General features: G+C 39.5%; 5 protein-coding genes across 9 annotated transcripts; 3 read left to right on the forward strand and 2 right to left on the reverse strand.

Moving 5' to 3' along the window:
• Positions 1 to 6237: 6237 nt before the first annotated feature.
• On the reverse strand, positions 6238 to 40788 carry LOC149086316 (uncharacterized). 2 transcript variants are annotated; one of them, XM_089232332.1, is made up of 3 exons: positions 40715 to 40784; positions 31343 to 31400; positions 6238 to 7202 (listed from the first exon to the last, which is right to left on the reverse strand). In XM_089232332.1, exon 3 carries the CDS (start codon positions 7055 to 7057, stop codon positions 6374 to 6376), a length of 684 nt encoding a protein of 227 aa, XP_089088458.1. In that variant the 5' UTR covers positions 7058 to 7202; positions 31343 to 31400; positions 40715 to 40784; the 3' UTR covers positions 6238 to 6373. The 2 variants fall into 2 exon arrangements, 1 of the variants encoding a protein (XP_089088458.1); XR_016192687.1 differs by lacking the exons at positions 6238 to 7202; positions 31343 to 31400 and adding an exon at positions 32945 to 34317 and having other exon boundaries at positions 40715 to 40788.
• Positions 40789 to 61068: 20280 nt separating this feature from the next.
• HDAC6 (histone deacetylase 6) lies at positions 61069 to 64414 on the forward strand. The gene has a single exon (XM_089232333.1). It carries the CDS (start codon positions 61159 to 61161, stop codon positions 64120 to 64122), a length of 2964 nt encoding a protein of 987 aa, XP_089088459.1. The 5' UTR covers positions 61069 to 61158; the 3' UTR covers positions 64123 to 64414.
• A 4090-nt stretch (positions 64415 to 68504) lies between these two features.
• Positions 68505 to 89155, reverse strand: LOC149086318 (uncharacterized). 4 transcript variants are annotated; one of them, XM_089232336.1, is made up of 4 exons: positions 89080 to 89155; positions 85595 to 86342; positions 78948 to 79074; positions 68505 to 78833 (listed from the first exon to the last, which is right to left on the reverse strand). In XM_089232336.1, exons 2-3 carry the CDS (start codon positions 86225 to 86227, stop codon positions 78991 to 78993), a joined length of 717 nt encoding a protein of 238 aa, XP_089088462.1. In that variant the 5' UTR covers positions 86228 to 86342; positions 89080 to 89155; the 3' UTR covers positions 68505 to 78833; positions 78948 to 78990. The 4 variants fall into 4 exon arrangements, with proteins under 4 accessions (XP_089088462.1, XP_089088463.1, XP_089088461.1 ...); XM_089232337.1 differs by having other exon boundaries at positions 68505 to 79074; positions 85681 to 86342; XM_089232335.1 differs by having other exon boundaries at positions 68505 to 79074.
• A 205-nt stretch (positions 89156 to 89360) lies between these two features.
• Positions 89361 to 99125, forward strand: LOC149086319 (uncharacterized). The gene is made up of 2 exons (XM_089232339.1): positions 89361 to 89503; positions 96839 to 99125. Exon 2 carries the CDS (start codon positions 96958 to 96960, stop codon positions 98227 to 98229), a length of 1272 nt encoding a protein of 423 aa, XP_089088465.1. The 5' UTR covers positions 89361 to 89503; positions 96839 to 96957; the 3' UTR covers positions 98230 to 99125.
• Positions 99126 to 105530: 6405 nt separating this feature from the next.
• On the forward strand, positions 105531 to 114143 carry LOC149086320 (uncharacterized). Its single transcript, XM_089232338.1, has 2 exons — positions 105531 to 105644; positions 112649 to 114143. The coding sequence occupies exon 2, from the start codon at positions 112663 to 112665 to the stop codon at positions 114001 to 114003; it is 1341 nt and encodes a 446-aa protein (XP_089088464.1). The 5' UTR covers positions 105531 to 105644; positions 112649 to 112662; the 3' UTR covers positions 114004 to 114143.
• Positions 114144 to 139201: the final 25058 nt, after the last annotated feature.

A 139201-nucleotide genomic window follows, 5' to 3' on the forward strand; every position in this document is an offset into this window, starting at 1 on the left:
GCAAAAGCATGAGCAATGGTAAATGGACTTTGGTTGACTCTCTCTTAATAAGAAATACGACTGTGTCCTATGCGCAACCGGGCAAGCAGAACTTCCCCCTTACTGTTAGTCCTACAGCTCGAATGCGAGCCGATGTCCCCGTTAAAGAGTCTCGCCACAGGGAGCAACAGGGCTACAACGGTATAATTATTCATTCATTACACTTCACTCACTATGAGTTGAGAATAAAAACCTCGTAAATTGAAAAAATTGATTACAGATGGCGGCACTTCACAGAAACAAACTGCACGAAAGGTTCACTATACGTACACGCACATTCCAACATGTACAAATTCGTTAGAAGTTCCGCAGAGGAATATGGACGAAGTGCATGTCTGGTTTAGTAGTAGCTCGAATGCCAATGGCCAAGTGTGGGCTTGATGGCATGTAATTTGTTATTTACATGCAATCAAGTTATTGTTATATATCTGGTTGTTTCAATGATCCTGCAAGCGATGATGCATCACTTCTCGGAGGATTGAGAAGTGGTCACTGGCAGGTACCAAAAGGCTATTGTAAATGTTGGTGGTTCGAGTCGAGCTGTGGTGCCTGCTTTCTCACTGCCCAGTACCCCCGTGACCTCATTGCCCCTATGACCTGGTACCCAGTAAAATTTCACTATGGTACGATGATGAATGAGGTGATGCAAGTCATAAAAAATGGTACGAATAAATGGATGAGTATGATAAGTGAAGGAACACAGTGCCTGCAAAGAGCTTAGAGAGTGAATTTATAATGCATCGTCGGTGGCGTTTGAGTCGTACATGACGTAGAGCCTGAAGAATAGTGTACAGCTGCGCCGAATAAATAGAGAACGTGTCAGGTAGTTTGAAAGATGTCTCCTCACAGCAGATGTAGGCACAACCGACATGCCCAGGGCTCTTAGAGCCGTCGGTTTATATGGGGAAGTACCGGTTGTACCTACCCCTGTGCCTAAAGAATATCTGTCGATATATGATATCTGCTAAGGTGGCATCTAGGGTATGATGATAATGAAAGAGACACATCTGGCAGAAACTGCTCCCACGCGACTGATGTCTAATTGTAGTTCTTCCACAAGTGCCCTCATACTAAGACCAACCATAAGACGGAGCACATGAATGGCGAGCAGCGAAAATTAATGAAAAAAGGATTAAAAATGACACGATGAAGTGGATGATCTGGAAAAGACTTCATTTTGATATAATATTTCAAGAAAAGTTGCTGGCGTCTTCATGTCAGTGATGGCTCGTTGCATTCAACGTACAGGCTCTCCATGGGGAAAATGGCGATGAGTGATCGTCGGTAAGGAAGGTCGGTTTTTCTTTTTGGCTTGTGTGTCGTATTTATCGTGTATCTTTTTTTTTCTTCCTTGAGCACACAGTTGTGCCTGAACTCACTTTTTAGTTAATTGATGTTTTTCACAAATCTAATTAGTGAGTAACTATTAGAAAAAAAATATATGTTTTTTTGTTAGGGTGCCGCGTAAGCGGTCGTTTTGTGGAGGCTTGGAAGTCAGTCTTCACTTTTTCTCCTTGATGTCTTATAGATGTCATCAAATAGAAATACTTCAGTAATAGCTAATTCATCTAACATGGAAGTAGGTCCTGTTACACCCACGTGGTATCAAACAAAACAAATTTTGGCATTCTTAACCAGGCCTCGAATTCTGGTATTGGAAAATTTAGCATTTTGCTAATGAAAGGAAATTGAGATTCTTTTCCAAGGTTAAGTCAGAAAATCTTTAACAATTTTTTAAAAGAGAACGTTCGTTCGGTCAAGGACATCACTTCACATCGAAAAACCATCCGGTTGTGGAAACATCAAATATAAATACAACTTTGGATAATCTGAATTTAAAATCCTTAGACATTGATATCAAACCACAGTTACTTCTTCAAGAACTATCCAGCAGATTTTCACTCAGGGACATAGAAGCACAAGAAGATTTGAAAGATATATTAATAGAAATAGAAGAAAGAAATGATTTAAGTGTATTGGAGGTACGAAGATTCTCATTTAAAGGTAAAGCAACTAATGTGGCAAATCAGGTGTCAGCCGTTACAAAGGCACTTATCAATGTCAAAGCAATGTTTGAGAAGCACGTGTTGTTAGTTCCTTAGGTTGTCCTCGGGTCCGAAAACAAGACCTATTGAATTGAAGAAATTCATTTCTGGCCAAATTTCTAACGCCAAAAATATTCATGAAATTCGTTTCATCCGTGCTGGTGAGCTGCTTATTACCCCACGGGTAATCCACAAATTGCTAAGGAGATCTTAAAGATAGACAATATATTTGATATTCCCGTCAAAACTTTCCTTCTTACTGAATCTATCTGATCTAAGCTTATGCTTAATAATGTCCCTACCGATATTCCAGTTCGCGAAATCGCAGATGAGCTCCAAAGTGGAAAACCTCCGGGTTATCAGTGTCCGTCGTTTCATCAAAGACAACAATCCCTTGCAGACGGTACTGGTCACGATTCTTGGTAAAAGTATACCAAGTGAGGTTAAATTGTGGTTTCTAATTTTCCATCCCCGTCGTTTTATCTATCAACTAAATCAATGCCAAAAATGTTTTAGCTACTCGCACCGAAAAAAGTTTTGTAGGGCTACTAATCAGTTTTGTAAAAATAGTGGTGGCGATAACCATGACTATGACCAATGTCAAAATTGTGTTTCTTGTATAAACTGCAAAGCTTCTCACCTTGCCACTAACCGGAATTGCCCGACATTTATCTTTGAAGCGAAAGTCCTCAAATACAAAGCTGAAAACTATGTCCCCATAAACATTGCGCGAGCCAGGTGTAAATCTAATAATACGTCGTATGCTGGTCGAACCAATATTTCAACGTCGTCGGGCATTAACTCTTTGAAACTGGAGATCAGATCATTGGTTCATGCGGAGATAAACGCTCTTAGAGAAATCGTTCTCAGGGATCTGAGCTCTAGTCTCCAAGAATCCCTCGACAACTCAATTAGATCCTTGATACCGGTGATCGTGAACTCAGTTAAGTCATCGCTCCAAAATACGTGCATGCCATCTTCAGAAGGTGCACTTGTGGACATGGAGGCTTCTGGTATAAGCTTTAATGAGACACTACCATCTGAGAAAGATCCTGGCTCCGATGTCTCTAGTGAATTCGAGTGTAATGATTTCTTAATTTCACCACGTTTTTGTGGGCCCCCTCGTTCATTCGATGAACATATGGATATGGCGTTTACAGACATAGAATTATTGCGAGCTCTTCGGATTGGAAGATCGAGTACTCCGGGTCCAGATAGTATCCCACTACAAGTCTATAAAACTTCCAAAAAAGGTCGGGAATTTCTACATGCGTTCAACGAATTATATCCCTCCTTCATTTAAGGAAAACAGAATTGTCCTTATCCAAAATTTGGCCATTCACCATCGGAACCCTCTGCTTTTAGACCTCTTACTTTGATTAATACTGTGAACAAAATTTTCTAACGCCTCATTCTTTTCAGATTAAATCGGATATCATTCAAATTTAATTTGTTCTCTCCCTGTTTTTATGGGTTTCGTCCCAAAACTGGTTCAGAATCATGTTTACGAGACATTGGTTTTTACTATCTGGGATGCCTTCAAGAACTCTGTCTTGTATCTCATTGCCTTAGATTTGAAAGCAGCGTATGATTCGGTTCGTCATGATCTTTTAATTAACAAGCTAGCACGAATGGGGTTCGATAAGAAATTTCTATCGTGGCTTTATGAATACCGCATCAACCGTCTCCATTTTATTCACTGGAAAGGCAGGAAATCCAGTATGTTTTTACGTACTACTGGTCTCCTGCAAGGCTCTTTATTATCGTCTCTTCTGTTCGCTTTACGATTGATTTACCTTCATACTTGCCACCTAACATTCATCTCTTGTACGCGGACAATATTTTCCTGGCCGCAAGTTGTTCCGATGGATTCTCTTTCCCTCGCTGTATCCAAGACCATGCAATGGGCTGAAGACCACACCATCTCCTTACCCAAGTCAAAATTTTCAATTTTACCAAGAAACGTTCCTTTTACTTTCCTACATTCACTATTGGTGGAGTGTTCGTTCCTTTTGATCCCGTCATAAACACTCTGGGGGGTCTATTTTGATAGATTTCTGTGTTGGGAAAAACTCAGTACAATTAAAACTAAAGGCACTTTTATTTTAAATATTTGTCGGTCCATCGCATTCCGTTCTCGAAATGTTCCTTGCAGGTATACGAAACCCATTATCTTGAATATGGTGTCTGGTTTTCTATGTTATGGTGCACATGCTTGGTTTAATTCTCGTTCATCTCTTTCTAAGATTAATACTATTTATCGCTCAGCTTTGCGTTCTATTTTAGGTCTACCAATATCTACTGGAATTCTACCAATATCTACTGGAATTCTACCAATATCTACTGGAATTCTACCAATATCTACTGGAATTCTACCAATATCTACTGGAATTGATAAAATGAGAATAATTTTGGCATTGCCGACTCTTACTGAACTTCTTTCATCTTGATGTGGCTCTGTTCGTATTCGGTCAAAAGCGCCACACACCCAGGACTCTTCTAATCTGTGGGACTAGGGATTCAAACGTTTAGCTCCTCCTCTGAGGACAAAAATGGAAAACTTTTCTAATTCTATTGATTTCACTCTTCAACCTATTTTGGATTTTTACCCTTGGCATCTTCAAAACATTTCTTTCATCACTGATGACTTGGATTTTCAGAAAAGTTTCCCACGTGGTTCTTTAAATAGTGCTGGAACGAAAGTTGTAGATTCCTTGGACCCATCGTCCATCATCATTGCGACTGATGCCTCTAAGAAGGCGTGGGGAAATGGTTGAACGGCTGTTAGACGATATTGAGCTTGCAATCATGAATGATGGCAGTTTCACACATTTCCATGCCCCAAACAATAGTTTCACTGCAATAGGTCTATCGTTATGTTCACCCTCACTCTTGCCCAACTGGTCCTGGTCGGTTGATCCAGACCTCCAAGGGAGCAATTATTTCCCTCTAGTGGTTAAGTGCCTTGATCGACGCTATAGCATACCTGAGGCACCTCCTCGGTGGAAGCTTGTGGCCGCCCGGTTTGAATAACACCTATATCGTAGGTGTTATTCAAACCGGTTGCACAGTACAGGGGTCAGCACGAATCATGGCCTCAAAATTAGTGAAAATAGTGACCAAATAGTGACCAAAATATTTTTAGAGAGAGCGACCAAATGGACAATGAATTTTTATTACCAAATTGAATGAATTGAATTTAGTTTTAACTTTGCATTTCAATAGAACTCATTGAAATTGCTTTTTTTACATAATAGATAGAAATAATTAAATTAAACTCAAACGCATTCTGCTAACCAGAAAAGTTTTGAATAACTTATCAAATTTATCAACAACTATGTGTGAGAGAATAACTACATTACATCCTTTTTAAGTAACAGCAGTAATGCCTTCCCCCATGTTGCTTTCCACAACCCATCTTAAAATCAATTTAAGCAGGAAAAAATTTTCCCATTCAAAGAAGGGAAAAAAATGAAATAACACAAAATTTGATGAGAGAATTTGTCCCATCTACATTCCAGTGGATTTTTCATTCATGTTATGCTATGAATGACAGTATACAAAATGTACTCAAACTTTTTTTAACTAGTACAAATTTGATTTACATACCTAGGTTTCATCTAATGTAAACATATTCAAAAAATGAAGTCTCTCTTCATAACTCAAGCCCCGTGTGGTAATAAGGACACGCGTAGCTGTTCTCTGTACTCCTTCAACGAAGTCTGTTCCTTTGTAGGTATGGTCTCCAAAACCTTACAGTATACTCCAGTCCAGGACGAACTAAGCCTCGAAAAATCGGAAGAATGACTTTAGGAGAACGCGAAGAGACCAAGCATTCTATTCGATTTTTTGACCACCGCTGAACAATGTTCAGAAAACCTAAGCCGCTCCTCAATGAGAATTCCCAAATCGGTGACCGGGATAGTGACACCAAGATAACCATAATTATTCTTATGGGCACATTGTATAATATTTCATCATGTTTATATATTAATTGCATTTTTAATTGGGTTGCTGTATTTTGAAATATATGACCACCATATTTATTATGGGCATTTTGCCTGTTGTGGTATTGTATTTGTGATAACTAAGTATATATCACCCTTATTAATTTTATGTACTTTCTATAATTAAAAAAAAAACACATTCTTTTATCACTATCATTTTCTTTTACTTAAAGAAATACACAAATTAAAAAAAAATTACAAAAATTGACACGAAAGAAAGACGAATTTCAGTTGAATGAACCATGAAAATTTCCGTTCAAACTGATTGCTTTTCGACAGCCCTCAGGCCATTTTCGTCGTCGGAAGAGGACAAGGCTTCACAAAAGTTATCAGTGCACGATTATTACTTTCTCCCTTGAACTTACTTTTGTTCGAACTCATTAAAAGTTTAGTGTTGTTACTGATGCTTTGTTTTCTTCTCGGCAAGTGTTTATCACATTTCTGTTGGACGTCGTGGACTGCCATGTGCTTCTTGAGGTTGCTGAGCTGGTTGAAGCCCTTGCCGCAAGTCTCACAGTAGAACGGGCAAGTGTTGCTGTGTATCACCAGGTGCTTCCTCAGGTTGTTGATCTGGTTGAAGCGTTTCTTGCAGGTGCTGCATTCAAACGGGAACTCACCGGTGTGTATTATCTCATGACGTTTGAGGGCCGCCTTCGCCTTGAAGCCTTTGCCGCAGGTCACGCAAACGAACGGCCGCTCGCCACTGTGCACTGCCAGGTGCCTCTTGAGACCACTGCTGTGAGGGAATTGTCGGCCGCAGATGTCGCAGTTAAGGGACTTGTCACTGTACTCGCGACCGTTCATGTAACTTGGTTCGGATTGGTTCCTGTACTTGTTCAACTCGCAGCACTGGGTAGGATACAGCTGCCTGTCTGGAATCATCGACAGAGGCAACTGCAATCCACACGAGGTGCAGCAGTTCTTCAAAATTCCACCGGGTATCTCTTTTTTCACTTTAGTTTGCATTTCTGTGAATGTTCTGGCGTTTTTCCTTTTGTCATTAAACTGAAGCACCGGCAATGTATCCAATCTCTAGTTTTCGGTCATCCATGGATAAAAATGATGGAAAGACTATATTGATTAACTCACTTCAATTGTAGACGACCATCAACTAAAAGACAATAAAGCAAATCAGTACATTATTCGTTTTCCTTCCATAAAATACTGGTACTTGAAATTAAAAATTGTAAGCAGTTGGGAACAAATAAAAAGAAAAAATTTTGGAACTGAAAATAAGAACTAATACAAGAAATAATTTTTTAATCAAGATGAGAATACTCTTCTTGAATAGGGAATTTTTCTCTAATAGGGTCGTTAATAAATGGAATAGTTTATTCCCGGGAGTAGTAAATTCTAAGACAAATGACCCATTTAAAAAGAAATATGATAAACATGCTGGGGTAAATCGAGAAGCTATCCATACTTAGAATAAGACAAATACAACGCCACAACAGGCAAAATGCCCAACGAAATGACTGAGAAAAAGATGCCCATAAAAATATGAATGTCACATGTTTCAAAAATACAGCAATCCAATTAAAAATGCAATTAATAAAAATTAAAAACAATATATACACGTGATAAAATATTATACAATGCCCATAAAGAATATTTATGGGCATTGTATTATATTGATATCATTGTAAATGTATATCATTGAGGTGTATATAAAAATGTAGCGGAAGAAATTTCCTTTCAGGCTATATATTTACGTTTATATTAATATCATACTCTTAGTGGTGTTTATTTAACTCCAAAGTAGAAGGGCGAATATATTACACTTTTTAACAATTGTTTATATTACAGGTTATGTTCGGTGATCAGCTGATTCTATATATACACACTGTTTTTATTTGTGCTTTGGGTTATTTTATTCAAGTTAGCGTTTTCAAGTAAATATAAGACAACCATAAATATATTATGAGCATTGTATAATATTTTGTCACGTATATACATGTATTGTTTATAATTTTTTGATTTCATTTTTAATTGGAGGAGTTGCTGTATTTTAGTAATATATGACATCTATATCCTTGTTATGAGCATCTTTTTCTCAGCCACTTCGTTGGGCATTTTGCCTGTTGAGGCCTTGTATTTGAGAAATAATTTATAAAAATTGAAGCAAGAAATAATTTTAGAATCAATTGAAGAAAAATAGTTTTTATGTAGAAAAATTAGAATAAAAACAAAAACAAAAAAATCAAGTTTAAGCCTATTCATTTTCATACATACAGAAACATTTTAATATAAATTTATATGAGAAACATTGGATTGGATTGGATTTTCAATTTATTGGCGCAAGGACCAATTTGGTCAAACTGCGCCAAAGCAAGACATAAAAATAAGAAAGATGTCCTTTTGTCATGTCAAAAAACTAAAACACATAAAAAGGAACATGAAACGTAAAACAATGACATAAATTGTAAAAATCTATAATTTGTCATATAAACCAATGGCTTTGATGAATTTAAAAATGCGAGATGCATCGCAATGGTCAGATAAAATGTCACGAAGTGAAAGATGATTCAGACCAAAAGCGGTCGTAAAATGATGACGATTGTACGAACAAGTAAAAGCATGAGCAATGGACTTTGACAATGAGGGCACTGCGGTTGACTCTCTCGTAATAATAAATATGATTGTGTGAGGCGACTGTGTCCTATGCGTAACCGGGCAAGCAGAACTTCCTCCTTTCTGTTAGGTCTGCAGCTCGAACGCCAATGGCCAAGTGTGGGCTTGATGGCATGAAGTTTATTATTTATCTGATGGTTCCAATGATCCTGCCAGCGGTGATGCATCACTTCCCTGAGGATTGAGAAGTGGTCACTGGCAGGTACCAAAAGGTTATTGTCAATGTTAGTTGTTGTTCGAGCTGCAGTGCTCTGCTTTTTCGTTGCCCGGTATTCCAACATGACCTGGTACCCAGTAAAATTTTACTGTGGTACCATGATGAATGAGGTAATGCAGTTCATGAAAAATGGTATGAATGAATGGATGAGTGTGAAACGTACAGGAACACAGTGCTTGTAATGCGCTGAGAGAGTCGCTATAGATGATGCATCGTCGGTGGCGTTTGCGTCGTATATGACGTAGAGCCTGGAGGATTGCGTACAGTTCTGCCGAATATATAGTGAATGTGTCTGGAAGTTTGAAAGATGTCTCCTCACAGCAGATGTAGGCACAACCGACATGGCCAGGGCTCTTGGAGCCGTCGGTATATATGGGGAAGTACCTGTTGTACCTACCCCTGTGCCTGAAGAATATCTGTCGATATATGACATCTGCTGTGGTGGCTCTAGGGTATAATGATAATGAAAGAGAGACATCTGGCAGAGACTGCTCCCATGGTGCCAGTTGCCAAGCCACTGGGGCCACACGACTGATGTCTAATTCTAGTTCTTCCACAAGTGCCCTCATACGAAGACCGTAAGACGGAACACATGAAGTGCGAGCAGCAAAAAGTCTATGAAATGACGGATTGAAAATGACATTATGAAGTGTGGATGACCTGGTAAAGACTTCATTTTGAAATAATATTTCAAGGAAAGTTGCTGGCGTCTTGACGTCAGTGATGGCTCGTTGCATTCGACATAGAGGCTTTCCATGGGAGAAGTTCGGAAAGCTCCAGAGCAAATGCGGAGAGCGAGATGATGAATTGGGTCGAGCACACTCAGATAACTCCGAGGTGCTGACCCGTATACAATGGAGCCGTAGTCAAGCTTTGATCTTATTAGAGCTTTATACAAGTGAATGAGTGACTTACGGTCTGCTCCCCATGATGTAGACGAGATGACCTTCAAGAGGTTCATCGTCTTCATGCAACGAGCTCTTAATTGTGCAATATGAGGTTTGAAAGTAAGCTTTTTATCGAATGTGATGCCGAGGAATTTTGTATTTTCTACTATTGGTATTTGACTATTGTTTAGAAACAATTGTGGGTCATCATGTAGGTCTCGACGCCGACAAAAGTGCATAGCGACAGTTTTGTCAGCGGAGAATGAGAAGCCGTTATTATGTGCCAACTTGCTGATCTTGTTGAGTGCGGTTTGCAATTGTCTTTCGGCTGTCCTCATATTCACTGATTGATATGATATCAACAGATCATCCACGTAAAGTGCGCCAGTGACAGACAACGGGAGTTGGTTCAACACCCCGTTGAGTCTTAAAATAAAAAGTGTAACACTTAAAATGCTACCTTGAGGTACACCTTGTTCTTGAATTTGGGGAGCTGATAATGTGCTTCGATCCGTACCTGGAAGATGCGGCGAGCGAGAAAGTTCTTAATGAAAATAGGCAAGTTGCCCCGCAAGCCGCAATTATAGAGGTCGGAGAGAATTCCGTGCCTCCAAGTACGGTCGTAGGCCTTTTCTATGTCGAAAAATATGGCTAGCATATGCTCCCTCTTCACAAATGCTTGTCTTATTGATGTCTCAAGGCGTAACAGATTGCATGTTGTGGACCTGAACCGTCTAAAGCCGCTTTGATGTTTTTGATATTTCGAGGCGATAGTTGACCATGCGTTCCATTAGCTTACATAGACAACTGGTCAAAGCAATAGGTCGGTAACTGTTAGGTTGCTGAGGATTTTTTCCAGGCTTCGGGAATGCAAGAACAATTGCTGCTCGCCAGGTGTCAGGAAATGAGTGACTGACCCAGATCCGATTAAATAATATGAGTAAATGTGACAGTGATTCAGATGAGAGATGCCGAATCATGGAATAATGAATGGCATCGGGCCCTACAGCTGAGTCAGGACTTCGTTGCAAGGCCGTCGTCAGTTCATGAAGGGTGAACAATGAATTGTACCCCTCCGGTGTAAAAGGCCGGAAGGTGTACGATGTACGTTCGGCCGATGATTTGATGGGATGAAACGATGGGGGATAATTCGCATCTCCGGAGACAGTGGCGAAATGGGCGGCGATGGTATGCCATTGGTGTTTAAAATAGTGATGGGATGAGACTGATAATGACCATTGATTTTTCGGATCCGGTCCCAAATGACTTTAGATGAATTGATTCCCGTGGTAAACTTTTGCCAGGACTTGCGTTGAGCCTGGCGCCTGGTTCTTCTCGCTATCGCCTTTGCTTTTAAAAATGCCAACTTGTTGTCATGGGTAGGATACCGCCGGAACCTACTCCATGCTTTCTTTTGTGCTTTAATAGTAAGATTACATTCGTGGTTCCACCAAGGTTTAGGAAATTTAGGAAGTTTCGAGGAGACTTTGGGTATTGTTTCATTTGCTGCAGAGATGATACAACTGGTCACCAGGTCAACACAGTGGTCGACGTCGGGTCGCGAAACCATATCCTCCGTGAAGTCTGCCCATCGGGCGGCCACAAGCTTCCATCGAGGAGGACCCTCAGGTATGCTATGGCTTCGATCAAGGAACTTAACCACTAGAGGAAAATGATAGCTCCCGTGGAGGTCTGGATCAACCGACCAGTTGGGCAAGAGTGTGGGTGAACATAACGATAGATCTATTGCAGTGAAACTATTGTTTGGGGCATGGAAATGAGTGAAACTGCCATCATTCATGATGGCGAGGTCCATGTCGTCTAACAGCCGTTCAACCATTTCCCCACGAGGGGTGTTGCTGTTAGAACCCCATATCATGTTATGTGCATTGAAAATGGGGGTGGTAATTGATCACTGAGATCTTCTAGATCTCTCTGTAAGATGGTGTCATTTGGTGGCAAATGAATGGAACAGATTGTAATTCTTAGGCCTGTAGAGATTTCCACCGCGATGGCTTGCAGGTTCGTGCGCAGCATTAAAACGCGCGACGACACATGATGTGGAACCAGCAGAGCAACACCGCGGCAAGCTCTACTCCCGTCATCGTAATCAATACGGAACAGGGAATGTCGCCTGATGTTCCATGTCTCCGAGGGCTTCGTGAAAGTCTCCTGGAGTGCCACGCAAACAGGATGATAGCGATTGATCAAATCCTTGAGATCTTCGTAATTGGATCTAAGACCACGAATGTTCCATTGAATAATGTTGGCCATAAATTTCAAATAGATGTAGACGGTTCAAGGTCTTTGAACTTATTTCGGTCCAATTTCCGGCGAGTAGTACCAGATTCTGTAGGATTATCGAGATCCATGTCACCAATTGATTTGTCATCAAGAAGTGATATGTTTTGTAATGTAGGCTGCTTCTTTGCTGTCTGAATGGCTTTCCTTGAATATCCGGTCTTGAATAGTTTAATTTTAGATTTATTTCCACTATTGATTTTTGTATTCCAGCAGAGCAACAGCAGCCACAACTATTACATGGTTGGTTAGATGATGTTTGAGTTGATGTATCAGCTATAGGTTCAGTCTGAGTTATTACAAATGCTTTCGTGACATTGTTAGTCTTATTAGCTGTTGATGGATTTGTTAGCATATTAGAGTATGATCTACTAGCTATTGGAGTTTGGTTAGAGGTTATACGACGGCGTGCTTCCATATATGAGATGTTATTGAGAACCTTGATCTTCTGGATCTCTTTTTCTTCATTCCATTTCGGACATTTCCTGTCAAATACGGGGTGGTCGCCACCGCAATTGACGCACTTGAATGATGTTCAAGTGCAGTTGTCCGAAATGTGGTCCCTCTCACCGCACTTCGCGCAGGTGGGTTGACTACGGCACGCCATTCGTGAGTGACCGAATTTTTGGCAGTTGAAGCATCTTACAGGGTTAGGTATGTATGGCCGGATATGGCGGTTATAATAACCGATTTTGACATCTTTCGGCAATGTTGGGGATGAAAATGTCAGAACTGTATTTCGTGATGGAGCTAGATTGCCATCTTTGCGGCTCATGATGTGTTTGGCAGATGTTACGCCTTGAGACGCTAGCTCCTGGGTTAGTTCTTCTTCATCCATGTTAATTAAGTTAGGGTCTGAGATGACGCCACGTGAATAATTCAGCGTGGGGTGGATTTTGACTGTTATGGGAATGTCCCCGAGAGATGTGAGCTTTTGAATGAGTTCGGCTTGTTTGGGAGTGTTAGTTTCGACGAGAAGGTCTCCTGAACGGAGAGCCTTCACTGATTTCAGAGTTCCAACTGCGCCATAGAGAGCGCTCTATCAATCAAGAATGGTGATACTTTTGACAGCTGTTTATTGATATCAGAGCTATGCAAGAAGAAGAATGAGGCAGATTACAGATTTGAAGAAGCGGTTTCTGTGACAATTGTTTCACTTAGAGTAGTTCTTTGACGTTTTGGTGCATTTTTGTTTTTCCCATATTTGAATGGGTATTGTTCCACTCTCACCCACCATGCCCACCATGGAGCCCTACGAGGGGACGCGCACACATAACCGATGAAGGTTAGTAGCAACGCCAGGTTAGGTGAGAGCTATACACCACCGAAACAGGCGAGCAGATGAGTTCAAGGTCCAAGATTGTCGTGAAGCAGCACCAACAAACCTCAACGACGTCCGGCAGGCCCGGCCCCTTTACGTGCCCAGTAGTGTAACCCCTTCAGCTACCGAGGCGACCACAGCCGATTGACCTGGACGGGGCTAATCCAAGCCTCCCGTTTCGGCTGAATCCGAGGCCAAAGCTAGCGCATCAGGCTAACCAGGATCCCCATCTCCAGCCTTACGGGTCTCCACGCAGGTAGACAGCGTCCCAGACAGAGCATACGCTAGAAGCAACGCCCCGTCTGGGAGGACCCCTCCCCGCCTAAGCGGGGTCCACAATGAGGGGTTGGACACAAGACAAACATGTACAGGACAAAACAAGACGCAAGACAAGTACTGCAAGATGTGTAGAAAAAAACATGTAATCTGGGCTATTGAAAGTGTAGGATATGAGCACAAATAAGCGATGACAATGACGTGTGATAGATTTAGCATTACCCAGGGTGCACCACGAGGAGGCCTATCACATTACACCCCAAACGTACAATAATAACTACAAAAAGATTTATTTGATTAATTATTACAAGAGTGGTTGGAAGTGGCCTCTGACGTCATTGCACAGTCTACAATGACGTAAAAACGATTTCCGGGCACGTTCAAAGATACCAGGCATGCTTTTGATGTCTGCCGCAGTGATGACAATCCACGCTATAAGATCCTTCGGTGTGTCCACATGATATTGCTATTGGTACCTCCGCTGTGCTAAGCGCCCATTGCCATCTGCTCGACCGTAAATCAGATGCATATTCCCCGTTTAGCGTATTCCTCGTTCGTGTGGGCAGCCATCACGATACTCATTAAAACAGACAACTAACAGCTACACATGCTTACTACCGCAAAAGCGCTAATTTACGTTGTATGCAGCACTTGCTTCACCCCAGCACATTCGTTTCGCGACGCTGCTTACGTCAGATATGGTGAGCCAACCCACGAACGCATTCAGCGGTCAACTGACATCCACCTTTTGTCTCCTCTGGACTGAGAGCCTACATGCGTTTTTCGCGATTTTCATCCTCTCAATGTGGTTTGCAACACCATTTTCCATTGCAATTTTTGCTCTTCTTGATACCTACTAACAACCCTCTGAGTTTATCAGTTCATTAACAGAACACCCTGTATAAACATATATAGGGGTTATAGTAGCCCAGGTCCTGAAGTACCAAAGGATGTTTAGAGGTGTCAGGAGTTCGATACCCGATTCAACACACGGGTATAGAAAAAGATTGCTACCGCAGTGTGTCAATCATCAAGGGGTTAGCACATCAACCTCTTGATGAATATGAAAAAAAAGGATGCCATTCAGAATCAGCAATAAATTGTAGGCCACGGTCTAATTGGCCCTCGTGTGCAGAAAATAACCATGGTGCGACAAAAACGATCTATGAATAAAATAAAAATAATAAAATACTAACAGAAACACTAAAAAAACACACATAGGCCTACAACAAACTAAGACGAAATTATTGTCAAATAAAAAATAAACAAAGAAAAACTCACAACACAAAAAAGGCAAAATTCTTAATGTATGATTAAAATGCTAAATAAACAAAACATTAAATAAAACACGTACACACAAGGTGGTCATAAAATAACTTTACTACGAGTCCCCCACCAGCACCCACAAAAATCAACGAATTCGGATGTGGTGCATTAGCGTTCATTGTGTTTGGCAATTATGAGGTTTCAATAGAGTATGTGAGTAGAAAATAAAGGAAATGATTACTATGAATAAATGAGGATTGTAAGAAATACTTCCCACCCAAAAATTAGAAGCAATTTAAAAATCTGAGCATCAATTTTTTGAGCACCCAACGAATCATATTCACCTGGTTGAATGAAAAAAAATGGCTTTTCTGGATTATGCAGATATCAGCTTTACACACACAATGACACTATCTTGGGAGTATATACACAGGCAATCATTTCCTCTTATTTTATGCTCTTGTTATAATTGTATGTTTTAATTGTTGCAGTTGTATTGCTTATGTACCAATCCATAAGCAATTCCGTAGAGGAATATGTATGAGGTGCATGTACAGTTAAGCAGTAGTAGTTGTATTGCTATTCTTCCATCCAGTGTGAATCTGACTTAACAAACATTTCCAAAAGTACAAGCCCTCACTTTTGACATTTATGCTAAACCTGTTCCGCTCATCACACAGAGGGGCATGTGGTTTTTTGCATGATGGAGCCACCCCAGCACACTTTAGCACTGCTACCTGGCATATCATGAATGCCAGATATCCTGGATGGTGGAATGGATGTAGTGGACCAGTAGCATGGCCTCCATGTAAAGGGGACCTATATACACAGGACTCTTTTTTTTTTTTTTTTTGGTGGGAACACAGGAACGCATTGGTGTGCGAGACACCTGTAGACCACGGAAGATCTCGTCGCAAGAATCCTTGTTGCGACGGACAAGATCAATACGACACCAGGAGACTACAAGAAAATAGTACATCAGTCTTTCACTTGCCAATGTGAACTGTGCAATGGTGCTCTTGGTATCACTTAGAGCATTAACTTTGTTACTGGCCACTCCGTGAAGGATTTATTGGCAGATATGAGTGACACGATGGAATCACATACGCTCTCTATAAGGAGGTAAAAATTACCTAAACTGTGCGCTTAAGAGAAAATCAAAAACCATTGTGGAAAAAAATATTTTTTCAAACATGGATGAAAATTCGGACCCACCCTTATCAAATGTGTGGCGCAGTGCAAAAATAATAGTGGGGCCAAAGGTGTCTTGATAATTTTGGGTTCCTTAGCTCCAATTCTACATAGTTTTTTGTTACGGAGGGGAACTACAGATATACAGGAATGCTGAAGAATATTTTGAAAAAAAAGTACAGGGATACAACAAAAATTCAAATTAGCCTAATCCATTAAGTGGCAATTAGAAATCACTAAACCCTCCTTCAAAAATGCCATATCTTTTTTTTTAATTAAGTAGGTTTTCTCCCGATTTTCAGCAGGTGCAAACTGAGGAGCACAGGGAAAATTTTTCCACTAAGAAATTATTTTTACAAAATATCTGGGCTTGTCAATGCTAAAATAAGAGACCTTTATCGTGGCAAGATATCTCGTCATTGCCTCTTGAAGGGTTAACCCAAAATAAATGAAAATTGTAAATAAATGAAAAAATAATTCCAAAACTAATGGAAATCAGGACCTAATGAAAGAAATTGTCTGAGAACTAATAAAAATTTAGAATTACGTAATTTTTATGGAATGAATCAAAAATAACTAAAAGAAATTATTCCATAGCACCAGTGAAAACTGAGAATTGATGAAATAAAAAAATTCCAGAATTTTGATATAAACAGAATTAATGAAAGAAATGGAAAAATTTACAATTCCAGAATTGATGAAAATTTAGAATCACACAATTAATGAATACTTAGTTGATTAAATTGCTAAATTTTCATAATTCAGCAATTACAGCATAATTTTGCATTGATAAAAAAATCAATTTCCCATAATTCTAAATTATACAATTGGTAAAAATTCAGAATTAATGACAGAAAAAATTCCAGAATTGATGAAAATTTAAAAATTATAAAAAAATTTCCCAGACCAAAATTTCATTAAAGCTCAGACACCTTGTTTACTATGAAAAAATATATTTGATATATATATAACTAGCCATAATACTCCGCACTCCCAGATTTTCTTCAATTACTGGGAGGATTGAAAAAGTGACAAACCATTATAAAGGCATATGCATGTCTGAAATGCATTGCTAGGAACCACAGTAACCAAAGTAAACATTCCAAAGTTGAGGTCCAAAAACCATTGTTGCCTGACAGTGTTTTGCCCATTTCGGGCATTCACCCAGCTCTGGCATTGAAAGGGCTCCTCGAGTTAAACAGGGCTCTGCCACAGAAGAGAAAAGGTTGTCCCACAGTCAGAAAAGGTTGAGAACCGCTGGTATAAACAAATCTGAGGCATAGGTTGTCTGTGTGTGTAAAGAGGAAATCCCCTAGCCGTCGTCCCCACATGTCAGATGAAAATGCGGAGTGCATGCGGCAGAGTTTCGTAAAATTGTAGTCCACAAAAATCCACTCGCAGTGGATGCAAACATGCTCACAAAAGTTTGGGACAAATTTGATTACCGTATAGACATATGCATCCCAAGGTGGACATACGTATTGAGCACCTTTAATTTGGTTTGTAAAAAAATTTTGATTAGCTATGTAATATAAAATTATTCTTAAGTGTCTATGTTCAATATTTTTCGTAATATATGCATTTCAAATCTGGTGATTCTTTTCTAAACACCCTGTATATAGATTTTTTCATTTCTGTTACTGTAAATGTGGGGCCCCAAAAATGTGGAGCCCAATGCAACCACACTCAGGGTGGCTCTGCAAAAACTGCACACTCAGTTTTTGCAGAGCTGTCACTGTATGTTTGCTGTTCTATCTCACTGTACTCATGCTAAAACAAAAACCTCAAGATCAAGTTTGCAAGTTATTCTGCAATGCCTTCATAAGAGCAATTCAGAATAGAAGAAAATCAGCTCGAGAAAATTTATTTACACTAGCTCATTAGTGCAATTAACAACCAATGGATTTCTTTTCCTTGCAACCATTTCCTCGGAGAGGATTATTTTGAACACCCTTTTGGAACTAATGTGAATATATCAGATGTTATTGTATTTTCCGGCATGCCGGGAAACAGCGAAGGAGACTATATATATATATAGAATGCTGGGAATACCCTACTTTCTGAAATGCCTGGAAATTCGAGTAACAGATGATAGGAAATTCTTAATTGCATGATTTGAACCTCGTCTTTCCTCAGCATTTGAGAATATTTTCTGTTTGGTTTTATGAACTGTGTTGGAGATAGTTCGAATTTCAGAGATTTGTATTTACTACCATAAATCTCAAGTTATTGTAAATTTCCAATAAGCACATTCACTGCTGTAGATTAGATGAGCTGAATAGAAAAACTAGAGGACTGTAAAGCATTTCTTGTGCTATTCGGCTATGTGTTCAACGTTTGAATAAGCAGAGCAAAAAATTGAAAATTTGCATTACAAAAAGTGATACTGTAATACAAAGGGTTGAACCTTTACACAGGCGAATAAAAAATTGGTATTGGTGCCTGAAATTTTCTTTGTGTAGTTACTAAATTGCAGACTAAGACAACAGTCCTTATAGATAAGAAAGCCTCCACACTGGTGACGTCAGAGTGAGACCTGTGAAACTGAGATAACAATAAAAGTGGAGAAAAATGATAAGCAGTAGAGAGAGGAACATATTTTCACTGTTCATATTAATATTTTTATAGTGTTAGTTTCACCTTTTTAAGATTTATTTTCATGTTATCTTTCTGTTAAATTTTAATTACTGATGCCTTACAAATGTTCCGTCACGGGTTGTTGAGGAAATTACGAGAATGGACCGAAGGTATCCCTCTTCAGATTTCCCAAAAACGAAGACGATCTTAGAAAATGGCTGGCAGCTATACCAAGGAAAGACTTTACTGTTACAAAATGTTCAAGAGTAAGTGTATCAAGCCGATATATTTTATCGTTTATGGTAAAAACAGTTAACTAACTTTAATGTAATATAACTTTTATTGAATTTCAAAGAAATTTGTATTCATGATAAATAACTGGAATTGTAGGGTTTTATATCAGTTGCAGGACATTGTGATATTGTCACGTTTATTAAAAACGGATCAAATACGGTGAATTATTTTACTAGGCTAAGCACAATACAGGGACGTAAGGAATAGTGTGACCGAACACAATGAATACGCAGATCAAAACTGCCCAAAAAACAAAATAATCAAAAAGAATTAACTTAAGTCATCATAGCAACCAACAGTTCAAAGAAATGAGATGGAGAAGACAGTCCTTTGTAAAGGCTTGTAGCCCTTATACGTTGCATTGCTCTTAAGTCACCATAGCAACCAATAGTTCAAAGAAATGAGATGAAGACAGTCCTTTATAAAGGCTTGTAGCCCTCATACGTTGCATTGCTCCCTCTTCACAGAAATGGCATCCCGCTGTTTGTACGACGGCTCATGAGACTTGTTGTCAGCCTTGTTCTCCTTGTTCCTCCTTAGGATTGTCGTCGTTTGAACAGGAACTGTCCTGAGCATCCAGGTCATTGTACGGTTATGGAGCACATGAACAACATCTCTTGATTTCCGCCGTCGTGAAGCAGGATCAAAATCTTCTACCTCATAATTCACATCTGATAATTTTCACAAAATTTTACACAGGCCAAAGTATCTTTTCATCAATTTTTCAGACAGCGTGACTTTTCTTACAGGTCTGAAAATCCACACTAGATTCCCAGGCTTGTAGTCCACCATTACGTTGCAATATTATAAACTTTTAGTACTCTTTAATAATTAATCTATAATAACAGTAATAATAATAATTAAGCTATAATAATAATAATTAATAATTAGATTAAGCTGATTATTACTAAATCTGTTTTTTATCTACATAAGTTAATGACATTTCATGACTTATATGAAAAATATGTTTCAAAAAAATGTTCCATGCATGATAAAAATTTTTTAAAAACTGTAAAGATGTCTGAATAATTAACATGATGTTAATTATTTTATTATGTTATATTATATATTACATTACATTATATAGAAAACAACAATGAAAGATTGTTTTTCTAATATGCTAAATTAATTTTTTTTTATAGGTTTGTGAATTGCATTTCGATTCTACTGAGTTAATCTATACTACTGAAGCTTATGATGAAAAGACAGAACGGAAAATTAGCGCCAAGTTTCCTCATCCAAATTTGAAAGATGGAGCGATACCGCATATATTTCGATACCGCATTTGGGCTGCCAAAATACCTGTCGACAGAGACAAGCCAACATCAAAAAAGCAGAGGATCAAACATGAAATTCTATCTTCAGTCATTGCAAAAAGTTTGATATCTGAAAAAAAAGGAATATAAAAAAAATTCTGTTTTTCAACTTTAGATGAATTGAAGAAGTGTTCGATAAAAAATGGAAGCAACGTGGACACAAATCACCAAGGATAATTTGATAATATTCATTTATGTTGCTGAGGAGCCCTATCCCAGTATAAAATTTTCAGTAGTAGTCTATGAAAACCTTAATGTGAATTTTTTTTTCATAAAAATGTGAAACTCACAAAACTGAGTAAGTTTACATTTCCATTTTCAACACGTAATGTACATGATGGTGAAGATGTTTTGAAATGCACTGTAAATGTAAACGAATTTCATGGTGACAGACTTAATCACTGCGCCGGAGTGGCGCAGTGGTAAAGATGCTTGTCTTCCGCTATGAAGGTTACCATCAAGGTCCATGGGTTCGAATACAGGTGTAGAATATCAGAAGTAAGTTCTTTACCTATCGAACCTAGGGCGACCACCGATGGATGGAGCCTTCCATTTCCCAACCAACTCCACTGGCTGGAAATTGGCGTATGGCAATATGTGACCGGAGTTGGTGTGCGGTAAAGTAGACTTAATCACTTATTCATTGTATGCGAGGATATCTTGTGAACTGCAGGAGTATGTCAAAGACAAACAAATAATATCTTTTGTTAAAGAACAGATCAAGTGTACTAAAAATCACCGTAGGTATTCTACAGATTTTATAATTTTGTGTGTTCACTTTTGCACTCGATATCTCCCCATGAATACAGATTTCTATATAGTAGTTCATTTTCTGTAGTTCCTCATCCCCAAACAATTTAACGATTAAGTTCCAATTATATTGTCAGTCCCAGTGTAGAGCAATTAGATGACCAGTTGCTCCTGTTACTAATGGATGAAATTCATCTCAAACTGTATCTTGACTTTAAAGGGGGAAATGTTATGGGAATGTTGCATAATAATGAAGGAGTAGCTTCTACAGCTTACGTGTTTATGGTTCAAAGTGTCACTTCTGTTTATAAAGATGTTGTACATGTATTACCCCTCAAAAAAATATCTGCTGAGTTGCTTCACTCATTCATTCATAAATTAATAATAGGATTGGAAAAACTAGGTTTTTGTTTTTTGCATTCCTAGTGACAATGCCATGAATCGGAAAGCTGTTTCTTTTTTCGCTAATCCTGCAAAGCTTAGTATAGTGTATCAACATCCTGTTGATATCTCCAGACCATTATTTTTATTTGTAGATGCTGTGCATATTTTGAAATGTATTCGAAATAACTGGATCAATCAGCAAAATGATGAAATTGCATTATATTATCCATATTTTGAGGAGAGGGCGTTAGGGAGTCTAAAATGTGCTTCATTTGCAACTTTGATAAAATTGTTTGAAAAACAATCAAGCAACACTATCAAATATTGTCATGCACTAACTGCAAAATCTCTCTGGCCTTCAAATTTGGAACGTCAAAATGTTAAGTTAGTGTTACAAATTTTCAACCATGTCGCATTGAAGGAACTATGAAACAACATCAGAATTTATCAATATCATATGTAAGTGGTGGGATATAATCAATGTTCAGTCTGTGTTCAAAGGAAAGTTGAAACGTAATGTTTTTTAAGAACCCTTAACTGATTCATCTGAGGACGAGATGGTTTTATTTTTGTATAATTTTCTGAATTGGTTGGACACATGGGACAAATTTCACTCTGACACTGGCCATCTCACAAAAGAAACACACACTGCTCTGACACATTCAACTCATGCCATTCTTGAAATAGTTTCTTATTGCAGAAATTAGATAGATATGGAATATATTTTAACTGGAAAATTCGAAACACAGATTCTTTGGAAGATCGGTTTGGTTATTATAGACAACTTTCTGGTTCGCAATACAATATTTCAGTGACCCAAGTTTTTGAGACAGAAAGTAAACTCAGAGTTTGTAACTTACTCCCCTTACTAATAAAATCTAATAACCATGGAAGTATGCAAATTAAGCTGGATGAATTGCATGATGTTGACGTTTTAGATGAAATCCCTATTGGAAATGTATCTTAAATGAATCTTACAGTATTTACAACTGTATGAACATAATTTTCATACAGTTGCAAAAGATGAAGAGGTAGCTGATCTAAAAAAATTATTGTTGATTTCAGTGTATATTGGAGGATATTGTGCACATTCAGTTTTGACACATAATAAATGTGAATTTTGCAAGTTTCATATGTTATTGAATGATAACATGCCATGCATTGATGATGCTCACATTCTGATAAATAAAAGTATGGACCCAAGGAAATTTGAAGTATCCCCGTAAAGAAATTGTTACTATTATAAAGTATAATTACCTAATTGTTTGCAAATTGTTGTCAAATGAGTATGAGTGCTTTTCTTAAAGTGATGAATCCGAGATCGGTTGTTTCTGAAATCACTACCAATAATTTGATTCTTTCCAAAAATTACCTTGAATTTGATGTTTGTGGCAATGGGCACATACAAGATGACATAATGAAAATTATAATTTGTTCATCTACCAACATCTTTCTGAAAAATTACTGTAAAAATGTTAATGATGATTTGGTGATGCAAAAAGTAGATAAAAGTAGGAGAAGGAAACTCAACACTTTGAGAAAATGAGCCGTAATAATTTTTTCTGTAAGTATTTAAATTTTTTTTGGAATAAATGTATAAAATGTTTATTATTTGAAGTTGTGATTTTTTTTTTGTTTCCTTGTGTTATTTTGAAATTAGATTCAACTGTTAAAAGCTATAGAAAAAGTGTTTATATTTCATCTTTATTCAGATAAAAAAAATTAATTTCTGTCTCTACTTTTAAAAACAACTTTTTTTATATTCATGGAATATTTTTCTGAACCATCCAGAACAAGAGAGAGAAAGAAGGTTGTCTTTTCAGTGAAATTCAAAACTTTTGAACTCGATTTTTTTTTTCATGATTAAGGTAATAAGTTAGAATTAAAAGCAGATACTTTTTTCAAAATAAATTTATGAAAAGAATTTTATCGCTGAAACAACCGATTTCAATGTTTTCAAAATAACCTTGATCGTTTCTAAATAAACTTCAGAAATCTGTAAAAACAATTAGGTTTGATAGAATTGTAAGGCATAATACTGTGAAAGAAAAATGGTCGTCCTCACGATCAGCCTCCACTCCGTGACGTCACGAGACATCAGTGTGGAGGCTTTCTTATCTATAGGGGGTGTTGGTTGAGAGCAGTGCGTAAAATGTTTTGAAATTTATAGCAGCATATCTGTCAACATGAAAGAGGGTCATTAGGCCCTGAAAAAGTCAAAAAACATTATTTTGGACCTTTTCTTTGGGTAAAATTTTTTGATGCCTAAAAAACTGTTCGGCTGCATATGGATTTCTTTGCAATTGACCCAGCCCTGTACTGTATTAAGAATCAGAGTATTTATTCAATCTCCGAACATGCGAAAAAAAATTGCAAAATACAATATCTGTATTTTGTATCAGGCTGGCGATAATCAGATTTGAGCAGTGTTTCTCGACCTATGGTCTGTGACGATGTTGCCAAGGTGGTCAGTAGGCAGACTTGATTAAATTAAATTCTAATTGAATGAAAAATTACTCAGTTGTTGTAACTAATATAAGTAATATCCTCATGGGTTCAAATGAAAAATTAGACCTTCACACTTACAGGGTAACTATAACTCATTGAGAGAATGTATGGGATATCGTCAATGGAATGTGTGTGGTCAGAGGCCTATTTATGATTTTGCTGCACTGGCTAACGCTACTTTGGACCACACAAATTTTGCTGCCCTTCTCCCATTCTAATCTAATGTTCTTGACTACCCTTCCCTCGAATTCACCCCCCCCCCGTGCTACAATTCCCACTTGCCCCTCCCCCTCCTGCAAGTACACCTGTATGTCTTAGTTATTCTTTTGGTCATTCCCATGCTGTCAATTTTTGGTCCTTCCCATGCTGTCAATTTTTGGTCCTTCCCATGCTGTCAATCTTTTGGTCCTTCACATGCTAGCACACTGTTTTGGTCACTCACATGCTTGCATATGCTCTGGGATTGGATTGGATTGGATTTTGAATTTTTTTGGCGCAAGGACCAATTTGGCCAAACTGTGCCAAAACATGACATACAAATAAGAAAAATGTCCTTTTGTCGTGTCAAAAAACTAAAACATATAAAAAGGAAAATGAAACGTAAAACAATGACATAAATTGTAAAAACTATAATTTGTCATATAAACCAATGGCCTTGATGAATTTAAAAATGCGAGATGCATCGCTATTGTCAGATAAAATGTCATGAAGTGAAAGATGACTCTGACCAAAAGCGGTCGTGAAATGATGACGATGATGTGAACAAGTAAAAGCATGAGCAATGGTCAATGGACTTTGACAATGAGGGCACTCTGGTTGACTCTCTCGTAATAATAAATATGATTGTGTGAGGCGACTGTGTCCTATGCGTAACCGGGCAAGCAAAACTTCCTCCTTTCGGTTAGTTCTGCAGCTCGAACGCCAATGGCCAAGTGTGGGCTTGATGGCATGAAGTTTATTATTTACTTGATTGTTCCAATGATCCTGCCAGCGGCGATGCATCACTTCCCGGAGGATTGAGAAGTGGTCACTGGCAGGTACCAAAAGGCTATTATCGATGTTAGTTGTTGTTCGAGCTGCGTTGTCTGCTTTTTCATTGCCCGGTATTCCTACATGACTTGGTACCCAGTAAAATTTTACTGTGGTACCGTGATGAATGAGGTGATGCAGTTCATGAAAAATGGCATGAATAAATGGATGAGTGTGAAAAGTGAAGGAACACAGTGCTTGCAATGCGCTGAGAGAGTCGCTATAAATGATGCATCGTCGGTGGCGTTTGCGTCGTATGTGACGTAGAGCCTGAAGGATTGCGTACAGTTCTGCCGAATAAATAGAGAATGTGTCTGATAGTTTGAAAGATGTCTCCTCACAGCAGATGTAGGCACAACCGACATGCCCAGGGCTTTTTGAGCCGTCGGTATATATGGGGAAGTACCTGTTGTACCTACCCCTGTGCCTGAAGAATATCTGTCGATATATGACATCTGCTGTGGTGGCTCTAGGGTATGATGATAATGATAGAAAGACATCTGGCAGAGACTGCTCCCATGGTGCCAGTTGCCAAGCAACTGGGGCCACACGACTGATGTCTATTTGTATTTCTTCTACAAGTGCCCTCATACGAAGACCGTAAGATGGGACACATGAAGGTCGAGCAGCAAAAAGTCTATGAAATGACGGATTAAAAATGACACGATGAAGTGGATGACCTGGTAAAGACTTCATTTTGATATAATATTTCAAGGAAAGTTCTTGGCGTCTTGATGTCAGTGATGGCTCGTTGCATTCGACATACAGGCTCTCCATTGGAGATGTCCGGAAAGCTCCAGAGCAAATCCGCAGGGCGAGATGGTGGACTGGGTCGAGCACACTCAGATAGCTCCGAGGTGCCGACCCGTATACAATGGAGCCGTAGTCGAGCTTCGATCTTATTAGAGCTTTATATAAGTGGAGGAGTGACTTACGGTCTGCTCCCCATGATGTAGACGAGATGACCTTCAAGAGGTTCATCGTCTTCATGCAACGAGCTCTTAATTGCGCAATATGAGGTTTGAAAGTCAGTTTTTTATCGAATGTGACGCCGAGGAATTTTGTATTTTCTACTATTGGTATTAGACTATTGTTTAGAAACAATTGTGGGTCATCATGTAGGTCTCGACGCCGACAAAAGTGCATAGCGACGGTTTTGTCGGCGGAGAATGAGAAGCCGTTATTATGTGCCCACTTGCTGATCTTGTTGAGTGCGGTTTGTAATTGTCTCTCGGCTGTCCTCATATTTACTGACTGATATGACATCAACAGATCATCCACGTAGAGTGCGCCAGTGACAGACAACGGGAGTTGGTTCAACACCCCGTTGAGTCTTAAAATAAACAGTGTAACGCTTAAAATGCTACCTTGAGGTACACCTTGTTCTTGGATTTGGGGAGCTGATAATGTGCTTCCGATCCGTACCTGGAAGATGCGTCGAGCGAGAAAGTTCTTAATGAAAATGGGCAAGTTGCCCCGCAAGCCGCAATTATAGAGGTCGGAAAGAATTCCGTGCCTCCAAGTACGGTCGTAGGCCTTTTCTATATCGAAAAATATGGCTATCATATGCTCCCTCTTTACGAATGCTTGTCTTATTGATGTCTCAAGGCGTAACAGATTGCATGTTGTGGACCTGAACCGTCTAAAGCCGCTTTGATGTTTAGATAAAATATTGTTAACCTCAAGGTAGTGCATAAGGCGATAGTTGACCATGCGTTCCATGAGCTTACATAGACAACTGGTCAAAGCAATAGGTCTGTAACTGTTCGGTTGTTGAGGATTTTTGCCAGGCTTCGGGAATGCAAGAACTATGGCTGCTCGCCAGGTGTCAGGAAATGAATGACTGACCCAGATCCGATTAAATAATATGAGTAAATGTGAGAGTGATTCTGGTGAGAGATGCCGAATCATGGAGTAATGAATGGCATCGGGCCCTACAGCTGAGTCAGGACTTCGCTGCAAGGCCGTCGTCAGTTCATGAAGGGTGAACAATGAATTGTACCCCTCCGGTGTAAAAGGCCGGAAGGTGTACGATGTACGTTCGGCTGATGATTTAATGGGATGAAACGATGGGGGATAATTCGCATCGCTGGAAACAGCGGCGAAATGGGCGGCGATGGTGTCCGCAATATCCCTCACATCGCTGATGATAGTGCCATTGGTGTTCAAGATGTTGATGGGATGAGACTGATAATGACCATTGATTTTTCGGATCCGGTCCCAAATGATTTTGGATGAAGTTGATGAATTGATTCCCGTGGTAAAATTATACCAGGACTCGCGTTGAGCCTGGCGCCTGGTTCTTCTTGCTATCGCCTTTGCTTTTAAAAATGCCAACTTGTTGTCATGGGTAGGATACCGCCGGAACCTATTCCATGCTTTCTTTTGTGCTTTAATAGTAAGATTACATTCGTGGTTCCACCAAGGTTTAGGAAATTTAGGAAGTTTCGAGGAGACTTTGGGTATTGTTTCATTGGCTGCAGAGATGATACAACTGGTCACAAGGTCGACACAGTGGTCGACGTCGGGTTGCGAAACCATATCCTCCGTGATTTCTGCCTTGACCGTGAAGTCAGCCCATCCGGCGGCCACAAGCTTCCACCGAGGAGATCCCTCAGGTATGCTATGGCGTCGGTCGAGGCACTTAACCACTAGAGGAAAATGATTGCTCCCGTGGAGGTCTGGATCAACCGACCAGAACCAGTTGGGCAAGAGTGTGGGTGAACATAACGATAGATCTATTGCCGTGAAACTATTGTTTGGGGCATGGAAATGAGTGAAACTGCCATCATTCATGATGGCGAGGTCCATGTCGTGTAACAGCCGTTCAACCATTTCCCCACGAGGGGTGTTGCTGTTAGAACCCCAAATCATATTATGTGCATTGAAGTCTCCAAGAAGAAAATATGGTGGAGGTAATTGATGAATCAGATCTTCTAGATCTCTCTGTAAGATGGTGTCATTTGGTGGCAAATAAATGGAACAGATGGTAATTCTTAGGGCTGTAGAGATTTCCACCGCGATGGCTTGCAGGTTCGTGCGCAGCGTTAAAACGCGCGACGACACGTGATGTGGAACCAGCAGAGCAACACCGCGGCAGGCCCTACTCCCGTCATCGTAATCGATACGGAACAGGGAATGTCGCCTGATGTTCCATGTCTCCGAGGGCTTCGTGAAAGTTTCCTGGAGTGCCACGCAAACAGGATGATAGCGATTGATCAAATCCTTGAGATCTTCGTAATTGGATCTAAGACCACGAATGTTCCATTGAATAATGTTGGCCATAAATTTCAAATAGATGTAGACGGTTCAAGGTCTTTGAACTTATTTCGGTCCAATTTCCGGCGAGTAGTACCGGATTCTGTAGGATTATCGAGATCCATGTCACCAATTGATTTGTCATCAAGAAGTGACATGTTTTGTACTGTAGGGTTCTTCTTTGCTCTCTGAATGGCTTTTCTTGAATATCCGGTCTTGAATAGTTTAATTTTAGATTTATTTCCACTATTGAATTTTGGCTTAGTAGCTGTAGTTACTTTGAATGTGTTCGCTGTTGCTTTTCCTGCTTCTTCGGAGGTGGTGGACTCCTTCCGTATTACAGCAGAGCAACAGCAGCCACAACTATTACATGGTTTGTTAGATGATGTTTGAGTGGATGTATCAGCTATGGGTTCGGTCTGAGTTGTCACAGATGCTTTGGTGACATTGTTAGTCTTATTAGCTGTTGATGGATTTGTTACCATATTAGAGTATGATGTACTAGCTATTGGAGTTTGGTTAGGGATTACACGACGGCGTGCTTCAATATATGAGATGTTATTGAGAACCTTGATCTTCTGGATCTCTTTTTCTTCATTCCATTTCGGACATTTCCTGTCAAATGCGGGGTGGTCGCCACCGCAATTGACGCACTTGAATGGTGAATTAGTGCAGCTGTCCGAAATGTGGTCCCTCTCACCGCACTTTGCGCAGGTGGGTTGACCACGGCACGCCATTCGTGAGTGACCGAATTTTTGGCAGTTGAAACATCTTACAGGGTTAGGTATGTATGGCCGGATATGGAGGTTATAGTAACCGATTTTGACATCTTTCGGCAATGTTGGGGATGAAAATGTCAGGATTATATTACGTGATGGAGCTAGATTGCCATCTTTGCGGCTCATGATATGTTTGGCAGATGTTACGCCTTGAGACGCTAGCTCCTGAGTTAGTTCATCTTCATCCATGTTAATTAAGTTAGGGTCTGAGATGACACCACGTGAATAATTCAGCGTGGGGTGGATTTTGATTGTTATGGGAATGTCCCCGAGAGATGTGAGCTTTTGAATGAGTTCGGCTTGTTTGGGAGTGTTAGTTTCGACGAGAAGGTCTCCTGAACGGAGAGCCTTCACTGATTTCAGAGTTCCAACTGCGCCATAGAGAGCTTTATCAATCAAGAATGGTGATACTTTTGACAGCTGTTTATTGGTATCAGAGCTATGCAAGAAGAAGAATGAGACAGATGACAGATTTGAAGAAGTGGTTTCTGAGACAATTGTTTCACTAAGTGCAGTTCTTTGACGTTTTGGTGCATTTTTTGTTTTTCCCATATTTGAATGGGTATTGTTCCACTCCCACCCACCATGCCCACCATGGAGCCCTACAAGGGGACGCGCACACGTAACCGGTGAAGGTTAGTAGCAACGTCAGGTTAGGTGGGAGCTATACACCACCAAAGCAGGCGAGCAGACGCGTTCAAGATCCAAGATCGTCGTGAAGCAGCACCAACAAACCTCAACGACGTCCGGCAGGCCCGGCCCCTCTACCTGCCCAGTAGTGTAACCCCTTCAGCCACCGAGGCGACCACAGCCGATTGACCTGGACGGGGCTAATCCAAGCCTCCCGTTTCGGCTGAATCCGAGGCCAAAGCTAGCGCATCAGGCTAACCAGGATCCCCATCTCCAGCCTTACGGGTCTCCACGCACGGCAAACACGCAGGTAGACAGCGTCCCAGATAGGGCATACGCTATAAGCAATGCCCCATCCGGGAGGACCCCTCCCCGCCGGAGCGGGGTCCACAATGAGGGGTTGGACACAAGACATAAACATGTACAGGACAAAACAAGACGCAAGACAAGTACTGCAAGATGTGTAGAAAAAACATGTAATCTGGGCTATTGAAAGTGAAGGATATGAGCACAAATAAGCGATGACAATGACGTGTGATAGATTTAGCATTACCCAGGGTGCACCACGAGGAGGCCTATCACATTACACCCCTATGCTCTGGGTCACTCTTTTGGTTGCTTACTGACATGGTTCCATGCTTTATGGGTCACTCTTTCATTCATTTACACATGCTCTATGTCACTCTTTTAGTCACTCGCTTTCACACTCTCTTGGTCACTGTTTCTTATTCTTATGCTTGCACATGCTCCACAAGTCACTTTTATGGTCATTCACTGATCTAGTCCCTAACTGTCTGGGCAGCTGTGGATTTATTGAGGGTTTTACATAAGTTTTGCGGCCCTTCTGCTATATATCTTCTCTATTAATTTTCTTGGCCACTCATTCATCAAACTTGTCACCCTGAGCTATAGCCCGCTAAGCCCCTCTGTAAACATGCCACTGTGTGTGGGGTCGAAAAATGCAGTTTTCGACAAACTTGCTAAAATTGCTGAATTATGGAAAAAGGAAGAGCTGCTACAAATCACAGTAAACAAAAATGTGTTTTATAAAAAAAGTCACATCACGACAGAGTGACCATATTCTTCTAAGAAAAATACGGAAAATTGAGATATTAAAAGGCAAAATATGGGACATTACCAATCCTTCCCAAAAACATTGTCATCAAACAAGACATCAAAATTAGAAACCATTGCTAAAATCAATGAAAAACTGCCAATGAGAAAAAACAAAGGGCTTTTGGAAATCACTGTGAATCAAAATGTAGTTAACGGCAAAAAGTTGTGCATTGACAAATATATGAGATGAGAATTTATAAATTATAGGCCTAGTCATGATACAAGAATATCCCGTAAAATATGAAAGACTGGGTCACACTGCTCATACATGGTTTGTGTAACTATTTCAGACATTCTACCGGTCCTCGGGTGTAGAAAGGTTGAGAAATGTTGTGCCAGAATGATAAGGGAATGCTCAATTTTTATTATTTATACTGAAAAATATTATTTATAATTCTGATTCACATATTTATTCAGTATTTTAATATAAAGAGATATTGGTCACGAAAGTCCTAGCCCTAATAATCAGCAATTTAGACTGACTCTCTCTCTCACACACACACACACACACAACACTTACCTATTTGAATTGACCTCAAGAAGGTGCATCTGCAGGCTAGTGTGCCATCTTCTCGGCTCTAAACATGTAAAAAAAAAAGAAAAACATTTGTTACACACAAAATGTCTTTAATATTGTAAACAATTTCACAACAATAATAGGAATTGAATGGCCCATTTATCTTGACTTTTGTGAAGAATCTATTCCCGTAAGCACACACATAACTAGTAACTTACCGTATAGGCCTTCTTATATTCTACTCTTCCTTCACATAAAAATGTTTTTGAATGGTTGGTGCAGTAGGGAAACATGAGAACGATGATTGGCTTCAAAATGAAGTTATAAAATCTAACTGCATCTACAAAATATGGCCAAGAGTTTCACGTGGTAATGAATCATATTGTGTTTTAATGTTTCCTAAACACCATAAGTATCAACCAGAGCAGAATGTGCCGAAAACTATGCCGTACGTCACCAAACTAGCATTACTGCCGCAGAAACAATCTTGGAAGGAATTTCAAGAAAAGTGTCAAAAACACTAAATGGGAACTTTTACTGCAAAGCATTCCCAGCCAGCCAAGGGCTCATTGCAGAACAGTGCAAAACATTCTGCTTTCGGGCATAGTATGAATGTGGTGCTTTGCAATTTGACACTAATCCATCGCCCTTATATCAACTTACGGAACAAAGTTTTCTGTACAATTTACGGCAATTATATGGCAATTTCACAAATTCACAGTCCCAAAAAAAACTCCAGCATCAAATTACACCATAGGGTTTATTTCAGAATTGCACGACAATAGAGATATATGCTCACTTAGGGCAGGGCTGGGTAAATTCCAAGTCGCCATGGCAACTAAAAAATCTGCATTGGAGCCTAAAATTAGTTTTAGCATGATTGCTAAATTGGAGCAAATTTCTAAAGTGTAGTCTAAGGGTGACACAAAATTTTCTAATTTAATTTTGCCACATCTTTTAACATGGGCAGAAATAAAAGAATACATCATTTAGGACCGTTTTTCTTGAGCAAAACACCATGCTTGGCTCTTAAGAAATCAGGCTGGCGATTAAATATTTTTTCGATTTGTTAAGCCCTGACTTGGTGTGTACCTTTGTTAAATATTATGATCGTCATTTTCTCCTTCACAACATTCAAAGGTTAATATTGTGTATCACTTATTGAATAATAGATTATTCCACTGGTGTATCCAAGGAGAGAGGGGCCTTGAAAAAATATGATATGACACCTCCTTCCCACAAAGAAAATTCAATGCACAGTATTGGAGAATTTTACCTATTGCCCTGTGCAGATCCAGAGCGATGTATCAAGAGGGGGATGACATAAGTAGGTTTGTCTGATTGTCGTGTATTTCATGTGACCGACAAATTTTCCCATATATTCGGCTCTTGGGAGAGGTAATCATTCCCCCTCCCTTTCTGGTTCCATATGCCTGAGCAAAGGCAGAAATCTTCAACTGCGAATGGAGTGGAGGCAGACATCTTTAGCTGCAAATGAAGCCAAGGTATAGACTTCAGCTTTGAATGGACCGGTGTGTGACAAACGATTTGTCACAACCAGGATCAAAAATGAGCATCACAAGCAAACACAACAAGAATCAAGAATTAGAACTCATCACAATTTAATTTTATTTCTGAATTTAACATCATTTAAACTTATTGAAATCTTAGAAACTTTAACAAAGTTTGAATTTCGCCAGTCTTGCTCCTTCGATATTACAATCTGGATCTTCCAACCATGGAAAATCAGTCCTTCAAAGCATCTGTCTATCACTCTCGAACTACACCACCGACTTCATTTACGTCGTGGACCTTAGAAGATGATCAAACGGCCAGAGTTTAATTCAGGAACATTGATGACAGAAGACCAGACTCCCCAGGTGGAGTCAGAGTATGACCGATGAAACAAGTTACAGAGATGAAACTACATCATGGAATGAAGTTGTAGTGTGATGCGAGGTGATCTTTTAGTCGTTTTATGTAAAGTTGACTGCTGTCAGAGCAACCAATCAGCTGTGATCTTTTCCCATTTGCATATAATCTGCTATTCCAGAGCCATCAGTGGCAGAGATAGCATGTCGATTGCAAGGCAAACATATCTTGATGACGGTGCAGTGCCATGTTCGATGACTTCTGGTCGATCCAAAATGATGAGATTTGACTTTTCAGGTGAAATTATTTACTATTAGAAATTTATAAATATTAATTAATTAGCATTTATTTTACTGGGGTGGTCAATCGCCACCAGCTGCGGGTTCTTACTGTTACAGGATGCAGACATCTTCAGCTGCAAATGGACAGAAGACAGACATCTTCAGCTGCAAATGGACAGAAGGCAGACATCTTCAGCTTCAAATGTACAGAACGCAGACATCTTCAGCTTCAAATGTACAGAAGGCAGACATCTTCAAATGCGAATGAAGCTGAGGCAGGCATCTTTAGCTTTGAATGGAGAAAAGCCTCAGCTCCTTGCTGTTTTTTTGTTTTTACTTGATTTATCAGTCACTCATTTTCGCAACTGGTAGTCGACTCTTTTAATTTTCCATCACGTTACTCTTGGATTCATATTAGCAGATTTGAGTTGATAATCATGTCCTGCATTGGTGATAAGACTGTTTCGGCCGGTGATGTCAAGAACATCCATCTTTCTGACATGTCAATCTCGCTGGTGGTAAGCAGATTGGTTGCTATGGATGTGCCCAACACTTCCGTAGATATCGATATGAAGGAACAAATGGTTCTTGTGAGCGAACGTGTCACTCCTAAAGGTGGATACAGGTGGTTGGTATCCGCCATGACCTTTGTGGTCATGTTTCTGCTAACTAGCTTTTTTGAAATCAAGAAGGGCCGTCATCTTCAGTTGCAACTGGAGTGGAGGGCAGTCATCTTCAGCTGTGAATGGAGCAGAGACCAATATCTCCATCTTCGAATGGACCGAAGGCAGAATATCATCAGCTGTGGAAGGGAGGCATCTTCATCTGCAAAAAGAGCGGAGACAGGCATGAATCCAGGAAGATGTGTCGGAGAGGTGAGTTATTGTGTACGTTTACTGGATCATTCAGTATTTTATGGAACTTAACAAACTTTCCTATATTGTTCAGCTCTTGGGAGGGATGATCACCCCACACTTCGGGATCAGCACCTGTCTAGCACCATGGTGGCAGCGAGCATTGAGTTGGAAGCAACACAGACTATAATAATCTAACTGTAATCAGGGCCAGACTTAAGGGGGTGCAAAAGGTGCGGTCGCACCGGGCCGCAAAATTTCAGGGGCCGCAATTCTTCCAAAAAAAACCCTTTCCTTTTTCAGCAGATGTTTTGGAAATGTTTGATTGAAATTTAATTTTTTTCCCCATTAAACTATTATTGATTTTGAAAGGATTTTAGTTTAAAGCCCCTATAATATATCATTTTTTGTATTATTAGGCATGGCATTAGCTTATGTCAGAAAGGAAAAGAGTGTATATACAGGTGGTTGCATTCTTTATCACTGAAAAAAGTTGGGCCTTTCTTTCTGTCATTAAAGAATAACAGGGCTATATTTACCCAGAAAAAAAACATGCTTAGAGCATCAAAGGAAAAGGGACATCACAAAAGAAATCTAGTAATTTTTCCCCTTGAAAACCTCCCCTCTCATTTGCGTTATCATCTAGTCTGGAGGTACCAAAGTGTGAACAAGGTGAATGTTTGTAATTTTTATTCGTTCTGTGCTTTAGCTAATCATTTGATTATTATTGTCGTACCATGGTCATTTTCTGCCCGCGAAGGCTAATTAGACCGGGACCTACAATTTATTGCCAATTCCGAACGGCAGGCTTGTTCTGGGTGGGCCCACGTGTTAGGACGGCACTGCCAGAAGACGGATATACAATGTATAAATTCTAAATTTTGACAGTTTTTACTACTGAGCTTCCGGAAAAAAAGTAAGATGTTTTCCCTCTGATTTTTTCTCTTTTCAATTTAGTTATTCACCTAGTATTAACCAACATTAGAGGTATTTTGTTTCGTGAATAGATTTCATGCATAGAAGCATTTAAGAGCACAAAGATCCGAAAATTTAGGATGTAGGCTAAGTAGGCCCCGGCAATTCATTTCCCGATAAGACAATGTGTTTGCCTACTATTAAATAAATTACATCTGAGGTTTAGGCTGATTGCAGCTAGTGTTGTTAATATTCGACAACCTATACCAGGGCGTCTTTTTGAATTTGAGTATTCAAATGTTGAGATTGCAATCTTGGATTTTATTTGTGGAAAGAAACCCTTGGTTTTAAACAAGTAATAATGTTGAAGAGCTCATATACAGTCAGTCCCACTCATAGCTCCAAAAACCCACTCCAAAAACTTGTCATAAAAAACATTGTAGGAGGGAAAACGTTTTAAACGGGACATTTTGATAAGTGTTAGTAAAAGTTAGGATTGCGAAAAAATAAATCGTACTAAGTGGGAAAACTTTCGAAGTGGGAATGTTACGCGGAATATACTGTAGTAATTTTAGATTAATCTACATTTTCAAATACAGTTCTAATGTGTTTCAGAATGTTTTTTCTTTACTTTTGTGAATCCCACTACTTGATTCCTTTTCTTCTATTTACATTAGTTAAACAAAAACAGCAATAAAAGATTTGAAAAAATATCAAAATTATCGAATTGTAACATATATTTGATAAAGAGATGATACTCTCTAAAAGTATGTTAGAAATGTATGTCTGTTCAATATGATTCGAGCCACGATGAAATGTAAGCAGGTGGACCACGCTAATTATTATTAAGCATTTATAAATTTTGTCAAATTAATTAAAATGCGATTCCCTCTTAATATATCGTGTTCGATTGATTACGATGTCAACTATCAACGCGTTCCTGAAATAATGAAAAAATGAGTTCTCTTTTCTGAATAATTTTTCTCTTTCAAGACTTATGTTCGTAAGTTGAAAAATTTATAGGTTAGGGAGCGACTGCATGAAATTTTTTTTGGAGGGGGCCGCAAAAATTCTTTTGCACTGGGCCGTGAAATTCCTAAACCCGGCCCTGACTGTAGTACTCATATTTTCGTTGGGGATTGTTGTTTCTTTTCCTAGAATTTGAACAAAACACAATTGATGAGAGAGGAAGAAGAAAACAATGTCATTATGGTTTGGGGCTTCGGAGAAGGGCCACAACTAGAAACAAAAACTTACTCTGCTATCCAAGACTAGTATCTTTTTTTTTTTTTATAACGTAATATGATCCTCATATACACTCATGTCCATAAATTAAGGATAATGCCAGCTCCGGCAAATAAAGACTCAGAAACAAAACAAACGTTACTTATTCATAAAGCCCATTTATTAAACAAAAGATAAAGAACAAAAACGATGTATGATACCATTCATAAAAACTACGATTTTTGCTCCCTGGAGCAATTGTAAAAAATATCTCCTTTACAAAAACTTACTATTACATGGTTGGTATGATGGTTAATACATTGTATGTCTCCCATGCGATGAAATACAGTCCGTACAACGCCTAGGCATGCTGAGTATCAAATTATCGATCTGATCTTGGGGGAAGATCACTCCACTCAGCAAGCAATGCTCTCCGAAGTTCCGGTACACATGTAGGAGGTGGTTGACGGGCTGCAACTCATCGGCCAAGCATGTCTCACACATGCTCTATCGGATTCAAGTCAGGTGAGAATGCTGGCCATTCCATACTGGTTATATCCTCAGATTCAAGGTTTACGATGTTTGCTCGGTGAGGACGGGCGTTGTCATCCATAAACACAAATTCTGCACCCACGGCACCCCTAAACAAACGTACATGTTGTTCCAGAATGATGTCCCGATAAATTTGGGCTTTCATGGTTCCGGTTTGAACATGCAGATCTGTTCTGGAACCCAGTATAATTCCACCCCAAACGAGCAATGCTGCACCACCGTAGCGGTGCCGTTCAATGATGTTGTCTTGGTGGTAACGGGTACCTGGCGTTCTCCATATGAAAGTCTGACGTGAATCAGACTGCAAGACTCGTTGGAAAACATCACACAAGCCCACTGTGACGATGTCCACATTGCATGTTCTCTACTCTAGGCTAATCGCTGCCGACAGTGAGTTGCCGTGAGCGGAACACATCTGACAGGCCTGCGAGCATATAGACCAATATCTCCCAAATGTCTGTTCACTGTTTGCCTTGAAACTGTGGTACCCGTGGTGGCTGCAGATAGCTGACGAGACAGGTCGAATGCTGTGCTTCATCTGCTTTCTTTTGGCAGTTACTGCCAAATACCGGTCTTTATTCTGCGTTGTAACTCGGGGCGACCTGTACTGTAACGTCTACTGACATTTCCGTTATCTTGGAATCGTTGCCAAAGCATAGAGATGACACTTTGGGCAATTCCAAGTTCCTCGGATACTTCCATCTGAGTACGCCCACATTCCAGATGGCCGATAATTCTACCACGTAAAAAATCATCCACATGCGTCCTCTGTGTCATAACTATTCGCTTATGGCACTGAGCGCCTTACAGAACTCTTGTGAGCAATTTTACTTCTTTGCCACCATCCCTTATATACACACCCCCCCCCCCTCTTACACTCTCGTCATTGTGACGTACTATCGACATCATCTGGTAGCTTCCTAAAATTTGCATATCATCCTTGCAGATGTGTGTGATAATTCTACAGGTGAAACTTTTACTTTAGATTTCGATTTCCGTGTGATTCTGAATTATCCTTAATTTATGGGCATGAGTGTATTCCTAAGAGATCCGTAAGATCTCTCTAGGGAATTTGTTGGTGTTAGTAAACAACCATGCCCGAACTAGGATTCAAATCCAGACCTGAACAGTCAGAGGCTAGTTCTTTAACCACTGGATTGCCAGGCGGCAATTTTGGTACCCCCCCTCCCCCATAATTTTTAACAGAAAATTAGTAACCCAGCATTTGGATACATGCTCCTGATCCAGCACATAAGGAACAGCAGAAACCTCTCGCTCGCCTCTGTATTTTTGTCAGGTCCTAAGGGTTCAAACATAGTGCATGCTGGTTTCCAATTCTGCAAGTCAGCACTGCTGCTGATTGGTTAAAGTCTTGAATTTCAGGTTTTTCAACAAATCCATAACAACACTGACTGGCAGAATCTGAAACCAGCGTGTACCCCAGGGATCTAGATAGGCTTTCTACATGGGAATCACATGCAAGCTCAAACACAAATTGATAGATTGCAGGGGTGAGGGGGGGGGGGATAATTATGGTTAATAGTGTGAAATGAAAATAACACACAAATAAATAGTGATTAAAAATTATTAGACTAGATTTCAAGGGGTTTTTTTGGCGAAAGGACCAATTTGGTGAGATTGGGCCAAAACAAATGACCATATAAAAATAAGGATTCAAAATTATGGTTGTTTTACAGTCATGTTTAAAAGTGTGCTTTAAGTGTAATATATGAGCTGCATTTGAATGGTGATTGATGTTGCTGATCAATATCATTCAAATGACTGGTATTGCTTTGGCAACTTTAGCAAATATGTTCCAGCGTCCCTGATATCAATTGTTAAAAATCCTCTTTTCTGACACCAACTTTCAATTCTCTGATTCTTTGCTCATTTAAAACACCAATTTCGAAGCTACCTTGCTTGGAGGAAACTTATTACTATGGTGCTCTGCTCCAAGTCCATTTTTTTCGACTAGCGCTTACCCAAAGATGCACACAGGGGACCCTCACTGTTTTGCCAGTCTTTCACGTACCTTAATTTAAATTTATGCATCGCTTAGAATACATTATAAGGACCCAAACAGCTGCAGCATAATCCCCCTTTCATAATTTGGTGACATTTTTTTGCACTACTTTTTCTAGCCTGTTGACACTTTTTTTTTGCGGTCAGCCATTTTCTTCTGTGTGCATTTTTTTTCTCTCTATTATTTTAACAGGCTTCTAGGTTTTTCTTTCTTGTTTTTATACTGTTGGTTATTTTCTGACAGTGACATCACCCCCCCCCCCCCAGAGGTCACTAGTATTAATATGCTTTTGTAAACAGCACTGAATTTGAATTAATGGTTTCCATTAGCACATTTTAGAGGGGTTTTTTTTGTTTGTTATACGTTATATTATTACATCATACACATACCGTTATCTCTGTATGTCACATTCAGTTTTTATCATTGGAATATTTCATTTCGGATTCATTCTTAGGATTGCATTTGGATTGTCTCAGATTGCACATTTCATATTTCCATTTAATGTGGGTGGCATAAAGTTTAGATACGATTCAGAAAGTCCCAAATGTGGCATCTTGGCTATGTTTATTTTCTCTGTGCTTGCCTGCTTTGACTGGATTTTACTGTTGTCTACTAGGGCTTTACCCCTGATTATTGAAACAATATTAAGAACAGCTTCCTTATAATAATTATTAAAAATTATATAAAATACCACTGATGTAATAACAATTGTAATATTTTTTTTTAAATTTAATTCAAATATGGTTTAGGTGCATCAAAGTGACAATAATAATGGTTTGAGAAGCATAATTTTCACAATTTTGCCAAAATATTCTTGTTACCGTAGGCTGCTGCATTTCTTATTCGTATTTTAACGTTTACATTCAGAGGTGAGGGGTCACGACAAAATGAAAGTGAGAAATCACATCAATAGTTGTAGCAATTTAACTAGGCTCCCTCTTCTATGCCTCATTTGCATATTCGCATGCTGATATGTTAGCGACTGGGCGAAACGTTTTCTGCACCATTGCATGGTAGGACTTTTTGTCATTTTGCATTCATCGCGCAGTGATGCCGCCACCTGCTTGCAGTTTGCATTTTAGCACTTTTCCCCCATTATTTGTAAGATGTTAAACTGCTTCTCTCGAGCCGAGACCTAGCAGCTTCAACCTCTACGAAATTCATTTTGATAATAAATTTACATTTTTAAAATTTTTTACTACCATCTGTTCAATTCTCTGGATATAGCACGTGTGTATGACCATTGGATTATTCCGATATATAACGTAGATTATTGCTGACAGTTAGAAAACGGGGGATGAAAAAGCGAGACCTTGGAGAGCGCAGTAGGGATAACTAAAGTTCGTTTTCATCCGACATTTTTCTCGCCAAAGAAAAAAAATCGCCATCATCATATCACCAAAAACAGATTATTTCATAGCTGTTCCCGAGGACCGCCTCAACAACCTCTCACGACCCCCTGGTGACCCACAGACCACCTATTGAGAACCACTAATATAAACCACTGGAGCTAATTTTCAATATAGAGTATTACCTTTAATAATTTTAAAATAACCTCCACTAAAAGAACTGAGTCAATCAATTTCAAATATTTAAATGTTTTCCAAAAAAAAAACTATTAACTCTTATTATATATTAAATCTTTAAATAATACCTTCAATTGGATTTCTAACAAATGTTTGCAGTTGATGTTATTTTGTCCGTGATTTGGACGGCTGGAGCTTCAACTCTTCAATTTGAAACTAATACAAAAAAATATTTCAGTCCCGAAAAATCTGAATTCAATAATTTTGAAATCCTCCATCAGGTATTTGAGATTTCGATAATTACTGATTAATATTTTTCTATAACAATTTTCTTGTTTCAACCAGCTAAAGTTTCTTTCGACATCCAATAATCTGCTAACCTATAACAGCATCGAACCTGCAGGGAGCATCCAGCCGCAGCGACGGTAGAGACATCAAATGCAAGGAAGTCACGTGACTCGGTGAAAAGAAAGTTCGTTTGCCCATAGAAATGTACAGTTCGATCTTACAATATTTCGTTTTAAAGATTTAAAAAAAAAAGGATTGGGAACTCATCTAAAGATGAAAAAGGTTAAATTATTTATTTCATTAATACTGGAATCATATCCTTCATTAATGCTGGAATAATTTATTTCATTAATGCTGGAATAATTTGTTTCATTAATGCTGGAATAATTTATATCATTAATGCTGGAATAAATTTTTTTCGTTAATGCTGAAAAATTTATTTCACAATTCTTGAATTTTCCTTCATTAATTCTAGATTTTCTTTCATTAATTCTGGAATTATTTCCTTTATTATTTATTATTTCTTTCATTACTTCTGGAGTAATACTTTCATCAATCTGGATTTGTTTCTTTCATTAATGCTGAAATTATTTCTTTCATTAATGCTGAAATTATCTCTTTCATTAATGTTTGAGTTATCTCTTTCATTAATTTTTGAGTTATCTCTTTCATTAATTTTTGAGTTATCTCTTTCATTAATTTTTGAGTTATCTCTTTCATTAATTTTTGAGTTATCTCTTTCATTAATTTTTTAGTTATCTCTTTCATTAATTTTTTAGTTATCTCTTTCATTAATTCTGTAATTATCACTTTTTTATTAATGCTGAAATTATTTATATACAAATACAATATCCTTGCAATTCTGCTGCTCCTTTCCCAAGTAGTCGCCTGACGTGAATATGACGTGAAAATTTGGTCATTTTCTCTGAATGACGTCAGTCAAAAAAAAAATCACGCTATTTCAAAGTCATTTAATGACCACGAACAATAAAGGTCAGGAAATAGTGATTCTTGATGGCCCAAATGAAATATCAGGTCATTTCATGACCTTATTAGCCATGAAGGTCATGAAATGACGTGATTTTTTATGGCGTAAACGATTTTGCGTCATAAAAATCACGAATTTCTTTCCAACTGAAAAATTCTGTTCCGGATGAAAATATCCAAATTATCCAAAATGTTTGTTAATGAACCTTCAGAGGGTGTTTAAATTACCCTAGGCCTATTCGTTACTGGTTGTCACAAGATAAATGAAGTACTTTTAATTGCGATTTTGTTTTGAATGGAAATGCAAAATTTTTCAATGAGTAATTGTTCATATAAATTTATCAACGTACGTTATATAAATTATAATTGCATCCATATCATGTTTTTTACGGATGATCTGAAGATCTGTGAAATCTTTCAAAAAGATGCAACGAATTCATTGAGCTAAAAAAAATGAATTTTTTAAAAACTTTTTTTTTCGATAATTATAAATAACGCAAATAATTATATTTATATTACTATATTTTTCATGGATAAAAAAATAAAATAAAACGAAAAAATAACTGCCATCTGTTAAACTCAGCAAGAGATTAAACGGTAATAGTAATATAACTAATCAATACTTTTAAAGTCCTCATTAAATAACACCAGCTGGTTACTGCTACGATAGCGCGATCGGTAAAGGCGTGGCGTGAAATATATAGGGACAATCTGAGTACGAACCAGGTTCGACTCCGACCTGCCCTAGAAATTGACGCTTTTTTTTCCCCGTATCTCCGAATATCGCCATCCAACTTCTGAAAGTCTAACTATTTGCAAATGGTCATTTTTGGAGGTCATTTTTGACGTTTCCAAAATGGACATAATGACCATTTTATCACGTCCTGTTTGAGACATTTTATGACTTCCAAAAAACGTTTTTTATTGACGTCAGGGGACAACTTGGGTTTCCCCCCCCCCCATAAGCATGCGTCGTTTTTTTTGAACGAATTAGTCACGGCACTCGATATAACAGCATTATGGTTACTGTGTAATGTGTCCCATGAAAAAAAAAGCCAACAACTTCCCTTGAATCGATAATTCAATGTAGGAATTAAAAGCATGGCTATTGGCCAAAAACACGTGAACGGATAGCACGCGAGGTGCACCATCTCTTACATCGACTCTTGACGCATAAAATTACCCATGTATATAGGCAGTTTTTTCACGGCTACAATGATCTCTCACAAGTGGAAAAAAAATATCGGTACTAACATCTACAATCACACTGCTCCACACCTAGACTGCAAGTATAGTTCGAAGTTTACCCAAGAGATAGCACGACAAGCCGCGAACGCAGCCCGTGTGTAAAAAAAAATGGAGATTTCCATGCCCCGTCAACTTCCGCTAACCGCAGTAATACGGCCTTCTCCAGCCATAGCCTTTTTTTAAAGAATTTAATGGTTTTAATTCAAAATATATCATTGGTTTCTATTTCTGTGGAAAAAAATTGTGGTAGGCTGCATGTCGTGGACAAGGCCGCAAGTTTCGATATGAACACTTTCTTTGTGCCTTGAATCTCGTCGTCGGTACTTTCTTTCTTTCAAACAGAACACGCAGACCAGGCTCTATTGGATTTAGCCAATTTTAGCCATTGCCCCTGTGAAGGGGCGGGACCGTGTCGGAGAAAACTTTTATAAACAATACACACAGCGTTGTCGCTACTGATATAATGATATTGGTATCATCAGATTTTTCTTTGAAATTGCTAATAGACGATACCATTATCGTCTATTTACGTTGCAAACTTTTCGAGATAAAGCGCAAAATAACTTTGCTACGAAAGCGGGGCGCGAGCCTGGTGTCCAGACCGGGAAAGCTATTTAAACAAGAGTAGTACCTAGGGCAGCTAATAGACGCTTGGTCAGCCGGGGCAAGAACGCTCCCCGGATATTTTGACGTCCCTTTATAATGCTGAAGAAGAGGCTAGATGGTAAAATTTGTGCCCTCTCTGGCCTGACGCACCAGACCAGCCTGCTCTCCCTAGTTGTGGCCCAGGTAGTACCATTTTTTAGATTTGCCTTAAAAATGACTATCATTGGCTTATATTTGCATTGCGAAGCCGGGCCTTCCACTTACACAAAAGAGATTTACCAGGCCACTGGCTTCCAAATGTTTAGAACGGCTGACCTATACTGCGAACGCCGCAACTAAATAGGTACTTGATCAGCACGGGGCAAGCACGCATTTTGGCGCCTCCTCATAATGTTGAAGGAGAGGTTAAAGAGTGGAATTTGCGCCCCCTCTAGTCCGGTGCCCGGGGCACCAGATAACACCACTACACCCCCCTAGTTGCGGCCCGGCCTCCAAGGATCCCTAATTAAGAACAGTTGATTTTAAACCTTTGGTTCACGTATTTAGACGTATTGCTTGTTAGTTCGACTTTTTATCCATATCTCTGGCAGAGCCGTCTTAAGAGCATCGTGAGCGCCCGGGCCAAGTGATTTTTGTGAGGCCCTACCTGGCAAATTCCGAAAATATCAAACAGTTGTAATTTTTGTGAGGCCCGCTGTTCTGTTGAGGCTCCCGGGCCGTGCCCGATTGGGCCCATGCGTTAAGACAACACTGATGTGAGGTCAATCACCATTTTAAATCAGCGAAAAAGTTTAAAAGTTGGCGACTCACAAGCTGGGATTTTTGGTTGGTTTCTAGATTAAAAAATTTCCTTTCCCCCCCCCCCCGTTCAATAAATTTATGATGTAAAAAATAAAACACAATAATATAATTCGTACCCCCTCCACCCTTCTTAGCCCTCCAAATAGTGGGTCACGCATCGCGTAATTGTTATTGCCTCGAGCTGGAGCCCTGTCAACACCACCCTTGGGGGAAGGGGCCGGGCATGGCATCCATCCCAAGAAAGTGGTGAGATGAGCAGGCCTAGACATAATATGAGTTCCCAAAAATCCTCCTAAAACAGTGGTTCTGAACCTTTTTCAAACTGTGACCCGATGAATCTAATTTCTATGAGTCTAGGCCCGGTCTGCAATAATTTACTCGTTCATAAGGTAATAAATAATTAATAAATAACCAACTACTTTTTAATTCAGTGCAAATTAGTTAATTAATTAAAATCATTCACACAAACAAATTGATTAATTAATTTAAACACTTTTAAGAGATTAATTAATTTAAAACCCTTTTAATGAACTTATGAGTTGAATTCATTATTATCTTACGGTTTTAACGAACTGTTAGAACGTTTTTCCTTTTTGGTGCTGTATTAATAACGCATAGAAGTCAAAATAGGTATGAACGAAGCGCGTTTCATCAGCAACTGCAAACATCATCATTGGAAAATATAATTGATCACAAAATTAATCGAAAGGTCTCAATATTGAATTTCATAGAATAATTTTGCATAGTTTTCATTCACAGTTGGGAAATGAAAATCCTGCCATACATTTAAATTTATTTGTGCTGACTTACATTGACGTAACACGTATTTATTAGCACGTTTTGTTAATAATTTAGTGTAAATTATATTTTATGACCGAATTTTGTATTTTGTTAGCCAGAAAAAAAGTAACGATATAAAAAAATTCTACATTGTAACTCACCATAAAAGTCAGCTGAAGAGCAGGAGATTGTTCAATTTTGGGCGAAACACTCGTTTAGGTATATTCACGATAGATGCTCTTGTAAATTGTGTAACTTTATAAATTTTAAGCGATTTTTCTACTCTAAAATTTGAAAACCTTTCTCTAAATTCGTAACAAAAATTTATATTTGTGAACGTATCATTTGAATAAATGAACAATACTTCACTGGGAAAAAAGCACAACGGAAACTCGCAACGTAATTCACTGCATGCAAAGAAAACTGTACGGTACATCACCACTCATGTGCACCTTGATGACCGATTCAAAACAATATATTCAGCTGGTACTTCACTGATTAGTCGCTCACATTTGCCATGCACATGTCATTTTCTTCGTTCATTTCTGAGAACAGGTTAATACGTCCTCCATCGTTATAATTGGACTGCTAGAGATTTTTAGGTGTTTTGCGTCTGGTCGTCAAAATCTTCCCTACTGACACATACATACATTCCACACAAAACATACACGTCTTTTTCTTCATACGAGTTCCCCAATGGTTCCCATTTTGAGGGCAGCAGATGTCTGCAAACAGATAGGCCCTGCCATAAATTTTTCTCGATTTGGATTTGGCAGAAGGTCATAAATATAGGAAATTCCCAATCACTCACCAGTTTTTCTACTTTGAAGTTATGCGGCTTGGCTACTCTGGCGAGTAGCACAAATGTAAAAAACGTGTCTGGATCCCCTGTCCTATTGATGCACCCACTGTATCCCTGGGGCAAAGCAAGAAAGCCTCCACACAACTGAAAATTTAGAGAAAGAGAGGGGGGGGGAGAAATGCCTCTTTATCGGCGAGATATATCGACAAGCAATAGTTTCGTGGGGGGGGGGGGATTCAATATGCACAGACGGCAAACGCGGATTTTTCATTCTTCCCTTATTCAATCATGGCCCTCACAAGGGTTGGGCTGACAGGACTCCAGCCCTGGGGCCTGGGACGATTCGCATCATTTTTTTTTCACGCTATAAATTCACCATAATAGGCCCACAAAAGATCCCAGCCTAGGGACCATGTGTGCTCAATATTTGCGGAAACAATTACAAATTTATGCTTATAACAAATTTTTATTTCTGAATCTGGGGGTGCTCCGCTCCTTGCAGCAAACCGCTTTTCCGAGTCTGACACCATTTCATCATCAGACAGACCTCGTTATAATGTCACACCTGAGGACCGAATAAATATGACTTAATTAACGGTGTGATTTACTAACGAGTAAATGTTTTGCCCGTGGCCGGAAAATTCACCGACAACAATTCACCGCCGGAAAATTCACCGACCAACAAGTGGTTGAAGTTATACCGAGGTCTTACTGTATATGAATGATTCCCACAGGTCCCATGAAGGAAGGACCCACAGAGCTCCTGACTGAAGTCTCGGGAGCAATTTTTTTCCAGTTTTTACCATATAAATTCACAACAGATGGGGGGGGGGGGTCGGGAAATCCTGCCCTGATACCAGGGCCGTCTTAAGAGCATCATGGGCCCCCGGGGCAAGTCATTTTTGCGAGGCCCTACCAGGCAAACTCTTGAGAATTTCAACGAGATCTCATTTTTGTGAGGCCCCCTTCTTCGCTTGAGGCCCCCGGGCCGTGCCCGGGTGAGTCCATGCGTAAAGACGGCACTGCCTGATACCCACAAAACATCTCAATCCAGAACCCTTGTTCGATGACGTGGGGGCCCACTGCTGAGAGATACTTTGCAGATAAATTATATTGAATGTACAGTATATTGTACTGTAAAATTTTTATAGGGCTGTGATTCCCAATCTGTTTGTTGCAGCACTTTCTGGGTGCTGCGGACAGGGCCGTAACTAAGAGCGTAGATTATTGTTGTCGAGTTGGGGGGGGGGGGCTGAAACAAATGTAGTTTTACATCACCTCCACAGTGTAAAAATCGATGACTTTGAAAGATAGCTTTTGTTTTCCCTAACATTTGCTGTCCTCTCAAAATTGCAGCCCAGGACCAAAAGTTTTTGTGGAAACATCACAGGAAACAACACACACCGCACATTATTTTTCTGCAATGACTCATGAAATACTGATATTCAAATAAGACTTAATTTATTTGAAATTTATTTTTCCTGTTCCGTGGGCCGACGGAGCCATTTAAGGAGGCCCTCCCAATAAATTTTATGAGGGAACTAACCCCCCCCCCTCTCCCCAGTAATTTCTGAAAAACAATGCAATGCAACCTCCATGGCTCCCACATGGGTTGACATGGTCCCACATAGGGCTGGCAGGGCCCGGGATAATTATCATTTTTTTTTATTTTTCATGCTATAAATTCACTATAGAGGGCTTTACTTACTCTCTAACCGAAATGGCGACCCAGTCCATATTCCGAAGAATTTCTAAATATGGACTGGGTCGCCGTTTCGGTTAGTAAGTAAGGCCCTCTATAGAGGGCCGTGAAAAATCTGGTTCGGGGGACCCGACAAATATTCCAGCCTCGGGCCCTTCACCAAGATGTGGGGCCATGGCACCCTCTCTTTCCTGCGTACGCGCTTAAGTCCCGTATATTCGGGACGACCAGCAACTTTCAGCCCCCTTCAATCTTTTCTTCATGTGGATGATTCTTGTATTTATTTTACTTTTCACGCAGTAAATTTACTATATAGGGGCTCATGAGAATCAGTCTGGCTAGGGACCCGCCAAAGATTCCAGTCTTGGCGCTCTGCGACAGGATGTGAGGGCCATGCCACGGCGTATTGCGATTAAGCTCTTTATGGAGGCAATACATCCAAATGAATTGTATTAATCAATTAAATTATTTTTGCGGTGAATAGATACTCAAAAGCGTATTTTTTTTTGGTGGTACTAACAACGCGATTCAGAAAAGATGCCAACAGCAACAGAAATTTCAGGGCATGTGATGATAATGTTGCCTTTCGATATAACAATAATTCCTCTACAACGATATTTTTTCATTGTCCGCAGTCGTTATATCGAGGTTTCACTGCATTTCATTTAGCTATTGTTTATTTGCCTCGGTGTTATTAGTCATACAGTATTTTGTCAAAAATGTTTCGACCCGGGCTCTCGAACTCGATAAGTGAAATATGGCTCTCGGAGTGTAGGCTACTTTTTTCGGTTCCAATCATTATCGGTCTATTTTTTAACCTTTCTTTTCCTCGTGCTGCATCGTCTGGAAGCTTCTTTCCCCAAGGGTCACATTCAAACAAAAGAAGAAGAGATGCTTCTGAGTTTTCCGACAGCGGGAACAAGAAAGGACCAAAGCACCTACCCCATATCGTCTCCAGATGCCATCCAGAGATGCATGCCTTTGGGGCAGCTACGATTGGCACCGAGGGAGAATGATAATTGGAGATCGAGTGTCGTCGTTGATCGTGAGAAATACTACAAATTGTTACAAAAAAAAAAGAGAGCCAAGGGCAAGTCGATTGCGATTTTAAAAAAGTATTGAAATAAAATTTTGAGATTTTTTTTACTAAACTTTTTTTTGGGGGCAATTTTTTAAATCATAAAGTGTTTTTCCGAGCCAAATATGGGAAACGTATATACGCGAATTTTTTTTTTTTTTGGGGGGGGGGCTGAGCCGGTCCTTCAAAATTATTAGAGAGGCCTGGGCCCGTGGGCCAGATACAAGTTTACGCCTATGGCTTGGACTTACACCTTAGACCAGTGTTTCCCAAAGTGGGCGATGGAATGGTCCAAGGAGGTGATAGAACCTACTGATTTAACATAGGATCCTATGGGTTTACTTGAGTTGGGGGGGGGGGCGATGAGAGGAAAAAATTTCTGATGAAGGGGGCGATGGAACAAAAAGTTTGGGAGACTATGCCTTAGAGTAGACCTTTGAAGACCGGACACACCCCGCTTCACAACTCAGAGATATCGAAGCGTACCCGGAGGACGGGTGTGTGTGTGTGTGTGTGTGGTAGAATTTTTTTTTTCATATAATCAACACTCGACAACGGCGGATCATAATATACAATAAACAATCAACTATAAAATCAACATAATCTTCTGAAGTTCTTGAGGAGTCGAGGTTCTTGGTTCTGGTCGAGAGGCTCCTGAACCTTTGAAAAATTATCATTCATTTTTTATTTCCTTTTTTTTTAAATCAATATTATAATTCACTAGTTGTTTATTTGATTCTATGTTCTACTCCCACCCCCAGTCAAATTTTGTTGTAAAGAGGCTCGAATAATGGTTCGGCATCGGCCCTCAAGATCTATTATGAATGGACATTTAGAATGTACTGTTTTTTCCCAATATTTTCCAAGAAAACATTGGTGGGGGGAGCTAAAAGTTATTGGTTCTCCCGTATATATGGGACTCAAGCGTTTACGAAGGAGAGAGAGGATGCATTGCAATGGTTTTTTCAGTAAGTACTGGGGGGGGGGGGGCTCAGTTCCCGTACAAAATCTATTGCGGGGGGGGGGGGGCTCAAATGGCCTCAACCTCTAAGTCCTGGCACCTATTCTACATAGAGTGTATTTTTTTTTCGGTTTCAATATCATTGCTTTCCAATTTTCTATCCCCCCCCCTCCGCCCACCATGCATCTTTGGGCTTCTTTTCGTGACGGCGCCATGCCCTCCCCCCTCCACCCGGTTGCAGTGAACAAAAGAAGAGACACTCAGTTTTTACGAGTCAAACAAGAATGACCCCTCTCACGACCTCCTATATAACATGTTGGGGTAAATCGAGAAGCTATCCATTCTTAGAATAAGACAACCATAAGTATTCTTTATGGGCGTTGTATAATATTTTATCATGTGTATATATTGTTTATAATTTGTGTTAATTGCATTTTTAATTGGGTTGCTGTATTTTTTTTAAATATATGACATCCATATTTTTATGGGCATCTTTTTCTCAGCCACCTCGTTGGGCATTTTACCTGTTGTGGCGTTGTATTTGTATTTGTATTGATGCAATTGGATAACATAAGACAATACGGACACATTAATTCTCATTTTCGTGCTTGAGAAGATATAAATAAAAAGCTGAAATTAATGTTATTGCATGGATATCCACCTCAAAAGTGGGTCTGGCTCATTATTTTATATTAATTTTCTGGGCTTCATATTTCTAAGCGAACTCAATATTTCGAAAACCAAAAATTCAATTCAATTTTTAAAACTACTGATGTGACGAAAAACCCCACTAAATTTCCGCATTTCTACGATAAAATCGGCAAATTTTAACATCGATATCTATAGGGAATCGTGTTTGTTTGCACCGAGTCACGTGATCTTCCGACGGAGATGTCGGGGGAGGCCGCTGACGTCATACTCCTTCCAGTCGGGGCTAACGAGAAACGCTCTTTCTCGTTAGCCCCGCCTTCCAGTAATATAAGCTCGATACTAAAGAGAGAATTTTGGACTTATAATATCCTAATATATATTTACCTAAATATATTTTATATTTCTCCTCAATGTATAGTATTCCGATAGTATTATTCCTTATATTTCTTCTCAATGGATGATCCCTATGGGCCGTATTCACCGAGATGGTTTAAACTGTAGTCACAATTTTTGGATAAGAAATCAATATTGATTGGTTAAAACCCTGAATTTAACCAATCTGTGTCGATCTCTTATCAAAAAATTGTGACTATAGTTTAAACCATGTCGGTGAATACGGCCCTATAGAGATCAATGTTAAAATTGCCGATTTTAGCATAAAAATGCGGAAATTTAGTGGGGTTTTTCGCCACATCAGTAGTTTTAAAAATTGAATTGAATCTTTGGTTTTCGAAATATTTAGCTCGCTTAGAGATACGAAACCTAGAAAATTAAATATAAAATAATGAGCGAGACCCACTTTTGAGGTGATATTCATGCAATAACATTGATTTCAAATGTTTATTTATATCTTCTCGAGCGGGAAAATGAGAATTAATGTCTCCGTATTGCCTTATATTATCCAATTGCATCAATCCATACAGTTTAGGATATTTTGAAATTAATTATGGGCCCATATAAATTACATCGAAGAACCGCAGCTTTAATCATCGAGAAGAAATATTTTTCGAACTCGAACTCGAACTCGGGAAAGATTTCTGGCAGTGCCTACCCGTTTGCGGGCATTAGCTGCCTTCTAAACCGGCCCGCGGGGGGCCACTATGAAGGGAAAGGCAAGGGTGCAAATGTATGTGGATTGTGAAGTGCGTGTGGTATGTCAGAATTAGGGAGCCTGTCTACGTCAATTAATTTAAATTAATTAACCAGGAAAACATGTCTGGACGAACTTGTTAGTCATATTACTTATTAATATTTTCGGCAGGAAAAGTGAACTGCTTCAGCGACGCCATCTTGGTTCGTCGTGCCTCTTCCTCATTGGTCGGAAGAGTGGCTTGTCAGGGATTGGCTGAAAAGGAAGAAAAATACACAAAAATACAATTTATTAAAAATTATTAATTAGAAGGTGAAGAAAAAGAAGAATAGAGTTAGTCTTTTTAAAAAGTTCGTAGCGATAGATGGAGAAGAGAAAAAATAATTTTTTTTTTTTTTTTTGAAAGTTTTTAAGTTTTAAAAATTTTTTTGGGATTTTTTAGAAGATATTCTCGAAAAAGATGGGGAAATGAAGAAAAAGATAGAATGTGCAACGCTAATGTTGCTAATTATGGGAGCTGCTTCTCGGCTCCTTCATTCTCTTCAGTTATCTGCCGAGAATGCGACCTGCCTCTTTCAGAAATTTCTGCAGAGTTGCTCGTCTCTCTTTCTTTGATTGGATTGGATTGGATTGGATTTTGAATTTTTTTGGCGCAAGGACCAATTTGGTCAAACTGCGCCAAAGCAAGACAAAAATGAGAAAAATGTCCTTCTGTCATGTCAAAAAACTATAACATATAAAACGGAACATGAAACGTAAAACAATGACATAAATTTTAAAAACTATAATTTGTCATAAAAACCAATGGCTTTGATGAATTTAAAAATGCGAGATGCATCGCTATTGTCATTTAAAATATCATGAAGTGAAAGATGACTATGACCAAAAGTGGTCGTAAAATGATGACGATGATGTGAACAAGTAAAAGCATGAGCAATGGTCAATGGACTTTGACAATGAGGGCACTCTGGTTGACTCTCTCGTAATAACAAATATGATTGTGTTAGGCGACTGTGTCCTACGCGCAACCGGGCAAGCAGAACTTCCTCCTTTCTGTTAGTTCTGCAGCTCGAACGCCAAAGGCCAAGTGCAGGCTTGATGGCATGAAGTTTATTATTTATCTGATGGTTCCAATGATCCTGCCAGCGGTGATGCATCACTTCCCGGAGGATTGAGAAGTGGTCACTGGCAGGTACCAAAAGGTTATTGTCAATGTTAGTTGTTGTTCGAGCTGCGGTGTCTGCTTTTTCGTTGCCCGGTATTCCTACATGACCTGGTACCCAGTATAATTTTACTGTGGTACCATGATGAATGAGGTAATGCAGTTCATGAAAAATGGCATGAATGAATGGATGAGTGTGAAACGTACAGGAACACAGTGCTTGTAACGCGCTGAGAGAGTCACTATAAATGATGCATCGTCGGTGGCGTTTGCGTCGTATATGACGTAGAGCCTGAAGGATTGCGTACAGTTCTGCCGAATAAATAGAGAATGTGTCTGGAAGTTTGAAAGATGTCTCCTCACAGCAGATGTAGGCACAACCGACATGCCCAGGGCTCTTGGAGCCGTCGGTATATATGGGGAAGTACCTATTGTACCTACCCCTGTGCCTAAAGAATATCTGTCGATATATGACATCTGCTGTGGTGGCTCTAGGGTATAATGATAATGAAAGAGAGACATCTGGCAGAGACTGCTCCCACGGTGCCAGTTGCCAAGCAACTGGGGCCACACGACTGATGTCTATTTGTAGTTCTTCCACAAGTGCCCTCATACGAAGACCGTAAGATGGAACACATGAAGGGCGAGCAGCAAATAGTCTATGAAATGAGGGATTAAAAATGACACGATGAAGTGGATGACCTGGTAAAGACTTCATTTTGATATAATATTTCAAAGAAAGTTGTTGGCGTCTTGATGTCAGTGATGGCTCGTTGCATTCGACATACAGGCTCTCCATTGGAGACGTCCGGAATGCTCCAGAACAAATCCGCAGGGCGAGATGATGAATTGGGTCGAGCACACTCAGATAACTCCGAGGTGCTGACCCGTATACAATGGAGCCGTAGTCGAGCTTCGATCTTATTAAAGCTTTATACAAGTGAATGAGTGACTTACGGTCTGCTCCCCATGATGTAGACGAGATGACCTTCAAGAGGTTCATCGTCTTCATGCAACGAGCTCTCAATTGTGCAATATGAGGTTTGAAAGTAAGCTTTTTATCGAATGTGATGCCGAGGAATTTTGTATTTTCTACTATTGGTATTTGACTATTGTTTAGAAACAATTGTGGGTCATCATGTAGGTCTCGACGCCGACAAAAGTGCATAGCGACAGTTTTGTCAGCGGAGAATGAGAAGCCGTTATTATGTGCCCACTTGCTGATCTTGTTGAGTGCGGTTTGCAATTGTCTCTCGGCTGTCCTCATATTCACTGATTGATATGATATCAAGAGATCATCCACGTAAAGTGCGCCAGTGACAGACAACGGGAGTTGGTTCAACACCCCGTTGAGTCTTAAAATAAAAAGTGTTACACTTAAAATGCTACCTTGAGGTACACCTTGTTCTTGAATTTGGGGAGCTGATAATGTGCTTCCGATCCGTACCTGGAAGATGCGGCGAGCGAGAAAGTTCTTAATGAAAATGGGCAAGTTGCCCCGCAAGCCGCTATTATAGAGGTCGGAAAGAATTCCGTGCCTCCAAGTACGGTCGTAGGCCTTTTCTATGTCGAAAAATATGGCTAGCATATGCTCCCTCTTCACAAATGCTTGTCTTATTGATGTCTCAAGGCGTAATAGATTGCATGTTGTGGACCTGAACCGTCTAAAGCCGCTTTGATGTTTAGATAAAATATTGTTAACCTCAAGGTAGTGCATAAGGCGATAGTTGACCATGCTTTCCATGAGCTTACATAGACAACTGGTCAAAGCAATAGGTCTGTAACTGTTAGGTTGCTGAGGATTTTTGCCAGGCTTCGGGAATGCAAGAACAATGGCTGCTCGCCAGGTGTCAGGAAATGAATGGCTGACCCAGATCCGATTGAATAATATGAGTAAATGTGACAGTGATTCTGGTGATAGACGCCGAATCATGGAATAATGAATAGCATCGGGCCCTACAGCTGAGTCAGGACTTCGCTGCAAGGCCGTCGTCAGTTCATGAAGGGTGAACAATGAATTGTACCCCTCCGGTGTAAAAGGCCGGAGGGTGTACGATGTACGTTCGGCTGATGATTTAATGGGATGAAACGATGGGGGATAATTCGCATCACTGGAAACAGCGGCGAAATGAGCGGCGATGGTATCCGCAATATCCCTCACATCGCTGATGATAGTGCCATTGGTGTTTAAAATGGTAAGTGGATGAGACTGATAATGACCATTGATTTTTCGGATCCGGTCCCAAATGATTTTGGATGAAGTTGATGAATTGATTCCCGTCGTAAACTTTTGCCAGGACTCGCGTTGAGCCTGGCGCCTGGTTCTTCTCGCCATCGCCTTTGCTTTTAAAAATGCCAACTTGTTGTCATGGGTAGGATACCGCCGGAACCTACTCCATGCTTTCTTTTGTGCTTTAATAGTCAGATTACATTCGTGGTTCCACCAAGGTTTAGGAAATTTAGGAAGTTTCGAGGAGACTTTGGGTATTGATTCATTTGCTGCAGAGATGACACAACTGGTGACAAGGTCGACACAGTGGTCGACGTCGGGTTGCGAAACCATATCCTCCGTGATTTCTGCCTTGACTGTGAAGTCTGCCCATCGGGTGGCCACAAGCTTCCACCGAGGAGGACCCTCAGGTATGCTATGGCTTCGATCAAGGCACTTAACCACTAGAGGAAAATGATTGCTCCCGTGGAGGTCCGGATCAACCGACCAGGACCAGTTGGGCAAGAGTGAAGGTGAGCATAACGATAAATCTATTGCAGTGAAACTATTGTTTGGGGCATGGAAATGAGTGAAACTGCCATCATTCATGATGGCAAGGTCCATGTCATCTAACAGTCGTTCAACCATTTCCCCACGAGGGGTGTTGCTGTTAGAACCCCATATTATGTTATGTGCATTGAAGTCTCCAAGAAGAAAAAATGGTGGAGGTAATTGATCAATCAGATCTTCTAGATCTCTCTGTAAGATGGTGTCATTTGGTGGCAAATAAACGGAACAGATGGTAATTCTTAGGCCAGTAGAAATTTCCACCGCGATGGCTTGCAGGTTCGTGCGCAGCGTTAGAACGCGCGACGACACGTGATGTGGAACCAGCAGAGCAACACCGCGGCAAGCTCTACTCCCGTCATCGTAATTGATACGGAACAGGGAATGTCGCCTGATGTTCCATGTCTCCGAGGGCTTCGTGAAAGTTTCCTGGAGTGCCACGCAAACAGGATGATAGTGATTGATCAAATCCTTGAGATCTTCGTAATTGGATCTAAGACCACGAATGTTCCATTGGATTATGTTGGCCATAAATTAAGAAGAAGTAGACGGTTCAAGATCTTTAAATTTATTCCGGTCTAGTTTACGGCGAGTAGTACCGGAATCTGATCTATTGTCAAGGTCCATGTCACCAATTGATGTGTCATCAATTAATGACACATTCTTCATGGATGGACATTTGAGCGCTCTCTGTACAGCTTTTCGTGAATATCCGGTCTTGAATGGTTTCTTTTTCGATTTGTTTGCAGAGTTGATTTTTGGTTTAGTATCTGTAGTTATTTTGAATGTGTTAGCCGTTGCTTTTCCCGCTTCTTCTTCGGAGGTAGTGGACTCCCTCCGGAAACCAGCGGAGCAACAGCAGCCACAACTATTACACGGTTGGTTAGATGATGATGTTTGAGTTGATGTATCAGCTATTGGTTCAGTCTGAGTTGTTACGGATGCTTTGGTGACATTGTTAGTCATATTAGCTGATGATGGATTTGCTACCATATTAGAGTATGATCTAGTAGCTAGTGGAGTTTGGTTAGAGGTTATACGGCGGCGTGCTTCGATATATGAGATGTTATTGAGGACCTTGATCTTCTGGATCTCTTTTTCTTCATTCCATTTCGGACACTTTCTGTCAAATGCGGGGTGGTCGCCACCGCAATTGACGCACTTGAATGGTGAATTAGTGCAGTTGTCCGAAATGTGGTCCTTCTCACCGCATTTTGCGCAGGTGGGTTGGCTGCGGCACGCCGTTCGTGAGTGGCCGTATTTTTGGCAGTTAAAGCATCGAACAGGGTTAGGAATGTATGGCCGGATTTTGAGGTTATAATAACCTATTTTGATATCTTTCGGCAATGTTGGTGATGAGAATGTGAGAATTATGTTTCGTGTGGGAGCTGGATTGCCATCTTTGCGGCTCATGATATGTTTGGCATATGTTACGCCTTGAGACGCCAGCTCTTGTGTTAGTTCTTCTTCATCCATGTTAATTAAGTTATTATCTGAAATGACACCACGTGAATAATTCAACGTGGGATGGATTTTGACTGTTATTGGAATGTCTCCGAGAGATGTGAGCTTTTGAACGAGTTCGGATTGTTTAGGTGTGTTAGTTTCGATGAGAAGGTCTCCTGAACGAAGGGCCTTCACCGATTTTAAGGTACCAACTGTGCCATAGAGAGCTTTATCTATTACAAATGGTGATACTTTGGCCAGCGGTTTTTCGTTATCTGAAGAGTGCAGAAAGAAAAATGAGACAGTTGATGAAATTGAAGCAGTTACAGTGACATGTGTTTGGTTTGAAGCAGTTCTTTGACGTTTTGGTGCATTTTGATTTTTTCCCATATTTGAATGGGTATTGTTCCACTCCCACCCACCATGCCCACCATGGAGCCCTACGAGGGGACGCGCACACGTAACCGGTGAAAGTTAGTAGCAACGTCAGGTTAGGTGGGAGCTATACACCACCAAAGCAGGCGAGCAGACGCGTTCAAGATCCAAGATCGTCGTGAAGCAGCACCAACAAACCTCAACGACGTCCGGCAGGCCCGGCCCCTCTACCTGCCCAGTAGTGTAACCCCTTCAGCCACCGAGGCGACCACAGCCGATTGACCTGGACGGGGCTAATCCAAGCCTCCCGTTTCGGCTGAATCCGAGGCCAAAGCTAGCGCATCAGGCTAACCAGGATCCCCATCTCCAGCCTTACGGGTCTCCACGCACGGCAAACACGCAGGTAGACAGCGTCCCAGACAGAGCATACGCTAGAAGCAACGCCCCGTCTGGGAGGACCCCTCCCCGCCTAAGCGGGGTCCACAATGAGGGGTTGGACACAAGACATAAACATGTACAGGACAAAACAAGACGCAAGACAAGTACTGTAAGTTGTGTAGAAAAAACATGTAATCTTGGCTATTGAAAGTGAAGGATATGAGCACAAATAAGCGATGACAATGACGTGTGATAGATTTAGCATTACCCAGGGTGCACCACGAGGAGGCCTATCACATTACACCCCTCTCTTTCTTTGAGCATTGCTGGACAGAATCCTGAATGCATGCCTTGGCAAAGTCGAACAAGTCCCGTGCTGAATCAGGGCTGGCTGACGATTCAGAGTCAGAGTCCGAAGACGTTGATGACGCCGAGGACGAGTAGACAGAGGCCGGGGAGGCGGGCTTACGAGCTTCGTCAGCTTCTACTTGGTCGGAGGTGGTGGCACTTGCGCCGCCGTCACTAGGTCCGGTTGGGCCCGGGGAGCACTCATGCCCAGTGCCATCGGTTCTGGGTCGGGGCGGAGTCTTTTTCTTCTCGCCTTGGAGCCTCGAGTTATCTTCCTTCTCGATGGGGTGACTAAAGTCCGTAGGCAAGTCCGTAGATGCAGGTGGCTTGTCATCACTGCTGTCCGCGGGAAGGTTCGAGTTGCCTGTGGCAGCTTTTTTCTGAAAGTTCGAGTTCTTGTGGTTCAGGAAGCTTTCCCAAACTTTTCTCGGGATATATTTGGGATTTTTGAAATTTTTCCCTGATCTTCGAAAAATCGCGGGATGTATGGTCTCGGCGTCTGATGTGGGATTTTCCTGGTGTTCAAGATTCCCCTTCATTTTTGCAAGTTCACTTTTGAACACTTTGCACTTTCGTGAGGTGCTTGGATGGTTTTCACCACAATTGCAGCATTCAGGGGGGTCAATTCCACGCTTTTTGGGGCATTGCTTTCGGTCATGAGATCCGGGACAAAACATACATCGTTGAGGGAGCTCACACGAGACACCAGAGTGACCCCAGTTTAAGCATCGGAAGCAAATTGATGGAGACTTTCGGTTTGGGTTACGTCGGTGCTTCTCGACTGTTACAGCAACTAAGAGAAGTTGCTTGAGCCCAAATATTCGTTTGGATTCGTCGCTGTTGGGCAGGTCGACTTTCCATAACGGGAGAATTTTAGACCGAGTCCTTCGTCTTCGTGATCTTATGGGGGTCACTCTTAGTGGTTTGAAGCCCTCATCATTGAGTTCCTGAAGTATTTCGTCAGCTGGAATTGCTGAGTCAAGTCCGCGTAGAATTACGCTAAAAATGTCCGCAGCTTGAGCGGACTGCCTGAGAATTAGTATTTCCTCTTTGGAAAGGAACTCAATGATTTTGTCACGGTCATTGGTGTCCGAAAACGTAATTTTGTAGTCGCCACGCGAGAATTTAACTTCACACGCGGCACTGCATATTTCCTTGATTTTTTTCGCCACTGTACGCCATCGACGACCGCACCGGATCAACAGCGAGGGTCTACTTCGACCTTCTTGCTGGCCGCCTGGCTCGCCGACCGCTGTAGGCGGGACTTTGTCACCTAGGGAAGCGTGTGGTTGGTCAGTTTGAACCAGTGCCGCCGTCGAATGGGAGTGCGAGGGGACAGTAACAGTGGTTTCTTCATTTTCCTTGCCGGTCTTGTTTTCCTGTTTTTCCGCAGGCCGTTCCGGGCCTTTACCTGGTAGTACGGGTTCTGCGGGGACGTTAAGTCCTTGAATCTTATTTCCGTCTTTTGCAGCTTGATTTCCACCACTGCTTTTAGGGGGGATCACCTTCACTGAGGTTGGTACCAGGAACTCCGGGATTTTATCCCGCTTCCGGAATATCTGGTAGATTGCTTCGTTAATCCTCGTGGAGTAGTCTTCTGTGACTGCCTTGAGTGACGGCTGGTTAAAGTAACAGCTACTGTCAGCTCGGAGGAGTTGAACGAAGTTCTGCCTGATTGCAAGCTCGAGTTGGAGCGTGCTGCCATCTTTCGGCTGTCTCCGGAGTTCCAGGTAGATCAGGAAGGTTTTCTCGAGGATGTCATCTGCTGGGCACGAGTGCGTCTTACGTTGAACCGACGTGTGCCGAGGATGGACTCGTCTCCATAGGGCGTAGTTCTCAGCAATTCTGGCGAGATATTTGACGGCAGCTTGGCTCTGTACCTCTGGTCGCACCTTCGGGTTGCTGAAGGTTTCCGCCATGGTGGACCATGCCTTGTTGCCCGGGGATAACGAGTGTCCATGTATGAAGCATATCGGTTGCTTTTTCAGTTCAAGTGCCATTTCGGGAATAAATTGTCAAAGTCGTTTGTGGGTAGAATTACAAAAAGTTTTTAAAAACCTAGACTAATTCAATTACAATTATGTCCGACTGGGTACGGAACGTTGACTAGCTTCATGCCGCTAGGTCAGTTAGATCGGTTTGCTATACGATCATCGGTGCACGGAGCACTGAGAGAGAGGTGCTACTCCTCTCGTGTCTCAACCAAGAGTGAAATATTTTTATTTCTCCTCTAACGGCCGTATTCACCAACACAGTTTCAACTGCAATCGCAGGTGAAAGGATTGAAGATCGAAACGGATTGGTTAAATCATAGTTTCCCAACCTTTTTTGTCCCATCGCTCCCTTCTTCAGAAATTTTTTTCTCCCATCGACCCCCAACGCAATCTCACCCATAGGATCCTATATTATATCCGTAGCTTCTACCGCCCCCCTGGAACATTCCATCACCCCCAAGGGGGCGTTAACGCCCACGTTGGGAATCACTGGGTTAAATTAAGGATTTTAACCAATCCCTGTCGATCGCTGATCGTTTAACCTGCGATTGCAGTTGAAACTGTGTTGGTGAATACGGCCGTTAGGCTTTAATCAAGCATTTTTGAAGAAAAAACAGGAATATCGATAACTTGAAGTTAAAAACAAATCGAAATTTCTAGCTCCCATTAGAAAGAAGAAAAAACGATTCATTTCTGTTTCTTTAATTTAGATTTGTTTCTTTTATGAATCGCACAGGAAGTTGCCATATTGATTATCTTGTATGTCCCTCAAAAAAAAGGGAAATATCACGTGATCAAAAAAAGCCTCATAATTTGAATCGAATGAAAAGGTGTAAAAAAATTATAAATATTTCCCCTTGTACAGAAAAATTCTATAAAGTCATTACGTAATAGTTTATTAATGAGATCCAGAAGCTTTTCATCATTATTCAATTCAATAATTGCCAATACATGTAATCATTAATTTATACGTAGTTTTACATTTCCAGTCGATGTAAAGGCACTGTGGAGATAGAATGAGTTGGTTTTTTTCCCGCGGAGTGATAAGTAAACAGCTAAAATTTTTTTATCATATCATATCACGAATTGATAGGGAGTGATGGCTGAAGTCGCTGAGATTTTTGAACGTCTATCTCTTCGCGGCGGTGACGACGAGACGATCCCGCGGACGAACCGGACGGGATTGATATACGATGAACGAATGGCCGAACACCAATGCCTGTGGGACAATCACATTGAGAAACCTGAACGGTACCAGTTTCCATTGGAGAGGTGTAAGTACTACGGCCTCGTGGACAGATGCGTCAAGATGCCGTCGCGTTCGGCCAGCGAAGAAGAGCTCAGATTGAACCATTCTCAGGAATACATCGACGTGGTCCGCGGGTCGTCGGACGTCGATGATCCCGAGCGACTCGAGGCGCTCTCCTCGGATTACGACTCGGTGTACTTCCACCCGAAGACGTACGAGTCGGCCGTGCTCGCAGCCGGTTGCACGATCGACCTGGTGTCCGCGGTCGCCGAGGGAAGGCTGGACAACGGTTTGGCCATCGTCCGACCGCCGGGACACCACGCACTTCCTGGAGACGCCTGCGGCTTCTGCTTCTTCAACAACGTCGCCTTAGCAACTAAACACGTGCTCGAGAAACACGAGCTCGACAGGGTCCTAATAATAGACTGGGACGTACACCACGGGCAAGCAACCCAGTTTGCCTTCTACGACGACCCAAGGGTTTTGTATTTCTCGATCCATCGTTACATGCACGGAGATTTCTGGCCGTGTCTCCGGGAATCCAACTTCGACTTTATCGGTTCCGGTCCTGGGAAGGGGTACAATTTCAACGTCCCGCTCAACAAGACTGGTCTCGGGAACACAGAGTATTTGGCTATCTTCCATAACCTGTTGCTGCCCGTCGCCTACGAGTACAATCCCGATTTAGTTATTGTGTCTGCCGGTTTCGATGCGGCTCTCGGCTGTCCCGAAGGAGAGATGGAAGTTACGCCTCATTTGTATCCTCATCTGTTGAACATGGTGTCGGGTCTCGCCAGGGGTAAAGTCTGTGTTATACTAGAGGGTGGTTATTGTCTGCCTTCTCTCTCTGAGAGTGTCGCTCTGTGCCTGAGATCCCTTCTTGGTGATCCTTGTCCCGCCGTGTCGCCAACTGATCTGATTGATGACAGCATGGTGGAGACAATCCTCAGTGTCATTAGCATGCAACGGCCATTCTGGCGGAGCCTCCGCATGCAGGATGTGTATGAAACTGGTGATGATGATGGTGGTGGTGCCAATCATAGACATGTCGTGCAAGCCAGATACGTTTGCAACACCGTGTTGCATAAACCGTATCAAACTCGGGAATACTCTGTGATGCCAAGTAAGGTTATCTGCCCGGCACTGGAATCCAAATTGGAGAAACTCATCGGGAGAGCAGATTTGGCCGTTCCTGACCAGCGCACCTGTGTAGTGACCGATTCCAGGATGAACCAACATGTTAATCACAGAGAAAAGAATCACCCGGAGTGCCAAGAAAGGTTGTCAGGTATTGTCAGAAAACTTGAAGAGAAAGGAATCCTGGACCGATGCTTCCAGCTAGTCGCTCGTAGAGCCACGGAGAGCGAACTTGAGCTCGTCCATAATCCCGAGTATGTGTCGAAAATTAAATCTACATCTTCTATGAAACCCAGGGCCATCACTAAGATGGCTATGGACTATACATCTGTTTACATGTGTCAGGAAACCTACGATTGTGCCCTTCTCGCTTGTGGCTCATTGCTGCAGACTATTGATGCCGTTCTCTCCAGGAAGTGCACTAACGGATTCGCTTTGATACGACCTCCTGGTCACCATGCAGATGTCAATGAAGCTTGTGGTTTCTGTATCTTCAATTCAGTCTCTGTCGCCGCCAAGTATGCCCAGAAGAAATATTCACTTAAAAAGATTCTCATTGTCGACTGGGATGTCCATCATGGAAACGGCACTCAGAGCATCTTCTATGAGGATAACAGCGTTTTGTACATCTCTTTGCATCGATATGATAACGCTACATTTTTCCCGCGCATAGAAGATTCTAATTACGATGCCTGTGGGGAAGACTCTGGAGCCGGTTTCAATATCAATATCCCGTGGAATGGTGAAGTGAGTGACGGGGATTACCTGGCAGCTTTCACCCATATCGTGCTTCCTGTAGCTTATGAATTCTGTCCCGATCTGGTTCTCGTTTCCGCTGGGTTCGATGCCGCAGTAAACGATCCATTGGGTGACTGTAACGTGAATCCTGCATTTTATGGTCACATGACCAGGCTCTTGGGTGGTTTGGCAGGTGGGAAAATCGTGCTTGCCCTTGAAGGTGGATACAATATCGTCTCCATATCTGAATCAGTCTGTTTCAGTTTATCGTCTCTTCTCGGAGGGCCACTGGAGAAGCTACCATCAGCACTAGTCCCATCAGATGCTGCAATCGCTGTCATCCGCAATGTTGTCAAGATGCAACAGAAGTACTGGAAGTGCCTTCAGTTCGGAGCCCAAGTCCCGAATATCAGTGACACATTCACTCAGGAACCGATGGTGGACAATTCTGTGAGCAGTGGTCCCGTTGATATCCCTAACATGAGAGAAGTTCCCGATGGTGATGCATCTGCTACGACGAATGCCCTGACATCTTCCATGCTGAATGTTTTCGTCGTCGCTGATGCTCCTCAACCTCCAGAATCAGAATCTCGTTTGGACGAGGCAATGAATGTACTTGTCGCACCCTTGAGTTGGTGCCCACACCTAGACCTACTCCAGTCGCTGCCTGCGGAAGGCTTAAATCCGTCAGATACGTGCCTCGTTTGCCACGAGGAGAGGGAGAACTGGGTGTGTCTCCATTGTTACCAAGTGTATTGCGGGCGTTTTATCAACGGGCACATGTTGGAACATGGCATGAACATGCAGCATTATCTTACGCTGAGTTATTCCGATCTTTCTGTTTGGTGTTATGCTTGTGATTCTTATGTGCACAACGAGGCCCTGATGGACGTCAAAGAACATGTTCACCTGATGAAGTTTAACGTTAGAATTTTCTGAAGCATATGTCAAAAAAATGTTATCCTAGATAGTTTTTTTTAAATTACTATTATTATTTTAACTGTAGTTTTTTTATGGAAAAAGTTTATCCGAGAAAAAGAAAATATTTGTTTATTCAAGTTTTGATATTGAGCGAACTCTGAAGTGCGATTATTTCTCTCGTCATTGATCAAATGTCTACTTTTGTTCCTTTATTTTTACCAATTTTTGGAACAATATCGCTTTGTTCACCCTCATTTATTTTATTATTCAATGTTCTGATCATTATTTTTCTCCAATAAAGAAGAAATATTTGCCGAATGTGTGTCCTGTGATGTTAAGCCTTTTTCATTCCTAAGTTATGATTCAGTAAGTGATGTTTTTACCTGTTGCCATAGAGGTGCCAGTGCTTCCAATTTTGTAGCCCTAAGAAAATCTTCCAATCAGACACCGGATGCTTTCGAATGTTTTTGTACCTTTATAGATTAGGGGGCCCTTGGCGGCCAACCCCCTTTTTTTCATTTCATATCATACAATCGACTCTCAATTTAACACGCTTTTTTTTACCAACTGGTTCTCTATCCCGAAAAGCATGTCATTGAGTTGATGCTAAAATTTACTGTTTTATACTCTCTCATTTCTATCGGGTCTCTATTTTACAAATTTTTATTTTTATTCTACTTTTTTTGGTTATTTTATTCTTCCAACCTCACCCGAGTTTGTTTTAATCAAACGTAGACTCCAATTTGGATGACTACATGTCTTAAGAGAAAAGAGGGATAATGAAAGAGCCACGTGAACGTAACTTTATTTGCATGCATTTCACTGATGAATCAAATTCAGCCCCCTCCCCCCCCCCCCCCCATGGGCAGATATGTAGCGGGACCCCTGTTGCCAATTTATGCTGTTATACTTCAAGAATCAATCACCAATGACACCACGAATAAAACTTATTTGCAAAGACTAAACAAATGAATCGAACCCCAGGAATTCCCCCAACCCATATTAAAACTATGGACAGACACCCTGGGGAATGGATTCCAATGAGACTCAAGCCGATCCAAACTTTTGGCCTGTGCTCTTTTTTTTTTTTTTTTTTTGAAAAACCCACACTTTTCAAAGAAGCATTCAAATTTCAAGTTTTTTTTTTGTATAAAAAGGCAGGCCTGTCATTTGGGGTCGGGGCCGTTGCCGCCTCCCCCTCCCTCCCCAGGCTTTTGAAAATACACTAAAAATGGTATATATATATATATATACATTGAGTACACATCTTCTTTGTCCCCGGAAAAAAATTCATATGTTATTTTGTTGGCTGTACACTAATCTATTTGTTCTATGTTTTAACTTTTTTACATTGAAAGGTTGCCCGAAATCGTATTCAAGGTTGGACACACCCATAGAGAATTGAAACTAAATGCAATCTTTACAAAATTACACCTGCGTAATCCTCTAGACCTGAATACACTGCCTACAATTTTTTTTTTAAAATTCTCCAACTTGGAAGGGAAGGGCACCGAAATATGGCTCAAAATACAAAAAAAAAACATCATCTTGAATATCTCAGTAAATGTTGCACTCGGAAACATGAATTTTTTTTTTTCTTGGGCTCAGGAGACGCAGGGAAACAACTTTCTGGCTTTTGAGGCACAAAGGGACTGTATAAAACTTGATTTTTTTTTTAAATTTTAATAAATAACAACCCCTTGCAACATGAATGACATATCTGAATACTACACATTATTCGGATACTTTTTCTAATTGGAAATATGCCTTCTAGGATCAACGCTTCGCCAGTAAAATGCCACACCCTCTGTATATAACAAGTGCTGAAAGAGACAAAATTTCACGTTTACAATGCAAGGCTATGGTGTCGCAGGGAATTTTTCTCTAATAGGGTTGTTAATAAATGGAATAGCTTACCTCCAGAGGTAGTAAATTGTAACACAATTGGCACGTTTAAAAAGAAATACGATAAACATGTTGGGGTAAATCGACAAGCTATCCATACTTAGTATAAGACAACCATAAGTATTCTTTATGGGCATTGGATAATATTTTATGGGCATGTGTATATATTGTTTATAATTTGTGTTAATTGCATTAATTGGGTTGCTGTATTTTTTAAATATATGACATCCATATATATTTTATGGGCATCTTTTTATCAGCCACCTCGTTGGGCAAATGCCTGCATTTTGTCTGTTGTGCCGTTGTATTTGTCAGAGATTTGCCTATCTCTTTAACATGATCAAACTAAAACGAATTTTTTTCACCATCAATTTCAAACAAACTTCACTGCCGACTACACTTGATTTATCATCAGGTTAAGACGTTTTCTGGTTGACATTCGTTTTTGTTTTATTTTGTCAAATTTATACAACTAACCCATATATAGGCTCCCAAATTTTTACTCTTATCTCCCAGACTCCCGAGAAATTCTTTTATATCCCGAATGCTGTCCATGATTGTAAAAAAATCCCTACATTTAGGGGAAAAATTACTCCCAAAGAATTTACAAGAAAAAACTGCTGCTTCATAAGTGTTTTGTAAATTTTTGCCATTTCGTCAAATCACAAAAAAAAAAAAAATTAATTTTTGGGAATAAAACACAAAATTTGCCAATTAGAAAGCATGAATCCGGCCTTCCGAAATCCAAAACTGACATGATTGCGCGTCTGTTTTATTTATGTGTCCCATTTCGAGCCCAACGGAGATTTGATTTTTGAGGTAATTTAACCTACTAGTTGGCCAAGATTAGCGATAGCTTGCACGATTTTTGCAAAGGGGAAAAATTATCTCTAAAATTTCCCTTTTACTAATGGAAAATTCCTAAAATGTTTTAAAAGATCCCTTTTACATTTCTTTTTGTACAAAATTTGGATCCAAGCGAAAATCTCCCGAATTCTCATTCTCCAAAGTTGGTAGCTATGCTATAGGTATATAATCTAATATAACTAACCTAATACATAATCCTGTATGTCATGTAAATGAGCAGTCAATCTTTTTTTCTACATTAGGTATCAATTGAGCAAACATTGACTGAATATTATGAGCTCTAAGTCTAGGAATTTCTTGGGAAAATGTCATAGAAAAGGAAGAAAAAGAGATGAAAAATATATTGTTATATCTGAGATCGTTGCATTTTGATTGCTGTTATAAGCAAAGTTTATTAACTCTATGCAAATCAGTCCTGACCGCCAGCTACTGATGCTGTGTGGCATTGCTAACTTCTAAGTTACTACCAACCTATATGTCATCGCTTCAAGGAACGTTCTGATTGTAGTGAAGTACAAAGGAGCATCACTGCTAATCTACAGCACAGCCGATCCACCATTGCTGCACGGATCCTGCCATTTGCATATGCTTGGACAGTGAGCCATGCATTGTATATAAAAAGACAGAACTCTGTTACACCACTACTACTTCTGTGTTAATTCTCAATGTAGCCTTTCAGTGCTGTGTAGTACATCTTAAATTCTAAAGCAATGGTTCCCAACCAGTTCTTCAGAATTACAGAAGAGCATTTTTGGGGGTGCGGAAAAAAAACTGCATGTTGATAGACTGGTTATTCAGGAAAATTAAAATGGTGTGAAAAATTATGTATCACGCCAATATTCTGCCACGTCATCCCTTGGTGTTTGCTCGCAGAAATGTCACGTGAAATTTGTGTTGTAAAAGTTTCTTTTCCCATTAGTGATCGTACTTGTTTTATATTTCAGTTGAGAAAAAATACCATTATTTACTCAAACCATTTCGTGGTTTGTTTACATTGGTACCTCATCTTATTAGCATGTTATGCTTAGATTTGATACTACCGTGAACACACGACTCAGGAAAAACGTCAAAAAATTCAATCAAGTGTCAAAGGAACATTATTTTATAGTTGTTGCAGCTGGAATCAATAAATGACAAACAATTCAATGTGAATCTTTGTTTCAAAATTTCAAAAAGTGGTTTTTTAGTTTCGTTTTTGAATTATCAAAAATTATGAAAACAAAATTAAATATTAACCATAGTCGAAAAGACGTTAAAGGATAAGTAAAAGAATTCAGAGAAATTATCAGATAATTAATGTAATCAATTACAGATAAAAAAAACCTGAATTTTCTAGGGGGTTATCCAAAGGGGTGTGGGAAGGAAAAAAGGTTGGGAACCAGTGTTCTCTAAAGTAATAACCATGATTAACTGTTAATTGTTACTACTGTATCATCAGTCCTTTCATGAGTGTCTTGATCTGTTCGTTTAATTTTGCCTAATATTGTTTATAAGGAGCAGATTGGAAGCACCACCTATCTTCATCGAGATGCCTGCCTCCTCCCCCATTGAGAATGAGAAAGTGGCACTAAAACCCAAGTTTGTCTGTAATTTGTATGTAAAACATTCACAAAAAGAAAATACTGTCGTCACCATTGATGAAATTCTTTTTTATTTTCAGTTATCAAACAAAAAAAACCTGTCTCATTCAGAGTCCAGTTTGAACAAAAATATAACGTAAATATTGAAATGAAAAAACACAGAGTCACGTGGATGATACATCACACACAAAACCGAAAATCTGAATCTCAACTGGCAGTCGTACAATCGCATTTTGATGTAAAATAACAGAAGGAAAAACAAGACTAGATGTGGAATATTTACATCAATGATCGGAACACTATTCGAAAGGGGGGAAAAAAAACTTAAATAAAAGCAAACATGTTGCAAGTTACCACAGTTGAAAGGAGAAAAAGTGATGATTTTTCTGGGAAAATAGTTGTTGCAATTCAGAATTCCTGCCTCATAATTCCGAAGCAAGAAACATCATTAATATGTTTAAAGGTCTCTCTCTCTTTAATTCATACAAAATACTTCGTCCTGATGGCATCGATTGCTGGAGTTGAAAGAAATATCAAATAAGAACTTGAACCTATGGCACTCTATCCGTCATCATCATGACTTCATTCATGAACAGCCCTGGTAAAAACACCTATCCAACGATATATGTTGCGATACCAGAAAATGAATACAAGATTGTGTTCAAAATCACATTTCAAATATACTTTCGTTTTGATTAAAGCGGCCATACTCTGGGATCATCAGCAGTGCTCTAAACCTGTGGGTGCTTGAGCACCATTCTGATTTCTGCATCAATTCTGGGAGATTTTAAGCTAAATGCTACAAAATACTAACGGTGCTTGAGCGCTGCCACATGCTACATTCGCTAATGTGAAACTTGACCATTTATTCGCAAAATCGGCAATATTGCCCCTAGGGCTTGATGGACTGGTCCGGGGGGGGGGGGGTAGAAGCTACAGGTATAACATAGGATCCTATAGGTTGGCTTGAGTTGGTGGGAACAAAAAGTTTGGGAAATCCTAAATTAGACTTTGTAAGACACAATCAGAGAAAATAATTGTTTACAAATACTTTTACCAAACTGTGAAATCCCATTCAGGAATCAGCGAGTACATATTAAAAAATATATATATGTTATAGTAAATGTGATAAACCAGTTATAACGTATACTTACCAATCGTCTTGGTAAGTTTGATAAATTTATCACTCCTTTACCAGTGAATATGCATAACCATACCCACATGTGTTGGTGGTAAATTTGATAAATACTTGGAATTTATCGTCTTTATCTGTGATTATATATAATACTCTAGTGTAATTGATGAACTTGATAAATATGAAAAAATTCTAAATGCGCCTAGTATGTGTCATGAATATAAAAATATAGTTGGGCCTCAATGTTATAACAAATTTTATGATCGTACCCTGATATATTACATGTATGAATTATCATGTTAAGTATATCATATAGTACAATTTACCATGTTTTACCAATGGCACGAAGCTTGGGTACTATGCATACTCCCCTCCCACAATACCACATGCATAAATTTTTTTAGTACTTATTAAATTCACCATCAACGCTTGGGTATTATGCATAATCGCTGGTAAAAATGATTGTTTTAGTACTTATTAAATTCACCAATGATGCTTGGGTACTATGCATAATTGCTGGTAAAAGTGATTAATTCAGACAAATTTATTAAATATACCAACGAAGCTTGGGTACTATGGATAATCGCTGGTAAAGTTAGAGAAATTTATCACATTTATCATAACATATATATGACATCCAGAAACAAAAAAAGAACAGTTACAACTTCAGGCAGAAATAGACATAGATTGCAAGTGTAAAATAAATGTTGTTATTCATCTGTTCAATATAGATATCATGTCCAATTATGTTAGTCATTATGTCCAATACAAATCTGAATACAGTTCCATATCCGCTGAGGATATTAGAATACATCAAACATGTTTGCATAAATCAAAAACATATTGGCAGCTCATAAACTGGATGATACAGACATATTTGTCACAGGCATCTTTTTCTCAGCCACCTCAGTGGGCAATTTGCCTGTTGTGAACTTGCAATTGCATTACATTGGCCTATTCGAATGTTTTTTACAAAGTTTTCTGTTTCCTTTTTTTACTTAAACAAACATACAGGGAGGTTAAAAAATAACTTTGTTGATATACGATCCCCTTAGTGGATGAAAAATCAAGGAATGGCAATGCAATTAGAGATATTGGTGTTTCAAAGCATACGCTCAAGAATGATGAGTAAACGACACCCTAGCTCTCGCAATTGTGGTCGCAGCAACAAAATTTTAAAGAATTCAAACAGTAACACTCATTTTTATGAATTGTTAACAGTGAACAACTATAAATAATGTTGAAGCAGTTCCTGTAGCACCATAAACGCTGGCAGGTGCAGTATGCAGACAAAGAAAGATTTCACCAAGCGGTTGGTGAGATAACCCTTCGGCATGGACACTTCCTGTGGCAGTAGCATGATCCGCATTGGTTGTTTCCACATGTTTCTTTGTCTATATCTAGCGTCAGTTTCTATCACATGCTATAGTACCCTTCCAGCACCATTCTCTTTTCAATGCATAAAACTGAATGTTGCTTCAAATTTTTTTTGTCGTCGTAACCGTAAGTGCAAGAGCTAGGTTTTAGTTCTTGTCATTCTCGTGAGCCCATGCTCTGAAACACTTATATCTTGATTTTTGTGGCTCTCTAAGGACTCGTATATTGAAGTTATTTTATGACCACCCTGTATGTTGATATTAGAATACATTGGACATATTTGCACAAATCAAATAAATATCGGCAGCTCATAAACCACATGACACTGACATTATATTGCCCAATTCATATATGCAAAGTTATTTTTATTTAAATAAGCAAATACTCTTTGCAAAGCTGTTATTTTCAGAGAAGACTGAGTCAAAGTGTCGTATAAAAAATAAACATTCATTGGCCTGAAAGAGATGATCTAATCCTAGTTTGAAGATGTCACTATGCAATCGTTAGATGTGTTAACTTTTTATATGAACTAATAAAACTTACAAAGACTCCAACGAAATAACACGAATTCACATCATACAATTATTCAAAAACTCATATAAAAAGAAACGTTCAGGATCGGCATGATAATATACAGTAACTGTTTCGGTCTCAGAATAAATGACAGCGAAAAACCAGGGTCTGGGTTTCGGACAGGACACATAGATTTTACTGTCCCAAACTGTCCAAAAATCCAACATATAACATAGAAACCAATACATTTGCTTTTAATGAAAATAGGATACTAAAAACTATTCATTTGAAAAATTATCAACTTGTATGGTAAAAACCATGGTATTTACTGTACTGTCCAAAACCTTGACAACTTTGGTTACAGTACAATAGGACTTCCCAAATCTAAAGCCGAATTTTTTTTTTTTTTTTCGACCGCAGACTTTTAATGTTTTTTTACGCAAATTCTGTTTAAGCTATTTCTAATACATCAAGCACTTTATTTCTTTTTTTGTACCACTTATTATCGGTTTCCACTGTGATTTTCAGGCTTCTGGGAAACAATGATAGCAATCACGTCTCGATGATTGTGATTAGTCAGCTTTGATTACAAGAACTTTTCTTTCTTCATCTCTCCGAGCTGTTTCGGCTATTTCTGATACATCAGTTAATCTTAAGAATTTTTCCAGCACACTATTTATTTCAGTGATTACCTAAGTGCATTTCTAAACATGCCGAAAGCGTCAAGGGATGTGCTAGGTACAAACGGAAACATGATGCTTCATGTACATGCGAGAAAGTTGAATTTTTCAAAAAACAACAACAAACTGGAACAATAGTATGAATCTTCTGCAGAGAACATGGAATCAGAGAATCTACCGTTTCCGATCTTCAGTAATACAGAAAAAACATTTTTCCAGGGTTTTATTTATTTTTTATTTTTTTTCAGATTCGAGCAATGATTGCAAAAAAAAAAAATGAAAAAGAATAAGGATTTTTTTTTGCTGTGGATAATTTATAATGATGCATATGAATTACAAATTATGGTTTAAAATTAAATGATCTATTACAGTGAACCCTGTCTTGAATGGAACAGAAAAATAGTCTTGTGAATAATTAATGCTTTTTCAATTACGAAACCTGTTTAAGATGGAAACTGTCTAACACAGAAGCAAAAAGGCCATTTAGTCAATTTTTAGATTAAAAAACCTGCTAAAATGAAAAGAATTTTTGGCCAACTACAAATTCGTCTTTCAGATAGGAGAAAGTCAAGTCATACTGATTCCCCCCTTTTATTAGGACACTCTTTCACTTCTTGGAAAAACGATGAATGCTTATTATCTATCTGAACTGGTTCTGGAAGCATACATGCCAACTTTGGAACCAAGTCTCCTCATAGTGCCAATGTTCATCGTCGGGAAGGGTAGGTATGAGAATTTTTTTTTTTGGGGGGGGGGGGGGCTAGGTACTTTCCTCCCAAAATTCAAGAGAAAATAAAAATTTAATCATGACCTTTTTTTAAACTCAAATCAATTTTCTTCCCGTTTAGAAAGTTAGTTTTTGAGTTCTCTATCAAACTAGCAGTATTACCTGACACTGTGCGGGTTTTTTTCTTATACTGGGAACATTAAAAATGTAGCAAACCACTGTTTGGGAACCAGGGTAACCAAAGTAGACATTCCAAAAGTCATTGTTGCTGAACAATTTTCTAACACTATCGAGCATTTGCCCAACTCTGACAAACTTTTAAAGTTGCCTATCGCTTAAGTTGGGGAGGGGGGCCTGTTCAGTACACATATAAAATTTGGTAAACATTGGTAGGAAATTGTAGATTTGCTCAGAGAACATACGCACAAAAAATTAATTTTACATATACCTAGATGTCGAGTTTTTAATTTTATAGCGCCATCTGTGAGTGAAATTGGAATTTCATTTTATTTATCAAAAAATAAATTTAGGCCACGATAAGTTATCTAAGTGCAAACTGCACCTTTTTATGTCAATTGGTTGATTTGTTATTAATTTGATATTTATTCTTTGGAAATAAAGTATTTGCATAACATCTTTTTGTACTCAAAGAAATCCTTGAACAAAAGAAGTTTCTAAAAAAAAGACTCATAGTTTTTTACGATTAAACCTATGAAACCAACCTTTACTTGCATAAAATTCTGATGAAATAGGCGTTCCACCAGCCCTTTCCTTATGGAAGAATAAAATTTTTTCCCTTTTCTGTCACAATATTACAATCAATTGGAATACCTTTTTGTGTCAGTCTTGTACTAAAAAAAAACAGCATTTTCTGTAGGTGAAACACATGGATCCCATAGGCGCTGCAAAGTTTTGACTACCACGGGTGCAGCTACAGCTAGAGATGAACGAATTTCAGATTCCTTTTTATTGATATATCTCACCGTAGATTCATTGAGTCCGTAATGGCGGACCACAGCAGGTATTGACTTTGCCAAGCATACTCAATATATCCAATTTTTCTTGTCAAGTTTTCACTTTATTTACCTTTTCAAAACATTATCAGTAACACTAAAAGAATGAGCCATCTTACACAAGCACAACTCAAATTTTGTAAACAAAACATGTGAATGACAATTGCTGAGTGTTGTCAAAAAAACTTTCCAATAAAGGGAAAAAACCACGAATATGGGGGGCCGACTGTAGTTCCGTATTTTATGGTAGAAATCCATAAAAACTATGGAAATTCTGTATTAGTAGGCAGGTATGGGGATGTAAAGATTCGGGCTCGAGAGGAAGTGTATTTTACTATGCTTGTTTAGCATTTCATCTATGATGGAAATGGTTTGCCTTTGTTAGAAAACACTCCCGTTTCTAGGAAAAATATTGATACTTTCATTTAAACTAGTTCTGGAGTGGAATATGCGAGGGAGACTAAATCATTGTTCACAATTCAGCGATACCCTGTTTTAGCATTATATTCAGTGTAGAGATAACCACCAGCAAGAAGCATGCCTTGGATTTAAACACAGAAATTGAGGTAACAGATGCAAGAGAAAAGAAAACACAGTGTTACAGAGATATGTAGAATCTTTCTCTCCAAAATATCATTGGTTGTTGATCTCTATGTCTCCAGTATTAAAAAGTACAAAATTTCTCAATTTTTAATTTTTGACAAAAGTTCATTCTAATTAGTAATTTGAAGCAGCAAACGTGAAAAAGTTCAAAGCAATAATATGCATGTCTCGGTGTTTAACACTCGTTGGTTTATAGTAGTTAGGGTGATGTTCTCAAAATTTAAGTTTTGCAAAATGACAGAAATAAATAACTGTGTATACTTTTGTGTGCACCTTTTTATAAAATGAAAACCTGTCTGGAATGGAAAATAATTTCGGTCTCTTGATGTTCCGTGTTATATAGGTTTCACTGTATATGCATAATGCTTTATTATTGTTCTTTTCCAAAGGAAAATATTAATCAAAATTCTCAAAAAATATATTACTGCTTTAAAAATGAAAAAATTAAGGGAATAAACAAAAGTTTATTCATAATCCAGAAGATTCCCTAATCCAGAATCACCTACCTCTTGAGGAGTACAGATTTGAGAGGTCCTATTGTACTTTTTAATAAATTATTTTCATAGGTAATCACACAGATAATTACGTATTGCTAAAATATGATTTTTTTAATAGTTGGGCAATGTAATAAGTTAAACAGTACCACAGCCCCAATAACACATGAATAACACATATGTGAAGTAGATCAAAGCGCTTCAATAGCTATTCGGCAACAAAATAAATGAACTAGAGCAAACCAAATCAAGAAAACATTCTTAATAAGGTTCATAATAAATTACAAAAAATTATATTCAATTCTGATGAACATAATATCATAATATTCATACAAATAGGAAAAGAAAGGTCTATAATTCTTCAATCAATAATTTTTTTTTCTTCCATCACGTGCAGTCAAACCTTATTATAATGCGTTTCAAAGAACCAAAAAATATTTTTTGTTATATCAAGTGAGGGGCGTACGCAGGATTGATCTATCTGTGGGGGGGGGGGTGCACAGGGTTCGAGAAGAGGAAACACAAGGAATCTCTTACAGCAATATTTTGGGGTTCCCCAGCACAGGTCCTCTATTATGCATCCCCCCCCCTCCCACTCCTGCATCATCAGATCCAATAAAAGAACATTCTATGGGGAATAGGATGAAAAGTTCTTTTTATTATATCAGGAGTTATGCAGTTGAACCTCATGAAGATAAAGTCAAAGAAACATTAAGTATCTCACACTAATTGAATTTCATAATTAATTGTAAAAAATGATGATTTGATTACATTGATTATGCCCAACATGAAAATTATTGAATTTGTAATATACAAGAACGCTTATTAAGTTTGACTGTAAATTATATTGTGATACATAAGGTTTGATCAAAAAGTATCTGACCAATTATTTTTTTGTGCGTACACCAATGAAGCCAGGAAAGTGTGGTTTGGTGCACATATGTAGGCAACCCTAGTGCGCATTCTTTTTTCCCTGCCTGCAGAAGCTGCCAGTCACTGCGATCGCAGATGAGTGAGGAAGTGGAAGTGAGCGTCGTCTGATTTTTTTTCACGGCAAAATGGCAGAAAAATGCTATTGCATTAAATTTTGTGTAATGCTCGGTGATTCCCAAATGGAAACAAACTGCAAGATGCAACAGGCCTTTGGGAATGAATAAATGGCACCCCAACAGTTAAAGGAGTGGTGCAACTGCTTCAAAGATGGCCACAGCCATGCTGAGTTTTCTTTGACTACAATATTATGTGGTTCATCTTGAGTATGTACTACATGACACAACCATCTCCAAGGAGTACTGCCAAGATATTCTGAGTCACCTTTGTGATGCTGAAAAGCGCAAATGGCCAGACCTGCAGGCAATTGGCAGCTCCATCACTGTAAGGCACCCACCTATTCTTCACATTTGGTTTGGCGTTGCCTATCCAAACACAACACACCTGTCCTTTGTCAGGCTCCCTGCTTTCCCGACATTGCTCCATATGACTTCTGGTTCTTCTCTAGCTCAAAATTTCAGTAAAACAAAAGTCAGACGATGCTCACTTACACTTCCTCACTAATAGGCGATATACCAGCAACTGGCAGCTTCTGCAGGCATGAAAAAAAAACTCAACAAGCGTGACAGAGGAGCATAATTATCTAGCCTTGATTTTAGAAATCAGAAACGGAGCACTTGCCCAGGACCTCAAATAGTTTGGAGGACTTCAAATATATACAATATATACAGGATGGTCATAAAATAACTTTTCTGATATACAAGTGTCTAGTGGGCTGCAAAAATCAATGAATACAAATGGAATTCTAGATATGGGTGATTCAAAATATACGCTCAACAATGAAAAAAAAACAAGAAAACATAGCTCTCATGGTCAAGGTCACAGCAACAAAATTTTTAAAAATTGAAAAGCCAACACTAATTTTCATGCATTGCTAAGTGAGAGGTGCAATGAACAACCATAACTAGCTTTGGAACGAACTGTACATGTAGCATCACAAATGCTAGCGCAGGACGCAGACAAAGTAAGAAGATCTAACCAAGGGATTTTTGCTGATGTAACCTCTGCGGCAATAATGTAATCTACACTGGTTGTTTCCACGATTCTTTGTCTGTATCTCATGCCCCGACATTTGTCATGCAACAGGGTACGCTCAACCAATGATATTCATGGTTTTTACTGTGATTACTTTAAAATGCATACAAGTGAATGTTGCCATTTGAATTTTTTGAAATTTTATTACTATAACCTAAACAGTAAGTGCTAATTTCTCTTTTCATCCTCTAGTGCAGTAATTCCCAATATGGGCATTAACACCCCCTGGGGGCGATGGAATGTTCCAGAGGGGGCAATAGAAGCTACGGGTATAACATAGGATCCTATGGGTTAGATTGCATTGGGAGAAAAAAATTTCTGAAGAAGGGGACGATGGGACAAAAAAGGTTGGGAAATTATCATCACAGGTCATAAAATTTATGCTGTTGTGTTGTCATATTTCCTGAATCTTGCATTATTAGTGCAACTAGAAATACCACTTTTATACATTCGTTCCCCCACAAAAGAAAAATCATAATTTATTTAGCTGATTAATAAAGTTCAATTAGATGCATTGGTCCCGTAAAGTTGTTAACTGTGTTGCACCTTTGTCATACACAAAAAGTAACAATAACAATTACTTCCTTAGTGCTTTTGGTGATCATGTGCAAAATATTGATGTAATTTGATGCATTGAAAAGGAAGACAAGTGAAGTTAAAATTGAATTTGAAACAATTTTGAGCAAATTATTCAAAAATATTGTTGTAGAAGTTTTTAAAAATCTCAAAAAATGCCGTTGTAGAGGGACTTATCGTTGTAAAGGATATTGTATATGGAGGGGATTAACATTAGACTGCAGTCAATTCCAAACAAGATTTTAGAAAATACAGTTGTAGAGGGATTTATCGTTACATCGAATATCATATTGTAGCTAGGTTTCACTGTATATTTATTTGACTAAATTTGGATCAAGCAATCCCTTGAGTAGAATACTGTATTTATATACAGTTAAACCTCGTTAGTGCGTCACCCAGTTAATACATCACTCCGCTTATCGGGTCACTTTTTGGAAGTCTCAATTGTCCTAAGGCAGGAATTGGCACAGCTATGGCTTACTGCGTTTAACGAGTCACTCCGCTTACTAAGTCATATTTTTGCTCTCCCAAGAGTGACTTATTAACGAGGTTTGACTGCATTTATATATATATATATTTTTTTTCTTCTCCTTCTTTCTTAATAATAAACTATTCTAAATAAATATTTATCATAGAGTCGTAATTATCGAAATATAATTTATAAGTAATAAAAATAATCTCAATTTTGGTTTTCCAAAATTCAACTAAGCCTTGTTGAATACAGGGGATAAAACATGGTGTTTCATAAAAATGTTGGGATGGCCTAAATAAAGGAAATATTTCGTAAAATGTGGATCATATAGGAGAACTTTTTATATACAAGTTTTCAGCCCGCGAGTGAAAGAAATACCACAAATCTGGCCTGTGTCTGAAAAAAAAGGTTGTACATTCCTGCTCCAGCGCATACTCTGAAACACCTATACTCCAAATTTCATATGCATTTGTTGATTTTTGCGACCGCTAGGGGCTCATATATCTGCAAAATTATTTTATGACCATCCTGTGCTCACTGACCAACCAAAATTTTTAATGTTACTCTCACAGAGGTGGGGATTGATGCTTGCATCTCCAATCGGTCAAGTCTGGCCCTGGTCATTGTGCATGGTTTCTTGCCGATGAACGTTCGTATCATATAGATAAGATTGATCTTATAACAAGGTTTGACTTTATACACCTAAAAATATTCGTATATGCAGATTCATTATTGGCAAATCAGAAAAAGGGAAAAAAATTGGATTTAAACTACGACAAATAAAAAAGAAAATACAAAAGAAGCAAATACACATACCACAGGGAAGGGAAAACTGAAACTACAAATCCTCACACACAAATTATAATTTGATGACAGGATTCGTGCGTATTGCGGTAAACATATTGAGATCGGGGGCTCTTTCACTTCTAGTGTCTTCAGTGGACTGGAAAAATTAGAACAAAAGAAAAGTTTTCAGTATCGATAAAATAACATCAACAAAAACTTGCCTATCATTTGATACCATTTTTCTCAGAACAAATACGCTTATGCTATGAAATTTGGAGCTGTATACAAGTTACATCCCTGCAATGCACCGCTTGTGTGCATTTTCAATGTAAAAAAGACAGTTTAGAAAAAAACCAACAAAAGAACGTTCTGTTTGACACAAGTTTTCGTTGTAACCCACTTTCATACATTCCTCAAGTGAACTGAATGCTTATTGTTCAGTATTTTCAAACAAATTCCATGATGGGAAAAATGTAATAGCAATGATGATGAATATGTTTTAAAAACTAATCCGAATCTCTGTATGTTGAAAATTAATAAAGTTTGATTTGATTGATTTGAAAAAACATCAAAACTTGCAAATATGGTGTGGCACAGCATAACTTTGCATTATGATTGTTTCAAAAGGCAAGCAAAAATTCTTATAAACAAATTTTGACTTGATAAACAAGATATTTCTCACAATTAGCGAGTAATTGTGGCAATAATATCACTGCATCACTCAGTCCGAGAAATATGGTAATTATAATGACAGATAATTTAAAAAACAGGATATTATTCATAAATGTTCAATTCGTAAACAGATGGGAGTCCACAAACGGCCGCAACTAAGGGGAGGGAGAGGGGAGTCCTGCCCTGGGCACTAGACCAGGAAGAAAGCTGGGTTTATTCTTTTTCCACTAAAAATTATGGGGAAAGGGAGTACCAAAATGAGTACAGAAACCTTGGGCGGCAGAGTAAATTTTTGTTTCCTAATTATAGCCCTGCTCACACACGTGACATTACAAACAGTAATTCTAAAAACAGTTGTAAAAACCCATAGAAAACAATGTAAACAGGTCTCACTATGGGTATACTACACCGCAATAAAAAGATCAAGTAACCTGGAGGAGGAACACTGAAATCTACTTCATCAATTTTCGAAATCACGAGCCGCCTTTCATCACAGATGTTAAGATTAATAATTTTAGTTTAACACATCAATTGCAGAGTCCAATTTTGCTCAAAGCTTTAAACTGTACTGGTTGGTTATCTTAATGACTGCCATATGGCGAATAAAAGAAAACGGCAAAAGTCTTATGAGAGAGTGAAAGAAAAAAGACGTTTTCAGGGATATTATGCCGAGGTGAACTGATTGAAAAGTCCACTGGTCTTCGCTGGGAATTTGAACACCCTGGTTCGTCTTGCAATCGGGACAAGCATGCTATCCATATACACCTTGGGAGACATCACTTTGTTTTCTTTATACACGCACCGATGTATGGATTTGGCACCCTCCTTCAATTTCAACAAATTCCCCCAGATGTTTTTTCCAGCCAAATACACACCACACCACACTCTAGACACACCACAATGTATGTATAAGGAAAGCAAAGCTGTATCTCACGTGATGTATATATATACAGCACGCTTGCTCAGATTGCTAGAGAACCAGTTTGATTACCGATAGAGACCATTAAACAGTTATTCCTAAATTCACCACTGCATAATATCCAGAAAAAAAAAGGTCTCTTTCCTCTATGTATTGGGCTGAGAAAAACCACCTCGCTGCTTTTTTTTATGATGGAGTGGTTCAACCAGGGGTGCTAAACCTTCTCATTCAGCAAGCCAGAAACTTGTAGGCCTATATACAGTTGATGCCCCGAGCACTAAACTAGAGGGGGGTGCCAAATTCACCCTTTAACTGCTGTATTGCAAAGGGGCACCAAAATGCTTGCTCGACACGGCTGACAAAATATCTAGTTGTAGACATGTTTGTATGAGTTCATAAAAATGAGCATCAATTATATACCCTGTATACAGGGATAACGATATGACCCATATTTCATGGGGCATCCCGGTAACTTTAGCAGTCTTGACTTTTCAATAGAATGTCGTTTTTTCCATGATATATTTTCAAGACTTGATTAAAATTCTTATTCTTCATGCAAATAAGGGTTGGTAAAAAACTTTTTTAAAAACAAACAATAAAATTTCTGAAAAATCATTCAAACTTCTAATAATTAATTAAAATAAGATGTTTATTAATGTAATTAACATAATCCCCATATTAATAACTTCTGCAATTCAATTATTTTATAGCTCAACTCAAGGAATTATTTTGTGTTTGAGAATTCTTACTATCAATATAATAAAGATGTTTTCTACAGTTACTTTCAATTATGCTTAATTAGGGCACTATTTTGCAAAAACTATGATAAAAACTAGGCAAATACAATGTGTTTAATGAAGCATAATTAATGCAGATTAATTAACAATGATTTACGATATGCAGGGTGGTTATAACTAAAGTTCTGATTTCCAAACACAGTAAAATAAGAACCACTGGTCAGAATGACTTGAAAAGTTGCATGAATGTTCCTGAGGCAATCAAATTTTATATGGCGAAGGGGGAAAAAACTTAAAAATGTAAAATAGATGGCACTGTAATCATCTAGCACATGGGAAATTTGCTTGCAGAATGGATATGACAGCCAGTCAGGCAAAATGATAATGCAATCAGCATGGCATGATTTCATAGTTCATGGAAACATCACAAAAATAAAGTCATTTAAACAAACAACTACAACTTGCACAAGAAGAGTTAAATATGTTGTCCACAGCGTTCTGGTTGTGAGGTGGAAGAACAAAAAGTGCTTGTTTAACAACAGATCAGAGTATGTCATGGTAATGATGTGAATGTGCTTTCAATTCAGCAAAGTTTACAATCTGAACACTGCACATAATATTCTGGGGTATCCCCAAAGCCAAAAGTTGCGAGGGTTACAGTAGCATTTACCTGTCAGGTGCACATGGTGGCCAGGTGTTGTCTCATGTTGTTATTGTCAAAATGGTTCTTCAGCAGCTGCTTTGCTGGTGTCACAATGCACATCTTGATAAAAGTTGTGCTGTCCACCAGGGCTGGACAAATCAAAAAAATATTTAGGTGCCAGCCAAATTCATAACGAGCAAAGGATGTTTTTCCCCAAGAAAAACAGTCCAGCGTAATTTTTTTTTACTTTTCCAGGACTTTGACTCATTCTCATGTTGGAAGACACATTATTACAAAGTCAAAAAAGAAATTGTCTCGTGCTTACACTTCATTTTAGCTATGATACATATAAAGTTTTAGGTGCCAAAACCGATTTTCTAGTCACCCCAGCATCTGGGATTTGTCCAGCCTTGCTATTCACACACTAATGCTGTTGAAGTGCCAAAATGATATGGGGCCATTCAAGTATTACGTCATCATCGATGGGGCGATGGGGGGGGGGGGAGAGGAGGGGAGAGAGGGGGTTTCCGATTTGCTGACTTTTGATGACGAGGGGGGGATTGGAAAATGCTTACGTCATCAACCACCCTTTATGAAAATATGAGTTGGATTCAGAGGGGCAGAGCTGATGACGAAATTTTGCTGACAAGTGGGGGGGGGGGGTCAAAAATGGCTAAAAATTTGCTTATGTAATACTTGAATGACCCCTATGGTTGCGCAAAATAGATTATACTGCTGGCCAAGTACAGCATCATCTACTTATACATTTAAAGGCTTTTTTTTCTTTCACCAAAGAAAATTCCATTACTTCATGCAATGAACCCATGCTAATTTTCAAACCATTCTGACTGGCAGGTCTTATTCCTGTTTTGGAATCGGAATCATATTTTGGAATCAGTATTATGTATAGCTGATTATTTTCCATAAATCACTTACTCTGCATCCTACCCAAATGGTAACCCAGTCCATATTCAAAGGAATTTTTAACTGAAAAATTTTTTGAACAGGGATCACCGGCCACTTCACGAACTGGCCAATTTCGGGCATTTACTACTGTACAGCAGAACCTTGATTAACTGTTGGTATTGTTTCAAACATGTAAAAACAATAATTCTATATTAAGCCTGGTGGTGTTATACAGTACGAGATGTGCTGCTTCTTATGGACAGAAAATGAAAATGTCTGAGGTAATGTAATTACTAGTACACTGGTCTTTGTCCTTAAGGGGCAGTTGGTCTCTTTAAGACCACCTGCTCTTAGCATGTCAATGAAGTCACTACTGTTGCTGCTTCTTTGTGAAGGGGGAAAAAGCCTGTGAGATAATACACCATCACCACCACATGTGTGATGCAATTCTCATTCATGAATTTGCTAGATAGAGCATCAGAATATAGCGCAAAATTATAAAAATGCAGTAAGAATGAGAAATTTTGATACTGTATATAATTTTCAGCAACTAAGATAATTAAAATGAAAGAAAATTTATATTCAGACCACTTCTGAGATTTTTTTTAAAAACCACTTGATTAAAACCAACGTGGTTCAAACCAAACAACCCTGCCGGAAATTAACAATATTTCCATGACTTAAAAGTTATACTATGATAATTATGGCTCTAATTATTATATAAATACATTCATTTCACATATTTGTCACACGTATATCTTTTTTTACCGAATTTAATTTTAATCCACTGTGAATTGCAGTAGCCTTTATTTGACTGTCCTTGGCGATTTTTAAGCCATTTTTAGCAATAGTTGTAAACTTTACAATTTTTAACAATTTGTTTGGATATGATTGTCAACTTTACTTTTTTTTCCTATAACTGGCAATTGCATTTGCCTGTGATTGGCAACTTTACTTGTTTTTGAAAATTTTTTTACCTCCAATTTATAACTCTACTCGCCTTTGGCAATGTTTTTGTGATATCTTGTTAAATTCTGATTTTTCTGTATATTCGTCAAGGAAATAGTCAGTCTAGATCAGTGATTGCCAACGTGGGCGTTAACACCCCCTGGGGGCAATAGAATGTTCCAAGGGGGCGGTAAAAGCTACGGGTTTAATATAGGATCCTATGTGTTAGACTGCGTTGGGGGTGATGGGAGAAAAAGTTTTGAAGAAGGGAGTGATGGGACAATAAAGGTTGAGAAACACTGGTCTAGATATTTATCATGGCATATAATAATAATTTTCTACTAGGACAACACCCTTCACGGGTAAGATGGAACCCACCCCTCCTTGTCGAGCCACATTCAGCCTGCAGGCTAGAGGTTGTGCACCCCTGGTTTTCACAGTGTTGAAGCTATCCGATTTTCATAAAGAAGGCTGCTTGATAGATTTTTCTTGATGGTGATTTCTGCACAACATCTGTTTTAGTTCCCTCATTGTAACGAACTAGTTTTGACAATGCAAAACAATAAAATTTTAACTTTTCAAAAATGTTTTAAAAATGGTTGTCACCTAAATCCCCAGCACGGTCAGGAATGCCAGACTCCTATCTATACAACATAACTGCTTGAAATTGTGTGTGTGCCAATGGTCATCCCAATAACCAGCCAGTACCTTTTGTCAACACTACTGCTTCATATAGGCCTCGTGATAAATATACAGGGTGGTTGCATAATTTGCCTTGCTGTAATTTACTGGCGAGCCATTGATACAAGAGACGTACTTCCAATTAGAAAAATTATCCAAACAAAATGTAAAACTCAGGCAGGTCCCACATGTTGTATATATAGTAAATAAAATAAACAAATTAACTTTTTATATGGACATCCTGTCCTAAAAACCCAACTACAAAGTTGTTGCCTTGTCCATTAGTTTTCAATAACTATACAACCTTTTGCAACATGAATGACATATCTGAGGTCTACACGTTATCTGGATAATTTTTCAACTTGGAAGTATGCCTCTAGGATCAACGGTTCACCAGTAAAATGCTGCAAGGGGAATTAAGTAATCACCCTGTATAACCTCTTTCAAGACGTTTGATGGATTACTGCAGCCATTTTCAACCTGGTGCTCCTGAAAGCACTAATAGTGTTCAATGCTTGTGTCCGATTTTGTGCTCGCGAGCATCAAACATCCTGTAGAAATCACATTCGAGGATTACAATTAAATGCAGATTACAGGCATAAATATGTCAAAGTTGTCGTAAGGAGGTGCTCTTCGTTTGATGGTGGGCAAAGGCAGAGCTCTTGGCTCAAGAAAGGTAGAAGAGCCCTGGATTATCGCAATCATTCCTATATGTTTCTCAATAAGACACGCGAAAAAAGATAGCTTGTTCATTCTGAAGTGGCATAAAAGGAGTTTTTTGGTGATTTTACATTAAATAAATTTACAATCTTGCATCAATTGGTGATATTAACATAACGTGAATCGCTCTCTACAATTCAAACTGCACATGAGAAGGGGGAAAACTTTCACAGAATACATTGACACAGAAGTTAAATTAAAGTCAGTGTTCATAAGGTTGCTGACTTAAATTCTGCGCAAGAGAATTCAGAACAGCAGTAGGTGGAAGCGCAAGCGTCACTTTTGGATCGACTACGAGAGGAATGTTAATTTTTAAATTGCACGTGTTCTGACAGATTTTCCCGCAGAGGGTACATGAAGAGTTTGTTTCCCTACTGTGGACTTGCATGTGTCCCTTTAAGTGACTTCTTAATGTGAAACTTTTATGGCAGACATCGCAAGTATGTCTTACTTTAGTATGCGACATGAAATGTGTCTTTAACCTGCTCTTCACGACAAAACGTTTACCGCAAATGTCACAGTTATGAGGTCTGTCACCTGAATGAAGCAGGGCGTGAGTCTTAAGATGAGATTTCTGCCTGAACGACTTGTTGCATATCGGACAGGTGAACGGCCGCTCTCCGGTATGGATCATCATGTGTCTCTTCAAAAAATACTTCTGTTTGAAAGCTTTGTGACATATCGAACAGGCGAATGGGCATTCATTGGTGTGCGTCAACATATGCATCTTCAAGTTACTCTGCTGGATGAACCTTTTTGCACAGATCGTGCAGGCATACGGTCGCTCACCAGTATGTGTCAGCATGTGTCGTTTCAAGTTTCCTTTCAGAGTGAAAGTCTTCTTACATATGTTACACGAGTAAGGACGCTCTTTTGGCACGAGGGAGGGGGGTTGTCTGGGCTGCTTCCCAGCAGGAGGAGGGGGTGGAACTGCTGCAGCTACGGCAGTTGCAGTCCTCGCCTCGAACAGGTAGGCTGTAGTATACATATTACACAGATATGGCTGTGGCTGCGGTTGCTGTGGCTGCTGATCACCGGGTTGGTGACCATCTTTTGTGACGTTTAGATTCTGTTCAACAGCCATAGTCCTTATCGACTCATTCACTTCACAATCATTTCAAGAATACGTTTGACTTGGTTCAGGATTCCAATTCATTTACTTTGAAATAAGTCTTCTTGCCCAGCAACATCAGATTCATCTGCAAGACAGACGCAATCAGATATAATAAATTGATATAACAACATACTTAATATTTTTCATGACTTCTAATATAAGATCAAATGAAAACCGAAAAGTTGTTATAATTTGGTTTATTTAGTGTATGAGAGTGAGGAAAGTTTGTGTAGAGGTAAGGAAGCAACCCCCACTGTGGAATAGACTCTCCCTAGGAAGTCACGCAGAATCACATGATATGTGCTGGCGGTCAACCGACAGTATCGTCCAGCAGCCAAAAGTAACAGTATGAACCCTCTGAGGGTAGAGAGGGCCACCCTATCTATAATAAGTGTTATGATTTAATATATTTTTAATATTTAGTTTGTATCTTCAATGATCAATTCATTTTTAATTTTGGCAAACCATCCATCGCTAGCCCAAGATCAACTACCCCCAGATTCTGGAGCAAGGCCGCCCCTAGGCTGGAATCTTTAGTTTTTTAGCATCCAAATGTTAAGAGGGCTTAGGAGTAAGTGATAAATGTTTATGAATTCTAATTGGCATGATGTTGGTTTTACCATTCTAATATAAGCCTCTTGATCACACATTCAACAAATTAGCCATTTGTCCGAGTTCAGTCCCCCCCCCTCTTTTCCCCCATAAATACCTTTGTTCACAGGCAGGGCCGTCTTAAGAGCATCATGGGCCCCCGGGCCAAGTGATTTTTCTGAGGCCCTACCAGGCAAATTCTTTAAAATTTCAACCAGATCTAATTTTTGTGAGGCCCCTTTCCTCTTGAGGCCCCCGGGCTGTGCCCGGGTGGGCCCATGCGTTAAGACGGCACTGTTCACAGGGAGCATTCCCCTTCCCACAACAGGCTAGTGAAAACATAGAGTAGCTTATCCTCCAGAATAGTAATTCCACCTGGTGGAGAAATAAGGGAGCTATCCATTTTTAGATGACAATTACATCTTTATTGATGTGTATTTCATGGCAAGATTTCCGTTATTATGGCACATGCCAAGTTGGCAGTTTTTCATTGCCAACTAGTGATGCGTGGCTATATATAGAACCTGTATCAGAATAAATCTGTGTGGCATGATGCCAGACTGTGACAACACTCAAAAGGAATCTTGTGTTTTTAATAATATTTCACCATTACTTGCAAGGTGCACACAGATGTGGGGTTTTTCAGAAACCGCAAGTGTGGAAAGATGGGGTACAGTGGAGAGGCAACCTATTTCTTATCTCTCAAGAAACGAAATATAAAATTTGCATTGAAATGTAAATTTCATATTTCATTCCATAGTGAATCTATTTTCATTATGAACCAACAGCCAAGAAATAAGTTGTCACATTAATGATTTGCGAACCCTCTTACCCAGTGCACTTGCGCCATGGGGTGGTGAATCAACGCCTGACGAAACTGACCCGACACTAGCAGGAAGGGAGAGAAAACCTTGTGGTCAAGGCCATCTTGATTTCAGATGTCAACAAACAAAAAAAAAACCGTTTGCGAAATTCATACCCAGGTTCAATCACTGATATCGCCTTCGATTTTATTTATCACTCCAATAAATTATTCTTACCCATACAGATTAACTACATATAATACGTAACAACCAAAATGAAGAATTATGGGAAATATGATGGTATATGCGTATTATGGGTAATATATGTATATGGGTAAATGTATTACAGGAATTATGGGTATGAAAAGTAGCCAAATTTATCACAAAGAATTTGCTGCCTTGGTCTGTACCCAGGTTACAGAAATCTTGTGGAATTTATGGAAATCTCGTTTGAGCTTGCCACCCTATAGTCCGTTTCAGGTTAACTTTGCAGTGAAGAGGAAGCTACAAGAGAACCTCATCACTCGTTGCTATGGCAACAAAAGCCTCTTAACCAATGTATCGATGCGCGGCTTCCGTAAGGTATGGACGATTTCTAGGATACCGCGAAAATGTCATTGTGGTTGCTATAGATTTTTGGATAATGGTAACCAATATTTTTTTCTAATTTAAAAATTTCAAACGAAGAAACATCGGTTCAAAACAATATTTTCCCTTTTTTTTTTCACAAAATCATTAAAAAAATTGAAATATTCTGTATAAATTATCATCATAAAACTCCGATTTACGGGAACTTTATTTTGCGGCGAAGGAGTATACTCTCTACCTTTCTCTTCACTGCAAAGTTAAACTAAAACGAACTATAGAATGTAACACGCTCAGCTTCCAACCCCATAAATGCACTTCTGATCAAAGGGAGTTTGTTTTTTTTCCCTCTAATGGACTTGTTTAAAAAATGGAATAGCTTACCCTCCAGAGTAGTAAATTCCACCTGGTGGAGAAATCAGAAAGCTGCCATTTTTAGATGACAATTATATTTTCATCGGTGTGTATTTTACATTCTAATCGTTTTTAGTTCATTCTAATTTTTTGCAGCTGCATTCAGCAATTATTGCCAACATATATTTTAAGTATTTTTATTTCTTTTTTTTCGGTCACTTAAGTTAGGCAACCTCAATGCTGCGGCCTTTTATATTTATATAATAATTATAATCGTCCTTTCTTTCAAAGCTTGCTATTGTATTGGGTTTGTACGTAAATCAAATCACCGATGGTATCAATTGTTTATGTTTGGGCGATTTCAACTCATAAAACGAACCATACATCTAGATACATTGATTTCGAAGCCTCTGCGTCACGTGCATTTATTTTCGAAATAAAGATAAACAATGAAATAAATTAATAGAAAATTAAAAGGTTTTCACACACCGAGTCATATTTGTCAACGATGATGTTAGCTTCGCTGCGAAACTCCAAACAGACGGCCATTACTCTTTTTTTTACGGGTTTGGTTTTTCCCCGCGAAACTTCTTTATTCATGTTTTGTATAATTTATTTTTTACTCAATTCTTACTGGAACATAATTATGAATATAGCGATAAATAATTTCAATTGCTTGAATGTTTTAAATAAATAATTCTTAATTATAATTTTAATTAATAAAAATGATAAATAATCAAAGATATATATCGGTACGCACTCCTCATATTAACAACGCCGAACTAAAACTGTTTGTTGCCATTAAAGATGGTGGGATCATGCGGCTTATGTTGGGATGGATGATGAAATTGGTTGTGGAGTTGCTTTTTATTTTTGAATGTTTTTTGTACGTTGACACCCCTATTGTGAATTGGTGAGTATGAATTAAAATAATTATTAATACCCGTGTATATGTTACGGCCAATGTCCGAAGTCTGAGCTTTTCGTGAAGTGGCTAGTGTTTTATGGCCAGTATGGGAAATGTTAGTCCCATTAACGAGGGTGTAATTAGGCAACAGCTTCGGTATAAGGGGCAGCTTGGCGATTTTCGGCGACTTTTTTTCCCGGCGCCAAACATGTTCGAAGACCCCATCAAAAGTCGCCAAGGCCGTTAGACACATTACTGGCGCCGAAAAAAAAAATCGCCAGCATAGAAAACAATAATGAAAACAGTGTGGAAACAGCTGTCGTATGGTCCGCCACTTGGCGATTTTTTGGCGCCCAACATGTCTGATGGCCCGACGAAGAGTCGCCAAGGCCGTCAGACACTACGGGCGCCGAAGAGCAAGCATAAAAATAGAAAAAAATATCAGTTAAATATGCGGCATAAATATTCTATGCATTAAAAATAAAACCCGGACCCTTTTTTGAATAAACAGATCCGGGCATGAAAACTTCTGTAGGTTCATTTTAAATAATAAACCGATAAGACAGAAGGCATGACAATGGATGAATAAGTAATAAATACAACCTGATCATTAGATAATAATCCAAATGACGGGAGCTACAGAAGGGAGGAATAATAATCCAAGAGATGCGCTGGAAATGGAACAACGGCTGTTTAGAATTTTTGAAAAACACGCGGTGAACGTAAGAAAAATCTTGTTTGGCGAAGCCAGCACCATCTGGTATCACCCAGCGAAAACTTGAAAGATGTTAAAAAATACGGCAACCCAGAGAGCCATTATGACGGTCTTGGCAACTTATCGCAAGGAAAAAGTCGGACCATACCGCATCTGTTCCACAGTTATAAAAAATATCATGAAACACAAGAAAAATGGAAACATAAATAAGATCTGGATTATAAATATGATTTCTGGGTTCATTAATAAATATAATATGAGGCTGTGGGACGCTATTGATGCTCAAGCAAGCATAAAAATGCTATATTATAAATTAAAACCTGGACTCTTTCCGGGAATCCAGGTTCTTATAAATTGAAAAGGATACAGGGGCATCCTGTATGCAGAAAATAAATATTGGAAAATATTAAAGGTAAAACCTCAGAGATATCCAATATAATTAATTATTCCGACCCGCACACTGCATTATGTATACAGGGCTCGGCACGGGTCACTTTTTTCACTAAAAGTCACTTTTTTAGAAACTGGTCACTTTTATTACGTATTTTCAGGCCCAGGTCACTTTTTCCACTTTTTTAGCAAAAAAACCTCGGTCTCGCGCGCTTTTCTGCTGTCAGTGTTTTTCTTTTCTTCAAGGAGGAACTTTACCTGTTCAATATCGCTAATTTTCTCCCTCCCTTCATTGAACTACTATCGAAGGCATCTTATCTTCCCGGGAGTAAGACGCCTTCATATACCTATCGTGTATTAAGGAGTTCTACCAATACCTTCTAGAGCAGAAGGTATTCTAGAAGGTATTGGTTCTACCCGGGAGCATACCGTGTGACGTCAGCATAACTTGATTTCAAGGCGCTTGGAAAAAGAAAGCTCCTTGGTTAAAGAATCGTCATTTTATGGAAAAGCCGGTCGGAAAAAAAAAACTAGCATAAAAGGCGTACTTACAACAAAAAATTTCCCCCCCCCCATACTACCATTCTTTCTTATTTCCCCACGTGCTCACTCGTTCTTTTATTTACATCTTATTTTAAAATTGATCCTTTATTTTATTTGTTTTAAAAAATTTTAGTCCTAAGGGCCGAATTCCTTTCTTGGAGCATCGAGCAAGTTACATTTGTTGTTTGTTCTATCGTTACTTTTGTTAATTTTTTTAAATGTTATTTGAAATGACGATTAGAGAGCCCGTGCAGAAGCTAACTTACGCGCAGCGGGAGAATACCAAAGCGCGTATTAAAGACGCGTATTATTAATACGTATTAAGCGTATTAATACGTTTTGGAGAATACTCTTGTAGCTGGCCAAGGTTAAAGAAGCTCGCATGTATTTTGAATTTACTTACAATAAAAAAAAAATCATCCGATTGAAAATCGCGATCTATCGACAAATAAAATTCGTACTATTTTTCTAACTGGATTTAAATCTGAGCAAGAAACCGTACCCCCAAATTTGATCGAAAGGAGAACTATTTATGAAAAGATCACAGAATCCTGCAATTCAACATTTAGTTTAACACAAGGGTTTCCAAATCAGATGAAAATTTGTCATCAGGCTGATAAAAACTCAGTTAACGTGCATGGGAGCCGTAACTAGAGGCGGATTTAACGATGGGCACACACCGAGCGCGCCTTTGGCCCCTACTTCACATTTTTTTCCTAATTTAAAGGGCCTAATATTAATTTTTTTTATTCCCGGGCCGTAACTTAATTTAGAGCATCTTCACGATACTGATTGTTACTTAATATTGTTGGATTGTTTTCCTTTTTTTTTCTCTCCATGCACGTGCGGGAACCGGTTGTTCCGACGCTGTATGCAAATCGGCGGCGGCGTACTCTCACGGGAGCACGGATATATACATAGACTTAAGATATAAAGTATTAGTATATAGTATTATTACTCTGTGGATATATAGACTGGTTTTTTCTTTATAGGTGAGATGTCTGTTTTTTCCGCATGGATGTATGTCGGGATTCGATTTGTTTCTCCCTTTTGATTGCCGGCCGTATTTTTGATGAACGAAAATGATCTTGTTTTTTGTTTTTGCAACTTTTACGGAAAAAGAGTTCAAAATGAACTTCTGATCATTGTTTTTCTTCAGCTCAGTCGGTGCGCTCTGCCCCCCAACAAATATCGACATCTTGCGCGCCATTCTTGATGTGTAAAAAAATCTTATTTTTAGACCTCGGAAGTTATTAAAACGTTTGTCTCGAGTCTGTTATGACCGCAATAGGAGAGGGCGGGGGTCTGGTTCCACGGGTGTTGAACGAGGAAAGGTGCCGAGTTTACTCATTTTCTGTTAAAAAGAGTGGATACCGGCCCCGAGCGATAGTAAATTTTCGTTCGTACTTGCGACCCGGATTGCTACATACCGTGATCAGATCCAAAAGCGGGGGGGGGGGGGGAGAAAACAATGCCTTGGACGGCGTTTTTGATGGAATGGTATATTTAAGAAAAGGCAATAAAAATTCCTTTGCAAAATTATCGAATTTCACAGTCAAGGGGCAGTAAAATTACGTTTCCCCTCCATAAAAAACAATTGTATTACGGCCATGGTAAATCGGGTGTCCCGGATGGGGACGAATTCACTATTTTTGTTCGTTGAAAGTTACGGGAGGAGTCAGCGCTAACGTGGCGACTTGTTTTCGCGCTAAAATAGGTAGCCCTGACAGCAGCATCCATAAACTCTGTATCAACCGCATTTATAAACCCCGTATGTTGTTGATTCAATTTTTGTGTTCATTTCATCCTAATTTTCCGTATTTCCCGATATATTTCTATCGATTTTCGCATATTAGGTTAATTCATATTATAAATTATATATTTTTTTGTAATTTTTTATGTGCCCTTCGTCAGCCATCTTGAATTGACTACCGCAAAACGGCGATTCCTTGGCTCGAAAAAAAGTCGCCACGTTGGTGCTTACAAGGTTCATGGGAAATTTACCGGGCAAGGCCGCTGAGTCTCTTTTTCTGTTAAAAATTACGGGGGGAAGGCCAAAATTATACTTTTTCCAGGGGTAGGAACACTGCGCCAAAATTAACATCTTGCGCCATCCTGCTCCAATAGTGGTTTCGTATTTTTCTGCGCCAAATAGCTAATTTTGCTTCGTATGCCCAGAATTTCTTAAAGGTCGCCAAAAATTTTTTGTTCCTGCTTACCGTGAAACGATTCTTTCTAAGAGCGTGTTTTATATATATTCCACTGTACGCCTTATTTAAACTATCGGCCTTTCCATCGTGAAACCGCGATAATATCCGTGATTGTGCAACTGAAGATAGTTTGCAATAGTCTTTCAGCTTTAAAGTGCGCCGCTGTGGTGGTCGAGTGGTCATAATGACGGACTCGTGTCGCGGGGACCCGGGTTCGAGCCCCATCGTCACCACAGTGGTGGTCGGCTGAAGTGGGTTTTCTGTGGTTCCCAACTTCAAGGCGCAAATGCAAGCCGATCTCTCCGTTAAAAAGTCTCGCCACAGAGAGCGACAGTCCTACAAACAGTATAAATATTCAGTCATTACACTACACTCACTTCACTTCTGAGATATAGATGGCAGCACTAAAAAATCATACACAACACTAAATACGCACTCAGACTGTTAGGTACACATACTTACACTTCCGGCACAACTCACTAGGTAGTAAATTGCCCATGGCGATAGACCTGAGTTGTGCTCGGCTTCAAAAAAAAAAAAAAAAGCTTTAAAGTGCAAATGCGAGTCAGTTGCCGTTTAAAAAAAAGTCGCCACTGGAAGCAGCAGAAATTACGAATGTTAATTTAGAAACTGCCGAATAACGAGTGTCAGATCACCAATCTCGCCAAATAATAAGTACTTAATCGCCAAAGGTCGTGTTGATTCTTCCGAAATTCTCCCCCCTTTTGCAACAATTTCTTTCCGAGTATAAAAAAGTTATAGAAAATTTTTTGCTCATTTGAAGTGCTGCTGTTCAAGACAGCAAATAGTGCCCTCAGTAAGCAAAAATCATCTTAAATAGACTGGTGTGAAAAATTTTATGACAGCCTCTCTTTCAAACGATGTGTCAAAAGCCTGAAACACCAAAAACAAGCTGATGAAAAGATTTTTGATAACAAAAGACAGTGCAGTTTTATTTTGAAAAGGGAGGAGGGTTAACGAAAATATTCTTGTTAATTTCCCTGCTCCAATAAATATCTGCTGAATTTGCTGCTCCAAAACTGCTCAGAATCCTGAATTTTGCTGCTCCGAAATGGACTTTGTCACTTCCCACCCCTGTGTTTCTGGGTAAAGGAGTAAATGTGTTTTTTTTTTGCAGGGGTGTATGCATGGCCCCCACATCCTGAAGCAGGGCCCCTAGGCTGGGATCTTTTACGGGCCCCCTGACCAGACTTTCACGGGGCCCCCCTTTATGATGAATTTATAGCGTGAAAAAACAAAAAAATTATTAAAATCCTCCCGGGCCCCAGGGCTGGAGCCTTGTCAGCCCACCCTTTGTGGGGGCCATGGGTGTATGTTGTGTGTAAAAAAAGGGAAAATATATATTTTTACAAATTTCAAAACTGGTTTATTTTTTCCCTCACCCAAGGACAGTATTATTTTGGTGCCCCGCCTGTAAAATAGTACTCGCCCACTTTTCCTAGTCCAGCCATAGGTGGAGATAGACTTGAAGGTCTTAGGGGTGTGGCACGATGACAATTGATATACATCATATACATGTATACATCAGTAGGCTCTGCCATTGACGCTGGGGGGGGGGAGGGTGGATTGCCCCTCCCTCAACATATAATAATTAAAATAATTTAGTTAATTTAATAATTTGAATACTTTATTCAATTTAATAATTTAAATATTTTATTCAATTTAATAATTTAAATATTTTATTCAATTTAATAATTTAAATGATTTATAATTCAGTAATTTAAGTAATTTTTTAATTTAATAATTTAAAATGTTAAAAATTTAATTTTATGGTTTTTAATCATTAAGTAAATTTCTTAAAATTTGTTGGAACATATTATACAAACCTAGGTATGTAAATCAAATTTGTACTAGTTAAAAAAAGTTTGAGTACATTTTGTATACTGTCATTCATAGCATGACATGAATGAAAAATCCACTGGAATGTAGATGGGACAAATTCTCTCATCAAATTTTGTGTTATTTCATTTTTTTCCCTTCTTTGAATGTGAAAAATTTTTCCCGCTTTGAAGTTTTTCCTGCTTAAATTGATTTTAAGATGGGTTGTGCAAAGCAACATGGGGGAAGGCATTGCTGCTGTTACTTAAAAGGGATGTAATGTAGTTATTCTCTCACTCATAGTTGTTGATAAATTTGATAAGTTATTCAAAACTTTTCTGGTTAGCAGAATGCGTTTGAGTTTGATTTAATTATTTCTATCTATTATGTAAAAAAAGCAATTTCAATGAGTTCTATTGAAATGCAAAGTTAAAACTAAATTCAATTTCAATTCATTCAATTTGGTAATAAAAATTCATTGTCCATTTGGTCTCTCTCTAAAAAATTTTGGTCACTATTTGGTCACTTTTAAACATTTCGGTCACTATTTGGTCACTTTTTCAAACATTTTGGTCACTATTTTCACTAATTTTGAGGCCATGATCCGTGCTGACCCCTGTGTATACAGAAGGAAGAGAAAATGATCTAATCTCCCAACGGTTTTTCAAATTATTCTAAACGCCACGGCTATAACGTGACATCATTTGGAAGAAAAAAGAGAGAATGAAAAGGGAGAAGACCCATTTGAAAATTTCAAAAGACGTGCTAGGAACAGGGAAAAACAACAACCAGCACCACCACACTGTAGTTTTTAACAAAGAACATTCTAGAACAATGACAATGCAGAACACAGTGCATCGGCGTCTTATCGTCGGAAAAAAGTCGCCAAGTTGACATGTCCCTTATACCAAAGCTGTTCCGTGAAAAGTCTGACCTTAAAGTCGAAGATCCCAACTAAGCCAAGGGGACCCTGATCCAAGATGTTGGCACACCAATGGTATTAACCGTGGTTTTTATTGCTCACTGTCTAAAACCTTGCCAACACGGTCTGAACTCAAGTTATTTAGAAAATAATTCTACCTCATAGCAATGATGTACATGTTACCGCCAAATCCTGAAATCTGTCAATTTTCGGGCATTGGCCAGCCAGTTTGTGAGATGTCTGGAGATCCCTGCCCAAAGAAAAAGTTTGATCAGATTCATCGGTAAGTTGGTAATTGTTTTAATAATTATGGCCATTTATGATTATATAGTTAGCTATTGAAACCCTACCAATCAAAGAAACCTGAATACCGACCGCTATCTTAGGGGATTGATATCAATATTTTATAGGGATCTCCAGCTATATATATCTTTCCTGTAATGTCCAAATTTCCACAAGATCCAATGCAATAACAACAGTCAAGATTGAAATTATTAATTTTCATCGACAGAATTTTAACAAATTTATGAATATAAAAGCACTTATTTTTAAATGTGGATAGTCCTTCGTCATTCCCCGCAGATCCTTACCATTACAATATAACATTCATTTGTGATCAAGATGGCAGTACAAAATTTCCATAAAGATTGTATGAAATCTAATTTGTCATTTTACATTTTTTTGCTCAAGCTTTATATGCTTGTTTTCTCTCTCTCGAATAGGCTCAACTGTGTGTCACAATCGTAACGCCTGTTTCTTTTGCTTTCTTGTTCCTTTGTGCCTGACTGCACTTTCTTTATATGTAACGAGTCGTTTGTAGATAAAATTTACCAGAAGTATTATGGAAATGGAGCCTAAACCGCAGTCAGAACCAAAGAAGTCCAAAGGTCACAAATGTTACTTTTGTGGACTTCGTTTCGCAAATGTGCACGTGTTGAGAAAACATGTTAACACCCACAAAGATAGAGACATGGAGTGTGAAATTTGCAGTAAAGCATATTCCTCGCAGTGTGGTTTGAAAAAACACATGATGATCCATACTGGAGAGCGACCTTACACTTGTAATTTTTGCGAGAAATCTTTTCGTCAAAAATGCACGTTACTCAACCACATCCAATGCTTGCATAACAGCAGTAAGACAAATCGGTGCTGTTCGACTTGTGGTAAAAGATTGCGATCGTCCGACAGGGACTGTTCTCAGTGCTGGATTTGCAAGTATGCTGAAAAGGCTGAATGTAAAAGTGCTGAGTTTACCGGGGACTTATGGAGCCAGGAAGAGGAAATCCAGACACCGGCTGGAAACCTTAATAATTCTTCCGTAGATGAATACGAGTCTGAAGTTAACATGAGTGAGTGCTTCGATCCTACAGTTTTACAAGAAGAATTGGTGCCGATCGACGACCCACTAAAAATGGAGCTTGGGCAGACGCAGGCAACAACATGCCTCATTTGCAGCGAGTCTTTCCTTTCTGTCATTCACCTCAGACAGCACACAATCGATGTCCATAAAAACACCAGGCTTTTTATGTGCAAAGAGTGTGGAAACCGGTTTTCTACTCATATCGCTCTAAAAAACCATGTAATGACTCATAACGAAGAAAGACCCTTCACGTGCCTGACTTGCGGTAAATGTTTCAAATCTCAAGTAGCTCTTCAGAGTCATTTGAACACTCATCGGGAAGACAGGCCATATTCGTGTAAGATTTGTGATGCCACTTTCAAGACTTATTTATCATTAAGAATACACTCAATCACACACCAAACAGAGCGCCCGTTCATCTGCAAACAGTGCGGTTATCCTTTCAAGACATTAGACCGCTTGAAAAAACATATCATCGTTCATACCGACAATAAACCATACAAGTGTCACACATGCTTCAAAGAATTCAAGCATCCTGGTAACCTTGGACGGCACTATTATCTGCATGTGGGACAGCGTTTGTTTATCTGCCGTGTCTGCGGAAAAGATTTCGCTCAGTCTGGCGGGCTGAAACAGCATGAACAAGTGCATAATAAGGAATATGAACAAAACAAAAAGTTCTCGTGCCCTCTGTGTCATAAAACATACAAGTTGGACATTATGCTTCAGAGACATCTCGTTAGTCATCAATAATCGTACGATTACAGATTTTTCACTTTGTATCTTTAAGAGACTGCTTCATTCATGTTCTCTACTCAATATAGTAGTTTTGTGATGCTTTATTGTAGATTGATACAGCTTCGATCTCGCAGTGGATCCTGTTTGAGAATTTTTTTTTGAGACATTTCCTCATAAAATCTTATTTCATAATTCGATTTTTTTTCCATATTAAAAAATTTCCTGTTCGAGACTCTTTCCCCGCTTAAAATCTTGTACTACACTTGTAAATAATGTATAGCCCTGAATATGATGTTTCCGCTGTATGCAGGGTGAATGTGACCAAAGGGGTGATAGACAAGCCCAAGTGGAATGTGAAACGCCCCACTAACCCTACCCTATCTAGAACAGTTTTTGAGTTGTGATGGATAATAATCTATTATAGAAAAAAAAAGTGTCGCGTGTAAAAAATACAATTTGTGAAGTTTCTGAAAAACCTACATGTAACCTGAGCTCATATTTGGAAAGAACAAAAAAAAAGGCTATAAGGTGACTTTATTTTCATCAGAATATCTAGATTTTATGGCGAGCTATAAACCCTAAAATATTGTAAAAATTCAAAATCGAGTTGTTACGTAAACACTCATCTGGTTACAATCTGTCAAACTTACTAAAAACTTGACTATTGCGGCAGCTTGTGAACAAGTCTAGAATAAACTGTATCTGTGTTCTGGTTCAGAAGAAATTTAGCCTTTTGTTTGTAACTCATCGTTGAAATCTGCATTCATCGAACTAATTTTAATAGGTTTGTGGCAATTCAATTTTTAACTTCACTGATCTCTCGCTGCTTGTGGCTTACCAATAAATACAGATTTCCTGTATTATTGGTACAAAATCAAATTGTCAAAATCTGTTATCGCAAATCCAGAATTTCCCTCAAATATCTATTTCGAAAGTGTCTGGAAAAGAAAATCTCCCTCATTGAAATTTAATACAAATACAACGCCACAACAGACAAAATGCCCAACGAGGTGGCTGATAAAAAGATTCCCATAAAAATATGGATGTCACATATTTCAAAAATACAGCAACCCAATTGAAAATGCAATTAACAAAAATTATAAACAATATATACACATGATAAAATATTATACAATGCCCATAAAGAATACTTATGATTGTCTTATTCTAAGAATGGATAGCTTCTCGATTTACCCCAACATGTTTATCGTATTTCTTTTTAAACGTGTCAATTGTGTTACAATTTACTACCTCCGGGGGTAAGATATTCTATTTATTAACAACCCTATTAGAGAAAAATTCCCTGCGACACCATAGCCTTGCATTGTCCCTCACCAATCGATACTGGTGTCCCCTTGTAAAAGCAGTCGATTGGCGGTGTACTAAAAGTTCATGGTCCATCCTATCCATCCCATTGAAAATTTTGAACACTTCGATCATATCTCCTCGACACCTGCGTTCATCCAATGTAAACATATTCAAAAAATAAAGTCTCTCTTCATAACTCAAGCCCTGTGTGCCAATAAGGACATGCGTAGCTCTTCTCTGCACCCCTTCAACCAAGTCTATGTCCCTCTGTAGGTATGGTCTCCAAAACCTTACAGTATACTCCAGTCCAGGACGAACTAAGCCTCGAAAAAGCGGAAGAATGACTTTAGGAGAACGCGAAGAGACCTTTTTGAAAATGAGACCAAGCATTCTATTCGCTTTTTTGACCACCGCTGAACAATGTTCAGAAAACCTAAGCCGCTCGTCAATGAGATATGGTGCCTTTTGATGATAATTTCCAAAATTTTCGAGAGGGAGCTCGTAAAACTCACCGGACGATAATTTGACACAACTTCTCTACTACCCTTCTTAAATATCGGAACAACGTTAGCCAGTTTCCAATCTCTTGGGACGATACCCTCAGCAACACTACTCCTGAATATCTGTGCGACTGGCCCCAACAATTCATTAGCACCTTCCCTGAGAACCCTGGGATAGATATCATCTGGTCCTGGTGCTTTGCTTGCACACACATTTCTTAGAAGATTTAGGACCTCCACGTCTTCTACTTGAATATCGTTGAGGGTTTTATTACCCCATGCAACACCCGTATATCGAATATCATTATCTCCATTAAAAACCGACGAGAAAAAGTCATTGAAAGCACTACACATGCCTACATTGCTCTCTACCCTAGAGCCTCCTATCGAGAGGGGGCCAACTGTCCCCTTACATCCATTATTGACGTATCGAAAAAATGATTTTGGGTCAGAGCCACTGTTCTCTGCCAATCTAGATTCAACTTCCATTTTACTATCCCTTATCGCTTTCTTTAACTCTCTTCTTTTATCAGTGAACAACGATAGGTCACCTCGTCCACTTTTATACTCCCTGAATGCTCTTTTCTTTTCAAGATAGAGGTTACGCACGCTATCCGTGAACCATAGAGGGTGCGATGTACAAACACGCCTTTTTCGAACAAAGGTTATGAGATCGTGCAAAACAGAGGACAGTTTCGTATTTAATTCCTCCCATTGACTTACCACCCATACTGATTCCAACCGGTCTTTGAAAACTTCCGCTAACCTTCTTCTCAAAACATCAAAGTTAGTTCTCCGAAAACAAGGAACCAGTCTTTTGTTATCAACCTTACCTGAGGAAAAGTTACAGTGAAATCTGACAATACGATGATCACTGGAAGAAAACTCTTCCCCCCCCCCCCCCCCCCCCGAAACATGTTCAACTAGATCCTCAGAATTAGTAAGAACTAAATCCAAAATAGCAGTACCCCTAGTGGCTTCTGATACATGCTGATACAAAAAATTTTCGAGCACCAACTTAAAGAAAGTCTCTTTCATACTGATTTCCAGATGAAAGGTTCTCCCAATCAATACGCGGGTAATTGAAATCCCCTAGTATGAGAACCCTCTTACGCTTACACATGTAGGAAATTTCATCATGCATTTTGGCAATGTAGTTTTGATCCCTATTCGGTGGATTGTAGCAAACCCCAACAATAAGCTTATGACGTCTTTTGTTCTCTAAGTTCAACCCATATGGTTTCAATATCACTTCTCTGCACGTTACACTCTCTAGCCTTCAAACAGGATTTCACGTATATCAACACTCCACCCCCTTTCCTATCAGATCTATTTCTCAAAAAAGTATCGTATCCTGAGATGTGTAAGAAAGATTCATCCCCATCGTTTGCCCAAGATTCTGTAATGGCTATAAGATCCAAGCCTTCCACAACTATCATAGTTTCTAAAAAATCTTTCTTATTACCCAAGCTCCGGGCATTTATTAACACACATTTTAATTTGCCCGGTGATTTAGTGTCAATCGAGAAGCCATCCAAGTCAGAGGTGGGTAATTCCCCGTCAGTACTGTTGTGATTATCATTAACTAACCCGCATTCCCGACTACGTGGTCTGGGAGTAAAAAACCTGACCTAAGACTATCGTAAACCTCCCAGACCCCTCTCTTATTTAGATGGATCCCATCCAAACGAAGCCACCTATCGGTAAATGCGGGAAGCTCCAAGAACGTGACCCCAAGTGAGGAGCAAATGTCCTTCAGGCCTATATTGAATTGGTGGATCCTACTCCTATATCCCCTACTACCCCTTGGCAGCACTGGAATCACTGCCACATCTGAACCCCCCTCCCTAGCGGATAATAGTAAATCCCTGTATTCTGACAGAGACTCACTAATATTCGCTCCTACCTGATTTGTTCCCACCCACAGAATCACCCGCAAGGGCAACTTTCGGCGATGAAAAACGTCTCGAACGTTGCCAATCTTCCCCCCAGGAAGACAACAGCGCTCGAAACCCCGAAAATCCCTACACACTCGGTTCCCAAGTTCCCTAACCATAGAATCGCCGATGATTAAACCCCTATCACTATCCCCCTCTACCTCATCCACGACCACCCATTCGCCCTCTAAAATGTCGTTGTTCGTGGAGATTGCTTCTTCATCAACAGGTGGCTCGACGACCAGAGGCTCCGTTATAACCGGGCCCTCTAGCACCCTAACTTTTTCCCGTAAAGCTTCGACCTCGAGTTCCAGCCTTTTCCTATCCAAGCACCCTTTACAATTGAAACTATCAGCTACTATACCCCTAGACCAGGGAAACCTCCCGTCGCAAGCTCTACACAACACTAGTCGAGGCATACTAACACTATTGCTAAAGCTAGATAATAATAATACTTAAAAATAGGAAAATGAGAAACGTTAACTGGAAATTAAAATAATGTAAAATACATTACTATGCAAAATATACGAAAAAATTACGTAAAGTAGAATGCTCAGCACTAAATCACGAAGAATAAAATAAATATGTATATAAAGAATACAACACCCTCTAAAAAAAGTATTAAGCTACGAAGTACAATTTATACTTATTAGAATTAGCTAACTATCTCAAAACACTAACACTACAACAATAGGCCCAAATGGAAGGAAAACAAAGTTATTGAAAGTACCCGGGAAAAAGTATACACTGTTTGTAACACTAACGTCCAAAAACCTACGAATTAATATCAAAGAAGCAAGAAAACACAAACCTGGCGAAAAAACAACGAAAATGAGAATGAGAAAAATAAATTTAAGTCAATCGAAAATACACCACGAAAATTAAAAAAAATTAGAGCAATATAATAAAAAAAAACCACTTATCTCACAATCCAACGTGCGCTAAAAAAAAAGAAAATCACAGCAAAATATGACCCAAAAATAAACAACTTTCTAAGTAAAACTCACGAGAACGAAGAAAGACACAAAATGGCGCACTGGCGTGACGGATAATCCTTCGGTAATCAACCGGCAACGGTTTCGGATAAAACTTCTTCTATTGGTCGGTGAGCGGAGCGCGATAATAGCACGTCCGTTCCCAACGACGGCGAAGACGAATGTCTTCGAATGTCTATCCTAAAGACAGACAGTAAATTTCGTTCTTGGCAGACATTCCTGTAAAATTTTGATTATCAGGTTGTTTGTGTAGTTGCAGATCATTCAACTTTCATTGGCAGCACAAACACAGACATATCTCAATCAGAATGTGTTATTTAAAAAATGCAGAGTTTATTTTGCACATATGAATAGTATCGGTGAGCATATGAATAGTTTGCATGTATGAATAGTATCTTAAGTGACCCACAGTGCAGTTTCTCATCACATTTCCAGATGACTTAAGTGACTTGCTGCCCAGTTCCAGAGCACTTAAACCCCATTCAGAGTACAATTCCATATCACTTGAATTACTTGCAGCACATTTCCTGATCACTTAAGTGGCCCATACTCTTCTAAATGTTGAACACCCTTGAGGTAAATAAAGAATTTTATTAAAGTTACGGTATCATTTATTCTCAATTCAATGAGAGGCTTTGAAACTATTTGCAGTAAATCGTAATTAAAGGGGAAAAAATAGATGATTCATCCATCATATATTTTGATCGAAATACAAGATATTAATCCCTTATATGGATTCACATGTCTCTTTACGCATCTGTATTCTTAAACTTTTTCTTTTTGTAATTACTTTACTACATGTATGAACGAACAAATTTGTGAAATCTAAATTTATTCATTCATTTAATAGAAATACATTGAAATGTGTTCGTTTATATCGTCATCAATGAAATGTTGAGCAACACATTTTTATCTCTGCTGTGTGGATATACTAGGGCTACCAACAATGGTGGACAAATCGCAAAAAAAAACAAGGTGCCATAAAAATTTTAACCCGAAGAAAAAGGTCCAAAATATTGCTTCTTTTGACTTTTTAAGAGCATAATGACCCTCTTTCATATGTCAGCAGATATGTTGCTATAAATTCCAAACATTTCGTGCTGCTCTCAGCCTGCAATTTAGTAACTATGCAAAAAAAAATTTTAGTTGCCATGGGCGGCCTGGCACTTGTCCAGCCCTGGTTATCAATTTACATGACATGGAAATGAGGATGCACTCCCTCAGCAAAGTCTCACCTATTTGTGTTTACATTAGATAGTGCCACAATTCCAGCAATGAATTTAGTCATTTCCGATACAAAATAGCTGCTTTCAATATGTGTGCAGTTCCCTTAAAGAATGTTTTTGAGGGGATGCTTTTAACTGGAGTGTAGGCCTATTTGTTAAGAAATCGGGTATTGAGTGTTGTTTCGCTTACTTTTTTTATTTTTTGAGGAAAGATAAGGTTCTCAATCTTTCTTCCAGGGCCATCAACGCATGGGAGGGCTGAACGAGTCTAAAAATTTATATGCCTTAATCTGTTGTATATACTAACATTGCGCATGTGGTTGAAACATGACTGGTCAAAATTTTTGCATGTCCTCTGGTATGTCTGGCAGTTGGATTTGTTCAGCTCTGAGTCATAGGTCCTTCCGGGGTCTCTATGATAGGGATCTTTATGTTGTGCTATGTCTTAAAAAAAATGAAAATTGCTGGGATTGTACTTCCAGCCAGGTAGGAGGCCCTCGGGATATTACTTTTTCTGAAGGCATGACCCCTCTATGGTGAATTTACAGTGAAAGAAAAAGATAATCTCCCTTCAGAGCTGGAGCTCTATCAGTCCCACTCTTAAGGGGACCATGCCTTAGGGCTCATATATGATGCTGTTGTGAGAGCCATGGGCACAGCATGTTTTTGCTAGATGATTTCTTGAAATTGTGTAAATATTTATTTGGGGGGTGGGAGAGAAAACACGAGATAAACACTTATTTCAGGGTGCAATTTTTCCCCCAGGAAACAAAAAAAAAACCCGTAAATAAGGGTGAAAGGTAGAAATTTCAAAAAATGTTGGAAGGTGACTAAAATGACAAAAAATTAGAATGTCTGACCCAAGGGGGGACTTGGCAGTCTGGTCCCCTCGAAATGTGTGAAAATGACCGGAAAAAGATGGCCAAATCTATTGTTCTATCACTTTGGTCCCCCGAATGGAATTTCTGGCTACGCCCCTGGTCTGACCTACTTGGTTTGAAATTCCCGCGCCAAAATTTTCGGATAGAGCTCGTACTGCCATCTAACAACGTTGTGCATAACCGAAGTGTGTCAATCTGTCACTAGATAGCAGCACAGATTCTCCATTTTCTATCTGATTGGGAAGACAATCCAACAGATCTGTTATCAATGAAAACTGTTCAGAATTGATGAATATTGAAATTAGTTCACGGCTGATCAATGGTAATTTTTATTCTATAAAATAAAAAAACTTCATATTTTAAATTTGAAAGGCCTAAATAAACAAAAACGGGACATATGGTCACAAACTCTTTCAAGTATAGTTTGTTTTGGAGTTTCTCCTCGACTCGTGCAAGAAGTGAGCCGAGTGTTTATTTTGGTATTGGGGTTATATAAGATCAAGAGATGCCTGATACGACATCACTTCCCACAGCATTTCATGATTCGGGTCATCCAAGTCAATCTCTAGTGCAATTGTTAAAGGTCCGTAAATCAACGATCACAATTTTTTATCATCACGTTAATATATTTTTTTAAAATAATGTCTATAGACCGTGGCTGAAATTTACTTTGAGGTATGTTTCATCACGGTCTAGAAACGAAAATCTACTGTCACCCCGAGACCAGTATACATTTTGGCGCCCCCTCTCGTTATTTTGGCCGGAAAAAAGTGTGAACTCAGCTCCCTTCCTGGTCAGGGGCACTAGATCCCCATGCCCCCCAAAGCCAGATTTCTCACGGGGTTTATTATAATGAATCTATAGCAAGGAAAAAATGCGATGGTAACCATCAGACCCACGTTTGTGGGGGCCCTGCCCTGTGAACAGGTCAAGTTCACTATATATATTTTCTACTAACCCGATATATCAGTGAAGGCCCGTTTACACGCTTTAAGTGTGATTAAGTAAACTGAATTTTAAGAATGCTGACAATAAGGGCTGTTTACATAGGTTTAGTTGTTAAGCGCTTGAGTAATTTAGTGAATAAAGACAATTTTATTTTTTTCATTAAGTAGACCTACGCATCTCTTGGAGGGGCCATTTTGCTCTCTCACGTGGTTGTTTGGCGTGAATGAGTTCACACTCCACAATCTCCTACTTTTTTAAGTTTCAATATCTCTGGGATATAAAATAATGGCGAAGTGGTCTGAAGACACCCCACAATGAAGTTCATTGAGGATGTTGTAAATACTGGAGCTCCAGAGTTTTGACGTTGAGTTGAAGATAAACATCATTCCACATACTCCCAAGAACTTTAAAAAAATGAAAGAATCGGGTGCACAGAAGATAACTGTGTCCTCTCCCATAATCTTTTCGGCTTACATTGATTCATCTCCTCTTTAACTTGGATTAAAATGTAATAATATGGCTCTGATCACACACCACACAATCTTCATCCATTGTTACAAAAGCTAGATATATATAAAATATTATCACTATTATATTCCCATGCGTTGCGCATCTCTCTCCCTGTTGAGTGATTGAGTTGATTTGAGGCAAGCGCAACTGCACATGTGCCAGTTACGCTTGCCTCCATAAATATCCAATGTGCATCTACTCAATCACTTATCGTGTGGACACTTTTTTGAACAATCAGCAACTTAAAATTTAGTTAACTACTTAATGCTTGTAAACGGGCTGTAATTCTCAACCTTGCGGTGAAATAGGATTTGACAGGTCGTTAAAAAGGCTCATAGAGCTGTACAAAAAATAGCTTTATCTCTTCACCCCATCGGAAAATATAGCATTATATACCTACTTCTTTCAGAGAATCCAGCAGTACTTCCTGTAGAACCAGGGGCCTCGTGTTCATAGGGGAACATACATGAAATCTGGTATCAGTGGTGGCTGAAGTGCACCTGCTTCCAGGTTCCAAAGCCTCATATGTTGCCCCTAAATATGCACCTTAGTTGGAAGCTAAAGACCGCTTCTGAGGAAAATCTGTGGGGCAATAAAATTTACACCTCTCCCATGCAGGGTTCGGTTTCTTCCGTGACAGTGGAAGAAACTGAAAAATGTGCATTAATTACCATTTAGTTAAAGTACACATAATTAATGCTTGTTATTTCACCTCATTGGTTGTGAAATAATACCAAATATGTTTCAAAAACAATATTTTTTCAACATTTAAATGATAAATATCTCACCAAGAGATGCACAATATTTAATATTCCAATAAAGAACACATATTAAAACAAATTATTAGTTACCGCTCAAAATAGTAATCTGAGTATAAAAAATATTATACAATTTAAAGTATAACTAATAGGCCTACATGCTTGTAGAAAATAATTAGTTTCATATCTTCAGAGATGTTAAGTGAGAATATTCTCAGAGAACAAGAATATTCTCCTGGATGTAAAATTTGGAGAATAATCGAGAATATTCATTTTTCTTTTAAATAAATGTTTTAATAATCTTGTTTATATTATGAAATATAAATCAGTTTTCATTACCTGAAACATTTACAACAAAGCAATTTTTGACACAATCACCCCCAATATGACAACTTTTAGTTCGGGAATATTCTCCTGGTCATGGTGAGAGATTTTAAAAGTTTGGTTATAAAGATTTTAGAAACCTTTAGATTAAAACCTTAAAAAAATTATTTTAAAATTAGATAAATTTTCAGAAATAAGTTCAAAATAAAGTGCAAAAGTCAAAGTTGATTGACAAAGGAAGCTATTCTTATACAATCACCTTCATGGGAGATATAAATAATAGTCTTTCCAGAGAATATTCTCTAACTTCAGAATAATTCTTATAATTTTAGATGAGAATATTTATCCAGTAATTTGTAAAAGTGCTCTTTCCACAGAATATTTTCAAGGGTATTATATATATTTATATTATAAATAACAGGAAAATATTCTCATCAAGAATAAGAATAATATTCTAAAGTTATTCGTAATAGTAGTCCTTCCAGAGAATATTCTCAAATATGCTCCTCGAAGAGAAGAATATTCTCAATTTTCTCAATATTCTTTTTCTTCTGTTTCACCACTTGATATTTATGCTTGACACTCACAACATTTTCCATATATTTTGGTATTTTATTTTCAACTTTCCACTTGCGGACAAAAGCAGCATAATTTTATTTTTATAAATTACATTTTTATTTGTATCTTTCCCACCCCCTGTAAATTTTATGGGGACAACAGATTTCTAATTGATTAATTAGAATAATAGACTTTCAATACAAAGTCTTTAGATGAAACATTACTGTAGCTTGATGTTGCAGTCAAGAAACTTCGATTTTTTTGTTTACCCCCCCCCCCTCCCTCCCCCTTCAGTTGAGATCAAACACCTTTTTTCTGGTTGCCTAATGCGAGAACAGACATTTTTACAAAAACTCAGAACGTTGAAAACGTGCTTTCCAGAAGTAATAGATTTCTCTGAACTTAAGCACGCAATAAAGTGAAAATAATTTTTAATTATATACAGGGTGGTTATAAATAAACTGACACTACTCAGATAGCTACTGGTAGCTCCTATTCTGATTGAGGTATTTGGATGAAACTTGGTATATAGGATATAAGGAACCTTGGGGAAAATAAAGATTCAGTATCACAAAATTGTTTAATTTTGACCACCAGATGAAAAGCAACACTTTTTTATCACCCATGGCCCAAATAACATACATACCAAGTTTCAGTGAACTATGGCCACCACAGCATGCGCTACACAGGTCAGAGTAGTACAGTCGGATCCCATTATAACGAACTCCAAGAGACCGGAGAAATCACTTCGTTATAGCAAAATTTTGTTATAAAGGAATCTCGGGTTTTAGCAATTCTTCCTATGTAAACTTATCTGGTGGATTAGAAAAGTGTTCGTTAAAATTAGATTTTTTTCGCTATAACAGTATTTGTTAAAACAGGATTTGACTGCATCAGTATAATTCAACTGACACTCCTCAGCTTAGCTATGCTGACACTACTCCAAGCTGTGTAGCACCCGCTGTGATGGACATAGTTCATTGAAACTTGGTATATGTTATAGATATATAAATAATGCATTATTTGGACTATGGGGGGGGGGGGGGAGATAGCTGTGATAAAAAGTGCCTTTTTTTTTCACCCGGTGGTCAAAAATCAAACTTTTATTTATATTGAATCTTTATTTTCCCCATGGTCCATATATCCCATGTACCAAGTTTCATCAGAATGGGCACTACATTCGTCTAAGTAGTGTCAGTTTATTTATACCCACCCTGCAGGGTTGTTTGGTTTAAACCAAGTGGATTTTTTCAAAAAATCAAATAAAAAGTTGCCTAAATATAATTTTTTTTCCTTGAAAAATATCACATTGGTTCATTATTAGCCAAAATGTTTCATTTTTACCACATTTGATATCCTTGGGGTACATTCTGATGGTATATCTTTAAATGGCATAAGATTTTATAAGTGGTTTTTTTCAAAAAGTCTCATAAAAGTGGCCAGATTATATATATATTTCATATGAAGTATCTTAGTTATTTAAAGTTATATACAAAAGCCAAAATTTCTCATTCTTACAACATTTTCTAACCTTTGGCTACATTCTGATGCTCTATATATCTTTAGCAAATTCATAAATAAGGATTGCATCACACATCTAAATGTAGTGGTGTATTATCTCACAGGGTTTCTTTTTCCCTTCACAAAGAAGCAGCTATAGTAGTGACACCATCATTCTAGGGGCACACAGGTGGTTTTATAATCCAATAAAGACACCAGCTGTCCCTAAAAGACAAAGACTAGTGTACTAGTAGTTACATTACCTCACAGACATTTTCATTTTCTTTCCCATAAGAACTAGCACATCTCCTACTGTATATCTCCCAGTCTTAATATTCAATAGTTGTTTTTTTTATACTTTCACACACACACTGTTAAGCCCAGTTAATCAAGGTTCTACTGTATAGTAGTAACAGATTTATGAAAAATAATCAGCTATATACAGGGTGATTATAATTTAAGTTTTGATTCCAAACTATACAATAAGTACTGATCAGAATGACTTGAAAATTTGCATGGATACTCCTGAAGCAGTGAAAGTTTCTTTCGCAAAAGGGAAAAAAGTGCAAGTAGTGTAAAATGTGCAAGTAGATGATGCTGTACTTGGGCAGCAGTATAATCTATTTTGTGCAACCACATCATTTCAACACTTCCACGGCATCAGTGTGTGGATAGAACTTCTATCAAGATGCACATTGCAATACCAGCAAAACAGCTGATGAAGACCCATTTTGATAGGATGCACCTTAACCCTTGCAACTTCTGGCTGTGGGGGGGGGGGGGTACCTCAAAATGTTATAAACAATGGTCAGATTGGAAACTTTGGTGAATTGCAATCTCTAGCACATTCCCTATATGCTAGAAGTTCCTCAGGAATATTAACGCGGGGTGGGGGGCGTTTGGTTTAATAAAGCTGAATTGCAAGCACATCTACATCATGACCATGTCATACTCCGATTCTGTTGTTGAACAAAAATTTTTGTGCTTTCCCCTTCAGGTTGAAAACATATTTAACATTTCTTAAGTAAATTGTAGTTATTTGTTGAATTACTTCAGGTTTTTTGTGATGTTTCCATGAATTATGAAATCGCGCAATGCTATAATTAAGGTATCATTTTGCCATGACTGGCTATCGTTTCCATTCTGCGAGCAACTTTCCCACATGTTGGATGATGTCTCTAATTTTACATTTTCAAGTATTTTTTCCCCCTTTATCAAATAAAATAGAATTTTTTCAGGAATATTCATGTCAATTTTCAAGTCATTTTGACAACCGTTCTTTTTTTACAGTGTTTTGAAATCAGAACCTTAGTTATAATCACTCTGTATATCGTATAAATCATTGCTAATTAATCTGCATTATTTATGCTTCATTAAATACATTATATTCACCTAATTTTTATTACTTTTTGCAAAATAGCTTTATAATTAAGCATACTGAAAGTAACTGGAGAAAAACCTTTATATACTATGATTAATAACATTGAAAGAATTTTCAAACAGTAATCCATTGAGTTAAGCAAAAAAATAATTAAATTGCAAAAGTTGGTTTTTGTTAAAATGTAAGAAATATTTACTGATTAATTAGAATGGGAATAGTGTTAATTACATTAATAACCATTTTATTTCAATTAATTATTAGAAGTTTGATTTTTCGGAAATTTTATTGTTTTTAATGTTAATACTATTTAAAACAAAAAAGCCGGTTTAAACCAAAAAAACCCGGTTTTTTGGTTTTTTTACCAACCCTGCCACCCTGTATACCTCACAACAAAAGAGAAGAGAAGGATTATAAACGAAATTGTTTGCGGGATTATGCAAAATCGCAATGGCTGCATGGCTTACAGCAGGAGGAATTCAAATTAGAATTATGCAAATGGACTTTATGCTGGATGATTTTTCAGCTATAAAATTTAGCCTCCTTGTCAGAGCTCTCATTCTTACGAGTACTTTTCGTTTAACAATATACAGCGCCATTTCCCACTGGTGGTTAGTTTTTGAACTTTTCTCTTTATTGGGAAAAATTAAATCCTGTGGCCTCCTTTAAACTATTACCAAGTTTGATAACATTTCGTCCAGTAGTTTTCCATTTATGGCCATTTCAAAGTGGAACTTTAATTATAAAGACCCTGTAAATAAAGAGTGACGAGAAAAAAACAATTTCTGTGCCAAATATATTTAATGTAAACAGCTGGGGACACAATTTAGGCCAATTTCTTGAGACTCGTCCAAATATGTATCAGTTTAAGTGAATTCCCAAGGTAAAATTTTAATGACCATATTTCATCATATTAATTATGGCACATACAAATCTATGCCATTTTACTGGCATGGCTTATACACAGAAGTGCCATCCCTGCTGCAGCCGACCATTATGTTGGCCCTTGAACTGTGAGAAGTTGGCCAACCCTTCTCTAATAAAAAAATAAATCTATTGGTTTCCACGTATTTGACTTTTTTGATGTTTTGGACAGTAAAATCTGTATTTTCCTGTTCGAAACCCCAACCCTGTTCTGTATTGCAGTAGAATTTACTAGCCACTGTGTGGTCATGTGGGCTTCAAGCTGGACTCGTCCTGAGGATCCAAGTCCAAATCTGGCAAAGTGGTGGTGGACACTTTGGTCACACACCACACTGACATTGATTTTCTGCGCTTTTCCAGCTTTAAGGCGCAAATGCAAGCCACCTCCCATTTGAAAAATTCTCTATGGAAGGTGTACAACATCATACTGGCGTAACATGAAAATTCAAGCATTTCCATCTTTACTTCAGAAAATGGGAGACAGATGGCAACACGAACATAAAACAAGCGCATACTCAACAACATAAATGCATTAGAGCCACACATACACTCAGAACACCCATTCTAGCATGTGCCGATTTGTTAGAATTTCCATAGAGGAATGTGTACGAGATACATATTTGGTTAAGTCATAATAGAATTTACTCACCTTTAACATACCTGTTTTTTTCCGTTTTTAATACACAGTGATTTGTCACAACATGGAGCCAGTGAGCGCAGAAGAAATCAATTCATCGAACATCGATGCAACTGACTCGGAGAGGCCAAAGAAATCAAGAGGTCATCGGTGTTACTTCTGTGGCCAGAAATTCCCAGATGTGAGAACACTGAAAAGACACATCACTACCCACAGAGAACGGCCACACGTTTGCAGTATCTGTGAAAAGGGCTTCACTGACCCTTCGTCTCTGAGGAAGCATAGACTCACTCATTCTGAAGAACGCTCTCATCTATGTGAATACTGCGGCAAAGCCTACAAGCTGAATTATAACCTGATGCTGCACAAAGCGACAGCACATTCTCGCATGTTGGGATGTGTAACATGCAACCCTAATCTGCTCCAGCAACAACAGAGAAAACTCAGTAACATAGAACTCACTGTCCACAGGTGCCGAAAATGTAAGCTAAAGGGGAAGAGAATCACCAGGGAAGGTTTGTTCAAGTGTGCCTTTTGCGAGATTATGTTGGAATCGAGTAAGGCATTGGATAGCCACTTGTTGGAGCATGTGAATGAATCATCCGCAGATCACAACTTGTCGCTACAACCACGCAAGTTCAACAAAAACTCTTTTGATTGTGCCATATGCAGAGACAAGTTCGATTCCGCCAAGGACCTGACTTCCCATTGGCTTACCCATAAAGACGGACCATTTTATTGCTTGGAATGTGATGTCAAATACAAGAAGTGCAGCGAGTTGAAGAGACATATGTTGGTGCATAAGAAGAATGCGTTTTACTCCTGCTCTTTCTGCGACACTTCTTTCAAGTCATCTTTCGAACTCAAGCAGCACCAGCTGATGCACACAGAATTACGCCCATACAGTTGCGAAATCTGCAACTTCGCTTTCAAGTCACTGAGCATTCTCAAAAAACACAAGTTGACTCACCAGCAAGACAGGCCATTCGAATGCCAAACTTGCGGCGGTAACTTCAAGTCCCTGTACTGCCTGAAGCAACACAGGATGACCCACAGCAGTCAGAAGTCGTACAAGTGCGGGCTCTGTGACAAAACTTTCAAATACAGAGTCAGCTGCCATCGGCACATGAGATTTCACACGGGAGAGTTGCCATACAAATGTGTTTTGTGTGAGAAAAAGTATCGTCACCCAAATGGCTTAAGACTGCACCTGCAAACGCACGTAGACAATTCTTCCGATTTTAAAGAACAGACGTGTCCGATATGTGGCGCCATCTACAAGACTCTTTCCAGGTACCACAGGCACATGTTGCAACATTCAAAAGCCGATTTCATCGAATCAGACGATGATAATCTCGATGACGGAAGTGCCTTGAAAGAAGCTGAGGTTTTCGCGGATGAATAACGAATGACTTTCGATTCTGCTCAAAAATTACTGTATATTCTAGTATATCGAAAATATCCAGCAGCAAATCAAAATTCTGTCATATAGAATGTTAATCAATATTTTTACACGCATCGAATAAAATTACATTCACAAAATGATTTGTCTTGTTCAGTACTTTGTAAGGAAATATTTACATATAGCGGGAGTCAGAAGTTTTGCAATTCAGAAGTGTTGTGTTTTCGCTATTCGACACTTATCAGCAATTTGACTTTTGCTGAATCGTTGGAACAATGTTTTCTACAGATGTCTTTATCTGACAAATTTATGCATTTGCAGTCCCTAACAATTGGGACAACAAATATCATGTTGGAGGGTCTGCGTTTTCTGCAGAGAGACTCTTTTTAAATGGGGGGAAAGCATCTCCAAGTTGGAAAAATGCAGAGACCCAACCTCCGCCTACCACCACTGCTAGTGGGGTTGAAACCTGTTTCCTCATGGTACAGAGGATGTACCACCTGATTCTTAATAAGAATGCACTTCTTAACTATGGATTTGATCTGTAGTTAAGAATTGAGAGGGAATTTTGTTACTTTTTCTTAACTAAGAATCGTTTTTCTTCCGTAGTTAAGGATCTAATGGCTACCCACTTCTTAGTAAACAATTTTTTCTTCCATGTGAGATAACTTAAATTCTTAAGTTTTTTTATGATTGGTACCTGCAATAACACCCGTCCATAAATATTACAGATGCATTTTTATTTTGCCAGACTTTTCAAGTTATCAAAAAGTTATTTGAAGGTTGTGTGGGATTGAAAACAGTGTTTGAGTCTACATGCAGCACATATATGTTGATAATAATGATTAAATATCAGATCATTTCGATAAATTTTGCTACATTTACCAGTGATTATGCATGATTTTCAATCCATAAATATCATAATCGATGGGTCGTAAATACAACTTTTTTTCATATTATATGGAACGTGTAGATTTGAAATTTTTTACTAATTTAAAACTTTAGAGAAAAAATTGAGCTTCTCCCACAAAATGAGATAAAGCTCTAATCGGCCAAAATATAATTGTACATAAATTAAAAATCATTATTAACCTGCTGCTGCATTGGTTTTTTTTCACACGCTTCGGTGTATGTAAAAAAGCCAACATTACAGAAGTGATGTCCATTTCTAATATTGATGTATTATCTGACAACGGGAAGCAGCTATGCAATACATGCACAGTGTACCATGTTCATTTCGCCATGGTAATTAATTTAAATTAAAATTATAAAAATTATTGTTAGTCTTGTAATGTTAGCTTCACTTACATACATAATGTGAACACTCATTAACCATGCAAATACAAATACTTGACGATTATGCATAATGATCTACAAATGTGATAGATTCACGGTATATGAGCAAAATTTATCAAACTTACAGAAATGGGTGGTGATTATACAAAAATAATAGCTCTTTATCACTTTCACCATTACATCATATATACACTCATGTCCATAAATTAAGGATAATTCAGAATCACACGGAAATCGAAATCTAAAGTAAAAATTTCACCTGTAGAATTTTTTTTTTTTTTTTTATTTGCAAAAAACAAACACAAAATACATATAAAAGACAGAACAAAAGCACATAGAAAGAACAACACATGAACACAATAAATAGTGATATTGGACCCCAAGGGACATAACGCCCTTCCAGGCAGCCCTATGGATTAAATTATTATATTTTGCCGCCATTTTTTTTTTCTAAGTACCGTACGTTATGTTAATAAATGTTATGTAATAGTATATGAATATTTCAAAAATTTATGCACACTAAAAATTTGAATTGTGAGATCTGAAATTGTTGAATCACGATATTTTTTGTATAAATAATTAGTCTATGAAATAAATTTTCCTTTTTGTTTCACAAAACCTTCATATATACACATACATACTCACATGACTACGTACATGCTCATAGAGATATACATATATATATATATATACACACACACATATCCTTTTTATTTATTTTTATTTTCTTATTATTTATCTTATTTGGTTTTTGTATCATGACATCATAATAAATGTTTGTTTATTTCAGTTATGATTAAATTATTCCAATATTTCCCATTGATGTCACTATTTATATTGTATTTTATGAAAACAATCCTAAAATATATTTTCGTAATTTTGTACACTTTTTGCGTTTATGGAAGCATCATATTTATTGTTACAATTATGAGCTGTCGACTGAAATGAATTCATTATTTTTGGAGCAGTAAACAAGAAACATTTTTGAAAAAGGTTTTTATTTGTTTTTGGGACTTCAAATTCATGTTTGATTCTTGCCGAAGTTCTGTTTGTTTTCTTCTTTAACCAGTTATTGTTTTTGAACACAAAATTTATAAGTCTGTAAATGTATACCTGTCTAATGTCCAATGTATGGCAATTGATATTGTTATCGTACGTGTTACATGTTTGTATTATTAGTGTTCTTGCTTTGTTGTAAGTGTTATTTAATTTCGAAATATTGGTTAGGTAAGCCCCACCCCAGGCACATAATCCATAGGTTATAATTGAATAAATCCATGCATAAAAAATGTCCTTTAAAAAATCTCCATCTATTAAAAATTTTAATTTATAAAGTAAAACTATATAAAATCGGATTTTATTAGTTAATTTATCACATTGCAAGTTCCATTTTAAATCGTCCTGTATAATAACTCCTAGGTATTCATATTGGTGCACTCTTTCTATTTCATGACAATTGCAGTTCTGTTGTGTTTGTTGTTGGCAAGTGGGAATTTTAATGGAGATCTCGAAATTGGAGTTTATGTTTCTTGTTTTAATTCATTGATACTGGGTTTTGTGTACGTTTAATTTGAGTTTGTTTTTGGTCATCCATTGATTAATATATCTGAGGTCTCTTTCGGTTTTTTCTATAAGGTTCTCAAAGTTGTCATCTTCCGCGTAAACAGCTGTATCATCAGCGAATGATACAAGTTTTCCATTTAGATTCAGCAAACAGAAGTCATTAATATAAATCAAAAATAATGTAGGGCCCAAAACTGATCCCTGAGGGACACCCTTTTGAACTTGTAGGTATTAGCTTATTTGCTTATTGATGACGACTGCCTGTTGCCTTCTAGAATAATAAGTTTTGAACCATTCCAGAATACTTCCTCGAACACCAGCTTTATGCAACTTCTGTGTTAATATATTTAGATCAACATTATCAAACGCTTGTTTTAAATCCAGGTAGATTATCATAGAATATTTATTATTATTGTATCCTGCATTCATGTATTGACAAAGTTTGATTATTGCCATTTCTGTATTGGGGTGTAATGTGATAGGCCTCCTCGTGGTGGGGTGTAATGTGATAGGCCTCCTCGTGGTGCACTCTGAGTAACGCCAAATCTATCACACGTCATTGTCATCGCTTTTTGTGCTCATATACTTCACCTTCAATAGCCCAAATTACATGTTTATTTCTACACATCTTGCAGTACATGTCTTGCGTCTCGTTTTGTCCTGTACATGTTTGTCTTCTGTGTCCAACCCCTCATTGTGGGCCCCGCTCAGGCGGGGAGGGGTCCTCCCAGATGGGGCATTGCTTCTAGCGTATGCTCCATCCGGGACGCTGTCTACCTGCGTGTTTGCCGTACGTGGAGACCCGTAAGGCTGGAGATGGGGATCCTGGTTAGCCTGATGCGCTAGCTTTGGCCTCGGATTCAGCCGAAACGGGAGGCTTGGATTAGCCCCGTCCAGGTCAATCGGCTGTGGTCGCCTCGGTGGCTGAAAGGGTTACACTACTGGGCAGGTAGAGGGGCCGGGCCTGCCGGACGTCGTTGAGGTTTGTTGGTGCTGCTTCACGACGATCTTGGATCTTGAACGCGTCTGCTCGCCTGCTTTGGTGGTGTATAGCTCCCACCTAACCTGACGTTGCTACTAACTTTCACCGGTTACGTGTGCGCGTCCCCTCGTAGGACTCCATGGTGGGCATGGTGGGTGAGAGTGGAACAATACCCATTCAAATATGGGAAAAACAAAAAATGCACCAAAACGTCAAAGAACTGCACTTAGTGAAACAATTGTCACAGAAACCGCTTCTTCAAATCTGTCATCTGTCTCATTCTTCTTCTTGCATAGCTCTGATACCAATAAACAGCTGTCAAAAGTATCACCATTCTTGATTGACAAAGCTCGCTATGGCGCAGTTGGAACTCTGAAATCAGTGAAGGCTCTCCGTTCAGGAGACCACCTCGCCGAAACTAACACTCCCAAACAAGCCGAACTCATTCAAAAGCTCACATCTCTCGGGGACATTCCCATAACAATCAAAATCCACCCCACGCTGAATTATTCACGTGGTGTCATCTCAGACCCTAACTTAATTAACATGGATGAAGATGAACTAACCCAGGAGCTAGCGTCTCAAGGCGTAACATCTGCCAAACATATCAAGAGCCGCAAAGATGGCAATCTAGTTCCATCACGTAATATAATCCTGACATTTTCATCCCCAACATTGCCGAAAGATGTCAAAATCGGTTACTATAACCTCCATATCCGGCCATACATACCTAACCTTGTAAGATGTTTCAACTGCCAAAAATTCGGTCACTCACGAATGGCGTGCCGTAGTCAACCCACCTGCGCAAAGTGCGGCGAGAGGGACCACATTTCGGACAGCTGCACTAATTCACCATTCAAGTGCGTCAATTGCGGTGGCGACCACCCCGCATATGACAGGAAATATCCGAAATGGAATGAAGAAAAAGAGATCCAGAAGATCAAGGTCCTCAATAACATCTCATATATCGAAGCACGCCGTCGTATAACCTCTAACCAAACTCCAATAGGTAATAGATCGTATTCTAATATGGTAACAAATCCATCATCAGCTAATATGACTAACAATGTCACCAAAGCATCCGTAACAACTCAGACTGAACCAATAGCTGATACATCAACTCAAACATCATCATCTAACCAACCGTGTAATAGTTGTGGCTGCTGTTGCTCTGCTGGATTTCGGAGGGAGTCCACTACCTCCGAAGAAGAGGCAGGAAAAGCAACAGTGCACACATTCAAAGTAACTACAGCTACTAAGCCAAAATTCAATAGTGGAAATAAATCTAAAATTAAACTATTCAAGACCGGATATTCAAGAAAAGCCATTCAGAGAGCAAAGAAGAACCCTACATTACAAAACATGTCACTTCTTGATGACAAATGAATTGGTGACATGGATCTCGATAATCCTACAGAATCCGGTACTACTCGCCGGAAATTGGACCGTCTACATCTATTTGAAATTTATGGCCAACATTATTCAATGGAACATTCGTGGTCTTAGATCGATCCAATCACGAAGATCTCAAGGATTTGATCAATCGCTATCATCCTGTTTGCGTGGCACTCCAGGAAACTTTCACGAAGCCCTCGGAGACATGGAACATCAGGCGACATTCCCTGTTCCGTATTGATGACGGGAGTAGAGCCTACCGCGGTGTTGCTCTGCTGGTTCCACATCACGTGTCGTCGCGCGTTCTAACGCTGCGCACGAACCTGCAAGCCATCGCGGTGGAAATCTCTACAGGCCTAAGAATTACCATCTGTTCCATTTATTTGCCACCAAATGACACCATCTTACAGAGAGATCTAGAAGATCTGATTGATCAATTACCTCCACCATTTCTTCTTCTTGGAGACTTCAATGCACATAACATGATATGGTGTTCTAACAGCAACACCCCTCGTGGGGAAATGGTAGAACGGCGGTTAGACGACATGGACCTTGCCATCATGAATGATGGCAGTTTCACTCATTTCCATGCCCAAACAATAGTTTCACTGCAATAGATTTATCGTTATGCTCACCTTCACTCTTGCCCAACTGGTCCTGGTCGGTTGATCCAGACCTCCACGGGAGCAATCATTTTCCTCTAGTGGTTAAGTGCCTCGACCGACGCCATAGCATACCTGAGGGACCTCCTCGGTGGAAGCTTGTGGCCGCCCGATGGGCTGACTTCACGGTCAAGGCAGAAATCACGGAGGATATGGTTTCGCAACCCGACGTCGACCATTGTGTCGACCTTGGGACCAATTGTATGATCTCAGCAGCCAATGAAACAATACCCAAAGTCTCCTCGAAACTTCCTAAATTTCCTAAACCTTGGTGGAACCACGAATGTAGTCTTACGATTAAATCACAAAAGAAAGCATGGAGTAGGTTCCAGCGGTATCCTACCCATGATAATAAGTTGGCATTTTTAAAAGCAAAGGCGATAGCAAGAAGAACCAGGCGCCAGGCTCAAAGTGAGTCCTGGCAAAGGTTTACGACGGGAATTAATTCATCAACTTCATCCAAACTCATTTGGGACCGGATCCGAAAAATCAATGGTCATTATCAGTCTCATCCCATCACCATTTTAAACACCAATGGCACAATCATCAACGATGTGAGGGGTGTAATGTGATAGGCCTCCTCGTGGTGCACCCTGGGTAATGCTAAATCTATCACACGTCATTGTCATCGCTTATTTGTGCTCATATACTTCACCTTCAATAGCCAAGATTACATGTTTTTTCTACACAACTTACAGTATTTGTCTTGCGTCTTGTTTTGTCCTGTACATGTTTATGTCTTGTGTCCAACCCCTCATTGTGGACCCCGCTTAGGCGGGGAGGGGTCCTCCCAGACGGGGCGTTGCTTCTAGCGTATGCTCTGTCTGGGACGCTGTCTACCTGCGTGTTTGCCGTGCGTGGAGACCCGTAAGCCTGGAGATGGGGATCCTGGTTAGCCTGATGCGCTAGCTTTGGCCTCGGATTCAGCCGAAACGGGAGGCTTGGATTAGCCCCGTCCAGGTCAATCGGCTGTGGTCGCCTCGGTGGCTTAAGGGGTTACACTACTGGGCAGGTAGAGGGGCCGGGCCTACCGGACGTCGTTGAGGTTTGTTGGTGCTGCTTCACGACGATCTTGGATCTTGAACGCGTCTGCTCGCCAGCTTTGGTGGTGTATAGCTCCCACCTAACCTGACGTTGCTTCTAACTTTCACCGGTTACGTGTGCGCGTCCCCTCGTAGGGCTCCATGGTGGGTGGGAGTGGAACAATACCCATTCAAATATGGGAAAAAATCAAAATGCACCAAATCGTCAAAGAACTGCTTCCAACCAAACACATGTCACTGTAACTGCTTCAAATTCATCAACTGTCTCATTTTTCTTTCTGCACTCTTCAGATGCCGAAAAACCGCTGGCCAAAGTATCACCATTTGTAATAGATAAAGCTCTCTATGGCACAGTTGGTACCTTAAAATCGGTGAAGGCCCTTCGTTCAGGAGACCTTCTCATCGAAACTAACACACCCAAACAAGCCGAACTCATTCAAAAGCTCACATCTCTCGGAGACATTCCAATAACAGTCAAAATCCATCCCACGTTGAATTATTCACATGGTGTCATTTCAGATAATAACTTAATTAACATGGATGAAGAAGAACTAACACAAGAGCTGGCGTCTCAAGGCGTAACATCTGCCAAACATATTATGAGCCGCAAAGATGGCAATCCAGCTCCCACACGAAACATAATTCTCACATTCTCATCACCAACATTGCCGAAAGATATCAAAATAGGTTATTATAACCTCAAAATCCGGCCATACATTCCTAACCCTGTTCGATGCTTTAACTGCCAAAAATACGGTCACTCACGAACGGCGTGCCGCAGTCAACCCACCTGCGCAAAATGCGGTGAGAAGGACCACATTTCGGACAACTGCACTAATTCACCATTCAAGTGCGTCAATTGCGGTGGCGACCACCCCGCATTTGACAGAAAGTGTCCGAAATGGAATGAAGAAAAAGAGATCCAGAAGATCAAGGTCCTCAATAACATCTCATATATCGAAGCACGCCGTCGTATAACCTCTAACCAAACTCCAATAGGTAATAGATCATATTCTAATATGGTAACAAATCCATCATCAGCTAATATGACTAACAATGTCACCAAAGCATCCGTAACAACTCAGACTGAACCAATAGCTGATACATCAACTCAAACATCATCATCTAACCAACCGTGTAATAGTTGTGGCTGCTGTTGCTCTGCTGGATTACGGAGGGAGTCCACTACCTCCGAAGAAGAGGCAGGAAAAGCAACAGTGCACACATTCAAAAAACCTACTGTTACTAAACCCAAGATTAATTCTGGAAATAAATCTAAAAAGACCGGATATTCAAGAAAAGCAATACAGAGAGCAATAAAATGTCCCACCCTCAAGAAAGTGTCACTAATTGATGACAAATCAATTGGTGACATGGATCTTGATAATCTATCAGAATCTGGTGGTACTCGCCGGAAACTAGACCGGAATAAATTTAAAGAACTCGAACCGTCTACTTCTACCTAATTTATGGCCAACATAATTCAATGGAACATTCGTGGTCTTAGATCCAATTATGAAGATCTCAAGGATTTGATCAATCGTTATCATCCTGTTTGCGTGGCACTCCAGGAAACTTTTACAAAGCCCTCGGAGACATGGAACATCAGGCGACATTCCCTGTTTTGTATTGACTACGATGACGGGAGTAGAGCCTGCCGCGGTGTTGCTCTGCTGGTTCCACATCACGTGTCGTCGCGCCTTTTAACGCTGCGCACGAACCTGCAAGACATCGCGGTGGAAATTTCTACTGGCCTAAGAATTACCATCTGTTCCATTTATTTGCCACCAAATGACACCATCTTACAGAGAGATCTAGAAGATCTGATTGATCAATTACCTCCACCATATTTTCTTCTTGGAGACTTCAATCACATAACATGATATGGGGTTCTAACAGCAACACCCCTCGTGGGGAAATGGTAGAACGACTGTTAGATGACATGGACCTGACCATCATGAATGATGGCAGTTTCACTCATTTCCATGCCCCAAACAATAGTTTCACTGCAATAGATTTATCATTCTGCTCACCTTCACTCTTGCCGAACTGGTCCTGGTCGGTTGATCCAGACCTCCACGGGAGCAATCATTTCCCTCTAGTGGTTAAGTGCCTTGATCGAAGCCATAGCATACCTGAGGGTCCCCCTCGGTGGAAGCTTGTGGCCGCCCGATGGGCAGACATCACGGTCAAGGCAGAAATCACGGAGGATATGGTTTCGCAACCCGACGTTGACCACTGTGTCGACCTTGTGACCAGTTGTATCATCTCAGCAGCCAAAGAAACAATACCCAAAGTCTCCTCGAAACTTCCTAAACCTTGGTGGAACCACGAATGTAATCTTACGATTAAAGCACAAAAGAAAGCGTGGAGTAGGTTCCGGCGGTATCCTACCCATGACAACAAGTTGGCATTTTTAAAAGCAAAGGCGATAGCGAGAAGAACCAGGCGCCAGGCTCAACGCGAGTCCTGGCAAAAGTTTACCACGGGAATCAATTCATCTACTTCATCGAAAGTCATTTGGGACCGGATCCGAAAAATCAATGGTCATTATCAGTCTCATCCAATCACCATTTTAAACACCAATGGCACTATCATCAGCGATGTGAGGGATATTGCGGATACCATCGCCGCCCATTTCGCCATAGTCTCCAGTGATGCGAATTATCCCCCATCGTTTCATCCCATTAAATCAGGGGTGTAATGTGATAGGCCTCCTCGTGGTGCACCCTGGGTAATGCTAAATCTATCACACGTCATTGTCATCGCTTTTTGTGCTCATATACTTCACCTTCAATAGCCCAGATTACATGTTTTTTTCTACACATCTTGCAGTACTTGTCTTGCGTCTCGTTTTGTCCTGTACATGTTTATGTCTTGTGTCCAACCCCTCATTGTGGACCCCGCTTAGGCGGGGAGGGGTCCTCCCAGACGGGGCGTTGCTTCTAGTGTATGCTCTGTCTGGGACGCTGTCTACCTGCGTGTTTGCCGTGCGCGGAGACCCGTAAGGCTGGAGATGGGGATCCTGGTTAGCCTGATGCGCTAGCTTTGGCCTCGGATTCAGCCGAAACGGGAGGCTTGGATTAGCCCCGTCCAGGTCAATCGGCTGTGGTCGCCTCGGTGGCTGAAGGGGTTACACTACTGGGCAGGTAGAGGGGCCGGGCCTGCCGGACGTCGTTGAGGTTTGTTGGTGCTGCTTCACGACGATCTTGGATCTTGAACGCGTCTGCTCGCCTGCTTTGGTGGTGTATAGCTCCCACCTAACCTGACGTTGCTACTAACCTTCACCGGTTACGTGTGCGCGTCCCCTCGTAGGGCTCCATGGTGGGCATGGTGGGTGGGAGTGGAACAATACCCATTCAAATATGGGAAAAACAAAAAATGCACCAAAACGTCAAAGAACTACTCTAAGTGAAACTATTGTCACAGAAACCGCTTCTTCAAATCTATCATCTGTCTCATTCTTCTTCTTGCATAGCTCTGATACCAATAAACAGCTGTCAAAAGTATCACCATTCTTGATAGATAAAGCTCTCTATGGCGCAGTTGGAACTCTGAAATCAGTGAAGGCTCTCCGTTCAGGAGACCTTCTCGTCGAAACTAACACTCCCAAACAAGCCGAACTCATTCAAAAGCTCACATCTCTCGGGGACATTCCCATAACAATCAAAATCCACCCCACGCTGAATTATTCACGTGGTGTCATCTCAGACCCTAACTTAATTAACATGGATGAAGATGAACTAACTCAGGAGCTAGCGTCTCAAGGCGTAACATCTGCCAAACATATCATGAGCCGCAAAGATGGCAATCTAGCTCCATCACGTAATATAATCCTGACATTTTCATCCCCAACATTGCCGAAAGATGTCAAAATCGGTTACTATAACCTCCATATCCGGCCATACATACCTAACCCTGTAAGATGTTTCAACTGCCAAAAATTCGGTCACTCACGAATGGCGTGCCGTGGTCAACCCACCTGCGCAAAGTGCGGCGAGAGGGACCACATTTCGGACAACTGCACTAATTCACCATTCAAGTGCGTCAATTGCGGTGGCGACCACCCCGCATTTGACAGGAAATGTCCGAAATGGAACGAAGAAAAAGAGATTCAGAAGATCAAGGTCCTAAATAACATCTCATATATTGAAGCACGTCGTCGTATAATCCCTAACCAAACTCCAATAGCTAGTAGATCATACTCTAATATGGTAACAAATCCATCAACAGCTAATACGACTAACAATGTCACCAAAGCATCCGTAACAACTCAGACTGAACCAATAGCTGATACATCAACTCAAACATCATCATCTAACCAACCATGTAATAATTGTGGCTGCTGTTGCTCTGCTGGATTACGGAAGGAGTCCACCACCTCCGAAGAAGCAGGAAAAGCAACAGCGAACACATTCAAAGTAACTACAGCTACTAAGCCAAAAATCAATAGTGGAAATAAATCTAAAATTAAACTATTCAAGACCGGATATTCAAGAAAAGCCATTCAGAGAGCAAAGAAGCAGCCTACATTACAAAACATGTCACTTCTTGATGACAAATCAATTGGTGACATGGATCTGGATAATCCTACAGAATCCGGTACTACTCGCCGGAAATTGGACCGAAATAAGTTCAAAGACCTTGAACCGTCTACATCTATTTGAAATTTATGGCCAACATTATTCAATGGAACATTCGTGGTCTTAGATCCAATTACGAAGATCTCAAGGATTTGATCAATCACTATCATCCTGTTTGCGTGGCACTCCAGGAAACTTTTACGAAGCCCTCGGAGACATGGAACATCAGGCGACATTCCCTGTTCCGTATCAATTACGATGACGGGAGTAGAGCTTGCCGCGGTGTTGCTCTGCTGGTTCCACATCATGTGTCGTCGCGCGTTCTAACGCTGCGCACGAACCTGCAAGCCATCGCGGTGGAAATTTCTACTGGCCTAAGAATTACCATCTGTTCCATTTATTTGCCACCAAATGACACTATCTTACAGAGAGATCTAGAAGATCTGATTGATCAATTACCTCCACCATTTTTTCTTCTTGGAGACTTCAATGCTCATAACATGATATGGGGTTCTAACAGCAACACCCCTCGTGGGGAAATGGTAGAACGGCTGTTAGAAGACATGGACCTTGCCATCATGAATGATGGCAGTTTCACTCATTTTCATGCCCCAAACAATAGTTTCACTGCAATAGATTTATCGTTATGCTCACCTTCACTCTTGCCCAACTGGTCCTGGTCGGTTGATCCGGAACTCCACGGGAGCAATCATTTTCCTCTAGTGGTTAAGTGCCTTGATCGAAGCCATAGCATACCTGAGGGTCCTCCTCGGTGGAAGCTTGTGGCCGCCCGATGGGCAGACTTCACGGTCAAGGCAGAAATCACGGAGGATATGGTTTCGCAACCCGACGTCGACCACTGTGTCGACCTTGTCACCAGTTGTGTCATCTCTGCAGCAAATGAATCAATACCCAAAGTCTCCTCGAAACTTCCTAAATTTCCTAAACCTTGGTGGAACCACGAATGTAATCTTACTATTAAAGCACAAAAGAAAGCATGGAGTAGGTTCCGGCGGTATCCTACCCATGACAACAAGTTGGCATTTTTAAAAGCAAAGGCGATAGCGAGAAGAACCAGGCGCCAGGCTCAACGCGAGTCCTGGCAAAAGTTTACCACGGGAATCAATTCATCTACTTCATCTAAAGTCATTTGGGACCGGATCCGAAAAATCAATGGTCATTATCAGTCTCATCCACTTACCATTTTAAATACCAATGGCACTATCATCAGCGATGTGAGGGATATTGCGGATACCATCGCCGCCCATTTCGCCGCTGTCTCCAGTGATGCGAACTATCCCCCATCGTTTCATCCTATTAAATCATCAGCCGAACGTACATCGTACACCTTCCGGCCTTTTACACCGGAGGGGTACAATTCATTGTTCACCCTTCATGAACTGACGACGGCCTTGCAGCGAAGTCCTGACTCAGCTGTAGGGCCCGATGCTATTCATTATTCCATGATTCGGCATCTATCACCAGAATCACTGTCACATTTACTTATTTTATTCAATCGGATCTGGGTCAGCCATTCATTTCCTGACACTTGGCGAGCAGCCATTGTTCTTGCATTCCCGAAGCCTGGCAAAAATTCTCAGCAACCTAACAGTTATAGACCTATTGCTTTGACCAGTTGTTTGTGTAAGCTCATGGAACGCATGGTCAACTATCGCCTTATGCACTACCTTGAGGTTAACAATATTTTATCGAAACATCAAAGCGGCTTTAGACGGTTCAGGTCCACAACATGCAATCTATTACGCCTTGAGACATCAATAAGACAAGCATTTGTGAAGAGGGAGCATATGCTAGCCATATTTTTCGACATAGAAAAGGCCTACGACCGTACTTGGAGGCACGGAATTCTTTCCGACCTCTATAATAGCGGCTTGCGGGGCAACTTGCCCATTTTCATTAAGAACTTTCTTGCTCGACGCATCTTCCAGGTACGGATCGGAAGCACATTATCAGCTCCCCAAATTCAAGAACAAGGTGTACCTCAAGGTAGCATTTTAAGTGTAACACTTTTTATTTTAAGACTCAACGGGGTGTTGAACCAACTCCCGTTGTCAGTCACTGGCGCACTATACGTGGATGATCTGTTGATATCATATCAATCAGTGAATATGAGGTCAGCCGAGAGACAATTACAAACCGCACTAAACAAGATTAGCAAGTGGGCTCATGATAACGGCTTTTCATTCTCCGCTGACAAGACTGTTGCTATGCACTTTTGTCGGCGTCGAGACCTACACGATGACCCACAGTTGTTTCTCAATAACAATCTAATACCTATTGTAGAAAATACTAAATTCCTCGGCATCACATTTGACAAGAAACTCACTTTCAAACCTCAAATTGCGCAATTAAGAGCTCGTTGCATGAAGACGATGAACCTCTTGAAGGTCATCTCTTCTACATCGTGGGGAGCTGACCGTAAGTCGCTCCTCCACTTATATAAAGCTTTAATAAGATCGAAGCTCGACTACGGCTCCATTGTATACGGGTCGGCACCTCGGAGCTATCTGAGTGTGCTCGACCCGGTCCACCATCTCGCCCTACGAATTTGTTCTGGAGCTTTCCGGACGTCTCCAATGGAGAGCCTGTATGTCGAATGCAACGAGCCATCACTGACATCAAGACGCCAACAACTTTCCTTGAAATATTTTATCAAGATGAAGACTTTTCCAGATCATCCACTTCATCGTGTCATTTTTAATCCCTCATTTCATAGACTATTTGCTGCTCGACCTTCATGTGTTCCACCTTACGGTCTTCGTATGAGGGCACTTGTGGAAGAACTACAATTAGACATCAGTCGTGTGGCCCCAGTTGCTTGGCAACTGGCACCATGGGAGCAGTCTCTGCCAGATGTCTCTCTTTCATTATCATTATACCCTAGAGCCACCACAGCAGATGTCATATATCGACAGATATTCTTTAGGCACAGGGGTAGGTACAACAGGTACTTCCCCATATATACCGACGGCTCCAAGAGCCCTGGCCATGTCGGTTGTGCCTACATCTGCTGTGAGGAGACATCTTTCAAACTTCCAGACACATTCACTATATATTCGGCAGAACTGTACGCAATCCTTCAGGCTCTACGTCATATACGACGCAAACGCCACCGACGATGCATCATCTATAGCGACTCTCTCAGCGCATTACAAGCACTGTGTTCCTGTACGTTTCACACTCATCCATTTATTCATGCCATTTTTCATGAACTGCATTACCTCATTCATCATGGTACCACAGTAAAATTTTACTGGGTACCAGGTCATGTAGGAATACCGGGCAACGAAAAAGCAGACACCGCAGCTCGAACAACAGCTAACATTGACAATAGCCTTTTGGTACCTGCCAGTGACCACTTCTCAATCCTCCGGGAAGTGATGCATCATCGCTGGCAGGAGCACTGGAATAATCAAGTTAACAACAAATTGCATGCCATCAAGCCCACACTTGGCCATTGGCGTTCGAGCTGCAGAACTAACCGAAAGGAGGAAGTTCTGCTTGCCCGGTTGCGCATAGGACACAGTCGTATCACACAATCATATCTTTTATTACGAGAGAGTCAGCCACAGTGCCCTCATTGTCAAAGTCCACTTACCATTGCTCATGCTTTTACTTGTTCATATCATCGTCATCATTTTACGACCGCTTTTGGTCAAAGTCATCTTTCACTTCATGACATTTTAAATGACCATAGCGATGCATCTCGCATTTTTAAATTCATTAAAGTCATTGGTTTTTATAACAAATTATAGTTTTACAATTCATGTCATTGTTTTACGTTTGTTTTCCTTTTTATATGTTTTAGTTTTTTAACACGACAAAAGGACATTTTTCTTATTTTTGTGTTATGTTCTGGCGCAGTTTGGCCAAATTGGTCCTTGCGCCAAAAAATTCAAAATCCAATCCAATCCCATTAAATCATCGGCCGAACGTACATTGTACACCTTCCGGCATTTTACACCGGAGGGATACAATTCATTGTTCACCCTTCATGAACTGACGACGGCCTTGCAGCGAAGTCCTGACTCAGCTGTAGGGCCCGATGCTATTCATTATTCAATGATTCGGCATCTATCACCAGAATCACTGTCACATTTCCTTATTTTTATGTCATGTTTTGGCGCAGTTTGGCCAAATTTGTCCTTGCGCCAATAAATTGAAAATCCAATCCAATCCTATTCAATCGGATCTCGGTCAGCCATTCATTTCCTGACACCTGGCGAGCAGCCATTGTTCTTGCATTCCCGAAGCCTGGCAAAAATCCTCAGCAACCTAATAGTTACCGACCTATTGCTTTGACCAGTTGTCTATGTAAGCTCATGGAACGCATGGTCAACTATCGCCTTATGCACTACCTTGAGGTTAACAATATTTTATCGAAACATCAAAGCGGCTTTAGACGGTTCCGGTCCACAACATGCAATCTGTTACGTCTTGAGACATCAATAAGACAAGCATTTGTGAAGAGGGAGCATATGCTACCCATATTTTTCGACATAGAAAAGGCCTACGACCGTACTTGGAGGCACGGAATTCTTTCCGACCTCTATAATAGCGGCTTGCGGGGCAACTTGCCCATTTTCATTAAGAACTTTCTTGCTCGCCGCATCTTTCAGGTACGGATCGGAAGCACGTTATCAGCTCCCCAAATTCAAGAACAAGGTGTACCTCAAGGTAGCATTTTAAGTGTTACACTTTTTATTTTAAGACTGAACGGGATGTTGAACCAACTCCCGTTGTCTGTCACTGGCGCACTCTACGTGGATGATCTGTTGATATCTTACCAATCAGTGAATATGAGGTCAGCCGAGAGACAATTACAAACCGCTCTCAACAAGATTAGCAAGTGGGCTCATAATAACGGCTTTTCATTCTCCGCTGACAAGACTGTTGCTATGCACTTTTGTCGGCGTCGAGACCTACATGATGACCCACAATTGTTTCTCAATAACAATCTAATACCTATTGTAGAAAATACTAAATTCCTCGGCATCACATTCGACAATAAACTCACTTTCAAACCTCAAATTGCGCAATTAAGAGCTCGTTGCATGAAGACGATGAACCTCTTGAAGGTCATCTCTTCTACATCGTGGGGAGCTGACCGTAAGTCGCTCCTCCACTTATATAAAGCTTTAATAAGATCGAAGCTCGACGACGGCTCCATTGTATACGGGTCGGCACCTCGGAGCTATCTGAGTGTGCTCGACCCGGTCCACCATCTCGCCCTACGGATTTGTTCTGGAGCTTTCCGGACGTCTCCAATGGAGAGCCTGTATGTCGAATGCAACGAGCCATCACTGACATCAAGACGCCAGCAACTTTCCTTGAAATATTTTATCAAAATGAAGTCTTTTCCAGATCATCCACTTCATCGTGTCATTTTTAATCCCTCATTTCATAGACTATTTGCTACTCGCCCTTCATGTGTTCCATCTTACGGTCTTCGTATGAGGGCACTTGTGGAAGAACTAGAATTAGACATCAGTCGTGTGGCTCCAGTTGCTTGGCAACTGGCACCATGGGAGCAGTCTCTGCGAGATGTCTCTCTTTCATTATCATTATACCCTAGAGCCACCACAGCAGATGTCATATATCGACAGATATTCTTTAGGCACAGGGGTAGGTACAACAGGTACTTCCCCATATATACCGACGGCTCCAAGAGCCCTGGCCATGTCGGTTGTGCCTACATCTGCTGTGAGGGGACATCTTTCAAACTTCCAGACACATTGACTATATATTCGGCAGAACTGTACGCAATCCTTCAGGCTCTACGTCATATACGACGCAAACGCCACCGACGATGCATCATTTATAGTGACTCTCTCAGCGCATTACAAGCACTGTGTTCCTGTACGTTCCACACTCATCCATTCATTCATGCCATTTTTCATGAACTGCATTACCTCATTCATCATGGTACCACAGTAAAATTTTACTGGGTACCAGGTCATGTAGGAATACCGGGCAACGAAAAAGCAGACACCGCAGCTCGAACAACAACTAACATTGACAATAACCTTTTGGTACCTGCCAGTGACCACTTCTCAATCCTCCGGGAAGTGATGCACCACCGCTGGCTGGACCATTGGAACAATCAAATTAATAACAAATTACATGCCATCAAGCCCACACTTGGCCATTGTCGTTCGAGCTGCAGAACTAACCGAAAGGAGGAAGTTCTGCTTGCCCGGTTGTGCATAGGACACAGTCGCCTAACACAATCATATTTGTTATTACGAGAGAGTCAACCAGAGTGCCCTCATTGTCAAAGTCCATTGACCATTGCCCATGCTTTTACTTGTTCGCACCATCGTCATCATTTTACGACTGCTTTTGGTCACAATCATCTTTCAGTTCGTGACATTTTAAATGACAATAGCGATGCATCTCGCATTTTTAAATTCATCAAAGCCATTGGTTTTTATGACAAATTATAGTTTTTAGAATTCATGTCATTGTTTTATGTTTCATGTTGCTTTTTTGACGTGACAAAAGGATATTTTTATATTTGTTTTGGCGCAGTTTGACCAAATTGGTCCTTGCGCCAATAAACCCAAAATCCAATCCATTTCTGTATTTTTCTTCTGTTGAAATCCATACTGATTTGGTGCAAAAAAATTATGATTTAGAAAATTTACAACTTGTTTGTTCATATGTTTCTCTATTACTTTAGAAAAAATCGGGAGAACTGAAATTGGTCTGTAATTATTCATATTATTAGGATCTCCTTTTTTGTAAATTGGGTAAACAAGGGAATATTTCATTTCGTCATAGAAGTAACTTTCTTTGATTGACAAGTCAATTAGATGTTTTAATACTTCAATGTGATAGAATGAAATTATTTTTAGCGTTTTCGATGTTAAGCCATCATAACCAATTGCTTTAAAATCATCTAAATCATTTATTAATTTTTTTAAAGGGGTGTAATGTGATAGGCCTCCTCGTGGTGCACCCTGGGTAATGATAAATCTATCACACGTCATTGTCATCGCTTATTTGTGCTCATATCCTTCACTTTCAATAGCCCAGATTACATGTTTTTTTTTCTACACATCTTGCAGTACTTGTCTTGCGTCTTGTTTTGTCCTGTACATGTTTATGTCTTGTGTCCAACCCCTCATTGTGGACCCCGCTTAGGCGGGGAGGGGTCCTCCCAGACGGGGCATTGCTTCTAGCGTATGCCCTATCTGGGACGCTGTCTACCTGCGTGTTTGCCGTGCGTGGAGACCCGTAAGGCTGGAGATGGGGATCCTGGTTAGCCTGATGCGCTAGCTTTGGCCTCGGATTCAGCCGAAACGGGAGTCTTGAACGCGTCTGCTCGCCTGCTTTGGTGGTGTATAGCTCCCACCTAACCTGACGTTGCTACTAACCTTCACCGGTTACGTGTGCGCGTCCCCTTGTAGGGCTCCATGGTGGGTATGGTGGGTGGGAGTGGAACAATACCCATTCAAATATGGGGAAAACAAAAAATGCACCAAAACGTCAAAGAACTGCACTTAGTGAAACAATTGTCACAGAAACCGCTTCTTCAAATCTGTCATCTGTCTCATTCTTCTTCTTGCATAGCTCTGATACCAATAAACAGCTGTCAAAAGTATCACCATTCTTGATTGATAAAGCTCTCTATGGCGCAGTTGGAACTCTGAAATCAGTGAAGGCTCTCCGTTCAGGAGACCTTCTCATCGAAACCAACACTCCCAAACAAGCCGAACTCATTCAAAAGCTCACATCTCTCGGGGACATTCCCATAACAATCAAAATCCACCCCACGCTGAATTATTCACGTGGTGTCATCTCAGACCCTAACTTAATTAACATGGATGAAGATGAACTAACCCAGGAGCTAGCGTCTCAAGGCGTAACATCTGCCAAACATATTATGAGCCGCAAAGATGGCAATCTAGCTCCATCACGTAATATAATCCTGACATTTTCATCCCCAACATTGTCAAAATCGGTTTCTATAACCTCCATATCCGGCCATACATACCTAACCCTGTAAGATGTTTCAACTGCCAAAAATTCGGTCATTCACGAATGGCGTGCTGCGGTCAAACCACCTGCGCAAAGTGCGGCGAGAGGGACCACATTTCGGACAGCTGCACTAATTCACCATTCAAGTGCGTCAATTGCGGTGGCGACCACCCCGCATTTGACAGGAAATGTCCGAAATGGAATGAAGAAAAAGAGATCCAGAGGATCAAGGTTCTCAATAACATCTCATATATTGAAGCACGCCGTCGTGTAATCCCTAACCAAACTCCAATAGCTAGTACATCATACTCTAATATGGTAACAAATCCATCAACAGCTAATAAGACTAACAATGTCACGAAAGCATCTGTAACAACTCAGACTGAACCTATAGCTGATACATCAACTCAAATATCATCATCTAACCAACCGTGCAATAGTTGTGGCTGCTATTGCGCCGCTGGATTCCGGAGGGAGTCCACCACCTCCGAAGAAGCGGGAAAAGCAACAGCGAACACATTCAAAGTAACAACAGCTACTAAGCCAAAATTCAATAGTGGAAATAAATCTAAAATTAAACTATTCAAGACCGGATATTCAAGAAAAGCCATTCAGAGAGCAAAGAAGAACCCTACATTACAAAACATGTCACTTCTTGATGACAAATCAATTGGTGACATGGATCTCGATAATCCTACAGAATCCGGTACTACTCGCCGTAAATTGGACCGAAATAAGTTCAAAGACCTTGAACCGTCTACATCTATTTGAATTTTATGGCCAACATAATTCAATGGAACATTCGTGGTCTTAGATCCAATTACGAAGATCTAAAGGATTTAATCAATCGCTATCATCCTGTTTGCGTGGCACTCCAGGAAACTTTCACGAAGCCCTCGGAGACATGGAACATTAGGCGACATTCCCTGTTTCGTATTGACTACGATGACGGGAGTAGAGCCTGCCGCGGTGTTGCTCTGCTGGTTCCACATCATGTGTCGTCGCGCGTTCTAACGCTGCGCACGAACCTGCAAGCCATCGCGGTGGAAATCTCTACAGGCCTAAGAGTTACCATCTGTTCCATTTATTTGCCACCAAATGACACCATCTTACAGAGAGATCTAGAAGATCTGATTGATCAATTACCTCCACCATTTTTTCTTCTTGGAGACTTCAATGCTCATAACATGATATGGGGTTCTAACAGCAACACCCCTCGTGGGGAAATGGTAGAACGGCTGTTAGAAGACATGGACCTTGCCATCATGAATGATGGCAGTTTCACGCATTTTCATGCCGCAAACAATAGTTTCACTGCAATAGATTTATCGTTATGCTCACCCTCACTCTTGCCGAACTGGTCCTGGTCGGTCGATCCGTACCTCCACGGGAGCAATCATTTTCCTCTAGTGGTTAAGTGCCTTGATCGAAGCCATAGCATACCTGAGGGTCCTCCTCGGTGGAAGCTTGTGGCCGCCCGATGGGCAGACTTCACGGTCAAGGCAGAAATCACGGAGGATATGGTTTCGCAACCCGACGTCGACCATTGTGTCGACCTTGTGACCAGTTGTATGATCTCAGCAGCCAATGAAACAATACCCAAAGTCTCCTCGAAACTTCCTAAATTTCCTAAACCTTGGTGGAACCACGAATGTAATCTTACTATTAAAGCTCAAAAGAAAGCATGGAGTAGGTTCCGGCGGTATCCTACCCATGACAACAAGTTGGCATTTTTAAAAGCAAAGGCGATAGCGAGAAGAACCAGGCGACAGGCTCAAAGTGAGTCCTGGCAAAAGTTTACGACGGGAATCAATTCATCAACTTCATCCAAAATCATTTGGGACCGGATCCGAAAAATCAATGGTCATTATCAGTCTCATCCCATCACCATTTTAAATACCAATGGCACTATCATCAGCGATGTGAGGGATATTGCGGACACCATCGCCGCCCATTTCGCCGCTGTTTCCAGTGATGCGAACTATCCCCCATCATTTCATCCCATTAAATCATCAGCCGAACGTACATCGTACACCTTCCGGCCTTTTACACCGGAGGGGTACAATTCATTGTTCACCCTTCATGAACTGACGACGGCCTTGCAGCGAAGTCCTGACTCAGCTGTAGGGCCCGATGCCATTCATTATTCCATGATTCGGCATCTCTCACCAGAATCACTCTCACATTTACTCATATTATTTAATGTTGGAATACCGGGCAATGAAAAAGCAGACACCGCAGCTCGAACAACAACTAACATTGACAATAACCTTTTGGTACCTGCCAGTGACCACTTCTCAATCCTCCGGGAAGTGATGCATCGCCGCTGGCAGGATCATTGGGACAATCAAACTAATAATAAACTTCATGCCATCAGGCCTACACTTGGCCATTGGCGTTCGAGCTGCGGAGCTAACCGAAAGGAGGAAGTTCTGCTTGCCCGGTTGCGCATAGGACACAGTCGTATCACACAATCATATCTTTTATTACGAGAGAGTCAGCCACAGTGCCCACATTGTCAAAGTCCATTGACCATTGCTCATGCTTTTACTTGTTTATATCATCGTCATCATTTTACGACCGCTTTTGGTCAGAGTCATCTTTCACTTCATGACATTTTAAATGACCATAGCGATGCATCTCGCATTTTTAAATTCATTAAAGTCATTGGTTTTTATAATAAATTATAGATTTTTACAATTCATGTCATTGTTTTATGTTTTACGTTGCTTTTTATCATGCATCATTTTAGTATTTTGACATGACAAAAGGATGATTTTTCTTATTTTTATAATTTGTTTTGGCGCAGTTTGACCAAATCGGTCCTTGCGCCAGAAAATTTTAAATCCAATCCAATCCAATTTTTTTAAAGTAGGTATATCAATATCTATAATTGATATTGAGTTTACAATATTGTATATACTTTCATGTTGACGTGTGTATCCTATAGTATTGGTATTCAAGTTTCTATCCATGAATTCCTTATTAAAGTCATTTGCTAAATTTTTAGGATCATAATGGATTGGGAGTATTTGTTTTCTGTTATTTTTATTGAGTATAAAAGTATTTATACAATTCCATTGTTTTCGTTTGTCTCTATTGCATTCAATAAATTTGTTTTTTAGATGTTCTTGTTTAGCTTTCTTTATTTGAAATTTTAACATTTTATCATAATTCTTATATTCATTTTTATATGCAAGTATGTTGGGATATTTCTTATATTTTTTATATAACTTTTCTTTAGTATTTATCTTCAGTATGAGATCTTTAGTAATCCACTCATTTTTTTCTATTACATTTACATTGTTGTGTTGTTCAGAGGTTAGAATTGAGTGAGATAATATCTGTAAACCGTTTCTATTTTTGTTTGGTTTCTTTTTCTGAGAAAACATTTCCGAAGGATACATTTGATATGGATCTTTCAAATTTAGTATAATCAATTTTTGTTTTGGAGTATTCTTTATTATTTTTAATGCTCTTTTGATCTTGAAAATCAATGTAACCAAGTATTGGATAGTGATCAGTAGCGTGTGTTTTAAGTACAGAGTGGATTTAGTTCTTACTAGTTCTGAGGATCTAGTTGAACATGTTTCGGTGGGGGAAGAGTTTTCTTCCAGTGATCATCGTATCGTCAGATTTCACTGTAACTTTTCCTCGGGTAAGGTTGATAACAAAAGACTGGTTCCTTGTTTTCGGAGAACTAACTTTGATGTTTTGAGAAGAAGGTTAGCGGAAGTTTTCAAAGACCGGTTGGAATCAGTAGGGGTGGTAAGTCAATGGGAAGAATTTAGTACGAAGCTGTCCTCTGTTTTGCACGACGTCATACCCTTTGTTCGAAAAAAGCGTGTTTGTACATCACACCCTCTATGGTTCACGGATAGCGTGCGGAACCTTTATCTTGAAAAGAAAAGAGCATTCAGAGAGTATAAAAGTGGACGTGGTGACCTATCATTGTTTACTGATAAAAGGAGACTGTTGAAGAAAGCGATAAGGGATAGGAAAAAGAAAGTTGAATCTAGGTTGGCAGATAACATTGGCTCTGACCCAAAATCATTTTTTCGATACGTCAATAATGGATGTAAGGGGACAGTTGGGAGGCTCTAAGGTAGAGAGCAATGTAGGCATGTGTAGTGCTTTCAATGACTTTTTCGCGTCGGTTTTTAATGGAGATAATGATATTCGATATACGGGTGTTGCATGGGGTAATAAAACCCTCAACGATATTCAAGTAAAAGACGTGAAGGTCCTAAATCTTCTAAGAAATGTATGTGCAAGCAAAGCACCAGGACCAGATAATATCTATCCCAGGGTTCTCAGGGAAGGTGCTAATGAATTGTTGGGGCCAGTCGCACAGATATTCAGGAGTAGTGTTGCTGAGGGTATCGTCCCGAGAGATTGGAAACTGGCTAACGTTGTTCCGATATTTAAGAAGGGTAGTAGAGAAGTGGTGTCTAATTATCGTCCAGTGAGTTTGACGAGCTCCCTCTCGAAAATTTTGGAAATTATCATCAAAAGGCAGTTTGTGAAGTGGATAGACGAGAATAATGTATTGTCGGATAATCAGCATGGGTTCAGGAAGGGGAAGTCATGTGTAACTAACCTCCTTTGCTTCTATGATTACGTGACTAAGGCTTTGGGTAAGAGCAAAAATGTCGACGTTGTTTACCTTGATTTCCAGAAGGCATTCGATCGGGTCCAACATGGCAAACTCTTGAAGCGTTTACACGAGATTGGAATAGGGGGCAACTTGCTGAATTGGATAGAATCGTGGTTAAGAGATAGGTCGCAACGAGTTATGGTGAATTCTCTGGTTGGACAGACGTCACAAGTGGAGTTCCTCAGGGAAGTGTCCTTGGCCCCATACTTTTTTCACTTTTTATCGACAAACTCGATCAGGGTATCGATGGAATTACTAGCAAATTCGCAGATGATGTGGGGGTAATCGGGAATGAAAGCGATAGGGAGTTGCTCCAGACCAACTTAAACAAGATTGCAGCATGGGCAAATGAATGACGTTTAGCGTAGATAAGTGCATGGTCGCTCATTTTGGTTCGAACAACCCATGGTTATCTTACGAGTTGAATGGTGTCACTATCCCGGATGCAACTAGAGTCACCGATTTGGGAATTCTCATTGACGAGCGACTTAAGTTTTCTGAACATTGTTCAGCGGTTATCAAAAAAGCGAATAGAATGCTTGGTCTCATTTTCAAAAAGGTCTCTTCGCGTTCTCCTAAAGTCATTCTTCCGCTTTTTCGAGGCTTAGTTCGTCCTGGACTGGAGTATGCTGTAAGGTTTTGGAGACCATACCTACAGAGGGACATAGACTTGATTGAAGGGGTGCAGAGAAGAGCTACGCGTGTCCTTATGGGCACACAGGGCTTGAGTTATGAAGAAAGACTTCATTTTTTGAATATGTTTACATTGGATGAACGCAGGTGTCGAGGAGATATGATCGAAGTGTTCAAAATTTTCAATGGGATGGATAGGATGGACCATGAACGTTTAGTACACCGCCAATCAACTGCTTTTACAAGGGGACACCAGTATCGATTGGTGAGGGACAATGCAAGGTTATGGTGTCACAGGGAATTTTTCTCTAATAGGGTTGTTAATAAATGGAATAGCTTACCCCCGGAGGTAGTAAATTGTAACACAATTGACACGTTTAAAA

The sequence above is a fragment of the Pholcus phalangioides genome, unplaced genomic scaffold, assembly GCF_987345545.1.
Source record: "Pholcus phalangioides strain wild (caught in Gottingen) unplaced genomic scaffold, Ppha-v1.0 ptg000005l_1, whole genome shotgun sequence".
Taxonomy (NCBI): domain Eukaryota; kingdom Metazoa; phylum Arthropoda; class Arachnida; order Araneae; family Pholcidae; genus Pholcus; species Pholcus phalangioides.

Bases quoted from the DNA above. Each gene is read 5' to 3' on its own strand.
- LOC149086316 (XM_089232332.1), bottom strand. From the start codon at position 7,057: ATGCAAACTAAAGTGAAAAAAGAGATACCCGGTGGAATTTTGAAGAAC.
- HDAC6 (XM_089232333.1), top strand. From the start codon at position 61,159: ATGGCTGAAGTCGCTGAGATTTTTGAACGTCTATCTCTTCGCGGCGGT.
- LOC149086318 (XM_089232334.1), bottom strand. From the start codon at position 86,227: ATGGCTGTTGAACAGAATCTAAACGTCACAAAAGATGGTCACCAACCC.
- LOC149086319 (XM_089232339.1), top strand. From the start codon at position 96,958: ATGGAAATGGAGCCTAAACCGCAGTCAGAACCAAAGAAGTCCAAAGGT.
- LOC149086320 (XM_089232338.1), top strand. From the start codon at position 112,663: ATGGAGCCAGTGAGCGCAGAAGAAATCAATTCATCGAACATCGATGCA.